Here is a 103,794-nt window from a genome sequence, read left to right as displayed (position 1 = left end):
AGTGCTGAAATAATTTCTTCCTTGTGAAAGGTAGTCTACAACAGGGATCTCCAAAGAGTTAACACAACTCACGTCTGCCGCAATGAGAAAAAGAGGATCTTGGAACTTAACTTAATACTGTTTATGTATTTAGAGTATCCTATTTAAGTATTTGCATAATCCTATTTAGTATTTATCAGTCAGAGTTATGTATTTAATTTTCACCAAGATTATTATTATTGATGTGAGCCTTGAATGTTTGAACAGTCACTGGAAGATAAAAAAAATGTTATTACTTGAACGATTGATTTATTGTGGCAGGCTGTGTGTGTGTGTGTTTGTGTGTGTGTGCGTGTGCACATGTTTGTGTGTGCGTGCTTGCGTTTATGTGCGCTGGTCTCTGTGTGTGTGTGTGTCCTAGCTATGCTTGGTCCATGGGAATAGCCTCAGCCTTCAGTTGTTTAGCAACAGATTCCATGTTGTCTCTCAGTCCCAGTAAACACTGTGGACACCAGTTCATCTGAGGTAAGAGCTGAGATGTCTCTTTTTATTTCCCTCTATTTGTCTCCCTCTTTTTCGCCCTCTCAACTTCTCTCTCTTTCCCTCGTTTTTTGCCTCTGTTTCTCTCCCTCTCAACATCTCTTTATTTTCACAATTTCTCTCCTTCTCTTTCCTTTTTCTCTATCTCTCTTCCTCTCTAACTCTTTTTCTCCATTCCCTCTTTCTCTTTCTCTTTCAAACCTCCGTCTGTAACTTTTTTTCCCCAAACTTTTTCTCCTTATCCCCCTCTCTGTCTCTTTCTTTCTCCCTCTCCATCTCTCACATTTCTCCCTTGTCAAATGAAAGTTTCTCCCTTGTCAAATGAAAGCTTTTCCCTTTACTACTCCCAAACTTTATTTGTATAAATCGAATGATAAAACAACGGTGGTCATTGACAGGGTCGTTGTCCTGTTTCCCGTTACCTTGTACCTACAGTAACTACTTGCTTTCATTTGTTGATTTTTATCTTCTTGATGTCTTTCCAGAGTTCAACTGCTCAGCACTCAACTGCTCATCTTTTATGTTGACTTTGTAAGATGGTGCCGACAGGTAGATAGATTGTGGTGGATCAGGCTTTGGGACAGGACAGGATATCTGGACCTTTACCTTGCGTGGGAGAGCCCTAAACTGCCTTGTTACACACACACACACATACCAGCTGGCAAGTGTCTTCACTGACATTTCTTTTCAATCAGACCACCATAGTTCCTGTGCCCAAGAACTTCAAGGTAACCTGTCTAAAGGACTGTCGCCCCGTAACACTCACATCTGTAGCAATTAAAGGTTTTGTAAGGCTGGTCATGGCTCACATCAACACCATCGACCCAGACACCCTGGACCCACTCCAATTCGCATAACGCCCCAACAGATCCATAGATAATGCAATCTCTATTGCACTACACACTGCCCTCACTCATCTGGACAAGAGGATCACCTATGTGAGAATGCTGTTCATTGACTACAGCTCAACGTTCAACACCATAGTAACCTCCAAACTCATCAGTAAGCTCAGGACCCTGTGGCTGAACACCTCCCTCTGCAACTGGATCCTGGGTAGGAACAATATGTCCCCCATGCTGACCCTCAACACGGGGGCCCTTCCCTGTTCACCCACGACTAAGTGGCCGTGCACGACTCCAACACCATCATTAAGTTTACTGACGACACAAGTGGTAGGCCTGATCACCGATGACAATGAGACCACCTATAGGGAGGAGGTCAGTAACCTGGCAGTGTGGTGCCAGGACAACAACCTCTCCCTCAACATCAGCAAGACAAAGGAGCTGATTGTGGACTACAGTAAATGGAGGGCCGAGCATGCCACAATCCATATCGAGGGGGCTGTAGTGGAGCAGGTCGAGAGCTTCAGGTTCATCGGTGTCCACATCACTAAGGAATTAACATGGTCCACACAAACCAACACAGTCGTGAAGAAGGCACGACAATGCCTCTTCCCCCTGAGGAGGCTGAAAAGATTTGGCATGGGCCCTCAGATCCTCAAAGTTCTACAGCTGCACCATTGAGAGCATCTTGACTGGCTGCATCATGGCAACTGCTTGGCATCTGACCACAAGAGGCTGCAGAGGGTACTGCGTACGGCCCAGTGCTTCATTGGGGTCGAGCTCCCTGTCATCCAGGACCTCTATACCAGGCGGTGTCAGAGGAAGGCCCTAAAATGTGTCAAAGACTCCACCTGGATGGCAGGGAGCTTGGCGAGCAGTACCGATGCACCATGTCTGGACCAACAGGGCTACTCCCAAGCCATAAGACTGCTAAATAGTTAACCAAATATCTACCTGGACTATCTGCATTGACCCTTTTGCACTCTTCACATAATGCAACTGTTTATTATCTATCCTGTTGCATAGTCCCTTTACCCCTACCTAAAGTATATCTAAATATCTACCTCAATTACCTCGTACCCCTGCACATGGACTCGGTACTGGTACCCCGTGTACATAGCCAAGATATCGTTGTGTATTTTTTCCTCCCGTTATTATTTTTCTATACGTTTTTAATTGTTCTCTCTGCATTGTTGGGAAGGGCTCGTAAGTAAGCATTTCACTGTAAGTCTACACCAGTGGTTTACAAAGCATGTATAAAATAAGATTTTGATTAGACACACACATGCCAGTACTAGGAAGATCACGGTCAAAGCAGCTCCAATCTGAGGCCAAATCACGACAGGAGTCATCCTACAGACGTGACGAGATGTGACATGTCCCCCGTTCCAAAACTATTGGGACAGTGACAAATTATTTGTTGTTTAGGCTATGTACTACTGCACTTTGGATTTGAAATGATACAATGACTATGAGGTTAAAGTAAAGATTGGCAGCTTTAATTTATATCCATATATGGTGAACCGTTTAGAAATTACAGCACTTTTTGTACATAGTCCCCCCCAGGGGACCAAAACTATTGGGACAAATTCACTTATACTGTATGTGTATTAAAGTAGTAAAAAGTTAAGTATTTGTCCCATATTCATAGCACGCAATGACTATAGATTGTGATTCTTCAAATTTGTTTGATGTATTTGCTGTTTGTTTTGGTTGGGTTTCAGATTATTTTGTGCCCAATAGAAATTAACGGTAAATAATGTATTGTGTCCTTTTGGATTCAGAATAGAATTTGTTTCTAAACACTTCCACAGCAATGTGGATGCTACCATGATTATGGATAATCTTGAATAATGATAAGTGAGAAAGTTAAAGACACAATTATCGTACCCCCAAAATATGCTAACCTCTCACCATTACAATAACAAAGGAGGTTAGCATTTTTGGGGGGGTATGATATTTATGCCTCTGTAATTTTCTCACTCATCATTATTCACCATTCATTCAGGATTATCTGTAACCATGGTCGTATCCATTCATTTCTATTGGGCACAAAATAATCTGAAACACAACCAAAAGAAACAGCAAATGCATACAACAATTTTTGTTGAGTCACAATCTTGATGTAGTCATTGCGTGCTATGAATATGGGACCAAATACTCAACTTTTTACTATTTTAATACGCATACAGTATAAGTGAATTTGTCCCAATACTTTATGTCCTCTAAAATGGGCGGACTACAGTATGTACAAAAAGTGCTGTAATTCCTAAACTGTTCACCGTATATGGATTAAAATACCCCAAAATTAAAGCTGACGGTCTGCACTTTAATCTCATAGGCATTGCTACATTTGCTGGAGAACAGAGCCAAAACAACAACAAAATTTGTCAGTGTCCCAATACTTTTGCTCACTGTATTGCTCACGTTATGTTTCTGAGCCAGGGTTTTGGCTGTACACACACATATGTTTTCTCTCTCTCTCTCTCACACACACTTCAAACTTCATTTTGTCTTACTTTCATCTTATTGTGTAATAACAGCATCACTCAGGTGATAGTCTAAGCCTTCAGAGGGGTGTCAGTGTGTGTGTGCAGCACAGATCTGTCAAGGCCAGCTAATATTGAGAGATAAAGATACAGTAGCTTTTTTAAGTCCACCGGCTTAAAGAAAGATTGGATGAGTTCAAAGAAACAGTGAATGAGTTCAAAGAAACAGAGGATGAGTTCAAAGAAGATAGAAGAGTAAGCTAACAGCACTACACCTGTGAAAAAAGGTCAGCTTTTATGTTCACCGGCCACTCTCTTTCTTTCTCCTTCCATCTTTCTTGGCCACCTCTCAAACCCTTCTATTTCTCCCTCTCTCTCTCTTCCTCCTGTTCTCTCCGTCCCTCTTTAAAAGGTCAGTTTTGCTGTTGTGCTTAGTTTTCTAAGCCCTTGCTCCTTCACAGAGGGGGTTTGTTCCCTGACTAAAAGGTCTCTCTCCGTCTACCTTTCTTCCTCTTTCTCCCTCTGCTCAGCCTCTTTCTTTCTGTCCTGCTCTCCCTTTCTGCCTCTCTTACTCTACCTCCCTCGCGCTCTATGTCTTCCTATTTTTCGAATGAACTGCTTGACTCTAGTCAACCAGTTCTTTAAATAACTCACCATAACAAATATTTTCAAAAAGTTACATTTCTATTAAAAAGTTATATATCTATCCCTGAACAGAGTGTACTTTATTAGTATTTGGCTGAGCTCACCTAAACGTCTGTCTAAAGTAATACTGAGACACACACCGCATCACTTAAGTGTGTGTACATGTGTTTGTGTGTGTGTACGTGTGTTTGTGTGAGTGTTTATGTGTGAGTGTGTGTGTTTGTGCTCTGACATGCTGTTTTCTGCTTTACTGACTCATAAACCTGTGTGTTGTTATTACAGCTAAGGAGGGATATCTCCTCCCGGATATCTCCTCCCTGAGAGCAGCTTGACTCCTGAGCTCAGTAGGAATCTGTAGTATAGCCTGATCCCACTGGTCCCAGACCTGTTTGTGTTTGTGTGGTCTTCTCAACTCAAACGCCCCCAAAAAAGACCATATTATAAGAGTTGACAAGACAAAATGTATAGGCTAAGAGTCTTTGAACAGACAGAGGTGTTTTAAGGCACCCTTAGACATGTGATAACTCACAAGATGGCTAAGAGTCTTTGAACAGACAGAGGTGTTTTAAGGCACCCTTAGACATGTGATAACTCACAAGATGTCACAGTTATAAGAATATAGAACATAAGCAACTGCAAAAAGTATAGCTAGCAGCTCAGAGGCTGCACAAGGCTACCGTTCTTCCTCAGATCAAGAGAAGGTAACTAAGTCACAAACACACACACACACACACACACACACACACACACACACACACACACACACACACACACACTCCAATCCTAACCAAGTCACAGTACAGTAGTGTTCCATCATGCCAGCTGGCATCTGCTCTTTACAAACCCAGAGAACCTGCCTTTGACAGGACAATACCCTACAGTAACAACCATTGAACCGTCATGACACACGCACGCACACACTCTCACACAACACACGCACACACAACGTCTCACACAACACACGCAGAGAGAGTTTGGCCCCCATGCAGACCTCACAGAACAGGTCTGATCTGTTGGAAGGTCAGAACATTAGGAATATTTATTCTGATTCTCAACATTTGTTTGGAATATTTATCACTCATGACATTCCATGTGCAGGAGCAGGCAACCACATTGCTGAGAGCGACTTTGAAGAAGGGAGAGCGAGAGGAAGGGAGGAGAGAAAGAGGTTGAGTGAAAAAGGTGTTATTTGTGAGAGAAAAGGGATAGAACGATGGAAAGTACCAGACTTCTCAGTCAGTGAATGTTTTGACCACATTTTATTTATTGTCCTTGAGCCTGGTCTTGGAACGTTTCTCCTAAATCCCTATTCCCCTTCCACAGCCTTCTGTGCTGCCCAATGTCTGTTGTCTTTGGCTATGGTTTGTCTAACCTTACTGAGATTGACAGTATTGTTGTGTCTGGGTTAGAAGCTAACGCTAACCCAGCGGATTTAGGAATGCCGAATAACAACAAAATGTATTGGCATCGGAGCATGGGAATTAGCAGATTCACTAATTAACCAAGTAGAGCTAGTTTAAACACTTGGAATAAGAATATGACAGAGGTATACTGTGCATCTCAAACGGCACCATAATGTCCTGTTTTTATAAATATATGTACTGTAGGGAGTTAGGTGCTATTTGGGACACACTTTATGGATCGTGATGAATGGGCATATTTAGTCATATAAACAACAGTTGACATCAAAATAAGTCAGTTTGTCTCAGGGGTTGGAACTGGTTCAGGGAACAGAACCGAAAACCGGAAAATAACAAAGAAAAATTGAGGAACAGAATCAGAAGTGAGAACGAAAGTGATCTATAGTGTTCCGGAACACAACCATTATTTTAAAACCATGTGAACCGGTTAATAATGTTATTTTACATTCCGGGAATTTTTTTTCCAGTCCCACAAAAAAACGCAACAAAGTGCCTTTGCAAAGCCCTCACTGTCACTCAGAAACTTTTTTCAGTGTCTGCCTGCCTGCCAGCTGAAAATCTTTGCCAGTGTGTGTGTAGGCTACCTGCCCATCCCCCTTCCCCCGAAGCATGCATAGTCTACTGTAGCTACAGACGTTGCAGGCGTGATTCAGAAATTAGGGAGAGATTTTTTATCAGAGAACAATGGATTAACTTTTTCAATGCTAGTTAAGGATACAATAGTTATCACGTTGTATCACATTGTATTTAATAAGTACAAAAAGGTAAAACATGTTTTCATTTTAATTCTGGTGCCGCTCTGCACACACAAGCTTGTTAGCTAGCTAGCTTGATAGCAAGCTCTGGTCTAGCTCTTGAAAACTAGATGGCATTGTGTGTAATGTAATGGAACTGAGAGTCATGATCAAGGGCTAGCTCTGGTCCAACATTAGTTAAGCCAACTCTCTGAAGTTCAAAGACATTCAAAGTTCCTTCATAGAAGCCACTCCTCCATAACTATAATTCTGTAGACCTAATTCAGATAATGCATGCCATAACAACAAGATGCCCAGCGCTTCATGCCCAGCGCTCTTCTCAGCCACAAAATTTCAGCCGCATGTCACACCCTACACTACACTTATCTGTCCAATGCATGTATATAACTTGACCGCTCCATAGCAAGCTGCTCATCCATTGGTGAAGTAATTTGATGTCGAGCTAAATGTGCATTTCAGAGGTTAAAAAAGGAACAGAAAATAAAGATATAAATTGTAACTTTTAAGGGGTTCAAACCGGTTCAGAACTTTAGTTTTCTGGTCAGAACATTGGAATGGAACGAAAAAAGTTATGGTTCTGTTCAGAACGAAACAATTGAAAAATAATATTAGTTCCAACCCCAGGTTCGTCTTTCAAATGTACAAGTTGTGGTAAGTAACCCACTGTGCCAAATCAGATAGTGATCAGACCTGTCAGTGGATCTAGTGAACATCAGAGGAGCTGGTTTGTTAATGCAAGCTGGGACACACACTGCTGCAGACAGACAGCATGTCTGGCAATGGGCTTACGGGAAGGCCAACTCTGTGTGTGTGAGTGTGTTTCTTTCTCTTGCTAGCTTGCTCTCACTCTCTCTCTCGCTGTCTCTCTCTCCCTCTGTGTCTCCCTTTCTCAGTGTGTGGCCCTGTGTGTTTGTTATTGGATGTAGATTAGAGACAAGTCTTCAAAGCTCTCCTCCACATCAACCCATCCTCCCAGATCAGTCTAGTATATCTTGGATATACAGTGGGGTCCGAAGTTATTGTCAACCTTGAGAAAGATTTCTTTTTAAAATAAAGAATTCAAATACTGAGCTAAACTGTATGGCAATTTTTTTTTATTATATTATTTTCTACTCCAAAAAATGTTTTTTACATACAATTTAGCTCAGTATTTGAATTCTTTATTTAATACCGTCATTTCTGCTAATCTTTATCAAGTGTGTCATTAATTTCAGACCCCACTGTGCATCAGTTTAAATACAGTACACTGTTAATATAAGTTATTTAGTTCACATAGGGGAGAGGTGTTGTGCCATGAGGTTTAGGACTTCTGGAAAATAGGAATTTTGGGAAAGTTGCCATAGTTCTAGTTGAGAGACCATCTAAAAAGATTGAAAGATATACCACTCAAAATATATACCACAAAAGCCTTGAGTACCAAAAAACTAAGAAAAATCACATCTCTACGCTTAGGTTACAGTTAGACATTGATTTAGAATTTGTTAACAGTGAAATGTATATCAGGGCCTATATTCATAAAGCGTCTCAGAGTAGGAGTGCTAATCTAGGATTCCTTAATAGTCTCAACTATGATCCCAACAACCACACTGCCTAAACCCCCTTGTAGCTGGGCAACAAATAACTAAATACATAACAAGAAGATTTAACTGGTTATTTCCATTACAACACCTACTGTTGATGATGACATATTGAGCTGTGTGGTTGAGTGGCAGAGACTGTCATTCTGCATCAAGTTCATGCCTGCGTCCCAAAGGGTACCCTTCCCTCTACAGTGCACTACTTTTGACCATAGGCTCCAGCCTATAGGGCTCAGGTTAAAAGTACTGCATTATATGAATATTTGGGACTCATCCCATAAGTTTCCACCTTGTGTCAGTCTGTTGTCAGAGTTGCCCAGACAGCCTGCAAGTTGAATGTACCTTATTCATTCATATTTGTGAGAGAGCGGAGGGTCGGCAAAGTTAAGTAATGTCTTCACAGACATTGGCTCAGATCATAGAGTAACACCTGCAGTAACCATAATATAACCTTTTCCTGGTCACACACACATGAAAAGAAATACACACACACACAAATGAAACAAACGGGCATACATACACACATACTGAAATCTGACATACAGTGCCTTCAGAAAGAATTCACATACCTTAACCTGTTGGGGGTAGGGGGCAGTATTTATACGTCCGGATAAAAAACGTACCCGATTTAATCTGGTTACTACTCCTGCCCAGTAACTAGAATATGCATATAATTATTGGCTTTGGATAGAAAACACCCTAAAGTTTCTAAAACTGTTTGAATGGTGTCTGTGAGTATAACAGAACTCATATGGCAGGCAAAAACCTGAGAAGGTTTCATGCAGGAAGTGGCCTGTCTGACAAGGAGTCGTTCTTCTTGTCTCTGTTTATTGAAGAGTGGGGATCTTAGCTGTAACGTGACACTTCCTACGGCTTCCATAGGCTCTCAGAGCCCGGGAAAAAGTTGAACGATGACGAGGCAGCCTCAGGCTGAAACACATAATCGCCTTTGCCAAGTGGACGATCAGAGGACAAAGGAATTAGGCGCGTGCCCGATTCGACCCCGTGCTGTATTTTCTTTCGGCTGTTTACCTAATTGCAGATTCCCGGTCGGAATATTATCGCTTTTTTACGAGAAAAATGGCATAAAAATTGATTTTAAACAGCGGTTGACATGCTTCGAAGTACGGTAATGAAATATTTAGAAATCTTTTGTCACGAAATGCGCCGTGCGCATGACCGTTATTTACCATTGGGATAGTGTCTTGAACGCACGAACAAAACGTCGCTGTTGGAACATAACTATGGATTATTTTGGACCAAACCTACATTTGTTATTGAAGTAGAAGTCCTGTGAGTGCATTCTGACGAAGAACAGGAAAGGTAATCAAACTTTTCTAATAGTAAATCTGACTTTGGTGAGTGCTAAACTTGGTGGGTGTCTAAATGGCTAGCCCTGTGATGACGGGCTATTTACTTAGAATATTGCAAAATGTGCTTTCACCGAAAAGCTATTTTAAAATCGGACATATCGAGTGCATAGAGGAGTTCTGTATCTATAATTCTTAAAATAATTGTTATGCTTTTTGTGAACGTTTATCGTGAGTAATTTAGTAAATTGTTAGTAAATTCATCGGAAGTTTGCGGGGGGTATGCTAGTTCTGAACGTCACATGCTAATGTAAAAAGCTGGTTTTTGATATAAATATGAACTTGATTGAACAAAACATGCATGTATTGATCGAAATAATTGAGTAAAACACTTTCTAGAAATCGAAAGTAATCCGACGATTAGTTTCAGCGTGCCGCCATGCTTTTTTCCCCCACAGAAACCAAAGATAATAAAAGAAGACAAGTTGAGTTTGGTCTGTTTATAGTATGCATTTTGAAGGGGTGTGTCGTCTACCATCATTCATATCCCGCCATTCACTTCCTGAAGTTCTCAAAAAATGAGTGAACCCTTACTCACCTCATTTTGTTATAGCATCTTTGGTCAGACAGACGATTACGTGAAACTCAGAATGCATTGTATGTCAACAAACATGGCTCCACACACATAGCTGGAATTAGCTTAGCTCATCATAATCAGAACAACCACACATTATATGCACCCATTACAATCTATGCAAGAATCGGAATGCATGATTTATCACCGTTACTTGAAAACATGTGAATAAAACAGTAAACATATCAATAATTACCATACAACACATTTTCTGATAGTGATTTATTGATACAAATGGCGGGTGCCGGCAGTCAATCACATAACCTCTCACTCCCACTCTGAGCCATTCAGTGTTGTTGTTCATGTATGTAGCTAGTGAGCTAGAACTGTACCAATTAAATTAATCATGTAACAATTAACTCATTAGGATTTGGGGCACCATGAGAGCAGTTGTTTAAAGAGTTACCATCTCCCGAATTTAACTCTAAAGGTCTTTACCTATCACATCTATGAAATAGTCAACATTAACGTGAATCATAACCTCTTCCTATCATATCGTCATCCTGAACAGTCGTAACCTTCTTGGATCTGCAAGAACCCAAGCCTTTATTTGCTAGCTAACTAAATAATAAAATAATAACACAGAAAAAACATACACACTTAATACATGAGAAAAGGGTCCCTAGCGGACTGACAACATATGGTGGCTTGTTACACAGAAAATGGGGGGCGGGGGAGAGACTATTCTCACAGTAATCATATACTTTGCACACGAACCGCCGCCCATTTGGAATAAGAAATCATGAATGTATTTATGTGTGAGTGTCTTTGTTCGCCGTTTATCTCTGTTGGAACCAGGCCTTCCTAGGAAGGATGTGGGTTGGCCTTTCAGCGGCACGCTTGTAAGGCTCTGATTGTCCGAAAGGGTCCTGTCCTGTCTCTTCTACTGTTGTTCACTCTGGAAGATGCTCCTGGGAAGATAGCCAGCCGTGTCGACGGTTCCCATTGGTGATGATGGTAGGAGAATACGATGATTTGAGAAGAGTAGTAAGATGGTTTGAAGAGTTCGCTTACCTAGATAGTTTGACTTAGGACAGCTAATCAGCTGTAAAAGTTATTGTCCAAAAGGGGAGTTTTCTCCTCTCTCCACTTCGTGTTGATAGTCAGAGTTTTACCCACTTTACACGCGCAGCTGCAGCCTGGCGATGTTCTGGTCTAGTCTGTAGTGAGTTTATTTTCTTCCCCTTGTGTTGAGGTTCAAAGTTCGAACCATTTCAAATGTGAAGCTACGCTCTGCGCTTTTCTGGTCCAATGTACATTTCTGATACCAATCCTTTTATGCACTCTGGCCGAGGGGGACGGTTCCGTCAGCCTGACAAGCTCTCTGACCTCACTCGGGGCGTGGCTACTTACTGTGCACAGTTTATAGAAGATATATTATCTTATACCTCCTAAAATCCGATTCCTATCTTAACCTGTTTAGGATAGGCGGCAGTATTTGCATGGCCGGATAAAAAACGTACCCGATTTAATCTGGTTATTACTCCTGCTCAGAAACTAGAATATGCATATAATTAGTAGATGTGGATAGAAAACACCCTAAAGTTTTTAAAACTGTTTGAATGGTGTCTGTGAGTATAACAGAACTCATATGGCAGGCCAAAACCTGAGAAGATTCCATACAGGAGGTGCCCTCTCTGACCATTTCTTGTCCTTCTATAGCCTCTTTATGGAAAATAGAGGATCTCTGCTGTAACGTGACATTTTCTAAGGCTCCCATAGGCTCTCAGAAGGCGCCAGAACGGGGAATGATGACTCTGCAGTCCCTGGGCGAAAAACAGTAGGGCATTTGGAAAGTGGTCGATCTGAGAACAATGACACGGGAGTGCGCATGCATGTGAAGAGTCCATTTTACATTTTCAGTGTTTGAACGAAAACGAGGTCTCCCGGTCTGAATATTATCGCTATTTTACGAGAAGCGTTTGACATGCTTCGAAGTACGGTAATGGAATATTTAGACATTTTTTGTCACGATACGCGCCGACGCGTCACCCTTCGGATAGTGTCTTGAACGCAAGAACAAACGCAGCTATTTGGATATAACTATGGATTATTTGGAACCAAAACAACATTGGGTGTTGAAGTAGAAGTCCTGGGAGTGCATTCTGACGAAGAACAGCAAAGGTAATCCAATTTTTCTTATAGTAAATCTGAGTTTGGTGAGTGCCAAACTTGGTTGGTGTCAAAATAGCTAGCCATGATGGCCGGGCTATCTACTCAGAATATTGCAAAATGTGCTTTCACCGAAAAGCTATTTTAAAATCGGACACCGCGATTGCATAAAGGAGTTCTGTATCTATAATTCTTAAAAGAATTGTTAGGTTTTTTGTGAACGTTTATCGTGAGTAATTTAGTAAATTCACCGGAAGTTTTCGGTGGGTATGCCCAGCTCTGAACGTCACATGCTAATGTAAAAAGCTGGTTTTTGATATAAATATGAACTTGATTGAACAAAACATGCATGTATTGTATAACATAATGTCCTAGGAGCGTCATCTGATGAAGATCATCAAAGGTTAGTGCTGCATTTAGCTGTGGTTTTGGTTTTTGTGACATTATATGCTAGCTTGAAAAATGGGTGTGTGATTATTTCTGGCTGGGTACTCTCCTGACATAATCTAATGTTTTGCTTTCGTTGTAAAGCCTTTTTGAAATCGGACAATGTGGTTAGATGAATCCTACAGACGAAGAACCATATATGTGACAATTTTTCCATTTTAAGATAATCAGTTATTTTTATATTATTAATTGTGTGTACCACATTAGGTGTTTTATGGTTGACAAATAATTCACCATACTCATATCTTCCAACAACAATTGATATTTTTTTGTTATATCAAAAAATACTTCTTTTATTGCTGTTTTAATTTTTAGAATGTGGAAGAACAGTATATCTCCAGCGATGATTTCAGTTTGTGGAAGAACAGTATATGTGACATTTTGCATGACACTTGTAAGATGTCCTTTTTTAACACCTGATATGATGTTTTAAGTACTTTCAAGTACAGATGCCCTTCATGTAAATAACTTAAATGCAATATATAGTTAATTAATTTGTATGGAGGTTCATTTAAAGGTGGTCTATCAACTTTAGCACTGATGACTTTTCTTAAAAGTTGAGTCATGAAATCTTAGTCTCATTTAAAATGAAGCCCTCAATGTGAACATACCATAGAATAACTACAAAAATAGAATACAATTAAATTAATTCAATCAAAAGAAGCACAACTTGTACATATCAAATATGGATCAATGTGATGTGCCAATATGCATGTCCATTATGCAGGTCCCTAAGGTCAATATTACAAAACGTTCAGAAAACCATTCTCTTTGCGTTTAACACTATGATCAGCAATTAAGTTTTGAATTGAGTTAAACCCATGCTAAAGGCAAGAAATGTCCTTCTGTACTGAGGTGACAGCAGTAAATAAGTTAACTGCTTAGAGTTAATGCTAAATGTGGTGACAGAGAGATGTACTGTATATTGTAATGAATAAAAAAAGGGAATCATTAGGATATTTTATTGTTAGAACAACATGTTGCATGTTGATGGGATGTTAGTAAACTATTTTCTGTGCAATACCTGTGACTTTTAACCACCTCACTGAGGTGATCTGTAGTCCAGCTGGTCGCTTGAGGACAGAATCTGGAAGGTGCCTGAAGTCTTCACATTGCATCCTCATCACCTTGAATGGTTTCGCTGGTTGTGCTTCAAGTATCATCTTTGAAACATCATCAGGTGTATGAAGGACTGACTCCTTGCACCTCTTCTCGATGGTGGCAAAAGATCGATCACAAGGAAGAAAAGAATGACCAGAGACCATGAACTTCTGCTCAACTTGGGTAAAGTAACCCATAGAGACGAGCATCGACATCAGATTGAGCATCCGCCAGTTGTTATTCTGCCCACAGCATCTGTCACTGAAGATGATCAACTTGAGCACCTCTGGTTTGGTGAGTGGCGTGAATTTTGTCTTCACCCACTTCAATATGCAGCTTGCTACCTCAATGGACCCTCGGTGTGCAATCCCCTCATGCCAAACACACATGTATGCAGGATCTTCTTTTCCAAGTTCCTGGATGCAAAGGTTAAAATTTGACAGCTGCCGCTGATAGTAGACATTGGAGTGGGTCAGATTAGGGGTGTACATCACCCCCTATAGATCCACAGAAATGACATGGCAGTCAGCATTGGCTTTAGCCCACTCAGTGTCACTTTGAAGCTGTGTGTAGGCCTTTTCGGCTTTTCGATGGTGCAACTCACTTTCAACTGCAATCTTCCTCTTCTCCTCTTCAGATGTTGCTGCTGACATCTTAGTGAAGAATGTGTCACATTTGCCACAGGTGTCACTCCTGGGTTGGCCGAAATTGAGACTGCTGTTTGAAAATGTCCCTATAAACCCAGACTTTTGCAGTTGATGTGGTATTCTTCTCTTTGTAGAAAATATACATTTATTGATAGTAAAACATATACTGTAGCACATTCAGGGTATTGCTTGATCAGGACCCCCATCTTTCACACACACTCCCAACCTATACACAGAATGAGTTTGTATTGCACCATTGTGTAACACTGCACTTTTAGAGTTAACGTTAATGTACGTATCATTACTGTCAAAGTTAAACTATGCAAGTGTTCAATATAGCTATTATAATAGGAGTTTTGTCCTATTTCTAACCTGTTCTAAGCCGGAGAGAATCAACGCTTGTTGTTTCTCGTATGGGACAGTGTAGAAACTGTTGAACAGATGCAGCTTGCGCTCATCAGTCAACTTTCCTCAATCCTTTCTGCACGTCGTGGAACACGCTCTTCCCTGCAGGATACAGTGTAACGTTACATATAACTAGCTAGCTACTGTAGCCATGTCGAATCATCCGGTGGATGGACAAAAAGTAGCTAGCTATGTTTCTTCTATAATCTAGCAATAACATTTGTAACGATAGTGTATAAATTAGTAGCCAACGAACTTTAGCTAATATATTTTCTCTATAGTTATAAATTAGACAACCCAGAACATACATGTTAGTTACTGTACTCTATAGCTAGCTAGCTTGATTGTTTGATATACGGTTCTTCCACATACCTCTTTTGGACAGCTTTTCACAGTTTTTTCATGACCCTTACGATTTGTATAGGGTTTTCCCGCATTCCGTAAGATCTTCCTTTGCCTGTCTTTCCATTCTTTTAGTTTTGTTTTACGTTTCTTTCCCACATTTCGGCGATTTTCATCAGCAACAGAAAAGGTGTGCGCTTATCCGTCCATTCTGAGTGGTGCACATAAACGGTTATTCCACGAGAGCCTATCTTTAAATTTAAAAATATTGTTAATTAGCGCGTGACATTAGTTTTCTATAGATCATTTGTTTTATTAGAAATATTGTTCCAGTATTCACTTTTTGAACGTGTTAGAGTTTCGGCTGGAAAAAGTCTGTTAACAAAGAACATTCCTTGGTGGATTTTGCAGAGGGAAATCTCTCTGGACATACTCTCCTTTAATTTACGACAGGGTGTGAGCTGTCAAACTGGCCCAGTTTCTTCCTCCCCTCATTGGGTGAGACAGGGAGTGGCTACTGTCATCCACCGCCAAGCTGATTTGACCCATTCTGATCCTCGCAGGACAGTCATGACAAAGTTATGAAATCTGCTTGAAAATCTATGGCAAGACTTGAAAATAGCTGTCTAGCAATGATCAACAACCAACTTGACTGTACGGTTCTGCTTTTCTTTTATTAGTCGACCTTGTGTTCTTTTTCTTTGTGTTCTGGAACGTAGCCCTGTCTTTCATTTTTGTTCATTGATTTCACCTGTGTTCATTTCTCACCTGGTCTCATCAGCTCCCTATTTAGTTCAGTTCTTTCTGTTTGTATGGTTGTGAGATATTGTTTGTTTTTGACTGCCTACCTGTGTATGAACATTGCCTGCCTGTGACTACGATTCCTGCCTCCTGCGAAGGCTTAATAAACATCTGCCACGCTCTGCGCATGAATCTACACCTTTTTCTCCCTGAGTATTCATTACGGTCTACCTCACCTAATAACCGAATGGATTCAGCGGCGCTACAGCGGCGCCTAACCCAGCAAGAGGAGCTTATGTAGGAAATGTACCATCTTCTCTGCCAGCCTATCCCTACTCCTCAGATGCCAGGGATCGTAACCCATAGCCCTCCTTCGTTCATTCCCATGCCTGGAAAATACAACAGTTCACCTGGGAAATGTCAGGGATTTCTGATGCAATGCAGTAAATACATTGAGCACATCCCCACTTGCTGGAAGAGTGTGGGACTGCTGTACCAATTGTCCACATACAAAGTGTGTCCCTTGACGAGATGAGGAGCCAGCATGGTCATTACCACAGACCTGGACACCCCAAGCCCCTTATAATGTTGGATGTCAGCGGTGGACCCTGTGTAAGCTATAATGTCCTGGACAAATCCTGTCTTCACGTCGCACACGACCAAGAACTTGACCCCTAACCTGTGCCTTTTGGAGGGAATATATTGACGGAACACCAGCCTACCTTTCTCTAACATCAGGTACTCATCAATGCATAGGTTCTTGTATGGCACAAAGACCCGATCAAATGCTGATGTCAGGCTGGTAAGAACATTTCTTAGTTTGTATAACCGGTCATTTAGGATGGCAGTAGCATTGTTGACGAAGTGCAGGCATGCAGCAGAACTAGGAAGCGGTCTTGGGAAAAGAGCGTGGCATAGAAGGGAATTGCAAACATAGGATCTGTGCTCCAGTATTCTCTTAGGGAGTTCTTTACTATCCCCATGAGAAGGACTGTCACCAGGAAGGTATACATTTCACTAATTGTGGTTGTCACCCATTTAGCAAGTTTCCCCCCCAATCCTGGCTCTCTCTTCTCCTGTAGCTCCAAGGTATAGTGATTGGTCTCCTCTACTATGTCTCCCACCAGCTCCTCTGTCAGAAACAACTTGAAGCACTTTGCCTCAGATGGAAATGGCAAGGGGCGTTGCACTCCAGACTGGGACTCATCAAAGCCAACAGCAGGGCCAGGAGGGGTGAAATGGGTGGTGGCCTTCCAGAGTTCTTATTGCTAATGTTTTTATTTAATATATTTGAATGCATTGTATATTTAGTTCACTTTTGATGTATGCAACAAGTGCACTGCATTCCAGTGCAATTGATGTTAGACTATAAATGTGTATTTGTGAAAGTGAAATAGTAAATGCGAAAATAGAAAAAAGAAACTCATATTGATCTATGACTTTAGTAAAGTTCTTACCATAGGTTTTGGGTTGGACGACACATCAGCTTTGATGACCTGAAATAAGTGAACCAAGACAACAATTAGACCTTTCATTTAGGAACAGTGGTGACCTGCAGATAGCACGCGCCGTGTCAATGGCACGCGCTTCTCGAGATGAAAAGTGATTTTCTCTCTGGCTCTGGGCGATAAAGTGAAGTGGGGGAGGGGCAATTACAATGTGGGGACAGAGATAGTCATATAGGGGACGTGTCACCACAGTGGTGTGTATGCATCTGTCAAGGCGCTGGAATCCTATAAAATCGCCATGACTGATGTTGATATTTCAGTTGTGTAGTAAATATTCTATAGACCTAAGAAATAGGCTAATACATTGCAAAATGAATGCATTTCGCCTAGGCCTAAAGGTCATAGGAAACTTCAAGACACCTGTCACGTCCTGACCAGCAGAGGGAGTAATTTGTATTCGACTTTGGTCAGGGTGTGGCAGTAGGGTTGTGTTGTATGGTTTTTCTAGTATGTCTGTTTCTTTGTTAGTCTTGTGGCTCCCGATCAGGAACAGCTGGTTATCGTTGTTCCTGATTGGGAGTCATATATTAGGAGTGTGTTTTTCACCTGGGGATTGTGGGTTGTTGTTTTAGCACTGCTGTTATGTGTATAGCCTGCTAAACTGTTTCCTGTCATTGTTTTTCCGTGTTCACAGTTAAATAAATATAATGATGAGCACGCAACTCGCTGTGTATTGGTCCACTTTCTCAGACGATGATTTCTCTGTTTCGTCTGACGACGAAGAACGTTACAACACCAAAATGTACATTTTAAGGATTCAGAAATTGTATTGATTGATCCAGGAACACATAGAAATAAGGTCAATAGGCCTTGGCTATTTTCTGACATAGGAAGGGCTGGCTTACCGGGGCTCACAGAATGAAGCCTGACTAGTAGTGATTTAATCATGCTTTGGACATATTGCAGCCTCTGGGACACACAGAGACGCCATTTTCGAAGGGCTGATCGGGGCGAGGTTGGGGTGGACAATCCACAAAGTTATTCTAGCTGCGTGCACCGGTTCATGTAGTCTGACACCCCCGAGTTTCTCCCTAAGGATAACATGGGTTTACAGGTTATGCTCTAACTCTGCTTCTGTGCAGGCCAATTTCAACTCCTTCAAGTCCTTTTGCCAAGTGTTCAGGGTGACCTGTACCTCTACAGATATCAACATGAAAAGATTGAATGGTCCCCTTCATATCATAAAGGGGAAATGTGAACTTTAATAACAAATAGGGCAGAAATACCCAAATAGGGAGGCTTAAATCATCACAGAAAGGGAAGCAAATGGCATCACCATCAGCTACCCTAATGAGGATATGTGTTTACTTTCAGCTTCCTGTGACAACCGGAAGTGCCTTAAATTGGGGTCATAGGGGCTGTTTTGAAGGGTTAAAAAGGTCACATCTTTCCAAAATGTCATATGTGTGATTAGGCAACCCTCATGAACTATAAATCAGTCATTCCTCCCATCAGATGTCCAAGAAAAAACTCTCACACACACACAGCCAGGATGGAGTGACACAGTGTGGGGCTTAAAGGCACACAGAGCCTGCAATGGCATCACCATAGTCTCTAGGCTCTGCCGAGTTCAATGAGATGCCCCACTTGACCGTAGCTTGCTCGGTTTGACAGCAGCGACCATGCAAAAAAGTAGGCCCAAAATGAAGCCTGACCTAAATCTGAGATGCTTTTGGGTGACAGTAGCAGAACTGTTAAGTTTAGAAGCACAATTTAACCACAGGAACATTCCTAAGGTCCTCCCGATCTGTGCAAGCCTAACCTTGACCATGTGGAATTAACCCTTAACAGTGAAAACAGGGTGTTTTCATCTAACGGTTTACAATGACATCTCTCCCCATAGGAATACATTGCCTGCTCCCCTAACTTCAACCTGAAGCCTACGTGTGTTATAATTGCCATATCACATCGTCTTCGATGTCAATCCATCAGGCCGCTATGAAGAATAGCTGTGTTGATTCTAAGCTTCCTGGAGCAACCGGAAGTGGTTAAATTCACCCTAAAAGTGGTTTAGATTTCTCAACCTGCCGTTTGGTAAAAACACTACATTCAACGCTCTGTAAATCAGTCAGTTCTTAACATAAAGACTTAACATAAAGACTTAACATGAAACTCAGGATTCTGTAAAAGCCTACCCCATTGAATATATGTGTTTACTTTCAGCTTCCTATGACAACTAGAAGTGCCTTAAATTGGGGTCATAGGGGCTATTTCGAAGGGTTAAAAAGGTCACATCGTTCCAAAATTTCATATGTGTGATTAGGCAACCCTCACAAACTATAAATCAGTCATTCCTCCCATCAGATGTCCAAGAAAAAACTCTTAGATTTCACAACCTGCAGTTAGGTAAAAACACTGCATTCAACCCTCTGTAAATCAGTCAGTTCTTAATGTAAAGACTTGACACTCAGGATTCTGTGAAAGGGTTAAAAAGGTCACATCTTTCCAAAATGTCACATGTGTGATTCGGCAACTCTCATGAACTGTAAATCAGTCATTTCTCCCATCAGATGTCCAAGAAAAAACTGACACACACACACACACAGCCAGGATGGAGTAACACAGTGTGGGGCTTACAGACACACAGAGCCTGTAAGCCCCATCAAAGAACCGTCAGACCTAGAGCTCTGATACTTTATAAACCTGTTCAGGAGCTTAAGTCGGTAGTCCACGGTGAGTTATGTGGCTCTAGAAGGTTCTCAGGCAGAGAAACATCCTCGTCCATTTGCAATAACTTCAATTCATTTTGAACGTTGCGAAAATGACAACATTTAGAAAAGTCCCAGAATCACAATGCCCGGAAAAAGTGAATTTTCAGCACTAATTAAGGTTGCTGACCTATCGAGCCGAAACTCGGGATAATGTTCTCACATAATAATGTCAGAACTGGACTCGCAACTCGAATGTAACTATGTTTTTACATTTTTTTTAAAGGGTTTTAACAGAAGGTGCTATGAATTGTGGGCCGGCGCTGAAATATGTGATAGTTGGCTTCTAAAAGAGTTGGACCAAGTGAGTTTGGTGTCAGTATGTATAAGTTTGGTGTCAGTATGATATCTTATTGACTGATGGCTGACTTGATGGCAGTATAATATATTGGCATTGTACATTTCATATTGCAAATGGACAGTGTACATTTCCAATGTATTTAATTAGGGATTTACCATCACCAAATGGACATGCTGAAATCAACATCCAATGAGCGATGGAGAGGAACAACTATCACTGCTTGACCATCCCGAGTTCAACGAGCCAGTCAATTGAGCATTTCTGCAGTATATTAGAGCATGTCCAATTCATGTTGCTAAATGCCCATTGTAAGACATTGCAAATGGACAGCCGTGTACATGGTAATCTGAACGGGTTACCAGGAGCACATTTTTTAAATGTTTTTTAATGCCTTTAAAGGGGGTCAAGGGGTCCATGGCCGGGTAGGGAGCACCCCCCACCCGGGCCCATCCAATAGACTGTAACTACCAATTGGATACAATGAAAAAGGGGGGAAAATAAATATATATAAATATAAATAAATAAAAACATAGCTTAGGGTGAGGGTATTTAATTCATTTCAGACTTTCCGATGCCACTTTTCTTAACATCTTATACCCTATAGGTTGTAAAAAGAACTTTGAAAGCTGTTATAACTTGTATCATTATTATAGGGCTGTGAAACACATAGCCAAATGACTTCAGTCTGAGCATTTCTCACTGGAAAATACTGCTGACATTGAACATAGCTTAGGGTTGAGGGTATTTCATTCCAGCTGGGATTCCCCTCTATTTAACAGTAGCAATGTAATTGCGACAATGTTAAAAATATTATAAGAATAGCCTAATTTACAAATAACTTACTGTGCATAGATCTCCTCTGAAACATGAACATTTGAGCATTATATATAAACATGTCTAGTTAGTTACCTTGCTTTGAAGTAACCTACCTAATCCCTGATTTATTGAATGCAGGGAAAGTATTTGGTTATAAGGATAGGCCCCTATTTTCTCCAGTTCCTGTCTGACTGACGTGTCCTAAGTAAACTGCCTGTTACTCAGGCCCAGAAGCCAGGATATGCATATAATTGGTATCATTGGATAGAAAGCACTTTGAAGTTTGTAGAAATGTTAAAATAATGTATGAGACTATAACGCAATAGATATGTTAGGAGAAAATCCAAAGAAAAACCAACTGGATTTTTTGTTGTTGTTGAGATCCCATGCTTTTCCATTAGAACGTATAGGGACTATGTTAAATCCATTTCCTATGGCTTCCACTAGATGTCAACAGTCTTTGTTCAAGGTTTCAGGCTTGTTTCTTCCCAAACGAGGAAGAATTCTGAGTTTGGAAACAGGAACCCACAGTTGGAAATGAGTCTGTGCGCTCTAGATGAAGAGGAATAATATCATGCTAATATCATTTAGAGTTAATTTGGGACTAAAAGGGAGGGATTAAACAGTTAATGGCATGCTTGAAAAATGTATTGCTTTTCAAAATACATTTGTTCTTTTCTCCTCTGATTTGAGCCCAAAACAAAATCATGAATTTCCCTACAGTGTGTAACTATATCCAGTCATCATCAGAACAGATGACTCCAGTGATGTCAGAGATTGTAATTAAACTGAAAGGTAACTTTGGAACAAGATTTGATGAGTTAATTCTCCCCACAGAGGTGATGCAGTTTGTTAGGGACCCATTTTATGCTGATGCGGAGGATAGATGAGGGTCCCCTCTTCCTAGTTCATAGACATGCAAGCATCTTATCTGAGGCAAGCACTTCAGTCTGTGGGCTGTGCAAAGTTTTGGACTGAGCATATTATTGCCGAAAATTTCCCAAACATCTAGGAGTAAATCAAAATTTTCTCTAAAATACAACAATATACAAACAATAAAACGAATTAATAATGTGTGTAGATTGAGTGTGATAGAGTGGACATGTTTAACTATACTTGTGGGGACCAAAAGTCCCTGCAAGAATAGTAAACTAAAAGAAATTAGACCAACTGGGGACATTTTGCCCCCCGCCCCACAAAGAAAAAGGCTATTTCTAGGGGGTTTAGGGTAAGAATTTGGGTTAGGGTTTAGGTTTTGGGGTTAAGTTTAGGTTTTGGGGTTAAGGTAGTAGTCGTGGAATCATTGGAAAGGGGACTTGTCTTTCTACTTTTGTTTTATCAATAAATCTATACGTTTTAGGCATGATACAACGCTTTCAGTGTATGTATAGTACTCCAATATGTATAGTACTATAAATGGGAGTTTTGCAAATCTATCTGATATTCTTTGGTTGGTCTTACAATGCATTTAGCTAGTGTTTTAGTTTTACTATATAATATAGACCTAATATAAAATATAATATGTTTGTCTGATAGGATTAGATTGGTCAGCGTATTTTATATAGAGAACACTTCTGGTCAGGTATAATTTATATTTTATTAATTTACTTTTATGTAAAACTGACATGCATAAAACAAATCAACACTAAAATAAGAAATTCAAAATGTTGAGTGAGAAAGGTCCTCCTTGATACCCCTTCCTCAAGTCCCCCAAATATGCTAATGTTATGCAAATGCAGGCGAAGCCAAGGTCCTTGATACCCTTTCCACAAGTCCCCCAAATATGCAAATGTTATGCAAATGAAGGCGGCGCCTCGTTAAATATGCACACTGCAGTCCCAAAACCTAGGTACAGGGGGCGCTGTCCGGATACACACTTACACACACCGTGACCGAAAAAAACACCTTGCGGGGACCAAACCCAAATAACGAGATATTCACACTAGGCATATTAGCATACAATTTTCTATCAGTTCCAATGGTCCGCCTTGTGGGGACCAAGATTTTGTCCCCAGTTAGTAATGGTGTCCCCATACGGAAGGTGTGCAAACAGTTCAATGTCCCCATTGGGTCAGCAAAACAAGACCACACACACACACACACACACACACACACACACTGAGCTGTAGCATCAGTCCAACAACACGGGCCACTGGTCTGTATGGATCTCTTCGCCACAGATCTAATCTCACTCTATTTTTACATCGCTTACTTACTCTCGTTCTCTCCCTCTCTTTCTTCAAGTCTACCTGTTGTCTGTTCACCCTTTCTTTCTGCCTCTTACTCTCTTTTTCTCTCCCTCTACATCTCTCAGTCCCCAAAGCATGCATGCGCACACGCACGCACGCACGCACGCACGCACGCACACACACACACAGTGGTGTATTTAAGTCGACGTAAGTCGTTTTTGGGGTGGTATATGTACTTTATTTACTATTTATATTTTGACAACTTTTACTTTTACTTCATTACAGGAAAATAATGTACTTTTTACTTCATACACATTCCCTTACACCCTAAAGTACTTGTTATATTTTAAATGCTTAGCAGGACAGAAAATGGTCCAATTCACACACTTATCAAGAGAACATCCCTGGTCATCCCTAATGCCTCTAATCTGGCGGACTCACGAAACACAAATGCTTCATTTGTAAATGATGTCTGAGTGTTGGAGAGTGCCCATGGCTATCCGTAAATTTAAAAAACAAGATAACACACAAACAAACACACACGCACACAGTCAGTAGAAACACAGCTGTTGGTTCAGTTGAACAGAGGGACGGTACTGTTCACCTTTATAGGTCAGCATTTCCCATCCATCTCTTCATGTTACTGTGAGGCTGAACCAAGGTTGACCAGAAGGTAAAGGTAAAGGTGAAAGTACTCCAAAGGAATGTAGACTGTGATGTGACACTTACTCTCTCTAGCGCTGTCGGCAGGTTAGCATATGCCATCTTTCTCTCCAGGTCCCCCCATACAGAGAGGCTGAATGAAGCTTGACCAAAAGGTAAAGGCAAAAAATAAGTACAAAAGGTAGAGGTAAAGTAGATGTATTGTCCAAAGGGCCACTGCTTCTAGTCTAGGAAGTTCCCCTTGGCAGCCATGAAGACAGATGACTTCACCTAGAATGAACCTTATTAAGTGAATTTGTAACCCCTAAACTGTGTTGACAATGGCAAGTTTCCATATCAAATAATCTCTGTTTCTTGACCAGGTATGTGTGAATCACCCTATTTTTTCCACTGAACTGTTTATTGGTTCATGCACTAACCAAAGATCCTGTTTACAGTTTGCAGTTGGTTGAGTCAGATAGTACCTTCTTGCATCATAGACCAGGTATGGGCCACTCAGGTCTAGGGCCTTCCTGTTTTTTTCCTCTCCCTGGCACTTCATTGGTACATTAATGTCACTGATTGGTCAGGGAGGCCATACACCTGGTTTTCCAGAAAAGTGCCCATCCCTGATCTAGCCGAAAAGGTGATTGGATGTTTTATGCTGGTCATTGTCTAACTGTGAATGCTGCTGCTTTGGCTAAGTTTCTTCTGTAAAAGATAAGAGAACTTCACCTGAGATGATCCTGAAACCAAATAATCCTCTCATTCCATAGATTATGATCTGTTCATACCATCATTCCATAGAACACAGAACATGGGAATTGTGACAGTATCATTATGGGTCCAGCAGATATCCAGTGAGATTCCTGTCTTGAACATTTTTACATATCCCTCACTGATTCCCTTTGTTAATTGAAATTCCAGACCTCTGTCTTATCCCATTACATTGTCTCACTAAGAAGAAATATACAATACATTTTTAGGCTATTGTTGGTGTGTTTTATCAACACACTTATCAAGAGAACATCCCTGGTCATCTCTACTGCCTCTGATCTGGCGGACTCACTAAACACAAATGCTTCATTTGTAAATTATGTCTGAGTGTTGGAGTGTGCCCCTGGCTATCCATAAATTAAAAAAATATGAAATCGTGCCATCTGGTTTGCTTAATATAAGGAATTTGAAACGATTCATACTTTTACTTTTGATACTTAAGTATATTTTTGAAATTACATGTACTTTTGATGCTTAAGTATATTTAAAACCAAATACTGTTTATTATCTATGCATAGTCACTTTACCCCTACCTACATGTACAAATTACCTCGACTAACATTGACTCGGTACCGGTACCCCCTGTATATAGCCTCGTTATTGTTATGTCATCTTATTGTGTTACTTTTTATTTTACTTTAGTTTATTTAGCAAATATTTACTCTATTTCTTGAACGGCATTGCTGGTTAAGGGCTTGTAAGTAAGCATTTCACGGTAAGGTAAATACCTGTTGTATTCGGCGCATGTGACAAATACAATTTGTCTTGATTTGTACCCGCAATCAGACTGAATCCCGACCTTAGTTACACAATGTGACTGTTTCCTTTTTGTACAGCTTGTGTATTGTCTCTCATGGCTATACATTAAAAGGCTAACATCGGGAACAGAGTGTCAGAACCTAACTTGAGTTTCATCAGTACTAAATATGCATATCTCTGATTGACATCTGTGATTCATATTGAAAGTGTGAGTTACAGTACATGCAGGAATCTCAGGTTAGGATTTATCCTATAATGAGATGGATTTTACGTTTTTAATCACATTGCGCATGGCTCTTTTATATAATAATGACACTTTTATTTGACATTGGAGACACGATAAGCAATGCAATTAACTTGAAAACAGGTTGAACATCATAATTTATACATCATCATCATCATCATAATTTATTTACAGTAAGGAGGCAATGCAACATTTGGTGGAAAGCCTGGTTTGAGGTACCGGGAGCATCATTTTACATCAGTGTTCTTCAGTGCTGGTCCTGGGGATCTATATGTTGTGCAGGATTTTGTTCCAGCACAACGTTAACATTCCAGATTCATCTGATCAACTGAGTTTGAATCAGGAATGTATGTGCTGGGACGGAAGAAAAGTCTTGCGGAACCCTAGAAGCAGGATTGAAGAACACTGTTTGGCATTGAAGGCTTGGCTATGACTGTGTGATATGTGTTTAGAGATGTATTTGTTATGCAATATGTTTTCATGAAAAGCATCTATCGAGAATTATCCAATGCTAATGTCAAAAACATAATGAAGATCATGTCCTTTGTGTATCAAATAAAGCAGACATTACCTTTCTTCCATCATGGGAAAGCCAAAGCAGGGTCCTCTGTAGCTCAGTCGGTAAAGCATGGCACTTGTAACGCCAGGGTAGTGGGTTTGATTCCTGGGACCACCCATATGTAAAATGTATGCATGCATGACTAAGTCGCTTTGAATAAAAGCGTCTGCTAAATGGCATATATTATGTTCAGTAGGCACGAAATAAACGTTTTGGAACAGAGTGAAATATATTAATATATGGAAACGTTTTTCTATGGTGTGCCCTTTTGAACATGACCCACATACAGTGAGGGAAAAAAGTATTTGATCCCCTGCTGATTTTGTACGTTTGTCCACTGACAAAGAAATGATCAGTCTATAATTTTAATGGTAGGTTTATTTGAACAGTGAGAGACAGAACAAAAAAATCCAGAAAAACGCATGGCAAAAATGTTATAAATTGATTTGCATTTTAATGAGGGAAATAAGTATTTGACCCCCTCTCAATCAGAAAGATTTCTGGCTCCCAGGTGTCTTTTATACAGGTAACGAGCTGAGATTAGGAGCACACTCTTAAAGGGAGTGCTCCTAATCTCAGTTTGTTACCTGTATAAAAGACACCTGTCCACAGAAGCAATCAATCAGATTCCAAACTCTTCACCATGGCTAAGACCAAAGAGCTCTCCAAGGATGTCAGGGACAAGATTGTAGACCTACACAAGGCTGGAATGGGCTACAAGACCATCGCCAAGCAGCTTGGTGAGAAGGTGAGAACAGTTGGTGCGATTATTCGCAAATGGAAGAAACACAAAAGAACTGTCAATCTCCCTCGGCCTGGGGCTCCATGCAAGATCTCTCCTCGTGGAGTTGCAATGATCATGAGAACGGTGAGGAATCAGCCCAAAACTACACAGGAGGATCTTGTCAATGATCTCAAGGCAGCTGGGACCATAGACACCAAGAAAACAATTAGTAACACACTACGCCGTGAAGGACTGATATCCTGCAGCGCCCGCAAGGTCCCCCTGCTCAAGAAAGCACATATACATGCCCGTCTGAAGTTTGCCAATGAACATCTGAATGATTCAGAGGACAACTGGGTGAAAGTGTTGTGGTCAGATGAGACCAAAATGGAGCTCTTTGGCATCAACTCAACATGTTTGGATGAGGAAGAATGCTGCCTATGACCCCAAGAACACCATCCCCACCGTCAAACATGGAGGTGGAAACATTATGCTTTGGGGGTGTTTTTCTGCTAAGGGGACAGGACAACTTCACCGCATCAAAGGGACGATGGACGGGGCCATGTACCGTCAAATCTTGGGTGAGAACCTCCTTCCCTCAGCCAGGGCATTGAAAATGGGTCGTGGATGGGTATTCCAGCATGACAAAGACCCAAAACACACGGCCAAGGCAACAAAGGAGTGGCTCAAGAAGAAGCATATTAAGGTCCTGGAGTGGCCTAGCCAGTCTCCAGACCTTAATCCCATAGAAAATGTGCTCAAGAAGAAGCACATTAAGGTCCTGGAGTGGCCTAGCCAGTCTCCAGACCTTAATCCCATAGAAAATCTTGGAAGGAGCTGAAGGTTTGAGTTGCCAAACGTCAGCCTCAAAACCTTAATGACTTGGAGAAGATCTGCAAAGAGGAGTGGGACAAAATCCCTCCTGAGATGTGTGAAAACCTGTTGGCCAACTACAAGAAACGTCTGACTTCTGTGATTGCCAACAAGGGTTCTGCCACCAAGTAGTAAGTTATGTTTTGCAGAGGGGTCAAATACTTATTTCCCTCATTAAAATGCAAATCAATTTATAACATTTTTGACATGCGTTTTTCTGGATTTTTTTGTTGTTATTCTGTCTCTCACTGTTCAAATGAACCTACCATTAAAATTATAGACTGATAATTTCTTTGTCAGTGGGCAAACGTACAAAATCAGCAGGGGATCAAATACTTTTTTCCCTCACTGTATCTATCGGTGCATTCTAGAGGGAATAGTGTGTGATATATAGACACAGACACACTGAAGTCCAGGTCTAGTCCAGCTGATGAGGTGGTGTGAAGGACTCTGCAGTTCGTTGTTAACTCCTTAACTCACAGCAGCATGCTCCCAGTGTGTGTGTGTGTGTGTGTGTGTGTGTGTGTGTAATTCTACAGTTCAGAGGGGGCTGGGAGCTAAGTGTTGACAAACAGAAGTCCATGAAAAGTCCATGAACAAGTGAAGAAAGGAGGAAGAAGTCCATGATTTGTTATGTATGAGAGGAGTGAAGAGAATAAGAAATGTTCATGGAGAGCTCGTTTTGAGAGTGAAGAAAGGGAGTGAGATCTATGATCAGTTTGTTTCAGGACGAGTGAAAAGATGGTAGATGCTTCCATGATCAGTTCATTTTCCAGAGGAATGAAGATAGAGAAGAGACTTTCATGTTCAGTTTGTTTTCGAGAGTCACTGTACACTCCCCCAGAGAGAGGGAGGAGAGCGAAGGAGGGAAGGTTCCAGAGTGAAGTGGAGAGGAAGTGTGTAGCAGCTACAGTGGTCCGGTTTGCAGACGGGAGGAGAGGAGAGGCAGCAGAGAGAGAGAAAGAAGCCAGAGAGAGAAGCCGGCCCATCTTCGGACCCCCGAGGAGCGTGTCCCCCCAAAGTAAGCTACCTGAGCTGCAGAGAGGCACAAAGAAGACAGAGAAAGATTAATAACAACCATAGATTAACTCACAGTGCAAAGCCAGTGCAAACAGTAAGTCATGCAGGTACAGGGATGCTGAGAGGAGAAAAGTAGTTTGGAGAATGTTACGATCACTCGTTGAAAGGACTGTAGCCTCAAAAAACCTATTTCGGTTGGGAAGCTATATCTATTGTATACCGTAGCCCATTCTAGCCTAGTCCCAGATCTGTTAGTGCTGTGTAGCCACTTTTTATGGTCAAACATGACATGGCATTTACAAGAGATGGCAAGACAGCACAAACATATCTAGGACCAGGGTAAGCCCACTCACCCACGCAGGCCGATCCATCATCGTTGGGTTCAAAGCCCTGGTTGCACCTCTTATTGGCACGACACTTGTGGCTGCCATAGGTGTTAGTGCATACAGGACGGTCAGTGGGGCACACAGAGGGGAACTGGGTGCACTCATCCTTATCTGGAGGGAAGGAGGAGGGAGAGGAGGGAAAGAATGGGACGGGTAAAGGGGGAAGGGAGGCGAGTGGGAGGAGAGGGAGAGAGAAGGAAGGTAGTGGGAGAAGATGTTTATTGCAGGGAAAGAGAGGCAGGATAGCACATTGGCAAACAGGACAGGGATTGTTAAAGACGTATAGTCGGGCTCAACCTACCTGTGCACCGGCCATTCTCATTCATAGCAAACCCTTGGCCACACTGTAAGAAAGGGATACACCTTCAATACTGTCTCGGTGAAAACGAGAAACTGTATCATCTTATAACACAAGATCTTATGATAAGTACAGAATACAGTCACTGGACAATAATTATTAACAACGAGAGAGAGAGAGAGAGAGAGAGAGAGAGAGAGAGAAACTACATTATGTACGGGGTCAAAGGACTCAGCCACTTGCTTTGAAGTCCCATTGTGTGGTTTGAGATCACCCCAATACACAACAGTGGACACACATTTGACCCCAATAACTACCGGGGGATATACGTCAACAGCAACATTGGAAACATCCTGTGCATTATCATTAACAGCTGACTCGTACATTTCCTCAGCGTAAACAATGTACTGAGCAAATGTCAAATTGGCTTTTTATCAAATTACCGTACGACAGACCATGTATTCACCCTGCACACCCAAATTGACAAACAAATAAACCAAAACAAAGGCAAAGTCTTCTCATGCTTTGTTGATTTCAAAAAAGCTTTCGACTCAATTTGGCATGAGGGTCTGCTATACAAATTGATGGAAAGTGGTGTTGGTGGAAAAACATTCAACATTATAAAATCCATTAACGCAAACAAGATTGGCTAAAAACAGACACATTTCTTTCCACAGGGCTGGGGGGTGATCCAGGGATGAAGCTTAAGCCCCACCCTCTTCAACATATACACTACCATTCAAAAGTTTGGGGTCACTTAAAAATGCCCTTGTTTTTGAAAGAAAGCTATTTTTTGTCCATTAAAATAACAGCAAATTGATCAGAAATACAGTGTAGACACTGTTAATGTTGTAAGTGACTATTGTAGCTGGAAACGGCAGATGTTTTATGGAATATCTACATAGGCGTACAGTGGCCCATTATCAGCAACAATCACTCCTGTGTTCCAATGGCACGTTGTGTTAGATAATCCAAGTTTATCATTTTAAAAGGCTAATTGATCATTAGAAAACCCTTTTGCAATTATGTTGGCACAGCTGAAAACTGTTGTCCTAATTAAAGAAGCAATAAAACTGGCCTTCTTTAAACTAGTTGAGTATCTGGAGCATCAGCATTTGTGGGTTCGATTATAGGCTCAAAATGGCCAGAAACAAAGACCTTTCTTCTGAAACTCGTCAGTCTATTGTTGTTCTGAGAAATTAATTCTATTCCATGCGAGAAATTGCCAAGAAACCGATGATCTCGTACAACACTGTGTACTACTCCCTTCACAGAATAGCGCAAACTGGCTCTATTCAGAATAGAAAGAGGAGTGGGAGGCCCCGGTGCACAACTGAGCAAGAGGCCAATACATTAGTGTCTAGTTTGACAAACAGACGCCTCACAAGTCCTCAACTGGCAGCTTCATTAAATAGTATCTGCAAAACACCAGTCTCAACGTCAAAATGTAAAGAGGCGACTCCGCAATGCGGACCTTCTAGGCAGAGTTCCTCTGTCCAGTGTCTGTTCTTTTGCCCATCTTAATCTTTTATTTTTATTGGCCAGTCTGAGATTTGTCTTTTTCTTTGCTACACTGCCTAGAAGGCCAGCATCCTGGAGTCGCCTCTTCAATGTTGACTTTGAAACTGGTGTTTTGCGTGTACTATTTGAGGTGGAAACTGAGCTGTACTTCCTAACCTCCTGTCAAATGTATGACCATATTATAGACACATATTTCCCTCAGATTACACAGATCCACAAAGATTTTGAAAACAAATCCTATTTTGATTAACTCCCATATCTACTGGGTGAAATACCACAGTGTGCCATCACAGCAGCAAGATTTGTGACCTGTTGCCACAAGAAAAGGGCAACCAGTGAAGAACAAACATCATTGTAAATACAACCTATATTTATTTGTATTTATTTTCCCTTTTGTACTTTAATTATTTGCACATTATTACAACACTGTATATAGACATAATATGACATTTGAAATGTCTTTATTCTTTTGGAACTTATGTGAGTGTAATGTTGCCTGTTAATTTATTTTGTTTATTTCACTTTTGTTTATTATCTATTTCACTTGCTTTGGCAATTTAAATACATGTTTCCCATGCCAATAAAGCCCATTCAATTGAAATGTAATTGAGAGATGGGGGGAAACAGTGAGAGAGAGAGAGAAACAGTGAGAGAGAGAGAGAGACTGCCCACAGAATGAGGTGGAAACTGAGCTGCACTTCCTATCCTCCTGCCAAATGTATGACCATATTAGAGACACATATTTCCCTCAGATTACACAGACCCACAAACAATTCGAAAACAAACCTGATTTTGATTAACTCCCATATCTACTGGGTGAAACACCACAGTGTGCCATCACAGCAGCAAGATTTGTGACCTGTTGCCACAAGAAAAGGGCAACCAGTGAAGAACAAACACCATTGTAAATACAACCTATATTTATTTGTATTTATTTTCCCTTTTGTACTTTAATTATTTGCACATTATTACAACACTGTATATAGACATAATATGACATTTGAAATGTCTTTATTCTTTTGGAACTTATGTGAGTGTAATGTTGCCTGTTAATTTATTTTGTTTATTTCACTTTTGTTTATAATCTATTTCACTTGCTTTGGCAATTTAAATACATGTTTCCCATGCCAATAAAGCCCATTCAATTGAAATGTAATTGAGAGATGGGGGGAAACAGTGAGAGAGAGAGAGAAACAGTGAGAGAGAGAGAGAGAGAGAGACTGCCCACAGAATGAGGTGGAAACTGAGCTGCACTTCCTATCCTCCTGCCAAATGTATGACCATATTAGAGACACATATTTCCCTCAGATTACACAGACCCACAAAGAATTAGAAAACAAACCTGATTTTGATTAACTCCCATATCTACTGGGTGAAACACCACAGTGTGCCATCACAGCAGCAAGATTTGTGACCTGTTGCCAACACCATTGTAAATACAACCCATATTTATGTTTATTTATTTTCCCTTTGTACTTTAACCATTTGCACATCGTTACAACACTGTATATATACATGATATGACATTTGTAATGTCTTTATTCTTTTGGAGCTTCTGTGAGTGTAATGTTTATGGTTCATTTTATTGTTTATTTCACTTTTGTATATTATCTACTTTACTTGCTTTGGCAATGTTAGCATATGTTTCCCATGCCAATAAAGCCCCTTGAATTGAATTGAGAGAGAAGGGGGGGGGGCAGTGAGAGGGAGAAAGAAACAGTGAAAAAGAGAGAGAGAGCGAGAAGGAAAGAGTGAGATAAAAAGACAGTCCTTACCTCTATCTCTATTTCAGGTGTGCCCTCCTCCTCCTCTCTGGGATAGGGGATCTCCAGGACAGAGTTGATCTCACTTGGTTCCAGAGGCCTGGCTATTGACTTCCCATCTGGCCAGTACACCTCAACATTAGTGGCTATGTCTTTACCTGGAGAGACAGGTAAGAGAGACAGGTAACATCACCAAAACATCCTCATAATGTTCCACAACATTGTCAGAATGTTTACATAATGTTCCCGTAAAATCCCCATAATATTCCTTTAATGTTTCTATATCATATCAACACACACACACACACACACACACACACACACACACACACACACACACACACACACACACACACACTAGTCTGAACCGGCAGAAGTTAACTGTCTTGGCTGGACTATGGGGATGAGGGGCTGGAGAGGGGTTTCTATCCAGGCCCTACAGCTGCTGCACCTGCACCTGCCTCTCCCTCTCCCTTCCACCTCCTCCCCCCTCACCTCCTCCCCTTTCTCTCTTTCTCTCCCCCGGGCCTCCAATCAGAAGGGGTATTAAGGCAATGCTTTCCACATGGATCTGTCAATGCTTTCCACACACACACTCAGTCTGTGTGCACACTGCGTGTGTTTGTTTCCTACGTGCATGTGTGTGTGCATGAGCGTACATCTATATGTACCTGCATGTGTGTGTGCATGAGCGTACATCTGTATGTGTCAGACCTACCGAGCCCAAAGTGTGCTACAGGCTCCATCTCACAGAGGTATCCGGAGCCCCCGTCGATGATGCGTGTGTGTGGACCACTTCTCTTGGTGTAGACCACTACCTTCGCCCCCCGGGCATACGCCCCGTACTGGGTACGAGGGATAACACGCAGCCACGAGTTAGTGGACCCCTGAGAGAAAGAGAAGGGGGAGGGGGGGGAGCAGATTAAAGGAGATGTGTGTGGGATACAACATCTTGAATTACAATATGGCGAGAGAACACACAACGAGAACACGCGGTCAGAACACACACACAGTGGTACCTGGTTGACTCTGTAGATAGAGAGAGGCTGTGCAGCACTCTCTCCATGAGATACCAGCAGGTCCAGACGTCCGTCTCCATCAAAGTCTGTTACTGCCGCCCCTGATAGACGACAACACATACACACATGCAAACACTTAGAACACACACATCGAACTAACGGACACAGGTCACTGAGAGGACACGAACATACAACACAATAAGAATAATAAGAGAACACACATTGAGAAAAGAGGCTGATAAGGAGCTAGGATCAGAGTTGCCAGAGCTGATTAGTCAAGTTTACAATCTCAAACCACAGATATCTAGCACCATCCCTTGGAGGAAGTAGGAATTACACTATTTAATCAATGTGTGTCACACATTTACAGTGTAGAATAGGTTAATGATAAACAGTTCATCACAGTATAAGCCTAATAGGTATTTCTACCCCCCATACACATACACCTGTGCACTCCCCTGACCCCCAACCCTCACCTGTTCCTCGTCCTTCTGGCTCGGCTGCCTCCCCCACATTCAGCTCCTCAATCTGGGGGTCCCCATGTTCTCTCCTAGTTACCCTGCCATAGCAACCAGATATCTGTTAAACTCCCCATAATAACCCAGGCCCAGCTACCATCACTCAGGGTGCATTCTGTTGTTCCCCATGTGGGACTCGAACTCACAACATTCTGCACAGCAACAAATGCCCCTCAAAGCCAACCACCTTAGTCAAAAAAAGCAAGAGACTAGTCCATGGATCAACTTGATTCAGCCTTGGGCCAATTTGTTCTTGAGTGCATAGTCGGGGGGCCGGAACTGAATGCCAAATCATTTTTACGATTGCAAATTGACCACAAGAAGCCAAAACAGATATAATATTTCAAACCTTGCTTACATTTGTATACGATCACTTGTCTATTATGCGTGGGAATACTTGGGAACATATTTCCAAAATTAAAATGACTTGGACCTGATTTCCTGGTGTTTTTACATACTTTTATGTCCAACAATAAAACAATATATATAATACAAAAATTCTACTAATTTGTAGATTGCAAATTGACCGCAAGAAGCCCAAACAGATATAATATTTGACTAAAACAATAATTTACAACCTTGCTTGCATTCATATGTGATCATGTGTCTCTCTATTATGGTGGGAATACTTAGGAACAGATTTCCAAAATGTAAATCACTTGGAGCTGATTTCCTAGTGTTTTTACAGTCTTTAATGTCCCACAATGACATACAGTTTCAAAATATATATATTTTTTGCTCAGAAAACCTTCGGGGGGGGCAAATAAAACCACACGCGGCCAGATTCGGCAGGCGGGCCGCCAGTTGGAGAACCCTGGACTAGCCTGTCACTCTCTGAATGACAGTTGCCTTTTAGATCTCAGTGATGTCACTGATTTACTCCAGCCAACACACTTTGGATGAGTTTCATATCCACTACACATTTGTAATGTTGGATGTTATGAAGCACAGCAGCTATTTTGTCCTGATTATCCTGGCATGGACAAGTTCAATCATTTACTCATCCGGTACTAATCACTGTCATTTCCCTCGTAACATCTCATAGTTTGGACAGCGCCTCACCTAACAAAATGTTCCATATTGAGATTGGGTCACAAATGTGTTTTTCTATCAACTTTATTCAACTTCAGAACATTGTCAACTTCGAACATAATGCAGAGGTTTTCAGCGCACTCAAACCCAGTACAACGTTGATTGATTCAATCAATTAGCTTCAATGAGGACAATAGTTCAAGCTGGGTATTTCATTGCCAGACAATACATAACCGTTAATTTGGTGGATTCTGTTTCATGATTGAAACTTCAACTCAGGTTTTAATATGGTACAAGTGGAGCCTCGGGCTTTGGATGTTGGATCGATCACCATTTCAAACCACAGATATCCTGCATAGCTACAAAGGGGACACACACATGAGCACACAAACACACACACCACTAATAGTCACACGTCTGGGAATATTCAGTCATTATGACTACTTCCTGACTACAGAAATGCTTTAAGTCCAAAATAACTGAGGAATTAGAGATCTGACATTAACAAATGTTAGCTAAGATTTGAGGCTCAAATTTACATGGAAATTAAATTAGTTTAATTGCTTTTTGGAACTGATGATTAAACTGATATATTTCATGTGTGTGAGTGTGTATGTGTGTGCGCGTCTCCGTGCATGTGTCTGTGTGTGTGTGTGTGTGTGTGTACCTGAACAGTCTGTTGGATGACGACCCTCTGTAAGCAATGTTATTAAAGAACACCTCTAGTTCGTTGTCGTTGTCGAAGTCTGCAGCGATGACCGTACGCACCGGAGACGGCATGGAGAACTTCTGAGACGCTATGTCCTGGGGAAGGGAGATAATATGTTAACACACAGACACACACAGGAACACACACACGAACGCACATATGCATGCACGGCATGCGTTTACATGCAAGCACACACACCTCCACACACACACACACCTCCACACACAACAGGAACACCAGGAGACCAATGTAACATTATGGGATACTCACTATGTACACTCACTCCAGGTAGCTAACATTACACTATGGCGACCTCATGGGGTTTAGGCAATGTTTCGTGTTGATATTACATACACACTGGGGGATATTCCTGTTCATAAAATTGTATTTCTGTAAATGTACTATCTGTCGAGCGGGAAAACTCTCAACCAAACCCAAATAGTGGGTCACTCGGTCCTGTCTGCAAGCATTTTTAATTTGTTTTCTTAAAAGGGTAATAAATGTGCAATTGTGGTCAAATGTAATGAAATGTGACTGCTGGACTCACTGTGAGTATGGATAAGCAAAGTGAGTCATGTGTAGTTGGTCTGCTGAGTAAGCTGGTGTAATGCTGGGCTGTAACAAAAACCAGCACATCCTATCCAGGACCAGGCATAGTGTCAACTGTTGTAGTATTTGGGAGGCTCAAGCCCAAACTATTGTACTGTTCTACAACACTAGGGGAAGGGAGTCTTCATTTGTTGGTTAGCTGAGACAGGTGATTTAGTACTGGGCTCGTGGAGTGGAGGCTGTTATAGCAGCAAAGGGGGACCAAATCCATATTGATGCCCATGATTTGAAATGAGATGTTCGACGAGCAGGTGTCCACATACTTTTGGTCTTGTAGTGTACATGTTCCTCTCCTCTTCCTCCTCTCTCTCTCACCTCTATCTCCTCCCTCTCTCCTCTCCTTACAGTGTTTACTCCCTGTGTTAATTATATGGATCATAAAGCCTAAGGGGAGGGCGGAGAGGAGGAAAGCGGGGAGGGAGGGGAGTGACCTTCTACTGTTTAGGTGAAGGAGAGGCGATGGCCAAGTGAGGGCATGAAGGAGGGAGGTGAGGGGAGGAAGAGCGAGGAAAGAGAAAGAGGGAGAGAAGGAAAGGGAACGAGGGAAGAGAAGAAAGGGGCAGAAAGTGATCTTCTGTTGTTTAGGTGAATGAGAGGATGGAAAGGCCCCCCAAAAAAGGGAGAGGGGAGAGAGAGAAGTTGACAAGAGAAGAGAGGGAAGGGAAATACAGAAAGGGTGAGATAGGGAAGGGGAGATAAAGAGAGGGGCAAAGGAGATGGGGTGAGGTGCTCTATACTGGGAAGAAGTAGCCTGGCGGCCCACGTGACTCACAGTGCAGGGAGAGTTGTGACACACTGGTCTAGAAAGGAGGCCTTGATTGGTTCTCTCAAATGTTTTTTTTTTCCTCTGGGGTTGAGACCTCAACTTGTTTGGATTTGAAAATCCAACCGTTGTAATGGAAGGGGCGACGCTCAGGGCTGTGCACAATAAGTGGGTATTTGAGCGAAATAGAAAGAGGAGAGCCAACCAGTAAAAAGTACAGCCCCCTTCATTATCAACGCATTATGCCGACAACATCAATGAGCCATCCCAGACTGAAGCCAGCAGGACTTGGAGAGTTAGTTGTTAGCCAGACTAGGGAAGAGGACCAACTACTTAGTCAAATCTCAGATTTGTTCAATTCAAATCAACTACTGTAAGTCGCTCTGGATAAGAGCGTCTGCTAAATGACTAAAATGTAAATGTAAATGGAACATGATAGTGATTTTCACTGAATCCCTGCTGACATATTTCATATCAAGATGCCCCATTAGCTCACATCATGTCTTCTGAGATTTATGCTTAGTTACGGTTGGTGGGGCTGGGAGACATACTGCTAAGATGAGTGTCTGTGCCTGTGTTTTTGCGTGCATGTGTGAGTGTGCAAGTGTGTGTGTGTGTGTGTGTGTGTGTGGTCGCTGCAGCCATAGAGTTAAAACAGCCCTAATCGGCACTTTCCCCTATTCCCCCTGTCCATCCACTGTCCAGCCAAGCTGCTGCTTCAGCTCCTTTTATTCAGTACATTACTGGAGTGACAAAACACCTTAATTACCAATGCCAAAGGTCAACCCAGATACTGTGTGTGAGAGAGAGTTTTGAGGTTGTGACAGCAACTATGTGAGCTAATTCTGGTATTATAGTCATTATGTCCTGGGATTTCCTATGGTCTTCGTTTGTGGAAGTCTCAGCTTTTCATATATGTATATATATTTATAGTTTGTAGCTCAAACCATTCTGACTCTACAGACATTATTGTAAACAAATACCTGGGATCCACCCTTGTCTCACAAACCCTGCTCTAGTTCAGCCCCTGTTAACCACACAGACTCATGGTTGGTATCTACGGATGAAATAGACAAATCCAATGGTACAACCCAGAAGTCTGTAGGTCAAACAGACAATGTTTAAAAAGGGGTTAAAAGTCCTACTGCACAAAAATATGAAAGCAACATGGTAAGTGTTGGTCCCATGTTTCATGAGCTAAAATAAAAAATGTTGTGCACAAATTTGTTTAAATCCTGGTTAAGTAACGTTTCTCCTTGGCCAAGATAGTCCATCCACCTGACAGGTGTGGCATATTGTAACGAGTGCGCTGAGAGTTGGAAAGCAAATTCAGGGAGTGAGTGTTTTAATAAATAAAAGAAACAATGAACACGAAACAAACAACGCACCGACAAGAAAACAGAGTCAATAACACCTGAGGAAAGAACCAAGAGGAGAGACAGATATAGGGAAGATAATCAAGGAGGTGATGGAGTCCAGGTGAGTGTCATGAGGCGCAGGTGCGCAAGACGATGGTGACAGGGGTGCGGGCTAATCAGCAGTCTGATGACCTAGAGGCCAGAGAGGGAGTATACGTGACACATATCAAGAAGCTGATTAAACAGCATGATCATTACACAGGTGCACCTTGTGCTGGGACAATACACGGCCACTCTAAAATGTGCAGTTTCGTCACAACACAAAGCCACAGATGTCTCAAGTTTTGAAGGAGCGTGCAATTGGCATGCTGACTTCAGAAATGTCTACCAGAGCTGTTCCCAGGGAATTGAATGTTCATTTCTCTACATAAGCCGCATCCAACAAAATTTTTGAGAATTTGGCAGTACGTCCAACCGGCCTCACAACCGCAGACCACGTGTAACCACGCCAGCCCAGGCACTCCACATCCAGCTTATTCACCTGTGGGATCCCCTTAGACCAGCCACCCGGAGAGATGATGAAACTGCTGAGTATTTCTGTATGTAATAAAGCACTTTTGTGGGAAAAAACTCAGATTGGCTGGGCCTGGCTCCCCTGTGGGTGGCCCTGGCTCCCAAGTGGGTGGGCCTATGCCCTCCCAGGCCCACCAATGGCTTCTCACCTGCCCAGTCATGTGAAATCCATAGATTACGGCCTAATTTATTTATTTCAATTGACTGATTTCCTTATATGAACTGTAACTCAGTAAAATTGTTGCTTGTTGCGTTTATATTTTTGATCAGTATAAATCACGCCGGTGCGATGGTGGGACTCATTGGATTAACAGAAACATCAGCCCAGCCAAGGTTTATGGGGTTTGTGGTGTAAGGCCTCACTGGGACAGCTTAATCCCTGACAACACACACACAAAACACACACACGCATACACTGGAAACTAATTTAATTAGCTATTTTACTTTTAACTACAGTTAGAAGTAATTGATAAATCATCAGCCGAAAGTATTTAAGACCATAAAAATACATTGATAATAATGGGATTCAGGATCTAAATAGCTGGGCTTTGTTCAAGCCTAGAAGGAAAGTAGCCATTGATTATTTTCAGAGGAGACAGAGCAGCAGCAGCAGTGTGTGCGTGCGTGCGTGCGTGCATGTGTGTGTCAGAGGAAGGATCTGCTGTACCCTCTAGAATCATTAAGCACAGTAGCTGAAGGTTAGCTAAGATCAATGTACTGCTCAATAGAACAAACGGTAGGATGCTAGTTGATTACTGTGCTTGAACCTTTGTTACTGTACCTTGAAGCTGTGTGTGAGCCTACTTTCTGTAACTTGAACCTGTGCTGAAGTTGTGTTTGTACCTGTCTATCAAACCTTGAACCTGTGCTTGAACCACAGTACCATACGTGGAATCTGTGTTTAAACCTGTGTTCCATACCTTGAACCTGTGCTTGCGGTTGTTGCCCAGCTGTAGGTAGAGTCGATGTGGCCCGTTCCAGTTTCCGTAGACAATGTCCATCTTTCCGTCTCTGTTAAAGTCAGCTAAAGTCACCCCTCTACCGTGTTGCATGGGGTCTTCCACACCTGGTACACAGAGGAGGGAACTCCCATTTTAACTTTTAAAATGAAAAACACCACAGTAATACATGGTGTGGCAATCAAAATACATAGATAAACCTGTTCAATTAGCTGTCTCTCCATCTTTCTCTCACCTGCCTGCTGAGCCACGTCAGTGAAGGTTCCGTCTCCATTGTTTACAAACAGGAAGTTAGGTCCGTACTCGTTATCACAAAACACATCAGACAAGTACTGGCTAACAATGGGACCTACAACCACACCACGGCCACCTGGAGAGAGAGACAGAACACAGCTCATTACACAGGTCATTACACAGGTGCACCTTGTGCTGGGACAATACACGGCCACTCTAAAATGTGCAGACAAGTCTGACTCTGATGTCACACCCCGAGAGAGAGAGAGAGAGAGAGAGAGAGAGAGAGAGAGAGAGAGAGAGAGAGAAGAGAGAGAGAGAGAGAGAGAGAGAGAAAGAACACATCTCACAATCTGACTCACACCTCAAGAGAGAAAGAGATGAGAAATTGGTTTTATTGATTTTTAAAAGTAGATGGAACATAATGGACAGTAACAACATAAATACAGCAACAAGTTACATTGATACTATCCTATGCAATAGCTGTTAAGCAATATATGACTTCCACTTCAAAAGAAAGAGTTGGAGGGCCAGAAGGCTATGGTGTCTACTTGGGTGTTACAAAGAGTAAGCCCTTCAGGGGCTACCCCGAAAATAGCAACAGAGGGATCTGGGGCAATTTCCTTATTGCATATATTTGAGAAAGTCTGAAATATAGAGGACCAGAATGGAACTAGTGCTGGGCATGACCAGTATGTGTGATACAGCGTGGCGGGTGCCTGATGGCATCTAGAGCAGGTTGGGTCTATTTCTGGAAACAATCTGGCAAGTCTACTCCTGCAAAAGTGTAGGTGATGAAATACTTGAAACTGTAATAACCCATGTCTAATGCAGATAGAGGATGAGTGTATCCTGTCAATTGCAGAATGCCAGGTCATATCGGAAATCAAACTCTTCCTCCCATGAACGCTTTACATGGTCAAGAGTGGGGCATGCCATATTCTGAATATTGTCATATAGCTTAGAGTAACGATGTGCGCTGAGAGTTGGGAAGCAAGTTCAGGGAGTGAGTGTTTTAATAAATAAATGAAACAAACACGTAACACAAGCAACGCACAGCCATGACCCAGGAACAGAAACAATAACGCCTGGGGAAGGAACCAAAGGGAGTGCCATATACAGTATAGGGAACACTCACTCCCTGAACTTGCTTCCCAACTCTCATCCTACTTCATTTGCACATGCTGTATATAGATTTTTCTACTGTATTATTGATTGTATGTTTGTTTATTCCATGTGTAACTCTGTGTTGTTGTATGTGTCAAACTGCTTTGCTTTATCTTGGCCAGGTCACAGTTGCAAATGAGAACTTGTTCTCAACTAGCCTACCTGGTTAAATAAAGGTGAAATATAAAAATAAAAAGGTAATCAGGGAAGTGATGGAGTCCAGGTGAGTCTGATGACGCGCAGGAGTGCGTAACGATGGTGACAGGTGTGCGTCATAACGAGCAGGCTGGTGACCTAGAGACCGGAGAGGGAGCACACGTGACACTTCGAAATGTTTCCCTTTACATAGGGATCCAGGTTCAGACATTCATTGAGCCAGCTGGTGGGTGGGAGAGATGGGAAAATCTTTCTTGTAAAGTTACGAATCTGCAGGTACCTGAAAAAGTGTGTCTGAGGTATACTGTGCTCTCTAACTAGATGTTCAAAGGAGGTAAATATACGCTCATGGAAAAGGTATTTACACTCTTCAATCCTTTCTGAAACCATAGCTGGAAGGCTGTGTCTATGAGGGAAGGTGTGAAGAGTGGGTTGGAAATAAAAGGCATGGATGAGATAGCTTGTCTATGTCCAAAGTGGATCCTAAACTGAGACCATATCCTGAGTGAACTTTTCACAGTAGGGTTGTTTGAGTGGTATTGAATGCTCAATGGTAGGGGTGCACAGAATAAGGAGACTGGGGATGATGTTTGACACGAGTGCTTTTCCATAAGGGACCACACCGGTTCTTCCCCCTCTAAAAATGTAGAGACCCAAAAGGTTATCTTGTGAATTTTAGCAGCCCAATAGTAATGGAGGCAATTGGGTTGGGCAAGACCCTCCTCTCGTTTCTGTCTCTCCAAAAACACTTTACGCAACCATGGGATATTTTTATTCCAAATGAAAGTAGATGTCTATCCAGTTTAAAATATATATATTTTGCAATAAAGACAGGAATAGTCTGAAATAGATACAGGAATCTTGGTATGATGACCATCTTGACCAAGTTGACTCAGCGAATGATATGGGGAGCGATTGAGGTCTTGCTTAGCCTTCTCCAAGGCTGGCTTGAAATTACATTTCAACAGGTCTTTCAAGTTCAGAGTCACACAGAACCCTAAATATGTGAAAGTATTGATCCAAAGATAGATCTATTGCTTGCTTATTGAGCAGAAAGAGTAAGCTTTTTGTGAAATTGATTTTGTAACCTGAAACATTGCCAAATCTGGAGATGATATCAATAGTGATTGGGATAAACGTGATGGGGTCTGAGATATACAGTAGGAGGTCGTCAGCATACAGAGACAGTTTGTGGACCTGCCCTCCTCAACTGTCATCCCTGCGCCACCTCTCAGGGAGATGTCTAGGGGTTCGAAGGTTATATCAAACAGGAGAGGACTCCTGCGGACAGCCCTGACAATTTCCTCTATGCAGGGAGAAATATTGTGAGAGTGCTGTTAGTATGAACAGATGCTTGAGGAGCTGAATATAGGGCCTTTATCCACAAGACAAAAGTAGGGCCACATCCAAATCTTTCATGTGCAGTAAAAAGGTATTCAAATTCTATACGGTCAAAGGCTTTTTGGCAATCAAGAGAGATCAGGGATTCTGGAGTGGGGGAAGAATTTGGTGAGTAAAGAACATCCGCCCTTGATAAAGCCTGTCTGATAAAGCCTGTCTGATCGGGGTGTATTATTGTAGGCATAACCACTTCTAATCGGATAACCAGAGCCTTAGTAAGTATCTTACAGTCACAGCAAAGCAGGCTAATGGGGCAGTAGGACTCACATTTCAGAGGGTCATTCCCCTTTTTCAGGAGGACTGATATTACAGCCTGCGACATGCGTGCCTCAGCATAAACGTTGCATAATAAGGGGGTCAGCTTAGAAGATAATCTTTTGTAAAACTCAATTGGGTAACCATCACCGCTTTTCATTGATTTTATTGACTGGTCAATCTCTGCTACAGAGAGGGGCTTCTCAAGATCAGATGTATTGTTTGTGCTGGCTCTAACCAGAATAGAAAGAGGAGTGGGAGGCCCTGGTGCACAACTGATCAAGAGGCCAAGTACATTAGTGTCTAGTTTGAGAAACAGATGCCTCACAAGTCCTCAACTGGCAGCTTCATTAAATAATACCTGCAAAACACCAGTCTCAACGTCAACAGTGAAGAGGCGACTCCGGGATGCTGGCCTTCTAGGCAGTGTTCCTCTATCCAGAGTCTGTGTTCTTTTGCCCATCTTAATCTTTTATTTTTATTGGTCAGTCTGAGATATGGCTTTTTCTTTGCAACTCTGCCTAGAAGACCAGCATCCCGGAGTCACCTCTTCACTGTTGATGTTGAGACTAGTGTTTTGCAGGTACTATTTTGCAGACAATATTTTAATCAACATTTTAAAGAATACACTGGGAATTTAACACTTTTCCTAGGGTAGACAATGGCAGTAATTATTAGTGGCATGTACTCATGTATGCCAAGGGAACCCAGCCTTCCCCAAAAAATGTACCAAGAAAAAAAAAAAAAAAAAAAATCTTTTGTCTCCGTGTTTCATAATTTTCCTTCAGTTCGCAAGAGCCTGAATGTATCTCACCGGAGAAAGCATGTTATTGCATCCAACTTTTGACATTCATTGTGTTATCTTGTTTCTATATCTGCACAGCTTCATTCATGTATATGCATTTTGCATATTGCTATTGATGTTTAATAATTGTATATTCATGTTGCAATTTATTAATATTAAAGCAGTTAATAACTGAAATACGCATTCATGTACTATCATTATTGCTTGTTATTATTTGCTATTTCTCAGTTTCCATGCAGAAAAACATACATACTACATTTGCCACAGGCTGGCCAATCCAAACCAAAGCCAATTTAGACAAGGATCACAGACTAATGCCAACTGACCTGTCAATCATATCATCTAACGTAATTGTACTGTGACTCAAGCCATCTGAACAACCTTCCATGTACCATCATCTGAATATAAAAACTCAGGTCAGAGACATTAGCATAATGGATGACTGGTGGATCGCATTGAGCCCTGAGCTGAAGTCTTGTACAAGTTTTGTATTAGTGCTACTTCTAACATTAGCAGTATGTTATTTCTATTCATGTCAAATATAATACCATATGTCCCTTGATTTTGAAGAATATGAATATGATAAATAACTTACAGATCTTTGAACTGTCTTACTTTATCAATATAAAAATGTTAAAGACCTGTTAATGGTTTGTCATTTGATAATTTGCAAAGAAAAAAGTTAAAGCATTTGAAGCTTCAATATCATGTCTTTAAAAAGCACTTTTGTACTCGTTAATTATTATCCTGGACAAACGTATTTTCACAAAACTATATTTTCTCATATCCTTTGTTTGAGCATAATACAGTACATTTGACCTTTTGGAATGATCTATGAGGAGTTTATCAGCACACCATATAGGAGCAGGGAAAATACAAAAAGAAGAGGGACGCCCATTTACAGTATTTGGAATCTCCAAAAGAAAGGATCTAATTTTGCATGAAACAGGACTCGAAACACCATAATAGTGTTTTCAACCTTTTCCGGGTTACTACTCGCAGTCTCTGGCAAGGTGTTTCACAACTTTTGGCTATGTGGTGTTACGACACACCATGTCCTGTTTCAGAACACCTTAGGATGAATGTTTCAGTCAGTGGCGACCCCTCATTCAGGGCAGGTGGGGCAGAGACCCACCTGTTTTGAGCCCCACCTGTTTAGCTAAAAAAGAAATAAAACCAAAAAGAAATGTTGTTGCCTGTTTTGCATGTTATTTTGGCAAACAATGTCAATATATATATTTAGTTAATACACTCATGGTCTCTTTTATTGCTTTCTTGAGGAAGGCAGCTCCAAAATGCAGATGTTTCAGCCAAGCTCAGGCTTTCTGTGGTGGAGGGGCAGCCAGCGGAATATACAGAGCGTAGGGGTTGGTAATCTTATCTAGTTGCGCTGTGATTGGCTCAGTGTTCTGTCACTCATGGGGACACTACATCACAGCAAAATCTACAGGGAGAGGTAGAAAGTTCAAGCCCTGGCCTCCCGAGTGGCGCAGTGGTTTAAGGCACTGCATCGCAGTGCTAGCTGTGCCACTCGAGATCTTGTTCGAGTCCAGGCTCTGTTGCAGCCGGCTGCGACCGGGAAACCCATGGGGCGGCGCACAATTGGCCCAGCATCATCCAGGTAAAGGGAGGGTTTGGTCGGCAGGGGTGTTCTTGTCCCATCACACTCAAGCAACTCCTGTGATGGGCCACGCACATTGCACGCTGACACGGTCGCCAGGTGTACGATGTTTCCTCTGACACATTGGTGCGGCTGGCTTCTGGGTTAAGCGGGCATTGTGTCAAGAAGCAGTGCGGCTTGCCTGGGTTGTGTTTTGGAGGACGCATGGCTCTCGACCTTCGCCTCTCCCGAGTCCGTATGGGAGTTGCAGCGATGAGACAAGACTGTAACTACCAATTGGATACTGGGGGAGGAAAATGGGGCAAAAGTAAAAAAGAAAGTTCAAGCGCCCTTGGGTGCTGCCTTAGATTTATATTAGAAGTGTCCATCCAAGAAGGCTCAAGGTCATTGGCCACAGATAAAATTACAGTTCAAGTCGGAAGTTCACATACACATTAGCCAAATACATTTAAACTCAGTTTTTCACAATTCCTGACATTTAATAATAGTAAACATTCCCTGTCTTAGGTCAGTTAGGATCAGCACTTTATTTTAAGAATGTGAAATGTCAGAATAGTAGTAGAGAGAATGATTTATTTCAGCTTTTATTTATTTCATCACATTCCCAGTGGGTCAGAAGTTTACATACACTCAATTAGTATTTGGTGCATTGCCTTTAAATTGTTTAACTTGGGTCAAATGTTTCGGATAGCCTTCCACACGCTTCCCACAATAAGTTGGGTGAATTTTGGCCCATTCCTCCTGACAGTCAGATTTGTAGGCCTCCTTGCTCGCACACGCTTTTTCAGTTCTGACCACACATTTTATATAGGATTGAGGTCAGGGCTTTGTGATGGCCACTAAAATACCATGACTTTGTTGTCCTTAAGCCATTTTGCTACAACTTTGGAAGAATGCTTGGGGTCATTGTCCATTTGGAAGACCCATTTGCGACCAAGCTTTAACTTCCTGACTGATGTCTTGAGATGTTTCTTCAATATATCCACATAATTATCCTGCCTCATGATTCCATCTATTTTGTGAAGTGCACCAGTCTCTCCTGTAGCAAAGCACCCCCACAACATGATGCTGCCACCCCAGTGCTTCACGGTTGGGATGTTGTTCTTCGGCTTGCAAGCCTCCCGCTTTTTCCTCCAAACATAACGATGGTCATAATGGCCAGACATTTCTATTTTTGTTTCATCAGACCAGAGGATGATCTTTGTCCTCATGTGCAGTTGCAAACCGTAGTCTGGCTTTTTTATGGCGGTTTTGGGGCAGTGGCTTCTTCCTTGTTGAGCGGCCTTTCAGGTTATGTTGATATAGGACTCGTTTTACTGTGGATATAGATACTTTTGTACCTGTTTCCTCCAGCATCTTCACAAGGTCCTTTGCTGTTGTTCTGGGATTGATTCGCGCTTTTCGCACCAAAGACATTCATCTCTAGGAGACAGAACGTGTGTCTCCTTCCTGAGCAGTATGACGGCTGCGTGGTCCCATGGTGTTTATACTTGCGTACTATTGTTTGTACAGATGGACGTGGTACCTTCAGGCGTTTGGAAATTGCTCCCAAGGATGAACCAGACTTGTGGAGAGCTACATTTCTTATCTGAGGTCTTGGCTGATTTCCTTAGATTTTCCCATGAAGTCAAGCAAAGAGGCACTGAGTTTGAAGGTAGGCCTTGAAATACATCCACAGGTACACCTGAAATTGACTCAAATGATGTCAATTAGCCTATCAGAAGCTTTTAAAGCATGACATCATTTTCTGGAATTTTCCGAGCTGTTTAAAGGCACAGTCAACTTAGTGTATGTAAACTTCTGACCCACTGGAATTGTGATACAGTGAATTATAAGTGAAATAATCTGTCTGTAAACAATTGTTGGAAAAATTACTTATGTTATGCACAAAGTAGATGTCCTAACCGACTTGCCAAAACTATAGTTTGTTAACAAGAAATTTGTGGAGTGGTTGAAAAACGAGTTTTAATGACTCCAATCTAAGTCTATGTAAACTTCCAACTTCAACTGTATGTTAAATTCTGTTATATCTACCGTAGCTTTGATTGGACTGATAATTTCAACATCATACTTTCAAAATCTTAGCTAGCAAGCTAGACAAGCGGACAATCTACTGGCAAATTCTTTTCAATCTTTGTCATATGAAGAGAAATTATAGCTAAAATGTATCGGTGCTCATCGGCCATTTGGCATAAACATTACACAACAATTTGGAAATCGCAAATTCAACAAATACTATTTTGGAATGAATCAGCGGCTAACTGCAAGTGTTGCAAAGGAATCACTGTTTTGCTTACCCTGCTATTCAGTGGAGAGGGTGTGTAGTCCAAGTCTGGTTTTAAGGGTCTCTTTTCCAAGCTTAAAAGGATAAAAATTCACACGCAACACCATGGGCCAGAAAAAGTTGAATACATTGGCCATGCTGTCATTCCTAGGAACTGGAAAATCTCAGACTTCAGTGAGTTCAAGACAACTGGCAACACAGAAAAAAACGACTGAAGAAGAGCTCCGAGCTCCGACCTGAAGATCACTGACGTCATGATTCAACCTTGTTTTTTTTCGCGGAGTTCCCAGTTGTCTTGAAAGCACCATAAATCCAGAGAATGACAGACTTTGATGACAAAGTTTCATGACAAACTTTGCCCACAAGAAGGACCGTGCACCACCTTCCTGTTCAAGTGAGCACAGCACAACGGTGACTCCAAAAATGACTTGTATGCTGCTGAATAAATGATGTAAAATGCCAGGGAGATATGTATACTGTAGCTTAGAAAGTAATACTAAATGTATGTTGTGTAGTAAGCTGTTAGTAGCCCATGTGCCACACCCTAATAACTTGGTCCCTTTACCCCTCATAACTTAGCCTACTGTTCTGACTTGGTGGTGCACATGTAGCCTATAACCTGTTTTAGAGAAATGTCATCATCGAATATTGTAAGAGCTTTCATTGTCTGCCTATATTCCCCCTTTATTTATCTGACAGCTCTGACTTGGTGTACTGGGAGATTACTGTAAGAATGGCCCATGTTCTGAATTCTGTCGTTGTACATTTTAGAAGTGCTGAACAAATAGTTTTGACTACATCCGTCTTATTGACTACGTTCGTCTTAGCTCGCTCATTGATGTCTTAATCAAAATTATGGATTACATCTTATCCGCTCATAGTTCCCTTATGCCATAGTTTGTACAGCTCAATTGTCAGTAGAAACCACATTTGTTTTAGCGAGTCAGCCATCTAAGATTTGTTTTTTAAAACGGTAGTAAATGAGGCTGAATTAACTGTGCCGCTGCCAGACAAGGCTCCGCAGATAGCCAGGTGTAGTGGTGGTAAGGATTCGCTCCATGGTGCTGAAAAGACAGCTCTGCTGTTGGGACAGCTCTGAAGCAAGCTTCCAGAAAATTGGAACGGAAATGGCGCCACACCAAACTGGAACACTTCCGACTACCTTGGAAAGACAGTACCGTGCAGTATCGAAGAGCCCTCACTGCTGCTCGATCATCCTATTTTTCCAACTTAATTGAGGAAAATAAAAACAATCCGAAATTTATTTTTGATACTGTCGCAAAGCTAACTAAAAAGCAGCATTCCCCAAGAGAGGATGGCTTTCACTTCAGCAGTAATAAATTCATGAACTTCTTTGAGGAAAAGATCATGATCATTAGAAAGCAAATTACGGACTCCTCTTTAAATCGGCATATTCCTCCAAAGCTCCGTTGTCCTGAGTCTGCACAACTCTGCCAGGACCTAGGATCAAGGGAGAAACTAAAGTGTTTTAGTACTATATCTTGATGAAAATAATCATGGCCTCTAAACCTTCAAGCTGCATACTGGACCCTATTCCAACTAAACTACTGAAAGAGCTGCTTCCTGTGCTTGGCCCTCCTATGTTGAACAGAATAAATGGCTGTCTATCCACCGGATGTATACCAAACTCACTAAAAGTGAAAAGTGGCAGTAATTAAGCCTCTCTTGAAAAAGACAAATCTTGACCCAGAAAATATAAAAAACTATCGGCCTATATCGTATCTTCCATTCCTCTCAAAAATGTTAGAAAAAGCTGTTGTGCAGCAACTCACTGCCTTCCTGAAGACAAACAATGTATACGAAATGCTTCAGTCTGGTTTTAGACCCCATCATAGCACTGAGACTGCACTTGTGAAGGTGGTAAATGACCTTTTAATGGTGTCAGACCAAGTCTCTGCATCTGTCCTCGTGCTCCTAGATCTTAATGCTGCTTTTGATACCATCGGTCACCACATTCTTTTGGAGAGTTTGGAAACCCAAATTGGTCTACACGGACAAGTTCTGGCCTGGGTTAGATTTTAGCTGTCGGAAAGATATCAGTTTGTCTCTGTGAATGGTTTGTCCTCTGACAAATCAACTGTAAATTTCGGTGTTCCTCAAGGTTCCGTTTTAGGACCACTATTGTTTTCACTATATATTTTACCTCTTGGGGATGTCATTCGAAAACATAATGTTAAATTTCACTGCTATGCGGATGACACACAGCTGTACATTTCAATGAAACATGGTGAAGCCCCAAAATTGCCCTCGCTAGAAGCCTGTGTTTCAAACATAAGGAAGTGGATGGCTGCAAACTTTCTACTTTTAAACTTGGACAAAACAGAGATGCTTGTTCTAGGTCCCAAGAAACAAAGAGATCTTCTGTTGAATCTGACAATTAATCTTGATGGTTGTACAGTCGTCTCAAATAAAACTGTGAAGAACCTCGGCGTTACTCTGGACCCTGATCACTCTTTTGAAGAACATATCAAGACTGTTTCAAGGACAGCTTTGTTCCATCTACGTAACATAGCAAAAATCTGAAACTTTCTGTCCAAAAATGATGCAGAAAAATTAATCCATGCTTTTGTTACTTCGAGGTTGGACTACTGCAAGGCTCTACTTTCCGGCTACCTGGATGAAGCACTAAATAAACTTCAGTTAGTGCAAAATACGGCTGCTAGAATCCTGACTAGAACCATAAAATGTGATCATATTACTCCAGTGCTAGCCTCCCTACACTGGCTTCCTGTTAAGGCAAGGGCTGATTTCAAGGTTTTACTGCTAACCTACAAAGCATTACATGGGCTTGCTCCTACCTATGTTTCCGATTTGGTCCTGCCGTACATACCTACACATACGCTACGGTCACAAGACGCAGGCCTCCTAATTGTCCCTAGAATTTCTAAGCAAACAGCTGGAGGCAGGGCTTTCTCCTATAGAGCTCAATTTTTATGGAATGGTCTGCCTACCCATGTGAGAGACGCAGACTCGGTCTCAACCTTTAAGTCTTTACTGAAGACTCAACTCTTCTGTAGGTCCTATGATTGAGTGTAGTCTGGCCCAGGAGTGTGAAGGTGAACGGAAAGGCTCTGGAGCAACGAACTGCTCTTGATGTCCCTGCCTGGCCGGTTCCCCTCTCTCCACTGGGATTCTCTGCCTCGAACCTTATTACAGGGGCTGAGTCACTGGCTTACTGGTGTTCTTCCATGTCGTACCCTCTGCCACGTCCTGACCAAACTACAAAACAATTAACCTTATACTGGCCAGGACGTGACAATCAACAACAAATTTGACAGAGCTCGAAGAATTTTGAATAGAATAATGGGCAAATGTTGCACAATCCAGGTGTGGAAACCTCTTAGAGATTTACCCATAACAATTCACAGCTGTAATCGCTGTCAAAGGTGATTCTAAGATGTATTGATTCAGGGGGTTCAATACTTAATACAATATCGAGTGTTTTATTTTTTTTTATTTTATTTTTTTACAAATGTTAGAATTTTTCTTCCAATTTGACATTACAGAATATTTTGTGTAGATCGTTGACAAAAAATGACAATGAAATAAATGTTAATCCAACTTTGTAACACAACTAAATGTGGAAAAAGTCAAGGAGTGTGAATACTTTCTGAATGCACTGTAATTTTGGTTCCAACCCCTGGGGGGATAGCGCGGGACAGGGAGACATCAAAAGAGAACAGAAAGGAGAGACAGTGAGAGAGAGAGAGCTAGAGAGTGAGAGTGAGTGAGAGAGGAAAGAAGGCAAGAGCAGGCTCCATCAGAAAAGCCATCAGAGAGATCATTACAGTCTTTCCAGGCCATTTCCCCTGAACGGGACATAGGGCATTTTGCTGACACAGACCTCACAGAGAGAAAGCACACCAACTGCTAACACATCACAGGGAGCATGACCACATGAACATGCGCGCACACACACACACACACACACACACAAAACCGCACGCTCACACATACAGTACGCACAGATCAGCCAGATCGCTCAAGATTGACTTAGAAATGTAACGCCTGTCCATGTCCAGAGGACGTTGGGAAATGATTTCAAACCCGACCACTAGGGGCAACAGTGAGCACTATTACCATCAAGTAGGCTTGGGTTTTGCTAAGGTGTTGTGGACAGCGGTGGCAGATAGGCGTAATCTCCTGATCCGAAAGTAGTAAATTCAATCCCAATGGTAGACACTCGTTTTTTGTATTTTTTTTAACCTTATCTCAAAATGTAACCCTTAAACATTCAGAATGAATTCCTAAACTTAATGTTTTAACCCTTTTCAAAACCTTAATCCTTAAATTTGAAATGTAACGTTTGGAGAAACAGAATGATGCGGAGTAGGAGGAGCAACCCATGGTGTAAAAAACAAGTATATATATTTTTTTTACAATGGATAAAAGCAGAGACACAGAGCTACAAAATGGTATATCATACACTGCATTTGAGGAACAATGGGAAATGTTTTGGAACCTACTGGAGAGGCCTTTCAATGTTTTGGTACATACTGAAGAGCTCTTTTTGTCTACACCCATTCAGCATCGTTTACACCCTCTTAAGCTTTAGCCCCCACCCATTTTAATCGCCCTAGCAGAGCTGGTTAGGCTGTTTTCATATTATCCAGAGCGTTGGTGAATGTAACTGTCCTGCTGGCAACAATTGAATTGCGCTTTTTTGTCGATGTTTACTGACACCGGCCATATTCAACGGGTGTTGAGCATTCGTAAATTCATCAGATATTCTGCGCTCTGGCACACTCAGACGAGAGTGCTCTGAAATCGGAGTAGATGGCCATATTGAATTTACGAACACACCCGAAATGGTTACTTGCATAGTGGAGTCTTTTGTTAAAGCATGTAGCTAGCTAGCTAAACAATCAACATAATCCCAACTCATGATGTTACTTCCCTGCATGAATCTACAACCAGGTTCAATGTTAGCTGGCTAACATTAGGCTATAACTAGCCAAGCATACACGTAACATTAGCTAGCGAGCCAGCCAGCTAACATTAGCTAGCTAGCTAACAGTACACTTTAACTTGAAATGAAACCACTTTCTGTCAAAATTAGAAACGTGTAACATCTGAAAATGTAGCTAGCTAGACTATCTTACCCGTATACATCATGGATGGACGCGTCTCCTGTCGAATGCCATGGTTGCCCATTGTTTGATGACCTGACCGGATGCTGGAGTGAGGAGTTGTGCTGTACTTCGCTCCCCGGGTAATATTACATTTATTACATTTCATTACATTACAACGGAGCGATTTGGTTAGTGTAATGTTAGCTGGTAATGTTAGCTAGCTACATAGTTGTCTTTGCTGTCTTTGCATCAAGGATAGAGGTGTAGCTTTGAGAAACTAACAAGGTTAGCTATCCAGCTGTACTCGTTCGCAGCGACGCCGTTTTACAAACAAAGCCAACACCACAGCCACTGCTAGCTAGCTAGCTTTACCAACTAGCAGTACAGTAGAAACTAAATACATTACAACAGAACGATTTGATTAGTGTAATGTTAGTTAGCTACATAGTTGTCTTTGTATCATAGATAAAGGTGTCATACAGAGTAGCTGTCGAGGTTAGCTAGCCAGCAAAATTTTCAAACAAAGTCAACAACGCAGCCACTGCTAGCTAGCCAACTCTACCAGCGAGCAGTACTGTATCATTTTAGTCAACAAGATTTTTGCAACGTAAGCTTAACTTTCTAAACATTTGAGATGTGTAGTTCACTTGTGTAGCTAGCAGGACTGACTTTGTGTTAGCTAGCCAACGTTTAATCACTTCTGCGTTATAAAAGGTACTAGACACGGACACGAATGATCCATTGGTAGTGTGTTGTAACCAAGTATTGGTGCTAACCGTGTGTTATTGGATGCTAGCATGCTAGTTAGCTACAGCGTCATAGGATACGGTGCACTGGAAGAAGCTGGAAAAATACTGTACCAAGTTATCTAGCTGAATAAACTAAGTTTGAGCCTATTCCTGGTAACATTGAACCACTGGAGCTTATATCAATTATAATTTCTAAAGTGGAAGTTGGAAAGTTATATTTGAGTGTCATTGAATGTCATTGAGTGTTCATTCCAATCTCCTTTGCATTAGCGTAGCCTCTCCTGTAGCTTGTCAACCATGTGTCTGCCTATCCCTGTTCTCTCCTCTCTGCACAGGCCACACAAACGCTTCACACCGCGTGGCCGCTGCCACTCTAACCTGGTGGTCCCAGCGAGCACAACCCACGTGGAGTTCCAGGTCTCCGGCAGCCTCTGGAACTGCCGGTCTGCGGCCAACAAGGCAGAGTTCATCTCAGCCTATGCTACCCTCCAGTCCCTCGACTTCTTGGCACTGACGGAAACATGGATTACCACAGAAAACACTGCTACTCCTACTGCTCTCTCCTCGTCTGACCACGTGTTCTCGCATACCCCGAGAGCATCTGGTCAGCGGGGTGGTTGCACTGGAATCCTCATCTCTCCCAAGTGGACATTCTCTCTTTCTCCCCTGACCCACCTGTCTATCTCCTCATTTGAATTCCATGCTGTCACAGTCACTAGCCCATTCAAGCTTAACATCCTTATCATTTATCGCCCTCCAGGTTCCCTTGGAGAGTTCATCAATGAGCTTGACGACTTGATAAGTTCCTTTCCTGAGGATGGCTCACCCCTCACAGTTCTGGGTGACTTTAACCTCCCTACGTCTACCTTTGACTCATTTCTCTCTGCCTCCTTCTTTCCACTCCTCTCCTCTTTTGACCTCACCCTCTCACCGTCACCCCCTACTCACAAGGCAGGCAATACGCTTGACCTCATCTTTACTAGATGCTGTTCTTCTACTAATCTCACTGCAACTCCCCTCCAAGTCTCCGACCACTACCTTGTATCCTTTTCCCTCTCGCTCTCCTCCAACACTACTCACTCTGCCCCTTCTCAGATGGTATTGCGCCGTCGCAACCTTCGCTCTCTCTCTCCTGCTACTCTCTCCTCTTCCATCCTATCATCTCTTGCCTCTGCTCAATCCTTCTCCAACCAATCTCCCGATTCTGCTTCCTCAACCCTCCTCTCCTCCCTTTCTGCATCCTTTGACTCTCTATGTCCCCTATCCTCCCGGCCGACTTGGTCCTCCCCTCCTGCTCCGTGGCTTGATGACTCATTGCGAGCTCACAGAACAGGGCTCCGGGCAGCCGAGCGGAAATGGAGGAAAACTAGCCTCCCTGCGGACCTGGCATCTTTTCACTCCCTCCTCTCTACATTTTCTCCTTCTGTTTCTGCTGCTAAAGCCACTTTCTACCACTCTAAATTCCAAGCATCTGCCTCTAACCCTAGAAAGCTCTTTGCCACCTTCTCCTCCCTCATGAATCCTCCTCCCCCCCTCCTCCCTCTCTGCGGATGACTTCGTCAACCATTTTGAAAAGAAGGTTGACGACATTCGATCCTCGTTTGTTAAGTCAAACGTCACCGCTGGTCCTGCTCACGTTGCCCTACCCTATGCTTTGACCTCTTTCTCCCCTCTCTCTCCAGATGAAATCTTGCCGCCCAACAACCTGCCCGCTTGACCCTATCCCCTCCTCTCTTCTCCAGACCATTTCCGGAGACTTTCTCCCCTATCTCACCTCGCTCATCAACTCATCCTTGACCGCTGGCTACGTCCCTTCCGTCTTCAAGAGAGCGAGAGTTGCAACCCTTCTCAAAAAACCTACACTCGATCCCTCCGATGTCAACAACTACAGACCAGTATCCCTTCTTTCTTTTCTCTCCAAAACTCTTGAGCGTGCCGTCCTTGGCCAGCTCTCTTGCTATCTCTCTCAGAATGACCTTCTTGATCCAAATCAGTCAGGTTTCAAGACTGGCCATTCAACTGAGACCGCTCTTCTCTGTGTCACGGAGGCCCTCTGCACTGCTAAAGCTAACTCTCTCTCCTCTGCGCTCATCCTTCTAGACCTATCTGCTGCCTTTGATACTGTGAACCATCAGATCCTCCTCTCCACCCTCTCCGAGTTGGGCATCTCTGGCGCGGCTCACTCTTGGATTGCGTCCTACCTGACAGGTCGCTCCTACCAGGTGGCGTGGCGAGAATCCATCTCCGCACCACGTGCTCTCACCACTGGTGTCCCCCAGGGCTCAGTTCTAGGACCTCTCCTATTCTCCCTATACACCAAGTCACTTGGCTCTGTCATATCCTCACATGGTCTCTCCTATCATTGCTACGCAGACGACACACAATTAATCTTCTCCTTTCCCCCTTCTGATAACCAGGTGGCGAATCGCATCTCTGCATGTCTGGCAGACATATCAGTGTGGATGACGGATCACCACCTCAAGCTGAACCTCGGCAAGACGGAGTTGCTCTTCCTCCCGGGGAAGGACTGCCCGTTCCATGATCTCGCCATCCCGGTTGACAACTCCATTGTGTCCTCGTCCCAGAGTGCTAAGAGCCTTGGCGTGACCCTGGTCAACACCCTGTCGTTCTCAGCTAACATCAAGGCGGTGACCCGATCCTGTAGGTTCATGCTCTACAACATTCGCAGAGTACGACCCTGCCTTACACAGGAAGCGGCGCAGGTCCTAATCCAGGCACTTGTCATCTCCGGTCTGGATTACTGCAACTCGCTGCTGGCGGGGCTCCCTGCCTGTGCCATTAAACCCTTACAACTCATCCAGAACGCTGCAGCCCGTCTGGTGTTCAACCTTCCCAAGTTCTCGCACGTCATCCCGCTCCTCCGCACACTCCACTGGCTTCCAGTTGAAGCTTGCATCTGCTACAAGACCATGGTGCTTGCCTACGGAGCTGTGTGGGGAACGTCACCTCCGTACCTTCAGGCTCTGATCAGTCCCTACACCCAAAGAAGGGCACTGCGTTCATCCACCTCTGGCCTGCTCGCCTCCCTACCTCTGCGGAAGCACAGTTCCCGCTCAGCCCAGTCAAAACTGTTCGCTGCTCTGGCACCCCAATGGTGGAACAAGCTCCCTCACGACGCCAGGACAGCGGAGTCAATCACCACCTTCCGGAGACACCCGAAACCCCACCTCTTTAAGGAATACCTGGGAGAGGATAAAGTAATCCTTCTACCCCCCCCCAAAAAAAGATATAGATGTACTATTGTAAAGTGGTTGTTCCACTGGATATCATAAGATGAATGCACCAATTTGTAAGTCGCTCTGGATAAGAGCGTCTGCTAAATTACGTAAATGTAAATGTAAAATGTTTGAAGATGTAATCTGGAGACAGGTGTTTTCTCCATTTCCTTAGCTATCATACTCGAATTCCACTGATTCCACTTCTAAATTTGACATTAGTAAAAACGTGGATAAACGTTAGAATCTGAAGTCAAAAATTGGTAAAACCGTGAGATCTTGTTAACACAGATACGCGAAACACCCTGTACCATACAATTCATTTATTGGAGCCAAAAGCCCTTTTGTATTAATTGCTCAAATAACTTTGCTTTAAATATTGCACCGATGCTGGCTTGAATGAAATGGGTCGAACTAGCCCCCCAAAATACTCCCTGTATAATATCTGTCCCCCCTATATCAGGACAACACAGATTGAAGGGAGGAGAGCGAGGGCCAGGGGGAGGGGGGGGCAAGTCGGGACTCAGTCTTACAATCTGCAGAGTCACCCTGGTGTCAGATTTTTATCTGTTGATTGAATATCTCTCTCTATCAGTTTAGACAACACAACTGTCTCCTTTAGGTCATAAAATATGAACTTACCCCCCCCCCCCCCCCCCCCCCGACGATGTTACGATTAAAAATACAACCTCACTGTCTGTTCCTCCTCCAGTGTGATTAATGAGCGTAAAATGAAGGCATCTAGATCACTATGAAACAGTGATGGTAGACTGTTAATCTACTCACTCTGAACACTCTGCCCCCTAGTGGTTTGGATGCCTTCCTACACAGCAGTGGTCACCATACCTGTGTGCAATCCCAGGACCACAAAACCTGGTTTAGCAATTTAGCTGCTTACCTAGACCAAATCAACCCCTAGCCCTGATCTCCTAGGCAATTGTGTAGATCTGAGAGAATTGGATAGGTATATCTTGCCTAGCAGAGGAATATATGGAGCTACCAATGATATTGCTTACACTTATCCAATCTTCTTAGATCTAGACCTAAGGGGGGCAAGGAGTACATTTGGGATTTGTCCGTTCTACTCCCTGTCACACAAACGCACGAACACAGCTCTACTAAGCAGTGAGTAATGTCATTGAGCCAGTCCAGGGTGATGTATGTGCGTGTCGCCCTTCTCTTCTCCTCTCCTACTGTACACTCCCTCACTTCATGACTTTGACTGGATTAAACAGCTGACAAGGCAGTCTCTCTCTATCTCTCCTCTCTTATATCACCTTTATGTCTCGTTTCTTTTCCTCCCTTTCCCTCTATCACTCCTCCGTTTTTCTCAAATTGTCTTTCTCTCTCTCATTCTAGTGCTCTCACATTTACTCTCCCACTCTTTCCCTCTCTCTCTTTCTCTCTCTATTAGAGGTGTGTCTGTAGTAAAAAGGTCTATATTTCAGTGGGACTTGGTCGCTCTGTAGATAAGGCTCGGGACAAAGAACATGGCTAGTCACACACACACACACACACACACACACACACACACACACACACACACACACACACACACACACACACACACACACACACACACACACACACACACACACACACACACACACACCAGCCAGGTCACACCAGATCCACTGCAGGATGTCGGGGGATGCTTCAATACCGTCCACTAGGGGCAACATGAGCGCCTATTACATCTATTAGGCTCGCGGCTAGCTAGGGTCAGCTGATGTCACAAAGCGCTATACAGAAAGTCAGCCTAAAACCCCAAACAGCAAGCAATGCAGATGTAGAAGCACGGTGGCTAGGAAAAACTCCATAGAAAGGCAGGAACCTAGGAAGAAACCTAGAGAGGACCCAGGCTCTGAGGGGTGGCCAGTCCTCATCTGGCTCGGTTGCAACCATAGCGGATCCCTTGTTGGTGCTACATAGAACCTTTTTTTAAGGTTTTATAAAGAACCATGCTAATAAGGTCCTAAATGGAACCTGTTTGGCGCTATAAAGAACCCTTTCCTAAGGTATCTTAAGGACCATTAAAAAAAGGTTCTATAATAGCACCATAAAAGGGTTCCACTATGGTTACAAACCTTTTGGGGGCTATATGTAGATCCTTTTGAAGAACAATACAGGGTTCTGTATTCTATATTGTTATAATTCCATAGGCGTTGTTATTGTGTTAATTGACAAGTTGAATCAGGTGTGCTAGCTTTGGAACAGCTAAGGGTCCCTGAGGAGAGAATTGTTAACCACTGACTTAGTCGACCGTTCACAATTGACAAGACCATACGTGACTCTTTCACAAGATACAGTCACTGGCCATAGTCATATATAGCATGTAATGGCATAACACAACAGATTAGATCAAATGGAATGACTCTCACTCACAGTTGTACAATAAGAGCTGTGAGCAAATCACGCCCCTAAATATTAGATTGAACCACTGAAGGGTTCTTTGATTCATTATGGTTCCCCATAAAACCATCACCCTTCCCAAAGAACTCTTAGTGTGCAGAAATAGGCATACCTTTTTATTAGCAAATGTTGTAACTATCCCAAAGTAGTGTTAAGCAATTAGTTATTTTTGAGGTTTCGGTTTCGGTTTGATTATTTTAAAAAATCACTGTTTTCGATTATTTTTTAAAACATGAAAATACAGTATGCATTATGTGGGTTGAATACTGTAACACAGAATAAAACAATTAATACAAGTCCCATGATGGTAGTGACTGCTCATTACTGCTTATCACTTATTAACCATAATTTATTCACAATACTTTACTTTTATTTCAGTTGTTGCATTACATTTGTTTTATTTGATTACTTTATTACTTCATTCTCATCTCTATAGAGCTGCTGCCTATGCTGTCTTACAAAATCACTATTTTAGTAGTTCTTCAAAGTAAATAAGGCATACCTTTGCCTAGTTAAATAAAGGTTAAATAAAATGTTTAAAAAATAATTGTATGACTGCTGAATAACAACTATCAATCACTTAGATCATATATTTTCAGGTGGAGAGACCTCGCAAAGCAACTGCTCTGTCTTTCTCGATAGCGCATTCGTCTGTATTTTACTTAGGTGTAAAAGAAACACAGACTGGACAAATAGGCACACAATGGATTATGGTCTCTTCCTCCCTTTCCCTCTATTACTCCTCCGTTTTTCTCAAATTGTCTTTCTCTCTCTCATTCTAGTACTCTCACTTTTACTCTCTCTCTAACTCTGCATAGGTACACAAGCACACACACACAGATCTACCTGTGAACTTGTTGACGCCAGCCTGCTCTGCGACGTTGGACAGGGCGATGATGCCTCGGGAGAGGTCACTGGCAGCTTCATCCATTTCTATCAGGGCATGGGGAGCCACGTTACCACTGGCATAGTTAGCTATGTAGATGGCATAACGACCTGTACCCTAGAGACAAGAAGACATGGACTTTGAGTTAGATTTAAGTTACCGCTGGTAAATTTGGTTATTAAAACAACCATGAATGAAGAGAAGAACATAGGTGAAGTTTGTAACAGTATTTAGAAGATGGCATAACGATATGTACCATATGAAAGGAGAAGGAATTATTTGGATAAGAGACTTTAGTAAGCAATGTGAACAAACATTGTCCATGGTATCACATCCAGTTCCGTAAGGAAGGAGAGACATGAAAAGTTGGAACCATTGACTGCACAAAAAGGTTGGAACTCTAGACCCCTATCTTTCACTCATCTAACTCAACCCTTATCCTTGTTCCCTTGTTCCCTAATTCCCTACTCAGTTCCCCACACACATACAATTTTCTCTTCCCCTCTCTACCCGTCTCCCTTCTCTCTCTTTCTTTCATCCTACAATCTTTCTCTCTCCCTCTTTCTGTCTTCTTACTCCATCTTTCTTTCCTTCCCTCTCTTTTCTCTCCAGCCCTCCATCTCATTCCCTCCTCTCTCTCCTCCCTCCTTCTCTCACTCTCCTCCTTCCATCTTTCTCTTCATCCCTTTGGAGGTTAATTTCACACTCCATTATCAGTGAGGGTCCCTGCAGACACAAAGGCACAGACGGAACCACCCTAATAGATTACACACTACCATTACAATGAGCTAACTTACCCACTGGCCCTTACACACACACACACACACACAAACACACACATCAAATCAAAGTTTATTGGTCGCGTACACAGATTTGCAGATGTTACGGCAGGTGCAGCGTAATATTTGTGTATCTAGATCTAACAGCGCAGTAATAATACCTAGAAAACAAAACGCACATAATCCAAAAGTAAAAATTAAGAAATTAAGAATATATACAGTTGAAGTCGGAAGTTTACAAACACCTTCGCCAAATGCATTTAAACTTAGTTTTTCACAATCCTGACATTTAATTCTAGTAAAAATTATTTGTCTTAGGTCAGTTAGGATCACCACTTTATTTTAAGGATGTGAAATGTCAGAATAATAGTACAGAGAATGATTTATTTCAGCTTTTATTTCTTTCATCACATTCCCAGTGGGTCAGAAGTTTACATACACTCAATTAGTATTTGGTAGCATTGCCTTTAAATTGTTTAACTTGGGTCAAACGTTTCGACTAGTCTTCCACAAGCTTCCCACAATAAGTTGGGTGAATTTTGGCCCATTCCTCCTGACAGAGCTGGTGTAACTGAGTCAGGTTTGTAGGCCTCCTTGCTCGCACACACTTTTTCAGTTCTGCCCACAAAACTTCTATAGGATTGAGGTCAGGGCTTTGTGATGGCCACTCCAATACATTGACTGTTTAAGCCATTTTGCCACAACTTTGGAAGTATGCTTGGGGTCATTGTCCATTTGGAAGACCCATTTGCAACCAAGCTTTAACTTCCTGACTGATGTCTTGAGATGTTGCTTCAATATATCCACATAAATTTTGTGTATTTTGTGAAGTGCACAAGTCCCTCCTGCAGCAAGGCACCCCCACAACATGATGCTGCCACCCCCGTGCTTCACGGTTGGGACGGTGTTCTTCGGCTTGCAAGCCTCCCCCTTTTTCCTCCAAACATAACGATGGTCATAATGGCCAAACAGTTCTATTTTTGTTTCATCAGACCAGAGGACATTTCTCCAAAAAGTACGATCTTTGTCCCCATGTGCAGTTGCAAACCGTAGTCTGACTTTTTTATGGTGGTTTTGGAGCAGTGGCTTCTTCCTTGCTGAGCAGCCTTTCAGGTTATGTCGATATAGGACTCGTTTTACTGTGGATATAGATACTTTTGTACCTGTTTCCTCCAGCATCTTCACAAGGTCCTTTGCTGTTGTTCTGAGATTGATTTGCACTTTTTGCACTAAAGTACGTTCATCTCCAGGAGATGAGCGGTATGACGGCTGCGTGGTCCCATGGTGTTTATACTTGCGTACTATTGTTTGAACAGATGAACGTGGTACCTTTAGGTGTTTAGAAATTGCTCCCAAGGATGAACCAGACTTGTGGAGAGCTACATTTCTTATCTGAGGTCTTGGCTGATTTCCTTTGATTTTCCCATGATGTCAAGCAAAGAGGCACTGAGTTTGAAGGTAGGCCTTGAAATACATCCACAGGCACACCTCCAATTGACTCAAATGATGTCAATTAGCCTATCAGAAGCTTCTAAAGCCATGACATCATTTTCTGGAAATTTCCAAGCTGTTTAAAGGCACAGTCAACTTAGTGTATGTAAACTTCTGACCCACTGGAATTGTGATACAGTGAATTATAACAGAAATAATCTGTCTGAAAATAATTGTTGGGAAAATGACTTGTGTCATGCACAAAGTAGATGTCATAACCGACTTGCCAAAACTATAGTTTGGTAACAAGAAAGTTGTGGAGTGGTTGAAAAACAAGTTTTAATGACTCCAATCTAAGTGTACGTAAACTTCCGACTTCAACTGTCAGTATTCAGAGCCTTTGCTATGCTACTCAAAATTTAGCTCAAGTGCATCCTGTTTCCACTGATCATCCTTGAGATGTTTCTACAACTTGATTGTCGTCTACCTGTGGTAAATTCAATTGATTGGACATGATATGGAAAGGCACACCTGGCTAAATAAGGTCCCACAGTTGACAGTATCAGAGCAAAAACCAAGCCATGAGGTCGAAGGAATTGTCCGTAGAGCCCTGAGACAGGATTGTGTCGAGGCACAGATCTGGAAAGGGTACCAAAAAAAATCTGGAGCATTGAAGGTCCCCAAGAACACAGTAAACTCCATCATTCTTAAATGGAAGAAGTTTGGAACCACCAAGACTCTTCCTAGAGCTGGCCTCCGGCCAAAATTAGAAATCGAGGGAGAGTGGCCTTTGTCAGGGAGGTGACCCAGAACCCGATGGTCACTCTAACAGAGCTCCAGAGTTCTTCTGTGGAGATGATAGAACCTTCCAGAAGGACAACCATCTCTGCAGCACTCCACCAAACAGGCCTTTGTGGTAGAGTGGCCAGACGGAAGCCACCACTCAGTAAAATGCATGAGACAGCCCGCTTGGAATTTGCCAAAAGGCACCTAAAGACTCTCAGACCATGAGAAACAAGATTTTCTGGTCTATATATCAGACATTTGAAAGCTCTAGTTTGACCGTCATAATACCTCTGATGGCAGTAACTTTACAAGCACTAATTATGGTCAATTTAGACTGAGAATAGTATCTAGTTATGGTAAGGGGTGAAATAAGTAGAGCCAGTTATAATTGTAACGGTTTAGCATATAATAAAAAAAGATCAGTCTTTATGTGGCTAAAAGAAAAGGAATATAACATATACTGTTTACAGGAAACTCACTCTACATCCTTAGATGAAGTTGCGTGGAATAAAGGAATGGGGTGGTGAAATAATTTTCTGTCATGGACACAGTAACTCAAAAGGTTTGATGATATTTATTTACAAAAATGTCAATCTGAATGTGCAACTAGTTAGGAATGATATGCAAGGAAGGTGGATATTTATGAATATAAAAGGGGACGAAAAATACATTTGGCTCATTAATCTATATGGTCCAAATCAGGATGATCCATACTTACAATTTATTGAACTTACAGCCAACAAATGATCAAATCATTCTGGTAGGAGACTATAACACAGTGTTAAATACCTCAATGGACTGTAACGGAAATCACTCTACAAACTATCATCACCGTGCCGTTAAGGAAATCACAAATATTATGGACACATTAGAAATAGTGGATATTTGTAGACTAAAAATCCCGACCTAGTGAGATATACACGGAGGAGACTTAATAAAGCTAGCCGTCTTGACTACTTTCTTATCTCTTTCTCTCTTGCATCAATGGTGAAAAACGTTTTAATAGGAGACAGAATGCGATCAGATCATCATCTAATTGGCCTTCACATAACCCTTATAGAATTTCCACATGGACAGGGATATTGGAAATGTAATCAAAGTTTACTGGAGACCAACTTATTTTTAACTAAGACAAAATAATTTATAACTGAATTTTTACAGTATAATATAGGAACAGCAAATCCACTTATTGTTTGGGATACTTTTAAATGTACCTTCAGAAGTCATTCAATTCAATGTTCATCAATAATAAAAAAGCAGTTTCTGGCTAAAGAGACAAGACTAACAAGGGAAATACATGAACTAATAGTACAGGTAGATAACAATAAAAACGATGTTACAGAGACACAAAATAAGTTCGAGGAAAAAGAAAAAGAACTTGAGGAACTTATTCAAGAACGATCTAATGAAATCTATTAAAAAAATAAAGCAAACTGGATGGAATATGAAGAAAAATGCACATAATTCTTCCTGAATCTCCAACACAGGAACGCTAACAAAAATAATTTGCAGAAACCCGTCTCTGAATTATATTTTAAAAGGGGAAGCTAAATATTTTAAGCAGATGTTCTCTTTTCTGTCTCATTCTCTCCCACTGAATGAAGATTACAGTAGGGAATTATTTCCAAATTAAACAAAACATTTAAAAATTAACAAATGTACAGAAAGATCAGTGTGAAGGCCAAATTACAGAGGACTAACTTTGAGGCTATTAAATCCTTTCAGTCTGGAAAAACCCCAGGGCTTGATGGCATTCTGGTAGAGGTTTATCAAGCCTTTTTTGATATACTAAAAGCGCCATTGTTAGATTGTTTTAACTACTCCTATAGAAATGGTAGTCTGTCAGGTACTCAGCAGGAAGGTCTGATTTCACTATTATTAAAACAAGACCCAGATTGCAAATATAAAGATCCAGTCTATCTAAAAAACTGGAGGTGCCTTACATTTCAATGTTGTGATGCAAAAATACTAGCGTAGCACTCAGAATTAAAAGGGTTTTACCAGGTATTGTTCATCCTGATCCGACAGGTGTTTAACGTGGACGATACATTCGAGATAATATACGACAACTACTAGAAATAATAGAACATCATGAAAACATCTAAGAAGCCAGGCCTGAGATTTACAGCAGATCTTGAAAAGGTATTTTATAAAGTAAGACTGGATTTTATTTACAAATGCCTGGATTTTTTCAATTTCGGTGATTGTCTTATAAAATGGGTAAAATAAATGTATAGCAACCCCAGGTGTAAAATAGTAAATAACGGCTACTTCTCAGAGAGTTTTGAATTGTCAAGAGGAGTTAAACAAGGGTCTCCATACCTATTCGTTATGTCACCATATCTATTCGTTATGCCATCGAACTGCTCGCAATTAAAATCAGATGCAATAACAACATCAGAGGATTAGAAATCTAAGGCTTAAAAACAAAGGTGTCCATGTATGCCGATGACTCAAGTTTTAAATTAAGTCCGCAAGCTAGATCCATGCAATGTCTCAATGAAGATCCAGATAACTTTTCTGGACTCTCTGGACTAAAACCTAATTATGATAAGTGTACAACATTACGTATTGGATCTTTAAAAAATACAACTTTTACATTACACTGCAGTTTACCTATTCATATCACAAAATATATAAATAAACTCTCCACATTGAATTTCAATAGAAAACTTGTAAAAATAGACAAGATCCTGCAACCATGGAGAGGTAAATACCTGTCTATTTATGGAAAAAAATCCTTGATTAACTTCTTAGACATATCTCAGTTTACTCACATACTTATGGCCCTGCCTACTCCTGATTATTCATTTTTCAAATCATATGAGCAAAAAAATATTTAGCTTTATCTGGGATGCTAAACCAGAGAAAATAAAGCGTGCCTATCTATATAATGAATATGAATTAGGTGGGTTGAGATTATTAAATATAAGTTTACTTACTCAAAAAAGCTTCACTTATTCAAAAGTAAGCTTCACTTACTCAAAAAACCCTAAATGGTTCTCAAGTAGATTAATTGAAAATGATACTTATTTCAAAGTATCTCTCTTTCTCAAACAAGCATTGCAGAGCTGGCTACAATTTCAATTTCATCTCCCTGAAAAGAGAACTAGGTCCCAAGAAACAAAGAGATCTTCTGTTGAATCTGACAATTAATCTGGATGGTTGTACAGTCGTCTCAAATAAAACTGTGAAGGACCTCGGCGTTACTCTGGACTATCTCTCTTTTGAAGAACATATCAAGACTGTTTCAAGGACAGCTTTTTTCATCTACGTAACATTGCAAAAATCTGAAACTTTCTGTCCAAAAATGATGCAGAAAAATTAATCCATGCTTTTGTTACTTCTAGGCTGGACTACTGCAATGCTCTACTTTCCGGCTACCCAGATAAAGCAATAAACAAACTTCAGTTAGTGCTAAATACGGCTGCTAGAATCCTGACTAGAACCAAAAAATGTGATCATATTACTCCAGTGCTAGCCTCCCTACACTGGCTTCCTGTTAAGGCAAGGGCTGATTTCAAGGTTTTACTGCTAACCTACAAAGCATTACATGGGCTTGCTCCTACCTATCTTTCCGATTTGGTCCTGCCGTACATACCTACACGTACGCTACAGTCACAAGACGCAGGCCTCCTAATTGTCCCTAGAATTTCTAAGCAAACGGCTGGAGGTAGGGCTTTCTCCTATAGAGCTCAATTTTTATGGAATGGTCTGCCTACCCATGTGAGAGACGCAGACTCAGTCTCAACCTTTAAGTCTTTACTGAAGACTTATCTCTTCAGTAGGTCCTATGATTAAGTATAGTCTGGCCCAGGAGTGTGAAGGTGAACGGAAAGGCTCTGGAGCAACGAACCGCCCTTGCTGTCTCTGCCTTGCCGGTTCCCCTCTCTCCACTGGGATTCTCTGCCTCTAACCCTATTACAGGGGCTGAGTCACTGGCTTACTGGTGTTCTTCCATGCCGTCCATGGGAGGGGTGCGTCACTTCAGTGGGTTGAGTCACTGACGTGGTCTTCCTGTCTGGGTTGGTGCCCCCCCCCCCCCCCCCCCTTGGGTTGTGCCGTGGCGGAGATCTTTGTGGGCTATACTCGGCCTTGTCTTAGGATGGTAAGTTGGTGGTTGGAGACATCCCTCTAGTGGTGTGGGGGCTGTGCTTTGGCAAAGTGGGTGGGGTTATATCCTGCCTGTTTGGCCCTGTCCAGGGGTATCATCGGATGGGGCCACAGTGTCTTCTGATCCCTCCTGTCTCAGCCTCCAGTATTTATGCTGCAGTAGTTTATGTGTCGGGGGGCTAGGGTCAGTCTGTTACATTTGGAGTATTTCTCTTGTCTTATCCGGTGTCCTGTGTGAATTTAAATATGCTCTCTCTAATTCTCTTTTTCTCTCTTTCTTTCTTTCTCTCGGAGGACCTGAGCCCTAGGACCATGCCTCAGGACTACCTGGCATGACTCCTTGCTGTCCCCAGTCCACCTGGCCGTGCTGCTGCTCCAGTTTCAACTGTTCTGCCTGCGGCTATGGAACCCTGACCTGTTCACCGGACATGCTTGTTGCACCCTCGACAACTACTATGATTATTATTATTTGACCATGCTGGTCATTTATGAACATTTTAACATCTTGACCATGTTCTGTTATAATATCCACCCGGCACAGCCAGAAGAGGACTGGCCACCCCTCATAGCCTGGTTCCTCTCTAGGTTTCTTCCTAGGTTTTTGGCCTTTCTAGGGAGTTTTTCCTATGGAGTTTTTCCTAGCCACCGTGCTTCTTTCACATGCATTGCTGTTTGGGGTTTTAGGCTGGGTTTCTGTACAGCACTTTGAGATATCAGCTGATGTACGAAGGGCTATATAAATACATTTGATTTGATTTTGATTTGATTTGATCTAATATTACAACAAATATTATGGCTGAACTCAAATGTGCTGGTTGATAAAATACTTGTATTTATGGGAAGATGTTTGAAAAGGGTATTTTGTTCATAAATTATATTGTAAATTGCAATGGTAGAATTATGTCTTTCATGGAGTTATCAGAATTGTACGGGAAAGTCTGCTCAATCCAAGAGTACAACCAATTGATTACAGAATTACCCCAAAAATTGAGGATTCAGGTGGCAGCGGGAGGAGGTAGGGAACTGGTCTGTCTGCCCAATATAATGGATCAAAACTGGCGGAGGAATAAAAATAGCATAAATAGGTATACCAGTTTCATTTGAGGACCATTATGTTGACAACTGTGCCATACAGATTGCAAAATAGTTGTAAAGAGATTTTTGATCTACCGATTCCATGGTACAGGGTGTATGAGCTAATATATAAAACGACGCAAGATTCAAAACTTTGTGCTTTTCAGCTAAAATTATGAATTCTAATTCTTGCCTCCAACAAAATGTTGAATATTTGGGGCATAAAATCATCGAAACTCTGCAGATTTTGTTGTGAGGATACAGAATCAATAGACCATTTAATTAGGTATTGCCCTCAGGTAGCCTGTTTCTGGTCTCAGGTTCAGGAATGGCTGAAAATGCATAACATTGATCTAAAATCGACCCTAGAAATAGTACTGTTATGAGATCTGGAGAGACCGGGTTAGTCAATTACTAATATACTATTAGATTCTATTCGATTAGATAGGTTGAAATTGTAAGTTAAACATCACTGCATAGTTGAAAGATATACACTACCGTTCAAAAGTTTGGGGTAATTTAGAAATGTCCTTGTTTTTGAAAGAAAAGCACATTTTTTGTCCATTAAAATAGCATAAAATTGATCAGAAATACAGTGTAGACATTGTTCATGTTGTAAATGACTATTGTAGCTGGAAACAACTAATTTTTTATGGAATAGCTACATAGGCGTACAGTGGCCCATTATCAGCAACTATCACTCCTGTGTTCCAATGGCACGTTGTGTTAGCTAATCCAAGTTTATCATTTTAAAAGGCTAATTGATCATTAGAAAACCCTTTTGCAATTATGTTAGCACAGCTGAAAACGGTTGTTCTGATTGAAGAAGCAATAAAACTGTCCTTCTTTAGACTAGTTGAGTATCTGGTGCATCAGCATTTGTGGGTTCGATTACAGGCTCAAAATGTCCAAAAACAAAGGACTTTCTTCTGAAACTCGTCAGTCTATTCTTGTTCTGAGAAATGAAGGCTATTCCATGCAAGAAATTGCCAAGAAACTGAAGATCTTGTACAACGCTGTGTACTACTCCCTTCACAGAACAGCGCAAACTGGCTCTAACCAGAATAGAAAGAGGAGTGGGAGGCCACGGTGCACAACTGAGCAAGAGGACAAGCACATTAGAGTGTCTAGTTTAAGAAACAGACGCCTCACAAGTCCTCAACTGTCAGCTTCATCAAATAGTACACGCAAAACACCAGTCTCAACGTCAACAGTGAAGAGGCGACTCCGGGATGCTGGCCTTCTAGGCAGAGTTGCAAAGAAAAAGCCATATCTCAGACTGGCCAATAAAAAGAAAAGATTAAGATGGGCAAAAGAACACAGACACTGGACAGAGGAACTCTGCCTAGAAGGCCAGCATCCCGGAGTCGCCTCCACCAACTCCGCCCTAATGAGATAAACACCTTTTCTCACGCTTCGAGCATAACGTCTCTGAACTGCTGAGGAGAGCCCCTGAGGACAACGGAGGACGCATGTCAAGCGTGTTAACCCTCACAAGGCTGCCGACCCAGATGGCATCCCTAGCCGCACCCTCAGAGCATGTGCAGACCAGCCAACTGTTGTGTTTTCAACATTTTTAATCTCTCTGTAGTGCAGGCCATTATCCCCACCTGCTTCAAGATGTCCATTAACATCCCATGCCCAAGAAAGGGAAAGTAACAGAACTGAATTACTACCGACTTGTAGCATTCACTTCATCATGAAGTGCTCCGAGAGGCTAGTCAAAGACCATATCTCCTCCTCAATCTCCAACACACTCGACCGTCTCCAATTCACCTACCGCCCAACAGATCCACGGACGAGGCAATCACCATTGCGCTTCACACTGCCCTCACCCACCTGCAGAAGAAGAATTCATACGGTATGTGAGGATGCTGTTCATCAACTAGAGCTCGTCCCACAAGGATGCATCCTCAGTCCCCTCCTGTACTCCCTGTATACCCACGATTATGTGGCCTTACACAGTACCAACTCCATCATCAAGTTCGCTGACAACACGACAGTAGTAGGCCTGATTACCAACAACAACAAGACGGCCTACAGGGAGGAGATAGGCCCTCTGACGGTGTGTTGCCAGGTTAACAACCTCTCCCTCAACGTCAGCAAAACAAAGGAGCTGATTGTCGACTTCAGGAGGAACCAGGCTGGGCACGCCCCCATCCTCATCAAAGGGGCCTCCGTGGAGACAGTCAAAAACTTTAAGTTCCTCTGCATACACATCTCGGAGGAGCTGAAATTGTCAAACCACACAGACACCATGGTGAAGAAGGCATGACAGCGACTCTTCAACCTCAGGAGGCTAAAGAAATTCGGCTGAAATGTACCTGTTCCAGAGGGTCCTCATAGTGTTCTACAGGAGCACCATCGAGAGAATACTGTCGGACTGCATCACAGCCTGGTATGGAATCTCCACCGCCGCGAACCTCTAGGCACTACAGAGGGTGGTACGCTCAGCCAAACGCAGCATTGGGTGCACACTGCCTGCCCTCCAAGACACCTACAACACCAGATGTCACAGGAAGGCCAAGAAGATAATCAGGGACATCAGCCACCTGAGCCACAGCCTGTTCTCCTCGCATCCATCACTTTGACGCACGCAGTACAGGAGCATCATGGTTAAAACTAAGAGACTGGGCAATAGCTTCTACCCCCAGACAATCAGCTCGGAGCTTAACAATTTCACTGTACACTGCAACTACATCTGTGACCCTGTGCATGTGACTAAATCCAATCTAATCTAATTTCCACTGCGGGACTAAAAGGAAAATGACTGTTAAGGAATGTAAATGTCACCACCAGCATCAGATCGTCACAGCTCACTCTCTCAGCACATCCATCTCAGGTAATAGAAACAAACACACACACACAAGTACGATTTAGTGCTGCAGGCTCCAAGGCCATTGAAAATTCGTTACTGGTGTTAAAAGTCAGTGGTTTTCGGTAATGATGCTTCACTCACACTCATTTCTGTAACCAGTCATTACAGATCAGGAGACTATACATAATGTGTGTGTGTGCATGTATGCATGCATGCATGAATGGCTGTGTGGGCATGTGTGTGTGCGTGTTTTGAAGGCCTTTCGCATTGTGACATTGTTTGACTTAGGGAGGCTATTACAGTCAACAAATCAACTTTGAAATTCGGGTAGGACCAAATATTCACATTTGGAGCTAAAAGTGTAAATCGTTTCCAGATAGCTCTTTACCCCAAAGCTCATTTTCGGTCACTGGTCTGTCTGAAAGTGGTCCTGTTTCAGTGTCATCTATCACTTTCTAATGTCTTAAATCAATAGCTTCCCTTCATCAGTTTGGAAAAGACAAATGATGTCACTTCCCTCCCAAGGAGACTAAAAAACACACATACGGAGGCATGCACACACACACACATCCAGAGGCACGTATGCGAAATACACACACACACACTGAAGGAGACTAAGAAAGATGCAGTGGTCTAGATGAGTAATTATATCTCTGAGTGAGTGATAGAAGTCTATTTAGAAGTAAATAACACCAAACACATTCATCTTTCTACCTTTTTTTCCTCTTTTCCCCCACACTTTCAGTGGCCTTTTTGTGATATGAGTCCAAATTTGAGATTTTTGGTTCCAGCTGCCTTGTCTTTGTGAGACGCAGAGTAGGTGAACGGATGATCTCCACATGTGTGGTTCCCACCATGAAACATGGAGGAGGAGTTGTGATGGTGTGGGGGTGCTTTGCTGGTGACACTGTTTGGGATTTATTTAGAATTCAAGGCACAATTAACCAGCATGGCTACCACAGCATTCTGCAGCGATTCGCCATCCCATCTGGTTTGCGCTTAGTGGGACTATCATTTGTTTTTCAACAGGACAATGACCCAAAACACACCTCCAGGCTGTGTAAGGGCTATTTGACCAAGAAGAGTGATGGAGTATTGCATCAGATGACCTGGCCTCCACAATCACCCGACCTCAACCCAATTGAGATGGTTTGGGATGAGTTGGACCGCAGAGTGTAGGAAAAGCAGCCAACAAGTGCTCAGCATATGTGGGAACTCCTTCAAGACTGTTGGAAAAGCATTCCAGGTGAAGCTGGTTGAGAGAATGCCAAAAGCGTGCAAAGCTGTCAAGGCAAAGAGTGGCTACATTTAAGAATCTAAAATATATGTTGATTTATTTAACACTTTTTTGGTTACTACATGATTCCATGTGTTATTTCATAGTTTCATGCCTTCACTATTATTCTACAATGTAGAAAATAGTAAAATAAAGAAAAACCCTTGAATGACTAGGTGTTTCCAAACTTTTGACTGGTACTGTATATACACATGCATACATACTGTACATTTGACTGACAACATATTTTATGTTAAAAAAATCTCTGCGGCTCAGGGAATTGTGGTCTTCAAGAGCTTTTGACTGTGATTTGGTGGTCCCCCTGAAAGGGGGAACAAGACAGAGAGGTTCACATCTTAGGCCTTATTACAACATTTTTCTCTGTCTTTCCCCCCTTTTTTCACACTGTCTTTCACAATAAAGTGTGTTAGGGACGTGAGTGATTCAAAATTGAAGTTGATTGATCAGTTGAATTTCCTAGCACAAATACAAATATGCTATATCTTAATTTGATCTGTGTTGTCAAATGGAATTTTCCTGTGCAGCAGGAAATGCAAACATATAGTGTATACAAGGTTTAAAAAGGCTTCTAAAGTTTGTAATTTACACCTAAAAAAATGTCAGACTCAATTTGCCCTAACAAAAAGTGTATCAAGAGTTACAAAAATGTCAATTAATTATAATGCAGGAATATTTTCCTGCTGTGAGAAGCTGCTCAAACTGGTCAAACCAGTGTCTTTTATAACCTTGTGATGCTGCTCCAATGGGGCTATAATTTATATATTATGTATCATATTACAGTACGATGATGAGAAATCTCCATTACATGAGGTGGGCTCACACCCTGCTCATCAATGACTGCTGTAAACTTAACTCCAACTGTGGATGGGGGAATAAGGTCCTCTCAGAAAGTATAGGAGAGGTATATTTTTATAGCTAAAGGAAAATGCTTTATTCTTTCATACATCTCATGAAATTAACACACACACACACAATACACACACTCAAGGAGACCACAAACTCAAGGAGACTAAGAGTTTGGACCATTCTAAAGGTATTGTCATATTAAAAGGAGATCTCTTTCCAATGGGCTTGGCTCCTCTCCCATGCCCAGTCAGATGAGACTGCAGTCAGAAAATCGATTCTAATACCGTCCGTACTGTACCTCACTGGGTAACAGCTTTATCCCTCAACCTGGGGTGGGGTAGAGAGGACTGCAGTCATGATTACAGAAATATGCTGTTCTGACCATCTCCATTTGGCCCATACACTGGACATCCATTGCCACATTACTTTACTGTGCGTGTGTGTGTGTGTGTGTGTGTGCAAGTGCATGCATGCATTTTTGTTTAAATGTGTGTGTTTGTCTGTGTCTTTGTATGTATGCATGTCCGTGTGTATAAATGTGTGTAGACATAATTTCTCCCCTTGTATGTCTGTCTGTAGAATGAATGAGCCCATTGTTTTGTAATTACAGCGGTGCACTGAGAAAAAGAGGAGAAGGAACACCACATATCTCTTCTAATGAACTGTCATAACACACACTGAGGAGGGCGGGACACACAGCAAGCATGAATTATGACTACGCACCTACCGTCACACACACACACACACACACACACAAACATAAAACCCACATCATAATATGGGCTGGGAGAAGAGACACTAAACAGAAAGCCTGAGTTATTGTTGATATGCTCAAATGAGATAAGAGGTTAGTAATGGGGTGTAAAGGACAGAAACTGACATAGAAAGACAGATCTGTTTAGAGAGAGCTGTGTATAGTGAGTTCTGCAGTGTGAGTGTGTTTCTCAGTCTGTCTGTGTGTGTGTGTGTGTGTGTGTGTGTGTGTAGCTCCTGTACCTTTCGGTCTACGCAGGCTACAGATCGTCCAGCCAAGCGGTTGGCTACATCACGGTGTTCGTTAATGTCGTCGTTTAACAGATCTTCAAACCGGCCATTACGGAACTTAAAGAGCTTATCAGAGTAGGTGGCACGACCTTCAGGAGAGGAGGAGGAGAGGAGAGGAGAGGAGAGGAGAGAAGAGGAGAGGAGAGAAGAGGAGAGGAGAAAGAGAGGAGAGGAAAGAAGAGGGGAGGGGATGGGAGAAGAAAAGAGAAAAGAACAGAGAATATTTTAGATTTAAATGAAGATAAAACATCTAGAATCCTATACAACCATTTTGGGGGTAAATAAAGTAAAGAGAAAATGATAAAGCTGTGATATTGTAGTTTTGGCAGTCAGTCCTATAAACTCTCAGAAGATTAATAGCGACACAAAGTCCTTATCTGTTACCTGATGAAGTCTGTGATTAGAAATGTTTATCTCTGCTATATTGATCCTCCCTTCTGTGTTTGTGTCTGCAGAGAGATGAGAGGACGTGATCCGTGTGTATGTGTGTGTGTACTCGTGTGTGCGTATTAGTGCATGTGTGGGTGTATGTATGTATGCTTAAACATGACCATACATCTGTGTGTGTGTGTGTGTATGTGTGTCTACCTGAGAAGGCGTTGTTGGTATTGAGCACATAGATCTCCTCTCTTCCGTCTCCATCAATGTCGCAGGCTGTCACTCCGATGGCATTGCCTTGGCGATCTCTCAGAGCATAGAAAGGGGAACTACGGTTGTCGACAGCAATGTTGACCAGTCTCTTCCTCTGCTTGTCATACTTCAGAACCAGGTTGGGACCATTGTACCTATAAGAGGCCAACAACAGCGTTAAAGGCTGCACATCATGTAAAACCTTTGAGCTAGGCAATAGCAACAGAGTTACAGGGCACAGAGTTCCAGTGTTTACTTTAATATTTGCATAAATAATCGTTACCTTTTCATGGACATTATTCTAACTGAGGTTTTGAGAGATCCCACTTGAAGATTTGTGAGGTATTGTTAGGGCAAATAGTACCTGTTTTAAGAAGAGTTAAATGTCACCCATAGGGCTGCACCTAAAATCATCAATCAATCATGGGGGAACAACAGGGAGTAATTGCCTTCTTGTATTTAATCGCCTCAAGATCGTGTTAACCCTCTGAGCTAAAGTTGAGGTATTACCAAACACCAGTTTATGTCTCATACCTTCAGGTATTTAGAATAATGTAAAAATGTTCAAGCCCCATCTAAGGTTCATGAGAGTTCCCTTAGAAAAGTCAGCTTCTAAAACCGTGTGTAGTTACTACAGTAGTTATAGGCTGGATGTTATAGCCTGTAGATGTTATAGGCTGGACGTTATAGGCTGGATGTTAAAGGTCGTAGATGTTAAAGGCTGGATGTTATATGCCGCAGACGTTAAAGGCTGGATGTTATAGGCCGTCAATGTTATTTCTTAAAAGTCTATGCCGTTTGAGTGGGGGGGTGGGTTTTGAGCTGACATATGGAATTGTTTTAGGAATGTCACACCATGGATCATTTAACTATTTGATTTTGAATTTTAGGACCCATTTAGGTATCCCCCAGAAATATTCAAGCAATTATTTATAATATTACGTTTTTGGAAATATAAGAAAGCTTTGGAAATATTTGTAGTTTTTTTTCTCACATTTAACCCCTTATTTTTATAGGCCCATGACACCATCGTGTTCGTGAAAGTCTCCCCTGGGGTCATATTAGTTTGTAGCCCAAACGGTTCTGACACTACAGACAAAAGTTGGCAAATTAGCGTTACTGATTTCAGACGAGTCCCGTGAGGCTTGTGGGGGTCGTTGAGCAAAACAGAAAACAGCATCATGTTTGTGAGAGTCTCTCCTTTCTATAGAATGGTATTAGTTTGTGGGCCAAACCGTTCAGATGCTACAGGTGTTTTTGTGAGAAGACGGATTTTCCGGATGTCTGTTGGTCTGAAACAGTGCTGTAGCTCTGACACTTTCCATCGCAGATGCAGCAGTGAAACATAAGCAGATGTGGAGAATTGAGACACAGCCCATTCAAAAACACGGATACCTCTAGCTTGAACTGATTGATTTTTTATGTTACCTAGATTCAATCAATCAAATGTATTTATAAAGCCCTTTTTACATCAGATGTCACAAAGTGCTATACACACACCGATACACATAGGCTGGATGTTATAGGCCGTAGATGTTAAAGGCTGTTTGTTATAGGCCATAGATGGAGCAGAGAGTTGATGGGAGGTCAAACAGAGTAAACCTGTCATTTATGGACACTTATCTGACGATCAGTGCTATACATCATCCTTGGGACGTCCCAACCCTAAAACCTAGACCTTAAATTTAACCCCTCCCCTTAAATATAACCATGACCCTTACTTTAACCATTTTAAAATGTCAACCTCATTTGGGTCGGGACGTCCCGAGGATCCCGGATAGCACATACCCTTATCTGACCTTATGAATTCACTGAAAACTTGTCTCATACTTTGACTACAGATGTGTTCTATGGAACATAGACACATTAAACTGTGTCTCATCTCGGCAACCCAGAACCAAATATCGCGTGAGATTTGGTTCTGGGGAGAGAGGTTGAGACTGAACTATGTCAAAATATGTGTCTATGGAATAATACTGCTGCTCAAAGATATACATGTATACAGTAGGCTATGCCCCAGTATTTTATGTCTGAGGGACAGGTTTACTTCCAAAGCGCCAGGTTTTTTCAGCGAGGTTAAAACACCAAAAAATAAAAGCTAAAACATTATTTAATCTGTGTCCTCAATGTTCCCTTTAGAAAATATTTGCACCTGGTTCAAATCTGGCCATTTGTCATGAATAAAGGAGAAGAAAAGGAGATCTTCAGACAATGTGAAGGTTACTAGCCTGCTCTGATGAAAGGTTTGATGCCAAAACATCTTGTTTTTAAGAATAAAGGGCCTCTTCTTATTGAACTTCCAATCACTTAACTTCAACTAGATGCCACACTTCACTAAACTATATCATAGTCATGGGATGACAGTGCTTAATTTCACCATCCCTGTCTCTGCCTCTACCTCCACTCTCCTGTATACTGCAGTCTCGCCAAACCTCTATCAGTGTAGCGCCATCCAGCATCATCCATTCTCATGAGCACCACTTGTCGAAGCCTCAGGACACCCTTATACACTTTCATCCTGTAAAGCACTTTCTTTTTCATCCTTGTTCAGCCCTTCTCGCTCTTCCATTAGCTCAGAAAATGACAGATCTCTTCCCCCCTTTTCTTGTACATTTAGTTACGCGAGTGACAGAACACTTCCTACCCTCAATCTTGTCCTCTTGGTCAGAAATGACAGATCCCTTTCCCCCTTTTCATCTACGTTTCGTTCAGTGAAGTAAAGATACCTTAACATAAGAGCAAGAGCTAAGGACCTATTTAAACTTTAGTTAAGCAAACGATAGATCACTTTCCATTTTTCCCACCTTGTTGGGGTTATTGGAGAGATCACTATCTTGTCTTGGAATCGCTGTAATTGTCTCTTAGGTCCATAAATGGAAGAAAGCGTTTTACTGCTATAAACTCCCTGATTCTCCTGTTACTGTGAGAACGAATCAATTTTCCTCTTGAAACAGAATGGGATTTCACATTGTATAACAGAGAAGACATTTTGTTATGTAATTATCTGTAATAGACATAATTTGTGATAGTACCACCTTGTATTTCACTTACTGTTGAAGCATGTCATGGTGGATTTTCTTGAGGCAGGAGTGAATTTAAACAGAATAGAGGTTGTTTTAGGTTTGTTTCTGTAATGTTACATAAAGGTTGATGTCATTTTGGCCACCCTGTGCATTTTCTATAAAACATGCCCTTGTGGATTTTCTTGAAGCAGGAATAAATGTAACAAGGTCAAACATAATTGAGAGTATATTGAATAGGCTGTTTTATAACAGTTTTGACCAGACTCATATACAGTGCCTTCGGAAAGTATTCAGACCCCTTGACTTTTTCCACTTTTTGTTACAGCCATATTCTAAAATGGATTAAATAAAAACAAATCCTCAGCAATCTACACACAATACCCCATAAAGACAAAGCGAAAACAGGTTCTTAGAAAATGTTGCAAATGGATAAAAAAAGAATATTCCTTATTTACATATGTATCCAGACTCAAAATTGAGCTCAGGTGCATCCTGTTTCCAGTGATTATCCTTGAGATAATTCTACAACTTGATTAGAGTCGACCTGTGGTAAATTCAATTGATTGGACATGACTTGGAAAGGCACATACCTGTCTATATAAGAACCCACAGTTGACAGTGCATGTCAGAGCAAAAACCAAGCCATGAGGTCAAAGGAATTGTCCGTAGAGCTCCGAGACAGGATTGTGTCGAGGCACATATCTAGGGAACGGTACCAAAACATTTCTGCAGCATTGAAGGTCTCCACGAACACAGTGGCCTCCATCATTCTTAAATGGAAGAAGTTTGAAACCACCATGACTCTTCCTAGAGCTGGCCACCCGGCCAAACTGAGCAATCGGAGGTGAAGGGCCTTAATCAGGGAGGTGACCAAGAAGCCAATAGTCACTCTGACAGAGCTCTAGAGTTCCTCTGTGGAGATGGGAGAACCTTCCAGAAGGACAACCATCTCTGCAGCGCTCTACCAATTAGGCCTTTATGGTAGAGTGGCCAAACGGAAGCCACTCCTCAGTAAAAGGCATATGACAGCCTGCTTGGAGTTTGTCAAAAGGCACCCAAAGACTCTCAGACCTCAAGAAACAAGATTCTCTGGTATGATGAAACCAAGATTGAACTAAGGGAACTCTCATGACGTCTGGAGGAGACCTGATACCATCCCTACGGTGAAGCATGGAGGTGGCAGCATCATGTTGTGGGGATGTTTTTCAATGGCAGGGACTGGGAGACTAGCCAGGATCGAGGCAAAGATGAACGAAGCAAAGTACAGATACATCCTTGATGAAAACCTGCTCCAGAGTGCTCAGGACCTCAGACTGGGGGTGAAGGTTCACCTTCCAACAGGACAACAACCCTAAGCACACAGCCAAGACAATGCAAGGGTGACTTCGGGACAAGTATCTGAATGTCCTTGAGTGGCCCAGTCAGAGCCCCGACTTGAACCGGATCAAACATCTTTGGAGAGACCTGAATATAGCTGTGCAGCAACGCTCCCCATCCAACCTGACAGAGCTTGAGAGGTTCTGCAGAGAAGAATGGGAGAAACTCCCCAAATACAGGTGTGCCAAGCTTGTAGTGTCATACCCAAGAAGCCTCAAGGCTGTAATCGCTGCCAAAGGTGCTTTAACGAAGTACTGAGTAAAGGGTCTGAATACTTACGTAAATGTGATATTTCAGTTTTTTATTTTTATAAATGAGCAAAAATGTGTGCCACTTTCTCAATAATTGACGCTTCCACTTGTGCGGTTTATTTATTTCTAATAGTTTTCAAAACCAATGACAATGTCCAGTGAAAGCATATATGCAATTTGTTTACACAACAACAGTATAGACTTGGAAACACAAACCTCTACGGGATTGGTGTCCCTATACCGGGAATGTTGAGCTAAAGTGCGCTAATGTGATTAGCATGACGTTGTAAGTAACAGCAAACTTTCCTGGACATAGACATGTCTTAAATGGTCAGAAATCTTACATTTGTGTTAATCTAACTGCACTGTCCAATTTACAGTAGCTATAACAGTGAAAAAATGCCATGCTATTGCTTGAGGAGAGTGTACAACAACAAAAAAACTTTTACCACGGCAACTGGTTTGCTACATTCACCTATGAAGGTAAATAATGTACTTACATTCAGTAATCTTGCTCTGATTTGTCATCCTGAGGGTCCCAGAGATAAAATGTAGCATAGTTTTGTTTGATAAAATCCATTTTTATATTCAAATGTAGGAACTGGGTTCTACAGTTTGAACCCCTGCTGTCTCTGGCTCCACTCTCACCCCACCTGGCCATCTACATGTGTGAAAGTTAGTGTACAAGCTAATGATACATCATGTATGACATTCCTGGGAGTGTGTAAAGTTAAATATTGTATTACCATATCATTTTTGTATGTTCTCTATATGTACTTGAAAATGTATCAATTGACCAATTCAGCACATTTGGGCAGACTTGATACAAAATACTATGCAGTATTGCAATGCTCCACTGGATTCATCTGAAACTTGGCACACACGCTGATGCCATCTAGTGGCCAAAATCTAAATTGTGCCTAAACTGCAATATTATATTATGGCCTTTCTCTTGCATTTCAAAAATTATGGGACAAACATGTTTTTGGAAGATGCATGTTTTTTTGTTTGTATTATCTTTTACTAGATCTAATGTGTTATATTCTACTGACTGGTTTTGACAGGTCCTTCTAAGTTCTTTTGACTGGTTCTGAGACCTTCTAACTTACTCACCTGGCTATGAACATCTCCAGATCATCCACTGCTTCCTATGTCTAACATATTCTGGATCTGACACATTCTGACTAGTTCTGATTAGTTCTAATGACCATGTCACTCACTCACCCGGCTACAAACATCTCAAGGTCTCCATCGTTGTCTACGTCGGTGACAGCCACTCCGTAGTTGAGCTGAGTGGGATTGTTGTCATAGTCCGGAGGAAGCATGGTCTCTGTGACCGCTGAGAACATGGGCTCTGACCGTTGGGCCGCAGAGAGGACAGGGAGGAATATACACACCCAGAGGGACATCATCACCTGTAGACAGATTCACAACCTTAGGGTTGCAAAATTGTAGTATCTTTCCCAAAATTCCAAAGTTTTCTGGAAATCCTGGTTGGAAAATTCTACATTTTCTGCATATTCCCTTCCGATTCTAGAAAACTTGATATTTTGGTCAAGTTAGCAGAATTTTGCTACCCTCCACACCCTCAGAACAGCTAAATTCACCGACACAGCTGATCTCTTTGCAACCATTATTATTGGTCACCTCATAACCGCTCCCTAAAAGCTGATGTCGATGACACCTTAGTCCTGCTTGCTACCAAAGTCATTGAATATACAGTACCAGTCAAAAGTTTGGACACACCTACTCATTCAAGGGTTTTCCTTTATTTTTACTATTTTCTACATTGTAGAATAATAGTGAAGACATCAAAACTATGAAATAACACAACCACCTTCATGAGGAAATCACCTGGAATGCATTTCAATTAACAGGTGTGCCTTTTCCAACAGTCTGAGCAATTGCTGGCTGCTTTTCCTTCACTCTGTGGTCCAAACTCATCCCAAACCATCTCAATTGGGTTGAGGTCGGGTGATTATGGAGGACAGGTAATCTGATGCAACACACCATCACTCTCCTTCTTGGTCAAATAGCTCTTACACAGCCTGGAGGTGTGTTTTGGGTCATTGTCCTGTTGAAAAACGGGATGGCGTATTGCTGCAGAATGCTGTGGTAGCCATGTTGATTAAGTGTGCCTTGAATTCTAAATAAATCACAGACAGTGTCACCAGCAAAGCACCCCCACACTATCACACCTCCTCCTCCATGCTTCACGGTGAGAACCACACATGTGGAGATCCTCCGTTCACCTACTCCGCGTCTCACTAAAAAGCTCAAATTTGGATTCATCAGACCAAAGGACAGATTTCCACTGGTCTAATGTCCATTGCTCGTGTTTCTTGGCCCAAGCAAGTCTCTTCTTATTATTGGTGTCCTTTAGTAGTGGTTTCTTTGCAGCAATTCGACCATGAAGGCCTGATTCAGGCACTCTCCTCTGAACAGTGGATGTTGAGATGTGTCTGTTACTTGAACTCTGTGAAGCAATTTCTGAGGCTGGTAACTCTAATGAACTTATCCTCTGCAACAGAGGTAACTCTGCGTCTTTTTCCTGTGGCGGTCTTCATGAGAGCCAATTTCATCATAGCACTTCATGGTTTTTGTGACTGCACTTGAAGAAACTTTAAAAATTCTTGAAATTTTCCGAATTGACTGACCTTCATGTCTTAAAGTAATGCTGGACTGTCATTTCTCTTTGCTTATTTGAGCTGTTCTTGCCATAATATGGACTTGGTCTTTTATCAAATATGACCCTACCTTGCCACAACAAAACTGATTGGCTCAAACGCATTAAGAAGGAAATACATTTTTAAAATGTACTTTTAACATGGCACACCTGTTAATTTAAATGCATTCCAGGTGACTACCTCATGAAGCTGGTTGAGAGAATGCCAAGAGTGTGCAAAGCTGTCATCAAGGCAAAGGGTGACTACTTTGAAGAATCTAAAATCAAAAATATATTTTAAATTGTTTAGGTGTTATTTCATAGTTTTGATGTCTTCACTATTATTCTACAATGTAGAAAATAGTCAAAATAAAGAAAAACCCTTGAATGAGTAGGTGTGTCCAAACTTTTGACTGGTACTGTATATTCGCCCTCTGGTGGATATTATCATCGGAACAACTTAGTCCTACATTTTGACCAGACTATTTAACAATCATTCCGTACAACTGAAATAATCTCTACTGTGGCAATTTTTGTATGAATGGAAAACTTATGTTGGTGTACCCTACTCTTACTATTTGATCAGTTTCCAATCCATGTAGTCCATTAAATACCACTGTCTTTAAAATAAAATTGTCTGGTATGGCCATTTCTTATCAAGATCTGGAGTAAAATATTCCTGGACTGTCCATATTTGAAATGTGGAACTAAATTTCGTGATTCATTTTTTTATTTTTTTATCAAAATAACATTTAGGCTAATAAAGTTATTTCAAATGGCATATATTATACAGTATTATTTTGCCATTTAAGATGAAACTTTTGAATGAAATATAGGCCTCCTTCTTCTATATTCTTATACTGAAATGTATTTTACAGCCTTATGGTTTTTGATGCTCCTGATGCTCGATATTTAATTGTGGGTGGGAGTAGAGAACCTAGAAGCAGCTGTCTGGTATCATAATCACCTGACACAGATCTGCTAGTTTATTATTGTGGGCTGTAATGCGTAGCACAACACTACATTATGCCCGTTGGTTGCAAGGCTCTCGTCATGTCTTCATAAAAAATAATTCTGACCACTAAAAAGACGATAACAAAACAGTCTTCTACAACCAGTATACAACCTGATCATGACGTCATAATGAGGAAATGGCAACCAGTTTTGACCACTGGGGAAGGTCATTCCCACTGTAAATGTCAAGCGCACACATACACATACACACACTGAACCTGATGGCCTTATAAAAGCTGACAACTTGATTTACCAACTGACTGTATAAACACAATAAGCCATCATCACAGTCCCTCAGTTCTAATGTAATACAACAGAACCATTCTCATCTCAGCCCCCTAGTGCTGTGGATTCACTCACTGCTTAGTGCTTACACACACCGTTCTGCTTTGCCTCTGTCTGGGTGATATATGGCTCTTTAACATCCTCCTCAACAATTCAATTTGAGATAAAACGGCATCATTGTCTCAGTAATCAGGGTAGGGTAATAGCAAGCTGTGTGTGTGTGTGTGTGTGTGTGTGTGTGTGTGTGTGTGTGTGTGTGTGTGTGTGTGTGTGTGTGTGTGTGTGTGTGTGTGTATGCACGTCTATGTGTACATCCGTGTGTCAGAGGAGGCTGGAGGGAGGGGCTATAAGTGGACAGGCTCATTGTAATGGCTGGAATGAAATGAATGGAACGGAGTCAAACATGAGCTTTCCATATGTTTGATACAGTTCCATTCATTCCATTCCAGCCATACAATGAACCCATCCTCCTATAGCTCCTCCCACCAGCTTCCTTGGCCGTGTGTGTGTGTGTGTGTGTGTGTGTGTGTGTGTGTGTGTGTGTGTGTGTGTGTGTGTGTGTGTGTGTGTGTGTGTAGCACAGTGATAAGAGGGTAGCGTTCAGCAAAGACAGTCTTGCGTTCATCGCCTCTGGGTTAATGAATGGTAGAGAAGGGAAGAGATGTGGCCGTTTCTACCCATTAGAAGTGAGCATAATGACTGATGAGTCTGAGAAATACAGGCCGTTTTACAGGCCTGCTAATGCTCTGTAATAGATAAGAGGGCAGGACTTACATTATAAAAGGGGAGGACAGGAAGGGATAGATGAGTAATGGAACTTTGACTGAATAACTATAACTTCACAAAATATGAAGGAAAATGTGTTATGTTTTATAGGTGTAATGTTGACCAGTGGTTGGTGAGAAAGTTTAAGGGTATAACACTTAAATAGAAACAAACTAACAAAATACATGTATTGATCAATTAATAATTACCCGATGCTGCACACTCCTACCCTACTACAAAGATTAAAGATGTGTCACGTTGTATAATGATAGGAGGCAGGGAACCAGGTGTGCGTAATGAGACAAGACAGTCCGGGGTTGGTGGTAAGGAAACCAATTCAGTGACGCCTAGAAGGCTGGTGACGTAGACCTCCAGAGCTGGTGAACGGAATGAGCAGCAGTACCGGGGGGATCCGTGGCAAGATAGCACCGACAGAGAGGGCTGTCTCGCTTCTAGTCCTTAAGAAACTTTGCAGTATTTTGTTTTTTTATATTACTTCTTACATTGTTAGCCCAGAAAATCTTAAGTGTTTTTACATACAGCCGGGAAGAATTATTGGATATCAGAGCGACGTCTACTTACCAGCACAATGACCAGGAATACGACTTTCCCACCCAGCGCATTTAACTGATTCCAGAGGCCTAACCAAAACAACGCCGCCAGAGAAGAGGGAGCGGCAGAGGCACGCACACCACCCACCGCTTCCAAGTATATTAATGTCCAATCCCTAGATAACAAGGTCGATGAAATCAGGGCAAGGGTTGCTTTCCAGAGAGACATCAGGGATTGTACCATACTCTGGTTCACAGAAACATGGCTTTCTCGAGATATGCTGTCTGAGTCGGTACAGCCACCTGGATTCTCAGTGCGTTGCGCCGACAGGAATAAACATCTCTCCAGGAAGAAGAAGGGCTAGGGTGTATGTTTCATGATTAACACCTCATGGTGTAATTGTAACAACATACTGGAACTCAAGTCCTTTTGTTCACCTGACCTAAAATTCCTCACAATCAAATGCCAACCGTATTATCTCCAAAGAGAATTCTCATCGATTATTGTCACAGCCGTGTATATCCCCCCTCAAGCCGATACCACGACGGCCCTCAAGGAACCTCCTTTCGGCAAATCTGACCACAACTCCATTTTGCTCCTCCCTTCCTATAGGCAGAAACTCAAACAGGAAGTACCGGTGCAAAGGACTATTCAATGCTGGTCTGACCAATCGGAATTCACGCTTCAAGATTGTTTTGATCACGCGGACTGGGATATGTTCCGGGTAGCCTCAGAGTGGCACGACTTCTACCGAAGTCGGCTCTTCTCCTTGTTTGGGCGGCGTTCGGCGATCGACGTCACCTGCTTTCTAGCCATCGCCGCTCCATTTTTCATATTTCCATTTGTTTTGTCTTGTTGGTTTTCATTCCCTAATCACACTGCATGTCACACTGCATATATTTAGTCCTCTGTTCCCCTCCATGTCTTTGTGTGAAATAGTTTTATGTTATGTGGGTATTTGTCACGCCCCAGACTTTTGTTCATGTTCCGTGTTCTGGGAACGTTTATGTACTTATGTGCTTTCGTTTTGGACCGGAATAAAAAGTGCGCTTGTTACTACACTCTGCTCTCCTGCACCTGACTTCGCCTCCCATACACACCCGTAACACAGAGAATAATATCAACATATACGTTGATTCGGTGAGTGAGTTTATAAGGAAGTGTATAGGGGATGTTGTACCCACTGTGACTATTAAAACCTACCCTAACCAGAAACCGTGGATAGATGGCGGCATTTGGGCAAAACTGAAAGTGTGAACCACCACATTTAACCATGGAAAGGTGACTGGGAATATGGCCGAATACAAACAGTGTAGTTATTCCCTCCGCAAGGCTGAGCAGACAAAATAAAACACCTTCTTTGCCCACTTTGAGGATAATACAGTTCCACCGACGCGGCCCACTACCAAGGACAGTGGGCTCTCCTTCTCCGTGGCCGATTTGAGCAAGACATTTAAACGTGTTAACCCTCGCAAGGATCCCTAGCCGCGTCCACAGAGCATGCGCAGACCCGCTGGCTGGTGTGTTTACAGACATATTCAATCTCTCCCTCTCCCTGTCTGCTGTTCCCACATGCTTCAAGATGGTCACCATTGTTCCTGTACCCAAGAATGCAAAGGTGACTGAACTAAATGACAGTCGCCCCATAGCACTCTCTTCTGCCATCATTAAGTGTTTTGAGAGACTAGTCAAGGATCATATCACCTTCACCTTAACTGTCACCCTAGACCCACTTCAATTTGCTTACCGCCCAAATAGGTCAACAGATGATGCAATCGCCATCACACCGCGCACTGTCCTATCCCATCTGGACAAGAGGAATACCTCTGTAAGAATGATATTAATTGACTATAGCTCAGCATTCAACACCATAGTACCCTCCAAGCTCATCATTAAGCTTGAGGCCCTAGGTCTCAACCCCGCCCTGTGAAATTGGGTCCTGGACTTCCTGACGGGCCACCCCCAGGTGGTGAATAGTAGGAAACAACATCTCCACTTCGCTGAACCTCAAAACTGGGGCCCCACAAGGGTGTGTGCTCAGCCCCCTCCTGTACTCCCTGTTCACCCATGACTGCGTGACCATGCACGTCTCCAACTCATTCATCAAGATTGCAGACACAACAGTAGCAGGCTTGATTACCAACAATGACGAGACAGCCAACAGGGAGGAGGTGAGAGACAAACTGAAATGGACAAACTGAAATGGTCCACCCGCACAGACAGTGTGGTGAAGAAGGCGCAACAGCGCCTCTTCAACCTCAGGAGGCTGAATAAATTTGGCTTGTCACCTAAAACCCTCACAAACTTTTACAGATGTATCACTGTCTGCATCACCGCCTGGTATGGCAACTGCACCTCCCACAACCGCAGGGCTCTCCAGAGGGTGGTGAGGTCTGCACAACGCATCACCGGGGACAAACTACCTGCCCTCCAGGACACCAACAGCACACAATGTCACAGGAAGGCCAAAAAGATAATCAAGGACAACAACCACCCAAGCCACTGCGCTACCATCCAGTAGGCGAGGTCAGTACAGGTGCATCAAAGCTGGGACCGAGAGACTGAAAAACAGCTTCTATCTCAAGGCCATCAGACTGTTAAACAGCCATCACTAGCACAGAGAGGCTGCTGCCTACATACAGACTTGAAATCATTGGCTACTTTAATAAATGGAACAGTAGTCACTTTAATAACGCCACTTTAATAATGTTTGCATATCTTGCATTACTCATCTCATATGTATATACTGTATTCTATACTATCTATTGCATCTTAGCCTATGTCGCTCTGTCATTGCTCATCCATATATTTTTTTATTTATACATTCTTATTCCATTCCTTTACTTAGATTTGTGTGTATTAAGTATTTGTTGTGGAAATGTTAGATATTACCTGTTAGACATTGCTGCACTGTCGGAACTAGAAGCACAAGCACTTCGCTACACTCGCAATAACATCTGCTAACCGTGTGTTTGTGACCAATAAAATTTGATTTGATTTATTATTAGATCCTTGTTAAGCTAGCTTGGTGCCAAACCAAGACAGAGATCTTACACAAGCTCTACTGCTGCAATGAGACAGCAACTGCATCTCAATGGTCTAACATGGCATCCTCTCTTCCCCTCCTTTCTTAATTTGCATTTATCCAAGAGTTGGAAGTGTGTTAATCTCAATAGTCAAAATCTTTCTCCTCATTTCTCCTTCCTCTGCACTGATCGGACAACAAAATGTCTACCAGGTATTTTTGCTTTCACCAGTCCAGCTCTTTCACAACAGGAGAGGAGCAGAGAGGACAGGACGGGACCCTGCTAGTACATTAGGCTTCTACGGTACTACTGTACCTTGAGGACAGATCTGCGTCTCCTACCTGTTTCTCAACTACCTCCCACTGCAGTAAAACACATTACACTCTCTGGGACGTCCCTTATCACATTACCCTCCACACCCCTCCCTACAAGAGTTTTTGAAGTTCTGAAGTACGTAGCTATAACTCATATGAAATATGTTTGTCATATATGATATATCATAGTTGTATTTGAGCTGTGAGTAACCTCAGTTACTGATATGCCAACTAAATCAAAACCCACTCTCACACAACCAACAACTCGGACATCAGTGAACAATACAGAAATATAGTCCAAAACCTGCTTTCTTTATGGAAAATAACCAAATTCTTTCCTTCAATGGGCTGTAATACAATAGAATATCACTCTCAATTACGAAATAAGATGATTTGACAGATTGGAATACTGTCGTTTGAAATGGTGAGATGTTTTGGACTTTATTTATGGGGCCATAAAGAGGCCATTACAGTACAGTATGCAAACATCAGCAAGTGTTCACGCCATACTCAAATCTTGATAAGACTGCGACAAAGAGCCCCATGCAGCACCAGCATCTTCACTTACACAATACGCTGTATGGAGGCTCCTCTCTGTGAAGGACACCATCACTGCACCCCTCAAACACACACACTTACGGGTTACGCACGCACGCACACACACACACACACACACGTGCATGAACACACACGCACACACACTGTTCCAGACACACTGAGTTGAGCTCAGTCATAATCATTCTGACCAATCAACAGTTTAGAGGAATGCTACTTCATCAGGAGATTTTCCGTAAAAGTGAAAAGCAGCAAGAGCCCTCATCACACACACAAACACCCACCATCTTCAAATCAGAGCCAAGGCACTTGTACAATCATACTAATGGCCAATTACAACATTTACTGCTCTCAAATAGGTCCAACTTGACACTCAGCACAAACTACGAATGTATTTAAACATTTCACTACAATTCAATCACATCTGATTGAAAAATAATTAATCTGCTCTGAAAAATAATTAATAACTGATTAGCTCGAAAAAAGAAAAAAAAATTATAATAATGAGTCACTCTTTATTTGGATAGTCCATTGTAGATGCTCTACAGATGGCCATACCATCTGTTAATATGCAACTGTTTGCTAATGTTAGGGTTAGGTTTAGAATGAGGGTTAGGGTAAAGGTTAAGGTTAGGGCTAGGATAAGGGTAAGGGTTAACTTTAGGGTTAGGATAGGTGTTATAAGATGTTATTTTTCATCAACCATTAATTCATGAATGAATTAATGTAATTATTACAATAAATACATTCATTCTAGCCTAGATACAAATGACTTAGCCTGCACAGACATTACTTTCAAATCCATAATAGATTATATGGCAAATAGCTTTGGAACAACTATTATCCTATATCAAATATATATAACACAGAAATTAAAAGTTTTGCAGCGACTATTCAGCATCACTGAACATTACAGCATATTGTATATAGGCTACCTAATCTCGCAAACCTTTGACTTGGGTATCAACTTTATACTGTAGTCTAGTAGCCTACCTACCTACCTATCTACCTAACACAAACATAATGTACATGCTTAGAATAGAACCCATATCAACACATCATTGGCCATGCGCTCGTATTATAGAATATAACAGAATATCACTGTGTTGAATGATGACGAGCTAAACTTTCCACAGACGCGCTCAGAGCACCCTATCTGCGCGCCGTCCAGTTAAGTACAGTAGCCTACCGCCGCAGAACTATCAAAAGACCCAGGGTACTCACTCGCAATCACATGGACACCCCGACGCAACTATTCCTCCAGCGCCAGAAAGAGAAAGAGGGGACGAGTCAGCGAATTCTGTAGAGACTAGCCACTTCACGTGTCTCTTGGGTACCAGACTTCTTCATCCATTTACACTAGTTAGAAAAGAAAAGCTTTATGAAATCACTTGTGTCAGATTTAAACCAATCCGCAGACATGTGCGTGAAGTTTTAGGAGGCAGCCAATGGATAGTGCGGAAAGGGAGACGTGAGCGAGTGGAGTGTATATTTTCTCAGGTGCTCATTAAAATATTAGATGAGTTGCAGCGGGGACCGGGGACTGGGAGATGCGATGGTTGTTCGGCTAAGAGGATGTTTCAATGCCTTTACATTTAATCCTCATCATGATTCATACGTGCGTACAGAATCTGTGAGACTTTTCTACTCTTTACATCTTATATACCCAAATATAGGCTATAGGTTAACCGTTTTCACCAATCAAAGCATGTTGTCTGCCCCTCATATGTAATGGCAATAATCCAAACAGAAAAAAACACATCCATGTGAAAATGAATCCACTCAAATATAGGCTTCAAAACTTTTTGCAGCTCAGGTGCGATTGGTCTGTCTAGTTTTCAGCTATTTAAATTATGGTAACATTTTATGATATGTTACCTGTAGTAGCAATCCCACCTCGGGGTCATTTTTATAGATAAGAGAATCTCTCTGCTCTCAACTTGCAAGGAACATATCACAGACTGTGGGTAGAATAATAGAAACACAACATTTGCACAAGGCATAGGCTTGTACTTCAGAATGGCAGTACCCTCCAGTGAACTAAGTAATGTTACATCAAACAGTGTTATAACACTGAGCGATCCTGCTCTCTCTGCAGTCACAATTTATCTACAGAGAGCTAAGTGAGGAGATTGGAATTGAGTTGGTGCTGCTTAGACACTGATCAGACTAACACGCATACACACGCACACGTGTGTGTGTGTGCCTTTGCAGGTTTATTGCTGCTGGTCTGCAGTTGTATAATTCCCTGGTCATGCTCTGATGACCTAGCCTCCCTGAGACCCCCAGCGAAATGAGATGTGTGGTGTGTGTCTCTCTCTGTGTGTGTGTGTGTGTGTGTGTCTATGTCTGTGTCTGTGTTCGCTCATGCATTTGTGTGTGTTTTATTGTGTGTGTGTGTGTGCGTGTGCGTGTGTGTGTGTGTGTGTGTGTGTGTGTGTGTGTGTGTGTGTGTGTGTGTGTGTGTGTGTGTGTGTTCGCGCCCGTGTGTTTGTATGCACTCCCCACTGAAATGAGACGTTCACTTCTTCAAGGACATCTCCCACCATAATTTAAAGCCAGTGAGGTTGGGATGCTTAAAACACACAAACTACTGAGGTCATAAACTTAGTAAACCTATATACACTATATACTGTATACGAAAGTATATGGACACCCATTCAAATGAGTGGATTTGGCTATTTCAGCCACACCCATTGCTGACTGGTGTATAAAATCGGGCACACAGCCATGCAATCTCCATAGACAAACATTGGCAGTAGAATGGCCTTACTGAACAGCTCAGTGACTTTCAACGTGACACCGTCATAGGATGGGACCTTTCCAACAAGTCAGTTTGTCAAATGTCTACCCTGCTAAAGCTGCCCCGATCAACTGTTAGTGCTGTTATTGTGAAGTGGAAACGTCTAGGAGCATCAACGGGTCAGCCGCGAAGCGGTAGGCCACACAAGCTCACAGAACGAGACCGCCGAGTGCTGAAGCGTAAATATCGTCTATCCTCAGTTGCAACACTCACTACCTAGTTCCAAACTGCCTCTGGAAGCAATGTCAGCACAAGAACTGTTCGTCGGGAGCTTCATGAAATGGGTTTCCATGGCTGAGCAGCCGCACACAAGTGTAAGATCACCATGTGCAATGCCAACCATTGGCTGGAGTGGTGTAAAGCTCACCAGAGTCGGACTGCCAGATGGTGATGCGTGGTTCATCACTCCGGAGAACATGTTTCCACTGCTCCAACTCTGTGTTCTCCGGAGTGATGCACCACGCTTCACCATCTGGCAGTCCGACTTTGGAGCAGTGGAAACGTGTTCTCCGGAGTGATGCACCACGCTTCACCATCTGGCAGTCCGACTCTGGAGCAGTGGAAACGTGTTCTCCGGAGTGATGCACCACGCTTCACCATCTGGCAGACCGACTCTGGAGCAGTGGAAACGTGTTCTCCGGAGTGATTCACCACGCTTCACCATCTGGCAGTCCGACGGACAAATCTGGGTGTGGCGGATGCCAGGAGAACCCTACCTGCCCCAATGCATAGTGCCAACTGTAAAGTTCGGTGGAGGAGGAATAATGGTATGGGTATGGTATGTTTTTCATGGTTCAGGCCCTTTAGTTCCAGTGAAGGGAAATCAACACTACAGCATACAATTACATTCTAGACAATTATCTGCTTCCAACTTTGTGGCAACAGTTTGGCGAAGGCCCTTTCCTGTTTCAGCATGACAATGCCCCCATGCACAAAGCGAGGTCCATGGTTTGTCGAGATTGGTGTGGAAGAACTTCACTGGCCTGCATAGAGCCCTGACCCCAACCCCATCGAACACCTTGAGGATGAATTGGAACACCGACTGTGAGCCAGGCCTAATCGCCCAACATCAGTGCCCCACCTCACTGATGCTCTATTGGCTGAATGGAAGCAAGCCCCTGCAGCAATGTTCCAATATCTAGTGGAAAGCTTTCCCAGAAGAGTGGAGGATGTTATAGCAGCAAATGGGGGACCAACTCCATATTAATTCCCATGATTTTGGAATGAGATGTTCGACGAGCAGGTATCCACATACTTTTGGTCATGTAATGTACCTCTGTAATATACTGTTATACACTGTGTGTGTGTCTGTGTATGTGTGTGTGTGTACTGTTATTGTCTTTAACATACCGTGTAAATCCCTATGTCTTGTCAATTAACCATCAAATAAAGAAAATGATTTGGAACATAAATCATTTTTAGAGAATTTTGATCTTTACACACTATTCTTACAGATATTTAAAAGTAATTTAATGTATCATTTGAAAACAGGAAATTCCTGTAAAATTATGTAAGCAAAATATATAACATCTCCAGATGGAAGTTCATTCATATTGTTTTTATCTGCACAGCAAAGTTCAAAATACCGTGTAGGGTAGAAGTACAAGCCGACATTAAAGAATGTAAGAAAAATGTATTGGAACTTACCTGCAGTTCAGGTTTACTCTGTGTGCTATTCCCATGTGGCTGGTTACAATGTTATTTATGTGGGACACTGGGATACAGTGCTTTCAGAAGGTACTCATACACGTTGACTTATTCCACATTTTGACAAATGGGGGGCGGCAGTGACCAGCAATCTTCAAGTCTTTCCACAGATGTTCAATGGGATTCAAGTCTGGGCTTTGGCTGGGCCATTCAAGGACTTTCACATTCTTGTTCTGAAGCCATTCCAGTGTTGCTTTAGGTGTATGCTTGGGGTCATTGTCCTGTTGGAACGTAAATCGTCACCCCCCCAGTCTAGGATTGTTTGTACTTTGAAGCAGGTTCTCATCAAGGATTTGCCTGCATTTGGCTCCATTCATTGTTCCTTCTATCCTTACCAGTCACCCAATCCCTGCTGCTGAAAAGCATCCCCATAGCATGATGCTGCCACCACCATGCTTCACAATAGGGATGGTGTTAGATTGGTGATGAGCTGTGCCTGGATTTCTCCAGACATAGCACTTTGCATTCAAGCCAAAGAGTTAAATTTGTCTCATCAAACCACAAAATATTTTGCCTTATGATCTCAAAGTCTTTCACATGCCTTTTTGCAAACACCAGGAGTGCTGTCAAATGCCTTTTTCTCTTGAGTGGCTTCTCTCTGGCCACTCACCCATAAATCCCAGATTGGTGAAGTGCTGTAGAGACTGTTGTCGTTCTGTCAGGTTCTCCCACCTCAGCCAAGGAACTCTGTAGTTCTGTCAGAGTGGTCATTGGGTTCATGGTCACATCCCTGACCAAGGTCCTTCTTGCCCAGATGGTCAGTTTGGTCTGGCGGCCAGCTCTAGGCAGAGTCTGGAAAGTTCCATATTTTTCCCATGTCCTAATGATGGAGACCACTGTGCTCTTGGAAACGTTCAACACTCTAGAAAAAGTTTTTACCCTTCCCTAGATATGACTCATCACAATTCTATCTCAGCGATCTACGGACAGTTCCTTGGACTTCATGGTATAGTTTCTGCTCTGACATGCACTGTCAACTGTGGGACTTATATAGACAGGTGTGGTTCTTTCTAAATCATGACAAAACAATTGAATTTGCCACAGGTGGACTTCATTCATGTTGTAGTGACATCTCAAGGATGATCAAAGGAAATTAGATACACCTGAGCTCAATTTGGAGTGTCATAGCAAAGGGGTGTGAATACTTATGTAAATATATATTTATGTATTTCATTTTAAATATATTTGGAAAAAAAATCTAACAACATGTTTTCCCTTTGTCATTATAGGGTATTGTGTGTGTATATGTGTGATAATTGTTGTTGTTGTTATTATTATTATTTTTAATTCAGGCTGTAGCATAACAAAAGTGGAATAAGTCAAGGGGTATGAATACTTTCTGAAGGTAGCTATGGTTGAGTGATTGAGGCATCCTTCAGTTAGAGAGTGACTTTTCCTCAGGGAGACATAGTGACAAACGTCAGACTGGAAAAACCCTGGAAACAATGTATTACGCACACACCATTCTGAATCTATCGCTCGATGATAGTAGGACTTCCTGACTCTGTCGCAGAATCAGGGTCCTGCGTGAGTTGAGTCATGGGAAACGTGTGTGTGTGTGTCTTAAATTCCACTTCCCCTCCATCAATTCCCGATCATCCCCTTACTCAGCTAATAAAGCCCTGCATCTATCACCCACACTCATAGACACCGTTCTTAGACCTAGCATGCCCCTTCCCCTGTGGGAATTATCCTGATCTTAAAATAGCAGAAGTCCTTTTTCAGGAGTTTTGCTACGGTGAGAAGAAATGTCCCTCTCATAGTGTTAGGCTGTTTAGTGCTACAGCATTTTGATTAATCTCTTCTGAGCTCCGTTATCAACGACTGTATGACTGCAAACACAAACACACACACACACACACACACACACACACACACACACACACACACACACACACACACACACACACACACACACACACACACACACACACACACACACACACACACAACCCCCATCTAGACACACACACTGTGCTCATGCTGTGATGAATCTCCTCTGTGCAGGGCGGTGAAAGGGAGAACACTTCTCATATCATTAAGCTTTAGTAATGGTCCCCATGCAGTGAACCCTCTGGCACGGTGACTCTCACTCTGCTGGCTAACTAGCCTGCTATGGGCCGGGGAGGGATGGAGAGTGCAAACACTAGATGGCCAGGTCGGAAGGGACATAAATGGCCATACAATTGACTAATAACTGCACACTCTATTTACTGGAAGCACAGTGCAGTTCACCAGGCTGAATTCTAATACGTTCTTGCCCTGCAAACTGCTCTGGATGAGTGCATACATTAATATATAGTCCCACGCTGTTGCACCACAAGACAACTAAATTGTCACCCTGTGTGTATGTATTTTTAGATCAGTATGTGCATACAGTACCGGTCAAAAGTTTGGAAACACCTACTCATTCAAGAGTTTTTCATTATTTTTACTATTTTCTACATTGAAATAACACATATGGAATCTACTAGAAAGTAAAAAAGTGTTAAACAAGTCTAAATATATTTTATATTAGCGATTCTTCAATGTAGCCACCATTTTCCTTGATGACAGCTTTGCACACTCTTGGCATTCTCTCAAACAGCTTCATGAGGTAGTCACCTGGAATGCATTTCAATTGACAGGTGTGCCTTGTTAAAAGTTCATTTGTGGAATTTATTTCCTTCTTAACACGTTTGAGCCAATCAGTTGTGTTGTGACAAGGTAAGGGTGGTATACAGAAGATAGCCCTATTTGGTAAAAGACCAAGTCCATGTTATGGCAAGAACAGCTCAAACAAGCAAAGAGAAACGACAGTCCATCATTACTTTACGACATGAAGGCCAGTCAATTCTGAAAATTTCAAGAATGTTGATAGTTTCTTCAAGTGCAGTCACAAAAACCATGAAGTGCTATGATGAAACTGGCTCTCATGAGGACCGCCACAGGAAAGGAAGACCCAGTTACCTCTGCTGCAGAGGATAAGTTCATTAGAGTTACCATTCTCAGAAATTGCAACCCAAATATATGCTTTACAGAGTGTAAGTAACAGACACATCTCAACATCAACTGTTCAGAGGGGACTGCTTGAATCAGGCCTTCATGGTCGAATTGCTGCAAAGAAACCATTACTTAAGGACACCAATAATAAGAAAATACTTGCTTGGGCCAAGAAACAAGAGCAATGGACATTAGACCAGTGGAAATCTGTCCAAATTTGAGATTTATGGTTCCAACTGCTGTGTCTTTGTGAGACGCAGAGTAGGTGAACGGATGATCTCCGCATGAGTGGTTCCCACCGTGAAGCATGGAGGAAGAGGTGTTATGGTGTGGGGGTGCTTTGCTGGTGACACTGTCAGGGATTTATTTAGAATTCAAGGCACACTTAACCGTCATGGCTACCACAGCATTGTGCAGCGATACACCAACCCATCTGGTTTGCGCTTAGTGGGACTATAATTTGTTTTTCAACAGGACAATGACCCAACACACCTCCAGGCTGTGTAAGGGCTATTTGACCGAGAAGGAGAGCGATGCAGTGCTGCATCAGATGACCTGGCCTCCACAATCCCCCAACCTCAACCCAATTGATATAGTTTGGGATGAGTTGGACCACAGAGTGAAGGAAAAGCAGCCAACAAGTGCTCAGCATATGTGGAAAGTCCTTATGTGGGACTGTTGGAAAAGCATTCCAGGTGAAGCTGGTTGAGAGAATGCCAAGAGTTTGCAAAGCTGTCATCAAGGCAAACGGTGGCTACTTTGAAGAATCTGAAATATAAAATATATTTTTATATGTTTAACACTTTTTTGGTTACTACATGATTCCATATGTGTTAGAAAATAGTACAAATAAATTAAAACCGTTGAAGGAGTAGGTGTGTCCAAACTTTTGACTGGTACTGTACGTGAGTGTGTGAGCGTGTGTGTTTGTGTGGAATGCATGTGTGCATGTGCGTGTGTGTGTGCTTTCATGCTCGCGCGTTTGTGAACCAGAGTTCCTGAGCCCTGGGCTGAGTGCTGAGATCATGCTTCATACACATGGGCTGCCTCCCAAATAGCACCATGCGTATTCCCTTTATAGTTTACTTTTGTGCAGGACCCATAAGGACCCATAAGGCTACATACTGTAGGGTATTAGGCTGCCGTTTGGGACAGAGACATGCTGCTTGCTTGGTGTGTAGGTTTAGCCACCGACAGGGAGCTCAGTAGATCACCTTTCTCTGACAGCTCTCTTAAATGTCCTTGGCAGCCCCCCCCCCCCCCCTCCCCCATCCCTCCATTCACCTCTTCCCTCCCTCCATCCATCCGGCCCAGCCTGGATGCTGCCATATTTCTCTCTTTCTCTCTCCCACTCTTTCTGCACTCTCTCTTCACCCCTTTATACCTCTCTCTCTCTCTCTCTCTCTCTCTCTCTCTCTCTCTCTCTCTCTCTCTCTCTCTCTCTCTCTCTTTATCCTTGAAATTCCTCCTGTGCAATGCCTATATTCTTATCAGTAAAGTAATACAACAATTTGGAATACTGTAGGTGTAGATGCACCTTCCTAATATTGAGTTGCACCCCCTTTTGCCCTCAGAGCAGCCTCAATTTGTAGGGGCATGGACTCTACAAGGTGTCGAAAGCATTCCACAGGGATGTTGGCCCATGTTGACGTCAGTGCTTCCCACAGTTGTGTCAAGTTGGCTGGATGTCCTTTGGGTGGTGGACCATTCTTGATACACATGGGAAACTGTTGAGCGTGAAAAACACAACAGCGCTGGAGTTGTACCGGTACCCCCTGTATATAGCCCAGCTATTGTTATTTACTGCTGCTCTTTAATTATTTGTTATTCTTATCTCATACTTTTTTTCTGTATTTTCTTAAAACTGCATTGTTGGTTAAGGGCTTGTAAGTAAGCATTTCACTGTAAGGTCTACAACTGTTTTATTCCGCGCATGTGACAAATAAAATTTGATTTGATTTGAAACGTTCTTGGCACACTCAAACCGGTGCGATGTCACATTATCCCAGGCCTGGGCAATGGCCGGCCAAGGGGACGTATGCGGCCCGCGACCTGATTCAATACTGCCCGCGGAATCATGCTCAGATCACATAAAGAATTTGCGATAGTAAAGTTCTGAAAAACGTGTCTGTTATTCAAATTAAAAGCCCAATGAATTCTCGCCTTTGTGTAATGATTTAACTCCCACTACTTGTGGGACATTTATTTTGAAGGCACGTATAAATAACAACTGCACAAGGACAGACAGTGACTGACAAGATGACACACACGTCACAGTTACAAATAGTAGCTAGCTAGAAATTGCGCAGAAATGATGTATAATCCTGTAATACGATTCTGGCCCGCTATGGCAAAAATATATTCTAATGTGGTCCTCCATGGAAAATAATTGCCCAGGCCTGCCTTATACCATGCCCCATTCAAAGGCACTTAAAAATGTTGTCTTGCCGATTCACCCTCTGAAGGGCACACATACACAATCCATGTCTCCATTGTCTTACGCCTTAAAAATCATTTTTTAATCTGTTTCCTCCATCTACACTGATTTAAGTGGATTTAACAAGTGACATCCATAAGGGATCATAGCTTTCATTTGTATTCACCTGGTCAAGCTATATCATGGAAAGAGCAGGTGTTCCTAACGTTTTGTACGCTCAGTGTATATAGACAACAACTTCTAAACATCCGACCAACAAGGAAAAGTACAAGAACCAGGACATAAATCCTATCGAAGAAAAAATATTTGTTTGCCAATCTCTCTCTCTCTGAACAAAATGTCCCCTCAAAATAATATTTAATATTTTTTACATCATGTGGTTTTGTACACACTCTCTCGCACCTCTATCAATCAGGTTTTTAATTTAATGTATGAATATGTGATTTATGTAGCTGGGGCAGATAGTATAAATCTATTGTGTGGAGAGCGCTGATGTTCCTGTATTGATTGACCGTCTTAATAGTGTTTGTTGTTTATTGCTGATCCCGGCAAATAAAGCAAATAAATAGTTCAGATTGAGCTCACTCACAATGATGATCAGTAGTATGGAGGGAGGGAGACAGAGAGGGAGGGATTTGGAACAAGGCAGGGAGAGGGAGAGGGAGAGGGAGAGGGAGGACAGATATGCAACAAGGCAAGGAGAGGGAGGGAGGGAAAGAGAGAAAGGGAGAGAGAGGGTCTTGTATGGAGGATGTAGTCTGTTCAGTGAGTGAGCGCTTTGCTGATGCACACTATAGCTATAGGACAAGACATGAGCAACAGCTCGAGGGGTGCGAAGCCAGGGTGAGTCATGGCTCAGCACCCCTAGAGCAGTTTGTATATGTTAAGTGCCTTGCTCAAGGGCACAATAGCAGGAGATGGCATCTAGAATTTTATGCCAGTGCTATGAGGACTACTGGACTGACCTACATTTTTGGCCTGATCTGCTCCTATATATGTTTGCGTTTGAAAAACATTTGATTTTAACATTTGATTGACAGCTCAGTGTATTGTATGCTTAAGGACACACCGTGTCCAATGTGGACCCATAGGCGTGCCCACACACACACACACACACACACACACACACACACACACACACACACACACACACACACACACACACACACACACACACACACACACACATACACATACACACACACACACAGTCTCCAAACCAAGGCCTAAATCAAGTACAAATCAGATCACTCAGATTCTTATTCTCAGAGTTATTTCTATTACCGGTGAATTTGTCAAATCAATGAGAACATCTAGCCATTGTTATTGCTCAGTGTCTGTGCTTTTCAGAAGAATTGTGACAAATGAAAGTTGTCTTGACAGTCAGTTAGTTAGAGAAGAGAAAAGTTAAGAGAGCTTTCTTTGAGACGTACTGTGGTGTGTCATGTTAAATAAATGAAATAAGGAAACCCTGAGAACTACAAGTGATAGTCTTTAGTTAATGCATTGACCTGAAATTATACGCAATAGATAAAAGAGGGAATATAACTTGCATATTTCACTCCTCCTTTCCGCACAGCACTTAGTAGTGGCCTTAGGTACAGCTGTAGGATCAGTTTATTCTCCCTATTTAAGTGTTGTAATCATTTGGGGGGAAAGTGCAAAACTGACCTTAGATCGGTCTAGGGGCGACTTCATTCTACACACACCTATCTACACACTTACACAGACACTCACAAGCACATGCAGACGCACACACGCACACGCATACACACACACCACACACACACACAAACACACCTAAAAGTAGGGAGGGGAACACACAATAAATCAGGACAATTACTCGTCATGTCTCTCAAAGAATGCTTACGCCCCTGGCTAAAACAAACAGAACTTCCCATCCCCATTTCCCTAAGACAGAGCAGGCTGTCACCCTACTGTCGCTGCTGTAGCTACCTCTCCCCCCTGCCCCCCTCCCTCCTCCACCCACCCACCCTCCCTCTGTGGCGCTACCACATTAATAGTTGATCGATCCTGAATACGAGAGAATGGGAAACGAGAAGAAAATGAAGGGATGTGTCCATCTCCGGTGAAGGGAGGTGTGGTGGACGGGGGTCAGATCAAACGGTGACACAATCCGGATGTTAAGACTAAGGCAGGAAGATGGGGAGTCTGGAGGCCGGAGGCTGAGGGGGATGCTGAGGGGGGAGGGGGAGGGGCTGGGGGTGGGGATGCAGGGAGGTGTGTGTTTCGCAGACGTTGACGGATCTTGGCAATCTCACGCTAGTCTCCGCCACTCTATCAGGCGAGGAGCGTTAACATTAGCTGTCAATATCATCAGCCGGGGGTCGGCTAGGGCTGAGAGATACACCGGTCTAGTAACACTCATTTACTGTGGGGTTTTCTATACTACATACACCTGCCATGCTAGGGCTGAGATACACAAAGCTAACACTGCTCAGATACTGTGGGGTTTTCTATACTACATACACCTGCAATGTTAGGGCTGAGATACACAAAGCTAACACTGCCCAGATACTGTGGGGTTTTCTATACTGTCTGCCAGGCAAAGGAACAGAAATACAGAGGTAATGGGTTTGAATCTGGACTCGTCATTTCAGGTGATTTGCTGTAATGCTGGTTCAGCCAAGGCCACATTTGTTGACTGTAAAAGGCTTTTTATGAGACTGTCTGCTAAATGACTGCAATGTACCATTCCTTATATACCGTAATATAAGTATGCACATGATCGAAGCACCGCAGCAGAGCATTATATTTGACAGCGAATGCTGCAGAAAACGTGAACTCCTTCATAGGCGACTATTACGTCCGCCCGCACACACATCTGGCTGTTTAAATCTGTCTGAAAACAGACTATACTATATCTGTCACGTCCTGACCAGTGAAAAGGGTAATTTTGCCATAGTAGTATGGTCAGGGCGTGGCAGGGGGGTTGTTTTGTGTGTTTTGGGGTTGGTTTGTTTCTAGGGGAATTTGTTCTAGTTTTCTGTTTCTATGTTTCATTTTCCATGTGTGGCCGAGTATGGTTTCCAATCAGAGGCAGGTGTCTTTCGTTGTCTCTGATTGGAAGCCATACATAGGCAGCCTGTTTTCCTTTTGGGTTTTGTGGGTGGTTATTTTCCGTTTAGTTATTGTACCTGACGGAACTGTTGGTCGTTTGTTATTTTGTAAAGTGTTTCTCATTAAAAGCATCAAGAATGAGCACTATTCACGCTGCGCCTTGGTCTGTTCAATACGACGGCTGTGACAATATCTTTGTCTATAAAACAAATAATCTGAGCTGCATGCGATTGAACAAGTCACAGGAAGCATGCTCTCCTTTTGTGCCTTCCTTGTAGACAGAATAAAACAGGGTTGGGTGGATTACTTAAAATGTACTAGCCTAATCCGTAACCCTACAAATACATGTATTAATATATTGTCAAAACATGCACATAGGTCTATTCAATAGCCTAGAAGAAACAAAGAAACTTAAATACAAGTGATTTTAACCTGGTTATAATTCATTTTCTTTCAATTTATCAATAATTAAACAAGACAACAGTAAACATGTCATCCCCCACAAATAATGCAGCGCCCCCCTTGGGCCAATTGAGATATCGCATGACATACAAATTTCAGTTATCGTGTGTGACCACAGATCATCCCTTATATTGTCGACATACTCAAGTGGCCATTCTAACAATGAAAATAAATGTCTTAAAAATGGTAGGCAGTTAGCCTGGGTACCAGTCTCTATAGATAATCCACCCCCTGTAGGCCTACTCCATGCACGTGCCAAAGAAATACACCACCTGCTGGAGAAGACAGCATAAAAAACCACCCGCAGGTGATTGGCACCAATATGTACAGTCTGACTGTAGATAGGCTACCAGGTGAATTTTTTCAATATTAAAACAAGACAGAATGTAACTGACCTGCACAGGTAGGAAAGTGTCCAGATAACTGTGTGCTGATTGACCAGTAGGCTAGGTGTGAAGGTTCTGAACGATTCATTTCTAATCAATCATCTGTATAATTTAAGAGTCCTAACAACACCTGATGGGCCATCACCGGTTCAATTGAGCCGTGTACATGTAACCGATGTGAAATGGCTAGTTAGTTAGCGGTGGTGCGCGCTAATAGCGTTTCAATCAGTGACGTCACTCGCTCTGAGACCTGAAGTGGTTGTTACCCTTGCGTTGCAAGGGCCGCGGCTTTTGTGGCGCGATGGGTAACGATGCTTCATGGGTGTCAGTTGTTGATGTGTGCAAGGGTCCCTGGTTCAAGCCCAGGTTGGGGCAAA

The 103,794-nt window shown here is 42.2% G+C and overlaps 1 protein-coding gene across 1 annotated transcript; it reads right to left on the bottom strand.

The window, feature by feature from the left end:
- Nucleotides 1-28,472: 28,472 nt before the first annotated feature.
- On the bottom strand, nucleotides 28,473-90,893 carry crtac1b (cartilage acidic protein 1b). The gene is made up of 15 exons (XM_029698806.1): nucleotides 90,784-90,893; nucleotides 81,608-81,798; nucleotides 75,691-75,887; nucleotides 75,055-75,191; nucleotides 60,875-61,031; nucleotides 40,851-40,985; nucleotides 40,577-40,722; nucleotides 36,312-36,448; nucleotides 34,571-34,653; nucleotides 34,095-34,195; nucleotides 33,794-33,962; nucleotides 33,088-33,233; nucleotides 29,795-29,837; nucleotides 29,461-29,604; nucleotides 28,473-29,122 (listed from the first exon to the last, which is right to left on the bottom strand). Exons 2-15 carry the CDS (start codon nucleotides 81,793-81,795, stop codon nucleotides 28,995-28,997), a joined length of 1,911 nt encoding a protein of 636 aa, XP_029554666.1. The 5' UTR covers nucleotides 81,796-81,798; nucleotides 90,784-90,893; the 3' UTR covers nucleotides 28,473-28,994.
- Nucleotides 90,894-103,794: the final 12,901 nt, after the last annotated feature.

This window comes from Salmo trutta, chromosome 18 (assembly GCF_901001165.1).
Source record: "Salmo trutta chromosome 18, fSalTru1.1, whole genome shotgun sequence".
Taxonomy (NCBI): Eukaryota; Metazoa; Chordata; class Actinopteri; order Salmoniformes; family Salmonidae; genus Salmo; species Salmo trutta.
The sequence above is the reverse complement of the archived record's forward strand: the minus strand, read 5'-3'. Positions and strand labels throughout refer to the sequence as shown.

Excerpts from the sequence above, each read along its gene's own strand:
- crtac1b (XM_029698806.1), bottom strand. The coding sequence starts at position 81,795 with ATGATGTCCCTCTGGGTGTGTATATTCCTCCCTGTCCTCTCTGCGGCC. Across the intron at positions 34,654-36,311 it reads TCATCCAACAGACTGTTCAG|GGTAACTAGGAGAGAACATG; the intron begins GTACACACACAC and ends TTGCTATGGCAG. Across the intron at positions 29,838-33,087 it reads CACCTGAAATAGAGATAGAG|TGTGGCCAAGGGTTTGCTAT; the intron begins GTAAGGACTGTC and ends CCTTTCTTACAG.